Source organism: Scylla paramamosain, chromosome 16 (assembly GCF_035594125.1).
Source record: "Scylla paramamosain isolate STU-SP2022 chromosome 16, ASM3559412v1, whole genome shotgun sequence".
In the NCBI taxonomy this organism is placed as follows: domain Eukaryota; kingdom Metazoa; phylum Arthropoda; class Malacostraca; order Decapoda; family Portunidae; genus Scylla; species Scylla paramamosain.
The window spans coordinates 18,292,483-18,436,661 of NC_087166.1; the positions used below are offsets into that span (position 1 = coordinate 18,292,483).

The 144,179-nt window shown below is 39.7% G+C and overlaps 1 protein-coding gene across 1 annotated transcript; it reads left to right on the top strand.

Moving 5' to 3' along the window:
• The first annotated feature begins 29,994 nt into the window (after nucleotides 1–29,994).
• On the top strand, nucleotides 29,995–106,070 carry LOC135107818 (ionotropic receptor 93a-like). Its single transcript, XM_064018111.1, has 7 exons — nucleotides 29,995–30,139; nucleotides 31,107–31,258; nucleotides 64,728–64,833; nucleotides 65,176–65,376; nucleotides 93,376–93,534; nucleotides 99,413–99,556; nucleotides 105,788–106,070. Exons 1-7 carry the CDS (start codon nucleotides 30,026–30,028, stop codon nucleotides 105,992–105,994), a joined length of 1,083 nt encoding a protein of 360 aa, XP_063874181.1. The 5' UTR covers nucleotides 29,995–30,025; the 3' UTR covers nucleotides 105,995–106,070.
• Nucleotides 106,071–144,179: the final 38,109 nt, after the last annotated feature.

Consider the following 144,179-nt stretch of genomic DNA (forward strand, 5'->3'; position numbering starts at 1 on the left):
AGTAGCCTGCTCCCTGCCCTTCCGGTACACTCAGCAGTGGAGAAAATCTCCATCCTCCCTAACAGAGTCAAGAGTCTCCCCGCCCTCGGTAGCGACCCCCTGACACACCACACACAACTGACTGGGGTGTGGACTGAGTACCGACGCCCACAGCCTCAACACCAGGCGACAACTCAACCTAAGTGCCTACCTCCGAGAGGCTCCACACGGTGAGACAAAGCCATCAAATACACAACCCAAACTCATCACTCCAGCCTCACCCTTGGCAACACTCTCACCAAAGTCAGGTAATTTTTGTGAGTGAGGCTTTTCGCTTTTGCAGTCACCCCCAGCACACTGACTCAAAGACAAGTCTAACTCTAGTTCAACTCAAAACCCTGACCAGCAACAGGAGAGGCATCTGGGCACTCTACCCCCACTGCAGTCTTGGTACTAAAACTGCGCTCCTTTTGTGGTGGCCCTGCCTTATAGCAGTCGACGCCCTGGAGTCACGGATCCAGCGGGCACCAGACACTGGGGAGCTCGTCTCTCCTTAGGGGGAGTAACAACATGAACAACTGAGTTAGCACTCCCAGCAATCTCCACATCCGGATCGGTGTCCATAGACGGGAGCTGCACCCAAACTCTTGTACCTGCCAGGTCATTCCTTAGAGAGAAAGTCATCCCCGACACTGGCAGATCCTCAGTTAGTGCCACCCGCGCCTCCTCGGTCTCTAGGTGGCATGACAGCTTAATCTCCACCGTAGAGAAGTTCTCTGCGGCACTAATTTCCCGTCACCACACAGGCTGACTGGAGACAACTCACCTTCCAGTCACATTCCTGCACAGCCACTGCTGTGCGGCGGGCTCTCAAAATTGTAACGAGATACATAACCACATCAATCTCAACAATGCCTGACACAAATAAGGGCGGCATCAGTCCAAAATAAGACTTCACAGGGGACAGTGAGATAACAACAGATAAAGGGGCGGCCAAGTCGGCGTTTCCTTCCTCGTGACCAAATATAGTCTGGATCTCATCACTCTCCTGGTCCCAACGCTGGAACACAAGCAAGGCCACCGGCTTCTGGGGCGTCTTTGAAGCTGTGACAGTTATTAATATGGAATAATTAAATTAGAAGTGTCCTGTACTTTTATAATAATATGTGGGCTGTACACCATACCTGGGAGTGTTGTGTTGTATGCTCCCAGACTGTCTCTATTGCAGGCTGGGTGGAGACTTATTACCTACAGGGCTAACTCTCCCTGACTTGTTATTGTAGCCTCTATTACAACATGGACTCCAAGACAGATTGGGCGCCGGCCGCGCCACCAGACACATCACCAGCCCCACCAAATGTACCACCAATCCACCATTCCGTCGTGCGCCAACACGTGGTCATCTGCCCACGTAGTTGCCTCCTTCAAGGTTTTAGACCTTTTCTTGCGAAGCAGTGGTACTAATTCTTTCTCGGCCACATTAAAAAATGGGTCCATTACCATGAGTTCTTTAAACTCACGGCCTGCTCGCTAGAAATCACTTTTCAAATGTCTCCTCAAGATAGTGAGCACACTTAAGGTAAAAGTCACTAAGCCTCTTCTTTCCTCCACGGAACTGCAGCCTGTACGCCTCCGGCAGCAGCTCATAAGGTCTTAGGATATCTGCCTTAAACTACTTATAATCTTTCAAGTCCTCATCTCACATCTTGTCATAAACTTCCAAGGCTTTGCCTTTCAACATATTGGCAATAAGGCCAACCCATCTCTCCTAAGACCAATCAAATTCTGAGGCTTCCTTCTCAAATCACCTAAGCCACTGTGTCACTTTCTTTTCATGAAACTCAGGAATCAACTTCAAACTTATCACCATCTGGCTTTCACTGTATTCTTCTTATATCTTCCTCTCCTCAAGCTTTGAGGTGAATTCACTTCTATTCGAGTCTTCTCCAACTAAAATATCCTTTTATTTATTTTATTTTATTTTTTCAGATTCCTCCCTCTCATACACCTTCGCCTCCTTCTCAGCCTCAAGACTATATAAGTAGGTTGGGACGTACGGCCAGTAATGATTCACTTATCCTCTTAAGACAACTGACCCAGCAAACTTTTATCCAACCTTAGTTTGCTTTAAATATTATAGCGCATCTCAGTACGTCTCCTCCTTCCAATTGCTGAATAGTGACTGCATGAGAAGGCATTCCAAGGACTTTCCTCTGCTGCTATTAAGGGATGGGGTAAAAAGGAAAAAAGAGGGAGTGCGATTCACACACATACAGACACGCGACAACATCCGCTTCCCGCACGCTCTTTACCTGAATGAAACATTTTTACTTTCAAAAACTCTACCGACTAAACAAAGGGGGCTAAGTAAGTACCGACTTTTTCTTTGTCAAGGGCAACTCTTCTGCTGTAAACTACATGAGATTCAAACTGACTGAAGAATGGGAAATAAAGTAAATTAAATGTAGAAGGAGATTCTCTGGGCCCGGAAATGCTTATGGAAAGTTAATGGCAGCGAGCAGCCACTCTTAATCATGCTTCTGGCGTTTGTATCTCTCTCTCTCTCTCTCTCTCTCTCTCTCTCTCTCTCTCTCTCTCTCTCTCTCTCTCTCTCTCTCTCTCTCTCTCTCTCTCCTCATTTACTAACATTCTTTCTCGTTCGTTCTTCATTTGTCACTTTATCTTACTATACATTATAGTACTCGTATATAAATAAATAAATAAATAAATAAATAAATAAATTTATTATATATATATATATATATATATATATATATATATATATATATATATATATATATATATATATAGAGAGAGAGAGAGAGAGAGAGAGAGAGAGAGAGAGAGAGAGAGAGAGAGAGAGAGAGAGAGAGAGAGAGAGAGAGAGAGAGAGAGAGAGAGAGAGAGAGAGAGAGAGAGAGAGAGAGAGAGAGAGAGAGAGAGAGAGAGAGAGAGAGAGAGAGAGAGAGAGAGAGAGAGAGTCAGTAGGCACTTGCCAAAACGATAATTACACCCAGTGAGGTCTAAGGCACTGGAATAAGGAGGCACTGTGAATAAGGTGATGTGAACTTATCATTAAGCCCAGGTGTGACCTCACTGAACGTTTCTCTTTGTGTCTCACAAAACAAGGGAGCAGTGACAGCCTGCCCTCTAAAGACAACCCTCTTCCTTCATACAAAACTACAAACACCTAATTACACACACACACACACACACACACACTTTACCCAAATTCAAAATTATCATGACACCAGCCTCACAATCTGTTCGGTGAGGGACCACAAATATTCCTTGGTCGGACTGCTCTTCTGGTATCGACCCTAATTATCTTGACACCCCCCGCCCTCAATTTTTTCTTCATTAACTTCTGCAATATTCGCGGTCTTAGATCTAATTTTCAACTTCAAGAACACCACCTCTCCTCTACTAAACCTCATTTTTTTTTCTCTCAGTGAAAAACACAGGCAACTGACATTAGCCCATTTTCTGTTTCATACTATTTTCTCTATCCTGATTTTTAATCAAAAGCTGGATGTTGCATTTATGTGCACAACAAGTTAACCTGCTCTCGTGCACATGTTCTGGAATCTCCCGAGTTTTCCACTATCTGGCTACGACTACAGAGTCACTTATACTAAATTTTCATGTGCTGCTTACCTTTCTCCTAATTCCTCTGACCTTAAGAAATTCATAGTGGAACACATTCTGACGCTCTTCCCTTTTGCGGAGATCTCCATTCTCGGAGAATTCTGTGTTCACCACTGGCTTTGGCTTTCCCTTTCACCGACCATCCTGATGAAATAGCCTTCAACTTTGCTATTCTCCATGACCTAGGGCAATTAGTGCAATACCCTACTCATATTCCTAACCGTCTTGGAGATACACTTAACATTCTTGACCTTTTCTAACCTTTAGTCTTTCTGCTGATGCTGTTACCTTCTCTTCTCCGTTGGGTTCCGCCAATCACAATACCATGTCTCTATCTTTTCCTATCGCTCCAAACTCTCCTCAGGATCCCCCTCATTGCAGGTGCCTCTGGTGTGTTGCCTATGCTCGTTGGGAGGACCTGAGGAGGTATTTTGCTGATATTTCTTGGAATGACTATTGTTTCCTTGTCAGAGACCCGTGTTTGTGTGCCGAGCGCATGAACAGAGGTGATAATGTCTGGCATGGAGGCGTACATTCCTCATTCTTTTCCTATACCTAAACCTTCCAAACATTTGTTTAACACAGCCTGTTCTCGTGTTATACATGATAGGGAGGTGGCCCACATAAGGTACTTGAGCCTTCCATCACTAAAATATCATGCACTTTATATTTCTGCCAGGAACCAAGCCAAGTCTGTTCTCCAGCTAGCCAATGTTCCCATTTGGGAACACATATTAATATGCTATTATTATCAATGAAACATGCTTGTAGGGGGAGATCGTTCTTCCTCATGTTTGAACAGGATCATTTTGCACCAGTCATCGTGCGTAAACATGTCAGGCTGCCGCCTTCTGTGCTCAGTGGGAAGTTGAACTTCACTGAATTCACACCTCCCTCGGAGCTCTGTAAAACTTGTTGATATCGGTAAGTAATACTGAGTGCAGTTTACTGATGTACATACAGAATTACTGATGAATATGCTATCTATTCATGAATATGCCCAAAAATATTTTATTTGTTTTTTAAAGTTAGAATATTACTGACTGAAACTAATTGTTCCCAAATGGGAACAATGGCCAGATTTGGAGACACAGTCGTAGGGTTGTATACTCATAATCATCTAGAAAAACATGAAGCATTACTTTTGTACTGAGTATTTCAGCTAACCTATTTTCTTCTGTTATACATTTTGTAAACAATAATTATATATTATATTCTGTGTGTGCATATTTTTTGTATTATTACAGATGTATGTTTTCATTCAGTTTTTTCATTTTTACAGATGTCAAAGTTGCTCAGTCTCGCTGAGGCAGTGGCCTTAGTTTTAGAAGAGGATGGAGAGGAGATCAATATTCTTCCACCAGAAGAAGACCAGGCTCTTACTGATGAGGAGAATATTGATGATAACCTCCTTGAAGATTGCTCTGAAGGCCAAGATGCTGAGCAAATTCTCCCTCGTGATGTTTGTGGCAGGGTAGAAGTTGCTGATAAGCTTGATACAGATGAAAGACCAACTGTATCACAAGGAAATGACACAGGCAGTGATCAACTAGAATTTACACGCAGCGTTGTAAGGTTCTTATTCTCTGAAGCACCTGCACGGAATCCTTCACTTGCAGGGCCAAGTGGTCACCATGTCCATATGAAAATGCAGATGGAACATGTGTCTGTCTCAAGCACAAAACAGGGAAGATGCCGGTACTGTAAGAAAAATACTAGGATGATGTGCTCAGGTTGTAATGTGCTCCTTCATACAGGATGCCTAAAAATGTATCATGAAGCATAGGTGTTTCATCTGAGTAGAAAGGTTAAAAAATTTTCAATATGCCGTTTTTCTTTCTGAAAACAAGGTCTTTATAATTATTTTCTTTAATTGTGTTACAGCATTCAAAGAAATATAATTTATGTTATTTTGTATTTTTGCATTATAAAGGAACAATAAATGTTAAAAAAAAAATCATTTGTCGTTCTCTATTTAATGGATGTTATCATGGGATCCTGCCAATGTTCCCATTTGGGAACATGTCATATCTTGCAAATTAATTTATACTTCAATAAGTTTAGGTCATATATGACTTCAAGAACATCCCAAACCATCAAATTGAAAAAGGCAAGATGCTCATTTAATGATTAATATGGTTGGCACCAAATGGGTTAATAGAGTGTCAAAATCTTTCAAGATCTAACTACCCTAGTGACTTCTGGCATCTAGCCAAAAACATCCCCAATAACTTTTCTTCTTCTTTCCCTTCTTTATTTTAATTAGATGACACCAATGCTACCATATCTTTCTTTAAAACTGAACTCTTAACTCAAACTTTTGCTAAAAGCTCTACCTTGGACGATTCAGGGCTTGTTACTCCCTATCCTCCAGCCACTACTTACTTCACGCTATCTATTAAAATCCTTCTCAATGATTTTTTGCAAGCTGATTTATAAACCCTCTGAAGGCTTATGGACGTAATGGTGTCCCTCCTATTGTTCTCCGAAACTGCGCCTCCGTGCTTGCACCTTGCCTATTCAAACTCTTTAAACTGTTAGTCCACATCTACCTTTCCTTCTTGTTGGAAGTTTGCCTACATTCAACCTGTTCCTGTTCCTGTTTTTTTAATCTATCATCAAGAGGAAGATTCTTAAACATCAATCACTTCACAATCTTCCATCTTATCACTAGTGTGGGTTCCATTAAGGCCGCCCTTCTGGCTTTGCTTACTAAGCCTTGGTCATTCTTGGTCATTTTGGTGACATATTAGACTTTTGATAGAGTCTAACACAAAGCTTTGATTTCCGAACTACCCTCCTACGGCTTCCATCCTTCACTCTTTAACTGCATCTCAAGTTTGCTTTCTGATCATTATATTGCTGCTGTGATACACAGTCACTATTCTTCTAATAAATCTATTAACAGAGGGGTTCCTGAGTGTTCTGTCCTGTCACCCACTATCTTACTATTATCCATCGATGATCTTCTAAGCAAAACTTCTCGTCCTATCCACTCATACTCTGGTGATACCACCCTCCACCTTTCCACATCTTTTCATAGACGTCCAACCCTTCAGGAAGTAAACACTTCACTCAGGGAAGCCACAAAACGCCTGTCTTTTGATCTCCCTAAAATTTCTAATTGGGGCAAAGCAAATCTGATATTAATGTCCCAAAAACTCAGATCCTCCATATATCAACTCAGCACAACTTTCCAGACAACTATCCCCTGTTCTTGAAAAACACTCAACTGTCTCCCTCTTCTGCATTGAACATCCTCAGCCTGTCCCTTTCTTATAATTTAGACTGGAAACTTCACATCTCACCTCTAGCTAAAATAGTCTGTGTGAAGTTAGGTGTTCTGAGACATCTAAGCCAGTTTTTCTCAACCCCTCCCCTCCCTCAAGCTGCTAACTCTGTACAAGAGCCTTATTCGTCCATGTAAGGAGTATGCTTCACATGTCTGGGGGTTTCCACTCATACCGCTCTTTTAGACAGGGTGGAATCAAAAGTTTTTCGTCTCATCAACTCCTCTCTTCTAACTTACTGTCTACAGCCTCTTTCTCATCGCCGTAATGTTGCATTTCTAGGCATCTTCTACAGCTATTTTCATGCTAATTTCTCTACTGATCTTCATGCCTCCCCTCTTCCCGCAGCCTCGCTACACAAGACTTTCTCTCACCCCTATTCTGTCCACCTCCAGAATTCTCAAACATTCATCCCTTTCTCTGGTAAAATTTGCAACTCCCTGCCTGCTTCTGTATTTCTACCTTCCTATGACTTAAATTCCTTCAAGAGGAAGGTTTTAAGACACTTAACCTTCAGTTTGTTTACTACCGCTTCGGACCCGATTCGGGGACTGGCATCTAAGTTGTCTTTTTCTTTTATTGTATTCTTATTGCCCTTGGCAATATATATATATATATATATATATATATATATATATATATATATATATATATATATATATATATATATATATATATATATATATGTGTGTGTGTGTGTGTGTGTGTGTGTGTGTGTGTGTGTGTGTGTGTGTGTGTATCCCATAAGTTTCCATACATAGGAAAAGTGATAAGAAATTATAGAATTATGGATTTTTAAAATTTTTTGTATTCATACATGCTCTACATGACTGCATTTGTGTTGAAAACACATTTCAATGCGTGTCCTCTACTGCTGAAGAACACGTTCAAACACATCTAGATTTATGCTTGTAATGGCGTTCGTGATACCATATGTATCGATACTTATGGGACACCCTGTATATATATATATATATATATATATATATATATATATATATATATATATATATATATATATATATATATATATATATATATATATATATATATATATATATATATATATATATATATATATATATATATATATATATATATATATATATACTCGTATGTATGTATATATATATATATATATATATATATATATATATATATATATATATATATATATATATATATATATATATATATATATATATATATATATATATATATATATATATATATATATATATATATATATATATATATATATATATATATATATATATATATATATATATATATATATATATATATATATATATATATATATATAATTTTTTTTTTCATTACACATTTTTATGAATTTACAGACTAAAGAAAAAAACTACAAGGTGATGAAGAATCTGTTATACCAGAGAAGTGTATTAAGTCATGTGTTTAGTGTTTCTTCCCATCGAAATCGAAACGTTTACGCTTCACACACCGATGCCATGACTGAAAGATTTACCATGACAACAAATCTCAATGCAGCACTGTCTCATCGACTCTTCTCCGATAAACTAAATAATCTCAAAGGAACAGCTCTTAGGGTAAGCTCTCATTTGTTTATTGTTGTTATTATTATTATTATTATTATTATTATTATTATTATTATTATTATTGTTATTATTATTATTATTATTATTATTATTATTATCATTATTATTATTATTATTACGGTAAGGTAGGGAAAATCGGACGATCGTTATAACAGAACTGCAATAAAGCCCTTAAATTTTAATAAATATTTAATCGGAATAGCGAACCAAAATTGGGAAGACGAACTTCACTGATATTTTAATAAATATTTAATCAGAATAACAAACAAAAAACTCGTAAGACTAATCCAGCTGTGAGAGTCTGCTCACCTATCCGCCGCCTGTCCTTTGCTCTTTTTTTTTTTTTTTTTTCCTTTCCTCTCCCTTCTTTTGTCTTGTCTGAAACCTCCTTCCTTCTCACTTCTCTTTCCCCTTATCTGTCAGTAATAAGGGACTAGGAAGTGATTCTCTCTCTCTCTCTCTCTCTCTCTCTCTCTCTCTCTCTCTCTCTCTCTCTCTCTCTCTCTCTCTCTCTCTCTCTCTCTAACCCTTATTATTTTTGTCATTTTCGCTTCATCTTTTTTTTACTGTCTTACATGTAATTTCATTTTTCATTCCCAGTCTTATTCTATTTAGCAAGCCTTAGGAGAGAGAGAGAGAGAGAGAGAGAGAGAGAGAGAGAGAGAGAGAGAGAGAGAGAGAGAGAGAGAGAGAGAGAGAGAGAGAGAGAGAGAGAGAGAGAGAGAGAGAGAGAATTAATGAAGAAAAGAAAAGGATGGAATGTTGAGAGAGAGAGAGAGAGAGAGAGAGAGAGAGAGAGAGAGAGAGAGAGAGAGAGAGAGAGAGAGAGAGAGAGAGAGAGAGAGAGAGAGAGAGTGGATGCTTCTCTTACGTGTACAAGCTATGGCCCAGAGATACCGTAACTTTAGTGTAAATTTAAAGTTAACCTTCCTCTTTTTTTAAATTAGCTCCCCTCCTTCTTTTTTTTTTTTAAGAGTTGAGACTACAAAGGTGTGTAGAGGAAGAGGTGCTCTACCCTATTTGGTGCTTTGTTTTGATTCAGCTAACCAAATAAAGCCTCTAGATTTAATTATTTTTTTTTACATTAATGATTTACTGTGATAGACAGCAGCGTAGAGTGATGGGTGTGCCGGTGTAGCATCAAACAGGGGACCTTTTGCAAATCTGGGAACAGAAGGGATCTCCGCATACGTGGGATGTTGCTTCCAGAAGATATCGTACAGCATCACACCGGAACCCCGCCTTCCAACCTCTAGCCAAACCTGCTTTATGCTTTGTAACAGCCATTTAAGTGAATTATGCGAATAATAATCTCTCTCTCTCTCTCTCTCTCTCTCTCTCTCTCTCTCTCTCTCTCTCTCTCTCTCTCTCTCTCTCTCTCTCTTTTGGTTCTTTGTACTTCTCATTATTTCGCGTGTGTAACAATATATTGTTACAACCACAAACCCCTATCCTTTCCACAACTCCCTCAACTCCCTCAACTCCCTATGCGACACGGCCGGTCGTAACGTCAGGTCAGACTAATGAGGTCGCAAGCCTGTTTTTACCCACTCACAGGCTAAGGAATATAATACAACAACTACAAGTTCCAACAGCTGGGAAACAGTTGACCGTCATGCACAATAAACATTTGAACACATATAAGGTCAAAATATAATAACCCGGGGGAAAATCACCCTCATAACGGATCGCCCCAATTCCGGCGAGGTATTACAACATTCTCCCTGCACCGTAATACAGTATCCCCTCGCCCCTTAGAAGGAAGAGAGATAAATTACTACCGAGCAACATAATGTCAAAAAGGGAGTTGAGGATGCCGCTCCCCCCCCCACCGGATCGCAGTAGTATTAAACATGACACAAATACAGAGGAGTGCCCACGCACGAACAGGAGAGCAATTCAACTCTCACTGTAACAGAGCTCGGCCCCCTCACACACACACACGCAGTCGAGGGAGTTACTTCCCTGAATATGGAATGCGTTTATTATTAATTACATTCCCTGGCTGAGTACAATGGAAACTCCTTTACTAACCCATATAGGACGTGGGATACGGGCCAGTACTTACTCAATTATCCCATTAAAAATAACTGACCCCGTCTAACTGTAAAAATCCCCACAACCTCCTCCAAACCATGTGGTATGGCTTCGTTCGTATGAGTGGTAGCTGAACTGTAATCTGCCCGTAGGAATGCCTCGCACATTGATCTCTCTCAGTGGTCACGAGTGCAATGACTCATGCAAAAAGGAAGAAGGGTAGGGAGGGTGCACCCCACCCAACCGCGCTCGCCTCGCCTCCCACTCATGGGCTTCTAACTGAGATATATAAAACGCTTTGTTTTCTGAAAATTCTAGTTATTAAACTATGGAACCAGGATGAATTTTAATCACTTTATCTTCAAGAGCAACCCTTCTGCTCTTAACTACATGAGGCTTAACAGGAGGAACGAAAGGGAAAGTACTGAAATTAATTTGAGAAGGAGGTGGGGTCAAGAGTATAAAACTGTTACTATTACTGGAAGCGAGGCAAAGACTCATCGCACAGCGTGCACCTTCTACCTCCCTCTTGCCCACTGGCTCACTTACTTGTCTATCTTTTATCGTCACTTGGCGTCTCTTTCTCTTCCTTCATTTTTTTTTTTTTTCCCTGTCTCGTACTCTCACTTCTTTCATTAGTTCTTACTTCTCTTCGTTTTACATCGTCGCTCACAAAAAATAAATAAATAATATATATATATATATATATATATATATATATATATATATATATATATATATATATATATATATATATATATATATATATATATATATATATATATATATATATATATATATATATATATATATATATATATATATATATATATAATTTCTTGAAGGCATACAAGATTGAAGGCTATAGCACATTTTATTTATTTTCTTCTGTGTGGTTTCTATTTGCCGTAGTGTTCCTAGACATCCTCGTCACGGCAAGCAACACTGGCTTCAAGACAAGTCTACACCAATTTCACAAATAATAGACTCTGTCTACACAGAAACAGGGAATGCCCCAGGCGCTACACTTCACCATCAGCCCCTATGCCAGAAGAGCCCTCACGCATTGTTTCAGCTGGAAAGAAACACACCAAGAACTACAACGTGTAATACAAGTTCTCATCAACAATGGTTACGCAGACCCGGATGTATCCCATATCATAGAGATGCACTGAAAAATTATATTTTATATATATATATATATATATATATATATATATATATATATATATATATATATATATATATATATATATATATATATATATATATATATATATATATATATATATATATATATATATATATATATATATATATATATATATATATATATATATATATATATATATATATATATATATATATATATATATATATATATATATATAATATAATGAAATGATAAAACGAGTAAGAGCGAAAAAAAAGTCTCTTCAGGAATGTTAATTAGGTGTTGTGTAATCTGGAAGGTAAAAGAGGAAAAAAAAATAAAATAAAGAACAGGTGAGGGTTGTAGGGAAGATTTAGGAATAACAAGTCGCTAGATGTCATTCTCGTGTGTGGTGCATTCTTTATGAGACACCAAAACCGGTTTATATTTATTTCCGGTATTGAAAAGAAGATACAAAGGATATTCAAATTTAAGTTTGGTTTGACATATAAAGTTTTATATGAGCACAATGTCACAAACACTAAAATAAAGGGGATTTGATATAACGAGTGGTAAGCCGAGTATTGAAAAAACTGAGATAGACAAGGATAGCTTGTCTATCCTAAGTTTTAAATTGTAACTTAGCATAGTCATCTAAATTATACAGAGGAAGCAAAACTTTGTAAGACATGCGTTTCTCTTTGACAGAGAAGACGAAATGAGCTGACTCATTGATACTAGAGTTAAAGGAAAATTTATAGATAATGCAATATCAGAAAGCAAAACATCCCACGTATGAAGAGAGCCGTCCCTGACATTAAAAGACATTCATTTTCTTTTGTTTTTTTTTAGATTTTTTTTCTTTTACCGAGGTCATTAGAGGTAAAGTGATACATGTCTAATGATGAAAGACTGACAAATGTTGAAAGTTACACACGATTTTGGCAGCTCAAATATGGCAAATAAGATAATTTGTTATATGAACATCAAGGTCGTGTGCCGTTGAGGACGGAGTGTTATATCCATCAAATGAACTAGTATGACGTAACGAGAGAGAGAGAGAGAGAGAGGAGAGAGAGAGAGAGAGAGAGAGAGAGAGAGAGAGAGAGAGAGAGAGAGAGAGAGAGAGAGAGAGAGAGAGAGAGAGAGAGAGAGAGAGAGAGAGAGAGAATTATCGGCACATATAAAAACTAGCGTGTTATCTGGAGTAGCACGTGAAAGTTGCAATAGATCTACACGTTTATTTAGGTAGGGTGGAAGGGAAGGGCTGTCTTAGTATACGTATGTCGAGCATGGGACATATGACATGAGGATGGTAACGACGAAAGGATTGAGCGCTCGACGCCTTAGATTGCTGTTTGAACAGGATCGTGAACCATGAATAACCTCTCAAATAGAAAAGAATCAGATATAATATTAATACCTCGTCACGACATGGACAAAGAGACCGTCATACAGGTTAAATTGACGAGCAGAATGAGTTAAGGAAGATATGGATGATCAATCACCATTCTTAAGTCAGTGAATAATTCAGCCTCTTAGTTCGTCACTTTGTTGTGCATACACAAATAGATGGAGATGGAAAAAGTAAAAAAAAAACAGGCTGCAATGATAAATTTACAATGACACTGAATTTGCTAGGAATGTATTCAATGATGAAACTCAAGACTCACCATCCATCACACAAGATGTCCGGTAAGATTATAAATGTATAAATTGTTTACAGCGGTATGGTCCTGAAAAATTGAAATCGCAGAAGTCGTTACATTAGGATCCATCCCACCGCTGCATCCATGTGTTATGTTTGGAAATAATACACAATGTAGAGTGTTGCATACATAATGAATAATAGACTGTACAAGTTAGTACGTGGCAGGAAACTGCATGTCTCTCACGCAGGGGTGACGGCCAATGACTAGTAAGCACTGAGTAAACTGCTCAGAAAGTGTGATTTGGCTTTCTATCAAGACCCAGAACGTTGATATTATCTCGCCATCACCAGATAAACAAAGTGACGCATCATTCAGAAATGCAGATAAAGGCCTTGACTCGCATTTATGTAGCGGGCGAACTACTCATATGAAGGTTCATTGATAGGGTGACGATGGGTGGTGTGGTCATTGGTAAGACAGATAAGCCGAAGGTCATTATATATATATATATATATATATATATATATATATATATATATATATATATATATATATATATATATATATATATATATATATATATATATATATATATATATATATATATTTTTTTTTATTTATTTATTTATTTTTTCTGTAGAAAGGACACTGGCCAAGGGCAATAAAAATCCAATAAAAAAAATGCCCACTGAAATTCCAGTCCCATAAAAGGGTCAAAGCAGTAGACAAAAATTGATAAATAAATGTCTTGAAACCTCACTCTTGAAAGAATTCGAGTCATAGGAAGGTTGAAATACAGAAACAGGCAGGGAGTTTCAGAGTTTACCAGAGAAAGGGATGAATGATTGAGAGTACTGGTTAACTCTTGCGTTAGAGAGGTGGAAAGAATAGGGGTGAGAGAAAGAAGAAAGTCTTGTGCAGCGAGGCCGCGGGAGGAGGGGAGGCATGCAGTTAGCAAGATCAGAAGAGCAGTTAGCATGAAAATAGCGGTAGAAGAGAGCTAGAGATGCAACATTGCGGCGGTGAGAGAGAGGCTGAAGACAGTCAGTTAGAGAAGAGGAGTTGATGAGACGAAAATCTTTTGATTCCACCCTGTCTAGAAGAGCAGTATGAGTGGAACCCCCCCAGACATGTGAAGCATACTCCATACATGGACGGATAAGGCCCTTTGTACAGAGTTAGCAGCTAGGGAGGTGAGAAAAACTGGCGGAGATGTCTCAGAACACCTAACTTCATGGAAGCTGTTTTAACTAGAGATGAGATGTGAATTATCCAGTTCAGATTATAAGTAAAGGACAGACCAAAGATGTTCAGTGTAGAAGAGGGGGACAGTTGAGTGTCAATGAAAAAGAGGATATATATATATATATATATATATATATATATATATATATATATATATATATATATATATATATATATATATATATATATATATATATATATATATATATATATATATATATCCAATGTCTACTCAAGATCCCCCTAATTGAAGGTACCTCTGGCGTTTTACCTCTGCTAGTTGGGGGAACCTGAGGAGATATTTTCTGCTTTTTCTTGGAATGACTACTGCTTCAATGACAGGGATCCGTCTCTGTGTGCCAGGCACATAAGAGAGGTGATAGTGTCTGGCATGAAGGCGTACACTCGTGACTCTTTTTCTCAACCCAAACCTTTCAAGCCTTTGTTTAACAGAGCCTCTTCTCGTGCTATCCATGATAGAGAGGTGGTCCACAAAAGGTACTGAAGCCCCTATCACCAAAATCTCATGAACCTTATATATTTGCCCGGAACCATGCCATGTCTGTTCTTCAACTATTCAAAAACTCCTTCATTAATAAAAGAAAAAAAAAAGTATCAGAATCTTCCAACCTCTAACTCCCTTTATGACTTTTAGTATCTAGCCAAAACCATCGACTATAAATTTGCTTTTTCTTTCCCTCCTATATTTCAACCAAATAGCACCACTGCTCTCTAAATCTGAACTCTTCCCTCATACTTTTGCTAAAAACTTTACCTTGGATGATTCAGGGGTTGTTCCTCCGTCTCCTCCACCCTCTGATTACTTCATGCTACCTATTAAAATTGCTTGCAATTATGATTTCCATGCCCTCGCTGGTCTAAACCCTCGGAAGGGCACCACCTATTGTTCTCTGAAACTGCGCCTTCGTGCTTCCAACTTCCCTAATCAAACTCTTTCAACTTTATCTGTCAATATCTACCTATCTTTCTTACTGGAAGTTTATCTACATTCACCCTGTTCCTAGAAAGGGTGACCGTTCTAATCCCTCAAATTACCTTCCTATTGCTTTTATTTCCTGCATATATATATATATATATATATATATATATATATATATATATATATATATATATATATATATATATATATATATATATATATATATATATATATATATATATATATATATATATATTTTTTTTTTTATTTATTTATTTATTTATTTTTTCAATCTATCCTCAACAGGAAGATTCTTAAACATCTTCACAACCTTCTATCTGATCACCATGATGGGTTTCGTCAAGGCCGCTCTGCTATAGGTCTTCTGGCCTTCCTTACGGAGTCTTGGTCATCCTCTTTAGAGATTTTGGTAAAACTTTTGGTGTTGCCAACGAAAAATTTTGTTAGAGTCTGGTACAAAGCTTTGATTTCCAAATTATTCTCTTACAGTTTCTATCTTTCACTTTGTAATTTCATCTCAAGTTTCATTTCTGACCGTTCTATTGCTGCTGTGGTAGACGGTCACTGTTCTCCTAAATATATTGACAGTAGTGTACCTCAGGGTTCTCTCCTGTCACCCTCTCTCTTCCTATTGTTATTCATCAGTTATCTTTTAAACCAAGCTTCTTGTCTTTTCCACTGCACTTTTCCATGTCTTTTCACAGACGTCCAACCCTTCAGGAAGTAAAGAGTTCACTCAGGGAAGCCACATAACTCCTGACTTCTGATCTCTCTAAAATTTCTGATTGGGCAGTGCAAACTTGATGTTCTTCAGTGCCTCAAAAACTCCATTCCTCCATCCATCAACTTGACACAACCTTCCAAACAACTATCCTCTCTTCTTCAGTGACAATCAACTGTCCCCCTCTTCTACACTGAACGTTCTCGGTCTGTCCTTTCCTTATAATCTAGACTAGAAACTTTAAATCTCATCTCTAGCTAAAACAGCCATGTATGGAGTATGCTTCACATGTCAGGAGGGAGGGAGGATTCACTCATACCTCTCTTTTAGACAGGATGGAATCAGCTTTTCTTCTCATCAACTCCTCTCCTCTAACTGACTGTCTTCAGCCTCATGCAGCCGTTATGCTGCATCTGTAGCTGTCTTTTACCGCTCTTTCTATGGTAACTGCTCTTCTGATCCTGCTAATCACATGGCTTTCCTTCTCCTGTGGCCTTCGCAACACAAGAGTTTTCTCACCCATATTCTGCCCACCTCTTTAATACAAATATTTTCAGTTATTCATTCTTTTTTTTTTTTTTTTTTTTGTAAAATCTGGAACTCCCTGCCTGTTTCTGTATTTACAACTTCATATGACTTCATCTCTTTGAAGAGGGAGGTTTCATGACACTTATCATTAAGTTTATGACCACCGCTACGGACCCTACTCAGGGACCTGCATGTCAGCGGGCTTTTTTTTTTTTTTTATATTTTTTTTGTTGCCGTTCGCCGGTGTCCCTCGTACATAATATATATATATATATATATATATATATATATATATATATATATATATATATATATATATATATATATATATATATATATATATATATATATATATATATATATATATATATATATATATATATATATATATATATATATATATATATATTGTTATGACCACAATTTCTGTCCCCTTTGCGCAGCTGCCGCAACTGGGCTAGTTTCCCTGAACCACCCTCTGCGTGAAATCAGCAGTTCCTTGTGACTCCTGCACCCATTTCACAACAGGTCGTAACGCAAGGTCGCACTAATGAGGTCGACAGTCTGTTTTACCCACTTATAGACAAGAGAAATACTTTAATAGCATTTAACTCCCACAGCTGTGAAATGATTGACAACCAAGTCTAGGGAGAAACAATTACAAGCAATAATACATATATGGTCGAGGTATAAAACCCTGTTGGACAATTGCCCTCATTAACAAATACTTCCATTTTCCAAACGCGTGTGATAGCCTAAAAATGATTAGTGTCGTTTACCGCTTCCTGGACGTCAGGCCTGATCAGGGCCTGGGGAGTGAGTAAATTTTACTACACTGCTAATTCTTAAGTCCTCTGCAGGTCAAGCACTCTTCAAGAGCCTGATGCAGTAGCATTTAACACAAAACAAGCTCACTAACAAGAGATACAATTACAGACGAGTGCCCACGAACACAAAAGAGGGTAATTCACCACTCACTGTACAAGAACTTGGCCCTCAGACACACACAGCCGAGGTGTCAATTCCCTGGAAATGGATTCTGTTACAAGCAAGTACTCTCCCTGGCAGGCTACTATGGAGACTAGTATACTATCTAAGTAGGCCAAGGCGTACAGCCTTTAAAGCAATTGACCCAACTAACTGTAATTCCGCCTCAGTCTCCGCCAGATATTATTGCTGGTCTCAATACATCTGGTTAGTGATCGACTGTGGGAAAGCACGCCAAACACTCCCCCCCCCCACTCAGCTACAATGAAAAGCGGTGTACAAGAGAGGGAGGAATTGGATGGTGACATACATACACACATACACCCACCCACTTGCTGTTCTGTATCTCAAGCTGTCTTATATGAATAAGACACTTCAATTCTAAAAAATTCTAATAATTAAACTAGAAGAGCTATATGAATACTGATTACTTTACTGTCAAGAGCAACCTTTCTACTATATACTGGGCGAGATTAAATCGCATGGCCAAGGGAAAGTAAGGAAATTTATGTGGAAAATATGAGTGACTGTGCGGATAAATATTATCTTATGGGTTTCAGGTTCAGGAGGCTATGTGTCACAGAAGCATCCAAACCTTGTCCCCAGCCTATTTGATCATCTCTCTCTCTCTCTCTCTCTCTCTCTCTCTCTCTCTCTCTCTCTCTCTCTCTCTCTCTCTCTCTCTCTCTCTCTCTCTCTCTCTCTCTCTCTTCTCATTCACTCTTACTTCATTCTTGGTTTGTATCGTGTTATCTCGCTGCACACAACAATATATATATATATATATATATATATATATATATATATATATATATATATATATATATATATATATATATATATATATATATATATATATATATATATATATATATATATATATAACTTGTTTAAACCCCTCTCACAGCTTCCACTGAGTTGGGTCAACTTTTCTAAGCCACCTATTACATAGCTTAGTTCAGGGTACAAATACAATTAATCCAGACACCTGCTGATGGTCTATAACTATCAGAACTCTGGGGCCGTCACTTGATTTAACCTACCTACCGAGAAGGCAGTATAACAAACATCAACTTAATTCTCCAAGCAGGATAGAACTATTAAGCCACGTGTCAGGGATTACAGACAGTAGCGACAACACATTTTGAGGTGTAATACCTCATAGGACAACTCCCCACTGTAGTGAACTGCTCACATCCAATAAATCATTATACACCATGGCCATTCAACATTACATCTACGATCTTCCTGAAGACAAATCCCCACCTCCTATAAAACTGGTGTGAATTCGGGAAGTAGACATTTGTAACCTAGCACAATGATCCTTCAATCTTCTGGTCTGCCTCACTCACAGATGTGGACCACAGAAATAAACTGGCATTTAACGCACACATACACGGCACAAGATGACTCACAACAATACACTGCACTTAAGCAGAGAGGGGGGATGAGAGAACCAGCATCTCCTCCCATCAGAATGATATATATAACGAGACAAGCCCTCAGAAGGCTTATGATGGGATCCCTCCTATTATTCTCCGGAACTGTGCATTCGTGCTTGCACTTTGCCGAATGAAATATTTCCTGTCCTCTTTAAACTCTTCCAAATAATCTACCTTTCTTTCTTGCTGGAAGTTTGCCACAAATCAGCCCGTTTCTAAAAAGGGTGACCGTTCTAATTCCTTAAACTACCATCCTATTCCTTTAATTTCCAGCCAATGTAAAGTTTTTTTTTTTTTTAATCTATCCTTAAAAGGAAGATTCATAAACATCTTTTGCTAGTATGGTTTCTATCAAGACCGCTCTACTAGTGATCTCCTGTCATTTTCTACTGAATCTGCGTCATCCTCTTTTAGGTATTTTGGTGAAACTTTTCATGTTGCCTAAGACATGTCAAAAGCTTTTGATAAAGTCTGACACAAAGTTTTGATTTCCAAATTACCATCTTACGGTTTCTATCCTTCTTTGTGTAACTTCATCTCAAGTTTCCTTTCTGACCATTCTATTGTTACTGTATTAAACAATCACTGTTCTCCTAAATCTACTAACGGTGGTGTTCCTCAAGGACAAGGCGCTCCACTCTTTTAGCTCTTTTAGAAAGGGTGGAATCAAACGTTTTTCGTCTTATCAACTCCTCTCCTGTAACTGACTCTTCAGTCTCTCATCGCTGCAATGTTACATCTCCTGCTATCTTTTGCCACTATTTTAATGCTAACTGCTCTTCTGATTTTGCTAATTGCATGCCTCTCCTCTTCCCACGGCTTCAGTTCACAAGGCTCTTCTTTCTCTCACCCCTATTCTGCTCATCTCTCTGATAAACTCTGGAACTTCCATTCTGCTTCTGTATTTCCTCTTTCCTATGAATTGAACTCTTTCAGGAGGGAAGTTTCAAGGTACTTATCCTTTCATTTTTGACTACCGCTTTTGACTCTGTTTGGGGACCGGTACCTCAGTGTGCCTATTTTTTGTATTACAGTTATGTTGCTCTTGGCCTCTCCTACATAAAATAAAAAGAGCAACTACGTGTGAAACCCTAACTCAACTCACATACTAGTTGTAGGATCGGCCTATTTCCGTCCTTCAAGCAATATCTGGATCCGCCTAGTACCTGGCCTCCTATATGGCCCAAATATTACTTAATATATGAGGCGTCACAATAGAATCCCACCTATAGATTTAAATAATAATAATATACTCTCCTTATCCTGGTATTAGTATCCTCTGCTTTACTCCCCGTCTACCCTCTTTGATATCCTGCCATCTACTGCGGGAATGTCAGTTACTTGCTCTCATCATCCCAGACTTAGGATGGGGAGCTTAGGAGAGAAGGAGGGAAAAAGAAAGTGGAGCCGGGCAGTGAAAGCCTGCTTCCCGCCTCGCGCCATGCAACCCCAACTCATTGCTTCTCTCTCCAAGAGTAAAGACTTAAGTTTCAAAAATTATTGTAGGGCTACAGGCCTACGGGTAAGAGCAATTCCTCTTCTACGAGATCTATCAATTTCAACTTTGAGAAGGCACGGAAATCGGAGAAATCAAGTGGGGAAGAATCACTTTCTATTCATATTGTTTCTAACTCTCTGGCCCCTGGCCAGATATATATATATATATATATATATATATATATATATATATATATATATATATATATATATATATATATATATATATATATATATATATATATATATATATATATATATATATATATATAATGTGTGTGAAATTTTATTATATAATTTTCAGGTAATAACCTTTGCTTTTCCTCCTGACGTCATGTATCGGAGGGGGAGTGACGGGCAATTACTGGAGCGTTTTGGTCATAACATTCGCCTTGTGGAAACGATTGCTGAAGTTTTCAATTTCACCATTACTTTTTTGGAACCACCTAAAGGTTAGATTGTATAATTTTTTTTTTGAAGCACCTAAAGGTTTGATCGTATCAACATTGTCTGTCAACATCTACCTTTCCTTCTTGCTGGAAGTTTGCCTACATTCGGCTTGTTCATAAAAAGGGTGACCGTTCTAATCCCTCAAACTACCGTCATATTCCTTTAATTTCCTGGCTATCTAAAGCTTTTGAATCTATATTCAACACGAAGATTCTTAAGCATCTATCACTTCACAACCTTCTATGTCATCACCAGTATGGGTTCCATCAAGGCCGCTCTACTGGTAATCTTCTGGCTTTCGTTACTGAGTCTTGGTCATCCTCTTTTAGAGAATTTTGTGAAAGTTTTCCTATTACCTTGTATATATCAAAAGCTTTTGATAAAGTCTGGCTCAAAGCTTTGATTTCAAAACTACCCTCCTACGGCTTCTATCCTTCTCTCTGTAACTTCATCTCAAGTTTCACTTATGACCGTTCTATTGCTGCTGTGGTACACGGTCACTGTTCTCCTAAATCAATTATCAGTGGTGTTCCTCAGTGGTCCTGTCACCCACTCTCTTCTTATTATTCATGAATGACCTTCTAACCCAAACTTCTTGTCCTATCCACTCCTGTGCTAATGATACCACCCTGCACAATTTCCACGTCTTTTCATAGACGTTCGACACCTCATGAAGTAAAAATTTCACGCAGAGAAGCCACACAACGCCTGACTTCTGATCTTTCTAAAATTTCTGATTGGGGCAGAGGAAACTGGGTATTGTTCAGTGCCTCGAAAACTCAATTCCTCCATCTATCAACTCAACACAACCTTCCAGACAACTATCCAATCTTCTTCTCTGACACTCACCTTTTTATTTATTTATTTATTTATTTATTTATTTTATGTAGGAAAGACACTGGCCAAGGGCAACAAAAATACAATAAAAAAAATGCCCACTGAAATACCAGTCCCATAAAAGGGTCAAAGCAGTAGTCAAAAACTGATGAATAAGTGTCTAGAAACCTCCCTCTTGAAGGAATTTAAGTCATAGGAAGGTGAAAATACAGAAGCAGTCAGGGATTTCCAGAGTTTACCAGAGAAAGGAATGAATGATTGAGAATACTGATTAACTCTTGCATTAGAGGGGTGGACAGAATAGGGGTGGGAGAAAGAAGAAAGTCTTGTGCAGCGAGGCTGCGGGAAGAGGGGTGGCATGCAGTTAGTAAGATCAGAAGAGCACTTAGCATGAAAATAGCGGTAGAAGACAGCTGGATATGCAACATTGCGGCGGTGAGAGAGAGAGGCTGAAGACAGTCAGTTAGAGGAGAGGAGTCGATGAGACGAAAAACTTTTGATTCCACCCTGTCTAGAAGAGCAGTATGAGTGGAACCCCCCAGACATGTGAAGCATACTCCATACATGGACGGATAAGGTCTTTGTACAGAGTTAGCAGCTGGGGGGGTGAGAAAAACTGGCGGAGACGTCTCAGAACACCTAACTTCATAGAAGCTGTTTTAGCTAGAGATAAGATGTGAAGTTTCCAGTTCAGATTATAAATAAAGGACAGACCGAGGATGTCCAGTGTAGAAGAGAGGGACAGTTGAGTGACATTGAAGAGGGGATAGTTGTCTGGAAGGTTGTGTCGAGTTGATACATGGAGGAATTGAGTTTTTGAGGCAGTGAACAATACCATGTTTGCTCTGCCCCAATCAGAAATGTTAAAAAGATCAGAAGTCAAGCGTTCTGTGGCTTCCCTGCGTGAAATGTTTACCTCCTGAAGAGTTGGACGTCTATGAAAAGTGCAGGGTGGTATCATCAGCGTAGGAGTGGATAGGACAAGAAGTTGGGTTTAGATCATTTATGAATAATAAGAAGAGAGTATGTGACAGGACAGAACCCTGAGGAACACCACTGTTAATAGATTTAGGAGAAGAACAGTGACTGTCTACCACAGCAGCAATAGAACGGTCAGAAAGGAAACTTGAAATGAAGTTACAGAGAGAAGGATAGAAGCCGTAGGAGGGTAGTTTTGAAATCAAAGCTTTGAGCCAGACTATCAAAAGCAATGTTGCATATCTAGATGTCTTCTACCGCTGTTTTCATGCTAACTGCTCTTCTCACCTCTATTCTGTCCACCTCTCAAATGCAAGAGTTAACCAGTATTCTCAATCATTCATTCCTTTCTCTAGTAAATTCTGGAACTCCCAGTCTGTTTCTGTATTTCCACATTTCTATGACTTGAATTCCTTCGTGAGGGAGGTTTCAAGACACTTATCCTTCAATTTTTTGACTTTGGACGCTTTTCAGGGACTGGCATCTCAGTAGGGCTTTTATTAATATTGGATTTTTGTTGCCCTTGGCCAGTGTCCCTCATTTATAAAAAAATAAATAAATAAATAAATAAATAAATAAATAAAAAAAAATAAAAAAAATAAAAATAATAATAATAATAATAATAATAATAATAATAATAATAATAATAGAAAGCTTCAAAACCTTTCAAGATGTAACTCCTCTCTCCAGTTAATTTTCAATACCTTTACTTTTTCACCCTGATGGGACCACTGCCATATCACTTTATCTCTAAAAGCTGAAATCTGAGGAACACCACTGTTAATAGATTTAGGAGAAGAACAGTGACTGTCTACCACAACAACAATAGAACGGTCAGAATGGACACTTCAGATGAAGTTACAGAAATAAATATAGAAGCTACAGGAGGGTAATTTAGAAATCAAAGCTTTGTGCCAGACTCTATCAAAAGCTTTTGATATATCCATCAAACATCAGCAAACGTTTCACCAAAATCTCTAAAAGAGGATGACCAAGACTCAGTAAGGAAAGCCAGAAGATTACCAGTAGAGCGGCCTTGATGGTACCCATACTGTCGATCAGATAGAGGGTTGTAAAGTGGTAGATGTTTAAGAATCCTCCTATTCAGGATAGATTTAAAAATTTTAGATAGGCAGGAAATTAAAGCAACAGGACAGTAGTTTGAGGGATTATAAGGTTCACCTTTTTAGGAACAGGTTGAATGTAGGCAAACTTCTAGCTAAAAGGAAAGGTAAATGTTGACAGACAGTTGAAAGGGTTTGACTAGGCAAGATGCAAGCACGGAGGCACAGTTTCGGAGAACAATAGGAGGAACCCCATCAGATCCATAAGCCTTCCGAGTGTTTAGGCCAGAGAGAGCATGGAAAACATCATTGCGAAGAATTTTAATAGGTAGCATGAAGTAGTCAGAGGGTGGAGGAGAGGGAGGAAGAGGCCCTGAATCGTCCAAGGTAGCGTTTTTAGCAAAGGTTTGAGCGAAAAGTTCAGCTTTAGAAATAGATGTGATAGCAGTGGTGAAAGCAAAGTTATTGGATATATTTTTGGCTAGATGCCATAAGTCATGAGGGGAGTTAGATTTTGAAAGATTTTGACACTTTTTGTTAATGAAGGAGTTTTTGGCTACTTGGAGAACAGACCTGTCAAGGTTCTGAGCAGAAATATAAAGTGCATGAGATTCTGGTGATGGAATATATGCGGTTGTGATCAGATTTATAAAAGAGAGAAGATAGGGTGATAACATAAGCTGAAACGTTTAGAGGTTAAGAAATTATCAAGAATATTTGGTGTATCTCCAAGACGATCAGAAATATGAGTAGGGTGCTGCACCAGATGCCCCAGGTCGTAGAAGATTGCAAAGTTAAACGCTAATTCATCGTAAGAATCATTGAAGGGAGAGGAAATCCAACGCTGGTGTTGAGCATTGATATCTCCAAGAATGGAGATCTCTGCAAAAGGAAAGAAAGAATATGCTCCATTTTGGAAGTTACTCGTAAGTACTCAAAGAATTTTTGTTAATTTTTGTTTAGACAGAGGAGTTAAGTGAAATTTATACAACACAAATACAATTATTTTAAGAGTGACTGTGTAGTCGTACCCAAATGCTGGAAAATTCGGAAGATACAAGAGCGTCACCATAAGAACATGTTAAATCGTTCCAAGCATAGACGCGACATCCAGCTTTGGATTTAAAATGTGGACTTTAGACACCTGTGTTTTTATTATAAGATGCGGTTTAGAGGAGAGTTGGTGTTCTACAGACTGATCATTAGATATTAGACCGTGCATGTTACATAAAAAGTTCATGAAGGAACAGTTGAGACACTTGATCGATCCAGATCCAGACACGTGATCGATACCAGAAGGGTATTTCTCGTTCCCTCCTTAAACGGAAAATCCGAGGCTGGTGTAGAGGTCGCCATGTTTAACTAGTTTTGAGTGAAGTGTGTATGTGTGTGTGTGTGTGTGTGTGTGTGTGTGTGTGTGTGTGTGTGTGTGTGTGTGTGTGTGTGTGTGTGTGTGTGCGTGTGTGTGAGATAAGGTGCATGCAGTTTTGTGTGAAGGAAGAATTAGGTGCATGTGCTTTTGTGTGAAGAAAGAGAATTGTCTTCAGAGTGTAGGCTGTTCTCTTGAGCTGTGAGTCAGTGAGGTCACAGCTAGGTTATTGGCCAGTTCACAGTACCCCATGAGCTAGTGTTTCAGACTTCACTGGGAGTAATTATCTCTTAAGATAAGCTGGTCCATGTGGAACCGGATCTTGCACATATATATGCATAGATTTATCTGTGCGGTATACCTCTAACCTAACTTCTCTGGCTATAAGAAACTCTTTGACTACTTAACTTCCAAAGTGGAGCACATTCTGACTCTCTTCCCTTCTCCATTCTTGGAGACCTCAATGTTCAGCACCAGCTTTGGCTTTCCTCTCGCTTCACTGACCATCCTGGTGAATTAGCCTTCAACTTTGCTATCCACCACGACCTAGAGCAATTGGTGCAATACCCTACTCGTATTCCTGACAGTCTTGGAGATAAGCCCAACATTCTTGACCTATTCCTGACCTCTAAACCCTCTGCTTATGCTGTCACCCTCTCTTCTCCGATCACAATCTCATATCTGTATTTTGTCCCATCGCTCCAATCCCTCCTCAGGATTCCCCTAAGCGAAGGTGTCTCTGGCGTTTTGCCTTTGCTAGTTAGAGGGACCTGAGGAGGTGTTTTGCTGATTTTTCTTGGAATGACTACTGCTTCCGTGTCAGAGACCCGTCTTTCTGTGCTGAGCGCATAACAGAGGTGATAGTGCCTAGCATGGACGCGTACATTCCTTACTCTTTTTCTCGACCTAAACCTTCCAAACCTTGGTTCAACGCAGCCTGTTTTCATGTTTATATGATAGAGAGGTGGCCCACAAAAGGTACTTAAGCCTTCCATCACCAGAATCTCATGCACTTTATATTTCTGCCCGGAACCATGCCAAGTCCGTTCTCCAACTAGCCAAAAACTCCTTCACTAACAGAAAGTGTCAAAATCTTTCAAGATCTAACTCCCCTCGTGACTTTTGAGATTGAGCCAAAAAAAAGCTGAACTCTTCGTTCAAACCTTTGCTAAAAACTCTACCTTGAACGATCCTGGGCATGTTGCTCCCTCTCCTCCACCCTCTGAATACTTCATGCTACCTATTAAAATTCTTCACAATGATGTTTCCCATGCCCTCGCTAGCCTAAACACTCGGAAGGCTTATGGACCTGATGGAGTCTTTACTATTGTTCTCCGAAACTGTGCCTCCGTGCACGCACCTTGCCTAGTCAAACTCTTTCAGCTCTGTCTGTCAACATCTACCTTTCCTTCTTGCTGGAAGTTTCCTTACATTCAGCCTGTTCCTAAAAGGGATGACCGTTCTAATCCCTCAAACTACTGTCCTATTCCTTTAATTTCCTGCCTATCTAAAGTTTTTGAATCTATCCTCAACAGGAAGATTCTTAAATATCTATCACTTCACAACCTTCTATCTCATCGCCGGTAAGGGTTCCGTCAAGGCCGCTCCACTAATGATCTTCTGGCTTTCCTTACTGAGTCTTGATCATCCTCTTTTAGAGATTTTGGTGAAATCTTTGCTGTTGCATTGGATATATCAAAAGCTTTTGATAGAGTGTGGCACAAAGCTTGGATTTCCAAACTATCCGCCTACGGCTTCTATCCTTCTCTCTTTAACTTCATCTCAAGTTTCCTTTCTGACCGTTATATTGCTGCTGTGGTAGACGGTCACTGTTCTCCCAAGTCTATCAATAGTGGTGTGTTCCTCAGGATTCTGTCCTATCACCGACTCTCATCTTATTATTCATTAATGATCTTCTAAACCCAACTTCCTGTCCTATCCACTCCTACGCTGATAATACCACCCTGCACTTTTCCACGTCTTTTCATAGACGTCCAACCCTTCAGGAAGTAAACATTTCACGCAGGGAAGCCACAGAACGCTTGACTTCTGATCTTTCTAAAATTTCTAATTGGGGCAACGCAAACTTGGTATTGTTCAATGCCTCAAAAACTCGATTCCTCCATCTATCAACTCAACACAACCTTCCAGACAACTATCCCCTCCTCTTCAATGAAACTCAACTGTCCCCTTCTTCTACACATAACATCCTCGGTCTGTCCTTTACTTATAATCTGAACTGGTAATTTCAAACCTCATCTCTAGCTAAAACAGCTTCTATGAAGTTAGCCGTTCTGAGACGTCTCTGCCAGTTTTTTCTCACCCCCCCCTCCAGCTGCTAGTTCTGTACAAGGGCCTTATCCGTCTATGTATGGAGTATGTTTCACATGTCTGTGAGGGAGGGGTTCCACTCATATCGCTCTTCTAGACAGGGTGGAATCCAAAGCCTTTCGTCTCATCAACTCCTCTCTTCTAACTGACTGTCTTCAGCCTCTCTCTCATCGCCGCAATGTTGCATATCTAGCTGTCTTCTACCGCTATTTTCATGCTAACTGCTCCGCTGATCTTGCTAACTGCATGCCTCTTCTCCTCCTGCGGCCTCGCTGCACAAGACTTTCTTCTTTCTCTCACTCCTATTCTGTTGACCTCACTAATGCAAGAGTTAACCAGTATTCTCAATCATTCGTCCCTTTCTCTGGTAGACTCTGGAACCCCCTGCCTGCTTCTGTATTTCCACCTTCGTATGACTTGAATTCCTTCAAAAGCGAGGTTTAAGACCCTTATCGTTCAATTTTTGACTACCGCTTCGGAGCCTTTCATGAGACTGGCATGTCAGTGGGCATTTTGTTTTTTATTGTATTTTTGTTGCCCTTGGCCAGTGTCCTCCTACACACACACACAAAAAAAAAGAAAATATCAAGGAGCAGTGCCAAAACGTAGGAAATAAACGTGTTTTATGTTGCTATACTCGTGCTTTTATTCATCTGGAGTAATTATTTATTATATATATATATATATATATATATATATATATATATATATATATATATATATATATATATATATATATATATATATATATATATATATATATATATATATATATATATATATATATATATATATATATATATATATATAAATATATATATGAGGCACCTAGAACCAGAATACCTTAAACGCTGAAAATTAAAAACGGTGAAAAACACTGTCAAAGTTTTTCGAGTTTCAAAATGCGATATCACTTAAAAGGATTGAGGTTGAAAGCAATGTATCAATGCAGTGTAGCAAGGTATCAAATTATTTAGTAATTTATACCTTTTACTTGTACTTAGTTGAATTATATGGTGAAGTTAATAAAAATCAATAGGTGACTACATTCACATACCTATATTAAAACTGTATCCAACACCCACACATTCTTTATTTCCTTTATTCTGTCATTTTTTCTCATCGATATTAATAGGAGGATAATAACTATTTAAAAAGTCTTCTTTTAAATGAACTTGAAGGAACAATGGAAATGACATATAAGTACTTCCTTAGATAAACGCAAACGAATATAAGCTTAGAAAAAAAATAAATAAATAAAATAATAAACGTTATGAAAATATATCAGTATAAAGGATAATAAAATATAAAGAAAAATAAAATCATTCGATGTTTCCAAAGCTCATGCCTCTTCGTCTGTAAGCAATTTTCTATGTCTCCTTAGGGGGTACACAGTTGTCCCCATATTAATGAAAGGTTTACGTGTTGTGTAAAACGAAAATTAAGCCTGCAGCCCGTCATTTAATGGTAGCAAACAAGCTGGAGGGAGGAGAATGAAGTTTGTGGGTGTGGTGGTGGGTAAGTGTTCGGGCGTGACACGTGACTCGCAGCACGGATCGTCATTGCTCCCCGTGCTACTGTGGGGATGGAGTTCCTTTTTTTTTTTTTCTGGCCCCAGCAATTGATAGCCATCACTCAAGCACGACTAGAAGGCTCCGTGGATAATTTCACTTGGATGGATTTTGACCCTGTTGTGGGGTCCATTCTGACGTCCGCGCTCTTTTTCGTGACGTTAGGAAAGTTAGGGAAGACAATGCAATAAAAATAATACTTTCGGCTACGAGGTCGCTTACGTCACTCTGGTTCTGGGCGCCCCAATATATATATATATATATATATATATATATATATATATATATATATATATATATATATATATATATATATATATATATATATATATATATATATATATATATATATATATATATATATATATATATATATATATATATATATATATATATATATATATATATATATATATATATATATATATATATATATATATATATATATATATATATATATATATATATATATATATATATATATATATATATATATATATATATATATATATATATATATATATATATATATATGTATATGTGTGTGTGTGTGTGTGTGTTGTTTTATTCGCCAACGATATACCATCCTTGCATCATTGTACTGATCCTCTTCTTCATCACATGTATATGCACTTTCTTCTGACCATTGCAGGTGAGTTGTGGGGAGAACCATTGGAAGATGGGACCTGGAATGGCATGGTGGGGATGCTAGGCCGAGGCGTGGGTGATATCGGTGTTGCAAATTTTTATATTACTGCTTTGGAGGGAAGAAGAGAGTTTACGGACTATTCTACTCCCTTTGGTCAAGAGGTATGTTAATATTATATATATATATATATATATATATATATATATATATATATATATATATATATATATATATATATATATATATATATATATATATATATATATATATATATATATATATATATATATATATATATATATATATATATATTACACTTCTTTCAATGTTTTATTTATTTTTTTTTGCAAACAAGAGTTGTTCTTTATCTATAGTTTATGGATGATAGGTGCATTTGTTGGTTTGTTATAATAATAATAATAATAAGGAGAAGAAAGTAAGAAGAGGGAAAAGGTAACATAAGAGGGGAAAGGTACATACTGTGAATCACTGCAAACATACTCCAAGCTGTATTATCCAGTCAAATTTAATCCTACCAAATAGGCAGGAGTTGATCTCATATTTGGCATCATATGAATGTTGAACTGAATCAGTACATTTTATAGTATTGATATATTCTCATTATTGCTGTTTCTAAGGTCTCGCGGGAACTTTGTTCCTATCTTGATATCTTAGCAGGGAAACTAGAGATGATATTTTTTTAATAAGAATAAAAAAAAAGAAATAAATAAATAAATAAAATATGACTAGGAAGATCGTTCAAATTGTCTTCTATTGTGAAGTTGAGGCAGGAAATTTCTTTAAGGCAACGCTAGAGCTGGTCACCGCCAATGCTGCTTCCAATATTGATGAATATGTCGTCAGTATAGCAGCAATGCACATCAGGCTTAAACACTATATATATATATATATATATATATATATATATATATATATATATATATATATATATATATATATATATATATATATATATATATATATATATATATATATATATATATATATATATATATATATATATATATATATATATATATATATATATATTATTATCATTATTATTATTATTATCATATATATAATATATATATTATTGCTAATCATAACTTGTATTATCTTTTCAAGGAATCTTGCTTCCTATTGCGTAAGGAGGCACCCTCACCTCGATGGCAGTCTTTGGCTCTGCCATTTACAGGTGATACCTGGTTAGGTATACTAGTGGTGGTTTCTCTCATGGGACCAATATTCTACTGTTTAGCTTCATTTTCCACAACAAGGTATTTTAACAGTATATATAAATGATGGAGCATATATGTTGAAACAAAAATAATAAATTATATAGATATATATATATATATATATATATATATATATATATATATATATATATATATATATATATATATATATATATATATATATATATATATATATATATATATATATATATATATATATATATATATATATATATATATTAGTGGGTAACAGTAATTGTGTTCAGGGAGACCCAATGAATTATGAAAACAGTTTATATTTCAATATTTATATCTAATACTTGAATTAAAGGTTGTCAGATAATTAGACACTTGTAGCTCAAATATCCATGACCCACCTATAAATACAATGTTTTTTTTTTTTCTCATGTAACAGGGAAACTGGCTAAGGGGAACAAAAAAAAAAAACACTGAGATGCCAGTCCCAGAAAAGGGACAAATGCGGTAATAAAAAATTGAAGGATAATTGTCTTAAACCTCCCTCTTGAAGGAATTCAAATCATAGGAAAGTGAAAATACAGAAGCAGACAGGGAGATCCAGAGTTTACCAGAGAAAGGGATGAATGACTGAGAATATTGGTTAACTCTTGTATTAGAGAGGTGGACAGAATATAGGGTGAGAGAAAGAAGAAAGTCTTCTGCACCAAGGCCGCTGGAGGGGAGGCATGCAGTTAGCAATATCAGGAGAGCAGTTAGCATGAAACTAGCGGTAAAAGACATCTAGAGATGCAATATTGCGGCAATGAGAGAGAGGCTGGAGACATTCAGTTAGAGGAGAGGAGTTAATGAGACGAAATACTTTTGATTCTACCCTGTCTAGAAGAGCGGTATCAGTGATACCCCCCAGACATGTGAAGAATACTCCATACATGGACGGATAAAGCCCTTCTACAGACCAAAACTGGCGGAGACATCTCAGAACACCTAACTTCATAGAAGCTGTTTTAGCTAATAGTGAGATGTGAGGTTTCCAATTCAGATTAAAAGTAAAGGACAGACTGAGAATGTTCAATGTAGAAGAGAATAGTAGAGTAAGTGTCACCAGGGTCGCCTTGTAGCGGGACACAAGTCACCGCTCCTAGCACTCCGTTTTCTGTTAATTTATCACCCTTCCGTTTTCACTCTCTATACTGCACAGACTTTTATCTTTCATATCTTTTTCATCACTTTATACACTTCTCGCTTGAGCAACTTCCGGGCGGCCAAGTAGCTCCTCATCTTCGCTACAATTGGTGACCCTGTTGTTTTTCCGGAATGAGCAGCCAAGTCCACCCTGCTGCTATCCTCCAACCACCTACAACCACAACTACAACCGCTTCATCCCCAGCTGCTCACTACTTCTTCAGCCGCTCTGGACTGTCCTCTCTTGCAAGGCTTGATCATCGCGTAGAGCGGCTGAAGAAGTAGTGAGCAGCTGGGGATGAAGCGGTTGTAGTAGTTCAGCATCCCCAGGAATTGCTTGAGTTGGCGCTGTGTTGTAGGCTTGGGGAAGTTCTGGATGGACTCGCACTTTTCTTGCAGTGGAGTGATGCCTTCCAAGGAGACAGTGTGGCCAAGGAAGGTGATGGAGGGGACCCCAAACACAGACTTGTCGATGTTGACTTGCACCCCGTAGTCTTGCAAACGGGTGAGTACTTGCTGGAGGTGCTGTTGGTGCGTCTCTGCGTCAGGACTGGCGATGAGGAGGTCGTCGATGTACGCGAAGCAGAAGGGGAGACCTCGAAGGACTTCGTTGGAAGGTTTGAGCGGCATTCCTCAAACCAAAGGGCATCCTGACGTACTCGAACAATCCGAAGGGTGTGATGAGAGCAGTCTTCGGAATGTCCGCTGGATGGACGGGGATGTGGTGAAAAGCTTTCACAAGGTCGATCCTCGAGAAGTAGGTGCATCCAGAGAGCTGAGAAGAGAACTCCTGGATGTTAGGCACTGGGTACCTGTCCTCGACGGTGCGCGAGTTGAGAGCGCGGTAGTCTCCACATAGTCGTAGTTCGCCATTTTTCTTAGGCACGATGTGGAGAGCGGAAGACCAGTTGCTGGAGCTGGGCCGTATGATGCCTTGCTGAATGAGGGACTCGAACTCTGCCTTGGCTTGTCTGGCGCGCTCTGGAGCTAGGCGGCGGGCCTTGGCGTGGGTAGGAGGTCCCTTGGTCTCGATGTGGTGCGAGACGTGGTGTGTGACCGGCTTGCTGGCTGAGTACGGCTGCGTCAGCGTAGGAAAGGACTTCAGCAGGGAGGAGAACTGGTGGTCTGCCTTGACGAGGGAGATCTGTGTGCTATCACCATGAGTGACCTGTCCCTTTGTTGTGACTGAGGTGAGAGGATCGAGCAGCTTCCGACCCTTGATGTCCACTAGGAGACCGAAGTGTCGGAGGAAGTCAGCACCTAGAATTGGTTGCGTGACAGCTGCTACGTAGAACGTCCACTCGAAGGTACGGCGGAGGTTCAGGTGAAGTTGCAAGGTGCGTCGCTTGTACACAGGAATCTCCGTACCACTGGCGGCGTGATGGTGAAGGATGGGAGGCAACGTCCGGTCTACACCAGGGACAGGGAGAATACTGACGTCTGCACCAGAGTCGATGAGGAACTTGGTCCGGGAGAGAGGGTCATACAACTTCAGTAGCGCAGACGAGGTGTCGCGAACACTATGCGCCGCTAGTGCTCGCTGTTGGGGTTTAAAGACTTGGCGAAGGTACAGGGAGCCTTACAATTTCTTGTGTCTTTCCCGAACTCTTCATGGTAGTAGCAGAAACTAGAAGTCTCCGGCGTCTTACTCTTTGAACGCTGGCGGCGCCGGAAGTGGTGACTGGAGGAAGAACGCGAACGTGAGCATGAGCGTTCTCTGATCTCTCTCCGAAGATCACTCACTTCAAGTATAAGCTGTGAGACGAGCTCAACAAGTTGCTTGGTACTGTCTTCTGCTGAGATGGAGGCTACGGAGTCGACGTCATCAGGCATTGTGCTGAGTGGACCACCAAGTGACTGGAGTCTTCTGGACTCCAGCCACTGAGGAAGCTTTCACAGCAGCAAAACAAGCTCTCAGCTCCGTCTCACCTCTCAGCTTCCCAGCCCCAGATGGCATCATCTCTATCGCCACAGACGCTTCTGACATCGGCATCGGAGCAGTTCTACAGCAGTATGTCGACGGAGGTTGGAAACCGCTCTCTTTCTTCTCAAAGAAATTTAACAAGGCGGAATCCAAGTACAGTACTTACGACAGGGAACTTCTCGCCGTCTACAAGGCCATCAAGCGTTTCCGGTACTTCGTGGAAGGTCGCAACTTCCATGTATACACCGACCACAAGCCACTCACTTCGAAGTCCCTGCACATCAAGACCTCCTGTTCACCGCGACAACTGCGTCACATCGACTTCATCTCGCAGTTCACCACGGATTTGCGCTACGTCAAAGGTGAACACAACGCCCCAGCTGATGCTCTCTCGCGCAACATCTCTGCTGTGTCATCTTCTCCCATCGACTACACTGCCATCGCTGCTGACCAGGCCAACGATGAAGAGCTGTGGCAACTCCAAGACAACCCCGCACTACAGATGAAGAAGATACAACTCCCAGGAACCACAGTGCACGTTTACGCTGACACTTCCACCGATTCCTGTCGGCCCTACTTGCCGAAGACTCACCGGTATCGTGTTTTTCGTCAGCTGCACGACCTCTCCCACCCTGGCATCCGAGCATCTCAGCAGATGATGACTTCACGCTTCATCTGGTCTGGCATCAACAAAGACGTCAGTCTGTGGACCCGCACATGTGTCAAGTGCCAAGCCTCCAAGGTGTGGCGACACACACGCTCTCCTGCGGCCGCCTTCACTCCAGTCTCTTCACGGTTCGACCACGTGCATGTCGACCTCGTTGGACCACTACCCTACTCTGACGGTTACCGGTACCTTCTCACCTGCGTCGACCGCTTCACACGCTGGCCGGAAGCTGCACCTTTGGCTGACATCACAACGGACTCCGTCGCACGTGCCTTCATCACTACTTGGATCTCCAGGTTCGGTGTCTCTCTCAGCCTCACTTCTGACCGTGGCAGCCAGTTCGAGTCCAGTATGTGGAACAAGGTGATGTCACTACTAGGCATCCAACGCTTCAGGACAGCCAGTTACCACCCGCAGGCAAACGGCACCGTTGAGATTCCACCGTCAGCTGAAGTCTTCCTTAGCTGCCTCTGCCACACGTGCAGACTGGTTCCAGGCACTTCCTCTCGTCCTCCTTGGCATACGGACATCGCTAAAGGAAGACCTACACCACTCCTCCGCCGAGCTCGTTTATGGTACCAAGCTCAGGTTACCTGGCGAACTCCTAACTCCTGCACCTCGCTCTACTCCTTGCAGCGTTCAGGACTTTGCTGCCAACCTCTCTGACTTCATGCAGCGTCTGCAGCCTGTCCAGCCTCGCACGCCTCCCTCCAAGACTTTTGTCAGCCAGGATCTGGACACTTGCACGCACGTGTTCGTCAGGGTTGACGCTGTGAAGAAGCCCCTGCAGCAGCCCTACCAAGGCCCCTTCAAAGTCCTGAGCAGGAGGAGAAAGACGGTCACTGTGGACAAGGATGGTAAGGCTGACACCATCTCCATCGACCGAGTCAAGCCTGCCTACCTCCTTCACAGTGACCCGGCCGTCATCAACACCATCGGCCAGAACGTCGCCACCAACACCACTCGGCACCAGAAGAAGGTTACGTTCCTCCTCCCTCGTCACTAGGGGGGGAATACTGTAGCGGGACACAAGTCACCGCTCCTAGCACTCCGTTTTCTGTTAATTTATCACCCTTCCGTTTTCACTCTCTCTACTGCACAGACTTTTATCTTTCATATCTTTTTCATCACTTTATACACTTCTCGCTTGAGCAACTTCCGGGCGGCCAAGTAGCTCCTCACCTTCGCTACAGCCTATCCTAAAATAGCAAGCCATGGGGGTCACCATGAAATAAGGACCCCCATGGCTTGCCATTTTAGGATAGGCGACCCTGGTGGCATTTTTCCTGGGAACCTCAGTGGCAAGTCACGATGGTGACCCTGGCGGTAAATTAACGTCAGGAGGGTGGGAATGGGTTGCCACTATGGTCCCCATCGCTCGCGCGGGTCCTGGGCTGCCAGGGTGCTTGAGTCTTGCTATTACGTGTTCCCTCCGACATCTCAGTACATTCCAATGTCTCCCACCACTCGATGGTCAAGGTCAGCGGAAGGAAAGGGGAGGAGGACTGAACACATCAGAAAAGTGAATAGTGACGCCACCAGGGGACATGCGGCCTTTGTTTTGGGCGGGAACAGAAACTTGAGGACTATAGGATGGGACGCCACGCGGCCGATACGCGCTAGCCAGGGTGGTCAAGGAAGCGTGGGCGGATCTGGCCGCCGCGGCTGTGATTCGGCGGGCGGTGGCATCAGCAACTCCGGAGATTCCGGCCGCGACTGCTGCTGCGGCTGCCGCTGCGGGTGTGGCTGCTGCTGCAACTGCTGCGGCTCCTGTCCTGGCGGGGCATCAGGAGGTGGGGTCGCTGGCAGCGGTCACATGTCGTCATTGCTAAAGATCAATTTCTTCTTTGCAGGCTCCGACATTCGACATCGACATCCTCATGGCCGGCACGGCTTCGCTTTCCCCCAATATTGCCCAAATAGATATCAAAGCGGAAAGAGATACGTTCTGTAACAGACAAAAAAAAAATAAAAAGAACATAACAGACAAAAAAAAAAAAGATGAGAACAATGGAATTTTTTTTTTTTTTCTCCCCTCTCTTCTTGTTCATTGGCAAAGAATGTTAATGTAATTTACAATGGCGAAGGTGCGTGATGACATGCATGGCAATGGCGTACTTACCCGCGGTCCTCAAGATGAAATGCTTGTCAGTTTGTTCCATTCTTAAAGATGAGTCCTCAACGTCCGACTGGGTTGAGAGGCGATGGCGAAGTGACGCTTATCCATCAGCAATTAGCCCATTTTGACACCCTTCCCCCCACCCCACCCCTTTCCCCATCTACCTTCTTACCGCTTTACAAATGTTACAACATCTCACACGGCTGCCAGCCAGACAAAACGTAGGAATACAATGTGGCGTTTTACGAAATATTACGTAAGCCATATGAGTAATTTTTTTGTCATTATATAAATATTGATGCTTTTTGAAGGTGGCATGAATAATGCACATTGCACGTTTTAATGTATGCCAGCTCAATAGAAGGCAAAAGAACATGCAATAAATGCCACACACGAGGGAGTTCAACCCCTGAAGTCGATAATTTATTGTACTAATTTTTCATATGTGGACAAGTTTGCATAAAATTATGTAAAACGGCAGAATTGTATTTGGGATGTAAGTTATAGCTATCGTAATAGCCTATGGTCTGACTTTGAAAATTAAAATAAACAGTAATCCAGTGACCCATGGTCTTCGACCCACTCAATGTATTTAGAATGAAAACACATGGCTTCGTCTGTTTTCTGGCAAGATTTATCAGCTCTCACACGACGTTGGTCGTGACATCCTAAAAATTAAACTCGATCGCCCAAGATACCTGCTAGACCGGCTTGTATTTCACGTGCATTCATGACGGCTTATGCGCGGAAAACACAGCGAACATGACAATAATGATCAATTTATATGATGCCAGTAGTGTCGGCGAAAAACATGATGACGCGGTTGTGATTACATCCCTTAACAAAAGACAGATTAATTCTTAGATTCCCTGATTTATCCAGAAGGATGGCATTGTGCACGTCCTCCGTGGACAAAGCATTGTGCACAAACCTCCGTCACAAAGTTAAAGAAACATACTGTCCGAACTTTATTAAAAGTATCAAATGTTAGGGAATTACGCATGTCCAATCCTAGTGACTGAAGGGTCGTGTAAAATAATTTTCATGCGTGATGCGGGAAAGAGCTACGAACATTATAAATGGCCGCCCCATCCACGGTGATATATACATGTAACGGATCGGTGTGATGAGAATATAAACCATTCTTATCAATTACGCCTTGTAAGCTGTCCATATCAATTATTGCCAGGGTCAAATTTTGAGGCATGATTTGCACGAAAGGTAATTTGGGAATTAAAGACGTTTGATTGGCGCCTAACACATATGTCTTATTGAGTGTCCTATTGAAAGTGTATTGCACTGGATTTAGAGTCAGGTACTTGTTAATGATTCTAAGGCGGGCTGCTACGGAGTGACATAACCCATAACTTAGACATCTCGAGCTTAAATTTGAAACTGCTGGCGTCCTAGTGTGAATTAAGAATCCATGTTTTGTTAGCCAATTATAATCGAATTCTCACAAGTAGGTAAGCGTCCACACTTGATATATCCGAAAACAAAGCCGCAGTAATCAAAAGGCCGTGCGTTTTACAATCCTTTATCATTTGTTTCTCATCTTTATTCCCACCCGTGAAATAGTCTTCATCATATTTTTTTTTATTATGCCTTTTGATCCATCATAATCGCGGTGGTAGAAGGCGACGCGACCAATAGAGTCAATTTTATCCTGAGGGATTGTTGTATATCATTTTAATGGAGGCGTGATAGTTGAACAAAGAGGATGACTCCATAAGCTGTTCATTAAAATAACAAGCGCATCGTATTCTTCAAGTCATTACTAAAGATTACGTGATCGTCGTCGTCTAGTGGCGTGCCATCCGCCTTCGCCACGCTAACTCGCAATTCTATAGAGAGCGTTGATAAATCCGAAAATTGTCCTGGAATGCCAGGCAGTCTAAATTCAATGTAGGGGTAGTTAATTCCCCCATAATTATTAGCATTAGCGTCTAAATTAACGGATAATACGTCCAACTTTCGCCTCGCAGCGACTGACGATTCGATGGTAAGCAGGCGATTCACCCGCGGGAAATTCTCACTCATGCCATCAAGGGCGAGGAGGTCGCTCCTCCCTGTACATCCAGCCCGTAATGAGTCATCTTCGCGACTAAGCTAAATATTGAAGATATCTGCCTTACAGCAAGTCTTTCTTTTCAGTTGCCTGGTTGGTTGTCTTCTCTTTTTTTTTTTTCTGACTCCAACTTTCCTCTTTCTCATTACTCGTCCACCTCGAACTATCCTTTCGCCCACATCCTTCACGGCGGCGACGCTTCTATTTCTTAATGATTCACGAAGTCCTTTCCCCTCTAAAACATCTGATAATAAACCTTTTCCCATTTGGAGCACTTTGGGTGCCACAGTGCGCATGAGAAAGGGAATTGCTCTTTTAGCAAAGCTGCTCTGCACGGAAAATAGACCGCCACCTCTTCTTGAATGGGGTGGAATAAAAACCCGGATGTCATCTAACTCCCCGCCTTTGCTTTGCGTAAAAAGCAAGTCATATTCCGCTCGAGTGGGAGGTGTGAACGCTCTCGTCATAATGACCGCCACGTCACGAATAAGACACCGAGCATAATCACTGGCTATTTATTTCTGTCTGAAATGCAGTAAGAGTGTAATTGATTTATCCCTCCTAAAGTGAATGGGCCGGCCAACTTCTTCCGCGAATTGAATCACAATCGAATCGATAATAGTTTTACTGAGCGATTTATATGCATTCTAATGAATTTTTTTACCACCGGCGGACTCCATGCTAATGACTTCTAATAAGTTGACATGCTGACCGCCATATATCGTCGGTGACACACAGTCCGCGTAAAATAGTGCGAAATGTATTCCCCCATCAATTCGAGGCGGGAAAGGGGCGGGAATGAAGGTGGAGTTGTTTTCAGCGTATGAACTCTATAAATTATACTTGGCGTGATAATGAAAGCCCAAGATATGAGCCATCCTGGATCCAAATTTCGCAGTCAAGTAGCAGAAATGGCCATTGTTGTCGCACTGTGGCGCATTCCGAAGGACGCGCTCCACCCTTCGCTTTTTTTCATTATAGTAAAAAAAATTGATCACCCTCAAAATACTGGTCATACTCAGTCTTCATATTGTTCATATTGTTCATATTGTTAATTCTTCGGCCAATTCGATATTAATGACGTCAACCATATACCCAGTATCGCCCACCTCCGTGCTCGTTCTAGGTGTGTATGTATGAAGTTTATACATATGTGTTTCATCGACGTGGGCTACAGCCCAAATCTCAATCCTGCAAGCATAATCACCCGCCACTAGACCCAAGAACTGTTCTGGATAAAAGCAGTTTATCAGACCTACTTCATATTCCTTATTTGGATCAAGATGGATGGGGAGTGATTCTATTTTCAAAGCGATGGGGCTGGTTATGGGGGTAGAGGTCGGTGTTGCCCAGACTCGTCAAATACAGATAATGCTCCGCTCCCGCCATGATCAAAATAAATAATAATGACCATCCCAGTTAAGGAATACATTTATACTCGGTTCGTCACACACACATCAAATTTATTTTAAAATTTTACATGATATAGTTTATTCAGACTTCCTCACCAGAATAGTTTCAACTCCAAAAGGTTAAAGTCGCTCCGGCAACCCTTCCACCACAGGCAGGTAATTATTCATCCACTCATCCTGGCAGCGACCTCTGTACCCCATTCCTTCCTGGATGAAAATCTGCTCCATTTCAGTGTTCGCCATGGCTAGCAGTGCAATCTTTTTCAGGCAATTCTGGCAGTAAAGACGTCGGTTCACGCTTGTATCCATCTTGAGGCCTTCCATGTAAGGCAAATCCTTCGATGTCGCAATTGCCTGTCGTGCCTTCTCGTTATCCTCGACAGCCTCGCCCCAACCATACTGAGTCACGCAGGCCACCAGGTGGGGGAGATTTATGCTTCCTGTGGGAGACGTGTGGATAATGATACATCCTGGTTCATCTCTTGTGTCCGCAGTGGCCCAATGAGGCTAGTAGAGTCTCTTTCTAGCAACATGCATATTCTCGTATGGATAAATCGTTTTATCGAGGTCCCATGCAATCCCGCACGGTTCGGTGGAGACCGCATTTACCGCGTAATATAACAATAACGATCAAGGAACGCGCTGTCGGTCAGCTTGCCCTCGACCACCTTCATCTTGACGACTAATTGGAGGATAGATCCACACGTCGAACCCTCTGTGCGGGGAGTGAGGGGCGAATCTGACATCGCGGGCTTTTATTCGCACGTATTGGCCAATATTACTCCTTTTGCGTAATAGAATTATTAATTCAAACTGATGCAGGTGTTATATTTTTTGCTTTGTTGGTGGGAAGGGATGGGGGACGGGGAACATATTACTTATTAGGGGATGTGGGTGATGGGACGAACCTTTTTGACCATAACCCTTATTAATTATCCATCCATGGTTCTGCACCCCTAACGCACCTAACACGTTCACGTCAATGACTCATGACGGAGACCCAAATGACTCAAAGACGGAGCCTTTCATCTTAATATGCTTCCCAGATGTGTCCAATCCCGCCGCCTATCAGATTACTTCGTTGAGCCGTATTTCTGATGGCGCTGGCGGGGAGTTGTGCCAAGAGAAGCAGCAGTGATAATAATGGACGCTTATCGGCCAAAAGTCTTTTCGCGTCTCCTTTTCCGTCGCCGAGTACTCGTATGAGATCAAACACACTTATACCCGAAAATGGCGGAAGTAAGTTACCGCGATCATCCCATGAAATCCCAGGTTTACCCTCCAGTTATTTTAAGAGATAAACCGTATTCTCTAAAGGAAGGTGGAACACCAACATCCAAGGGCGGATTAACAGGCGCGCGTGACGGCGGAGATGCGGTGGATGCGGCGGTGGTGGAGGTGACCAGCGGAGTAAATGAAGTATTTTTTTTCTTGACTTGTTTTGACGTGAATCGGTGCGGAGTTGCGACTTCGGCCGGTTTAAACTTATACCTCTCGGCAACTGAGACGGGAACTAAACAATATTCTTTCATCTCTGTAGTAAACTTGTTATTGCCGACACGGCTATCGGGAGTAACGCGGCCAATATGGTGCCACCTCGTTTGGAGATGAGAATAGCTTTTTTCCTTGTACACGGGCTACAGTGCGAATATCACTCTTGAATTTTTTCAGGCGGTTAATGATGATATCGTCGTCCGTCAGGCGTTTCTTCAAAAAGTTGGCGAATATTTACGAGATGCAATTGACTTTCCGCTTATTCAAACTCTGCAAGACCTTGTTCCGCAGTTTAGGGGAGACGTGAGACAAAAAGAAAATCAAATCCTTGTACTGCAATATCAATGGTTTTTCCTCATCCATATCTTGCTAAGTCGTCCGCATCTATCCAGCTGTCAAATTTATTTGGATATCCACGCCAGTGGACGAAATACTCTCTCTTACCTCGCTCGACCTTCGATCGATCTTCGATCTTTGATCGATCTTCGATCGATCCTTGTAGAATGCACTGGTCACGTCATCACCCGCCAAATGCTTTATGTAATAAATAGAGATTTTATGTGAGTAATCCACACGACTTATCTTAAAAAGCTCCTCGGTATTGCTGTATATATATATATATATATATATATATATATATATATATATATATATATATATATATATATATATATATATATATATATATATATATATATATATATCCTCGTATTCTCCAACTTCTCGTCTTCCAATAACCCTGTCTTCTGCCTGGCCTAAAGCCTCTTGGCTTCGTTCTTGGCTTGAAGCCTTCTGGCTTCTCTATATTCCTTATTCCTCAGTCTCTTTTCCTTAACTTCAGCTTCCAACTGGAGCCTTCTCAATTCTTTCTCTCTTCCTTTTCTGCCTCTAGCTCAAACCTCTTGTTATTTTCTAGCCTCCTCCAACTCCATTCTTCGTATTTCCAACTTAAATATCATCTCCTCAGACATGCCTTCAGTCTGAGAGACACCACCAACACTGCGGACTGAGGTTACACGTCCGTTTGCGCTACGGGTGGGACTATGCACCTTCACACCGAACTGAGTTAAAACTATGCTGTCACTTCCAGCAGAGGCAAGGGACTCAGGTCGCGAGTCATCCCTGCTACCAGCCTTGCCCTCCAGGGGCAAGGATGGTAGCATGTCGGCAAGGCAGGTAGCATGTCGGCACACAAAAGACAACGATACAAGTAACAAACAACTGTCTCCCCCACGTGGCTACGAAACTACAAGCAATCCCGACGAAGTCGCCAACTTCTCTCACGACAGTAATTTTCATCCCTTCATACAGCTGCCGCAACTGGCCTACCCTCATCTCCTACATTTACTCTGTGCATGTACAGGGTCCCTTCTGATCTCTGCATCCTTTACACGACTGGTCGTAATGTCAGATCACACTAATGAGATCGCCAGTTTATTTATCACACCCATAGACACGGAAATAATGCAACAGCCAATTTCAACCAGATTCGCCAGCCACAAACGACAACCACATATAGGACTGAGGTATAAAACCCTGTTGGACTATCGCCCTCAGTAAGAAACTCCACCCACTGTCGAAGAATGTATTATATCTCTTGCCGAGTAGTATTGTTTACTGCCTCATGAATAGCAGACCCCCAACAGGGCCTGACGAGGAAGTAAAGTTTCACTACGCAGCGGCTAACTTAGAATCCTCTGTGGCCTAACATCATCCAAGAGTGTGGAGTAGTAGCATTTAACAAAACAAGTACATAGACAAATTGCAACGAATACAGACAAGTTCACACAAACGAACAGTAGGCTAATTTACCACGCAATGTAACAAAGCTCAGCTTGTACACACACATAACCAAGGAGTCACGTCCCTGATCTGAAATGCGTCAAATTAACTTAATTTCTAGGCATACTGATATGGAGACTTCTATTCTATCTATATAGGCCTAGAAATTAACTTAATTTCTAGGCATACTGATATGGAGACTTCTATTCTATCTATATAGGCAGGGGTGTATGGCCGGTATTTACTCAGTTATCCCCTTAAAGCAACTGGCCTGTCTACCTGAAAAATCCTTCCAGTCTCCTCCAAACAACGCTGTCTGCCTTCGTATCTCTATCTCGTGTGGTGGCTGGGTTGTGACTGACTAGGGTATAATTCATGTGGGAGAGGAGGAAGAGGGACGGAGACACACCCCACCCTGTGCTACTGGCTCGCCTCACACTCACAGCAGACTGGTAACGGATACAAATAAAACGATTAACTTCAGAAAATTCTGGTGACTAAACTATGGGAGCTGGGTAAATACTGATTACTTTATCGTCAAGGGCAATTCTTCTGCTAAATGCTGGATGAGACTCAAATTGAAAAAGCAATGAAAAGTAAGGGAAATTACATGGGGAATACGAGTGACTCTGTGCGGGGAATTGTTATACTAAGAGCTGCGTGTAGGTTACGTGTCAGAGACGTGTCAAGTTCTCATCACCAGCCTCTCTCTCTCTCTCTCTCTCTCTCTCTCTCTCTCTCTCTCTCTCTCTCTCCTTATATATATATATATATATATATATATATATATATATATATATATATATATATATATATATATATATATATATATATATATATATATATATATATATATATATATATATGTGTGTGTGTGTGTGTGTGTGTGTGTGTGTGTGTGTGTGTGTGTGTGTGTGTGTGTGTGTGTGTGTGTGTGTGTGTGTGTGTGTGTGTGTGTGTGTGTGTGTGTGTGTGTGTGTGTGTGTGTGTGTGTGTGTGTACCTTCTGAAATTTTTGTTGTTTATAATGGGGCATGTTGTGCACAGCGATGTAGAGTAGTATAGAAAGAAGAAAGAATAGATAAGAAGTAAGGAATATATATATATATATATATATATATATATATATATATATATATATATATATATATATATATATATATATATATATATATATATATATATATATATATATATATATATATATATATATATATATATATATATATATATATATACACACACAGAGAGTGTCCCATAAGGATCATAGATATGGTATCACGAACGCCATTGCGGGCATAAATCCAAATGTGTTTGAACGTGTTCTTCAGCAGGAGAGGACAGGCATTGAAATGTGTTTTCAACACAAAGGCAGTCATGTTGAGCATATTACATAAATCTTTTTTTTTATGTAATTCCATAATTTCTTATAATTTTCCCTATGTATGGAAACCTATTGTGTGTGTATATATATATATATATATATATATATATATATATATATATATATATATATATATATATATATATATATATATATATATATATATATATATATATATATATATACACTGAATACACATCTCACGAGCTACGTTACCAAGTCTCTAAAGAAACAATTATCGGTTCAACACCTAGGTGGAAAGGATAGACAACCCTCCTCTCTCTCTCTCTCTCTCTCTCTCTCTCTCTCTCTCTCTCTCTCTCTCTCTCTCTCTCTCTCTCTCTCATAGTATTGTATGATATTGTGTGTATAATTATTCTATAATTTATTTGTTTGTGGCAAATATGTTGCATAATATCAGTTGTGGGCAGAGCAGATTTGTCGCACCGTTGTCTCACTCACATTAGTGTAGAAATAATTTAGATTCTGATTATAAGTAATAAGAAATGCATCAATCGTTATATGTTGATGCCTAGAATACGAAATCGGTATTTTTTGACCGTCACTAATCATTAACAAAAATTCCGTGTAGGAAAATTCTCTTTAAATTTCCCTATATTCAAGAAACTTTTCTGGAAATTTCTCTATGTATAGGGAATTTTTCAGAGAGCTTTTTTCGTTTCATAGGTATCAAAATAGAGCGGTTGAATTATTTCTATCCTAACCTAACCTAACTAAACCAAATCTGAACTAACCTAACCTAAACTAATATAACCTTCCTAAACTAACTAAACCTAATCTGACCTAACATAACTAAACTAACTTAACGTACCTTAACCAAATTTAAAACGTATGTGCACCTTTACTCGTCGTCTCAAGCCTCTTCCTCGATGGTATTAGTACGTTGGTGAGTACTCCCACGAGGATAGATTTGTCTAGCGTAAAGTAAGAAGTGGTGGAGGGACCGATCTCCATGGGCCTTAATGAAGAGATACCTGGCCAGGTACTGGTATAGCAGATTATTCCTAATTTCAGGTCTCTTCACCCATTCTTTAAGGTCCCACCACAACCGCTCAATGCACTGTTCTGGATCAACAAAGTTTTCAGAGTGGTTTATCATGTAGTGCGTAAATCCATGTTCACTTAACTTGTGGTACGCACTCTACCGATAACTTATGATCACTGAGTCAGCCCAAATGCATTTTTTTTTTATCAGTGGCAACAGTGTCCCTGTGTCATGCTTCTCCCCAACAGGTCCAACCAGAGGCACCACATTTTTTTTTCTTGCTAGCTGTCTCAATGTCACTGAAGAGCCAGACAGCGCAAATCCTCTCTCACATTTCCTCCCCACAATGAGAGTTTCGTCGATTTCCACGACACCATCATCACCAATGTTGTTTTGCTCTCCAAACCAAAAATCTATCACCTCACTGCAGAAAGATCGCCAACCAATGAACGTTCTGATGTTGATTTGAAGACACTTGGTTCTAGTGTTTACTGAGCCAGTGGTTAATGAAAAGTAGAATCTTCCAAGAGAAACTAAACGTACAATAGCGCCGTTTCTTTGTCTTCTGAAATACGTGGCTGCCGGTGCACCGCCACACGCGTTCTCTATTGAATGAATACTGCCAGCGGCAAGTCTGGCACTCAACAACAGTCGGGAGAACAAGTGAGCTCTTAAGAAGTCGCAACTTGCATCATTATTTTCAAAATATTGTGCAATACACTTGAAATATTTATCCTTGCATCCAGTGCAATCCACCATGTTAAAGACAACAGAGACTGATCCTACCAGGACCAAAAAATAATCAACTGCAACCACTGTCGCATGCAGCAGTATCCATCTGTGCGAAAGTGTCCCCTGTGCTCCAGGTCCCTCTATTATCTATGCTCAAACTCTTGTAAGAAAGGGTCTATAGGGCTGATATCCCAGAGCAAGCACGATAACCAGTTGTCACTAGAGTGTACATAATGTGTCATCAGTAGTCTTGTAGTCTATTATTTATCGAATACTTGAAAACTCTGAGTACCTTCGATCCGCACAATTCGGCACGGTATGGACATATCATCCTGCTCTTTCACGTTTTTTTTTTTTTTTTTTTTAACAAATACTCCGAATTCCACTTGTTTTTATTTTTTTTATTTTATTTTATTTATTTACTTATTTATTTATTTATTTATTTATTTATTTATTATTTTTTGCTAGTGTAGAGAAAAGAATGACTCGCTATGTTCCGGGTAATATTTCAATGAGATATATTCATTTATTGGTCAAAGTAGGTCGGTCCTTCACTTCCGATGCGACAATGTTCATGTCCGCTTCGTAAATCTTAATGAAATGTCGTGTTTTTTTTTTTTTTTTTTTTATGTAGGAGGGAAACTGGCCAAGGGCAACAAAAAAAAAATGCCCATTGAAATGCCAGTACCATAAAAGGGTCCAAAAAGGTAGTCAAAAATTAAAGGATAAGTGTCTTGAAACCTCCCTCTTGAAGGAATGCAAGTCATAGGAAGGTTGAAATACAGAAGCAGGCAGGGAGTTCCAGAGTTTACCAGAGAAAGGGATGAATGATTGAGAATACTGGTTAACTCTTGTGTTAGAGAGGTTGACAGATTAGGGGTGAGAGAAAGAAGAAAGTCTTGTGCAGCAAGGCCGCGGGAGGAGGGGAGGCATGCAGTTAGGAAGATCAGAAGAGCAGTTAGCATGAAAATAGCGGTAGAAGACAGCTAGAGATGCAACATTGTGGTGATGAGAGAGAGGCTGAAGATAGTTAGAGAAGAGGAGTTGATGAGATGAAAGGCTTTGGATTCCACCCTGTCTAGCAGTATGAGTGGAACCCAACCACACATGTGAAGCATACTCCATAAATGGATGGATAAGGCCCTTGTACATAGTTAGCAGCTGCGGAGGGCGGGAGTGAGAAAAACTGGCTGAGACGTCTCAGAACACCTAACTTCATAGAAGCTGTTTTAGTTAGAGATGAGATGGAAAGTTTCCAGTTCAGATTATAAATAAAGAACAGAACGAGGATGTTATGTGTAGAAGAAGAGAGGGCAGTTGAGTGTTACTGAAGAAGAGGGAATAGTTGTCTGGAACGCTGTGTCCAGTTGATAGATAGAGGCATTTGATAGATTTGAGACATTGAACAATACCAAGTTTGCTCTGCCCCAATCAGAAATTTTTGAAAGATCAGAAGTCATGCGTTCGGTGGCTTCCCTGCGTGAAATGTTTACTTCCTGAAGGGTTGGACGTCTATGAAAAGACGTGGAAAAGTGCAGGGTGGTATCATCAGCGTAGGAGTGGATAGGACAACACGTTTGGTTTAGAACATTATTAATGAATAGTAAGAAGAGAGTGGGTGGCAGGACAGAACCCTGAGGAACATCACTGTTAATAGATTTAGGAGGAGAACAGTAACCGCCTACCATAGCAGCAGTAGAACGCTCAGAAAGGAAACTTGAGATGAAGTTACAGAGAGAAGGATATAAGTCGTAGGAGGGTAGTTTGGAAATCAAAGCTTTGTGCCATATCAAAAGCTTTTGATATGTCCAAGGCAACAGCATAAGTTTCACCAAAATCTCTAAAAGAGGATGACCAAGACTCAGTAACGAAAGCCAGAAGATCACCAGTAGAGCGGCCTTGACGGAACCCATACTGGCGATCAGATAGAAGGTTGTGAAGTGATAGATGTTTAATAATCTTCCTGTTGAGGATAGATTCAAACACCTTAGAATTTAAAAGCAATAGGACGGTAGTTTGAGGGATTAGAACGGTCACCCTTTTTAGGAACAGGCTGATTGTAGGCGAACTTCCAGCAAGAAGGAAAGGTGCAAGCACGGAGGCACAGTTTCGGAGAACAATGGACCCCATCAGGTCCATAAGCCTTCCGAGGGTTTAAGCCAGCAAGAGCATGGAAAACATCATTGCGAAGATAGGTAGCATGAAGTAGTCAGCGGGTGGAGGAGAGGGAGGAACAAACCCTGAATCGTACAAGGTAGAGTTTTTAGCAAAGGTTTGACCGAAGAGTTCAGCTTTAGAAATAGATGTGATAGCAGTGGTGCCATCTGGTTGAAATAAAGGAGGGAAAGAAGAAGAAGCAAAGTTATTGGAGATATTTTTGGCTAGATGCCAGAAGTCACGAGGGAAGTTAGATCTTGAAAAGTTTTGACACTTTCTGTTAATGAAGGCGTTTTTGGCTAGTTGGAGAACAGACTTGGCATGGTTCCGGGCAGAAATATAAAGTAAATGAGATTCTGGTGATGGATGGCTTAAATACCTTTACTGGGCCAACTCTCTATCATGTATACCACGAGAACAAGCTGTCTTAAACCAAAGTTTGGAAGGTTTAGGTCGAGAAAAAGAGTGAGGAATGTACGCCTCCATGCCAGACACTATCACCTGTTATGCGCTCAGCACACAAAGACGGGTCTCGGACATGGAAGCAGTAGTCATTCCAAGAAAAATCAGCGAAACGACAGAGGCACCTTCGTTTAGGGAGATCCTGAGGACGGATTGGAGCGATAGGACAAGATACAGATATGAGATTATGATCGAGGAACCCAACGGAGAAGAAAGGGTGACAGCATAAGCAGAAGGATTAGAGGTCAGGAAAAGGTCAAGAATGTTGGGCGTATCTCCAAGACGGTCAGGAATACGAGTAGGGTGTTGCACCAAATGCTCTAGGTCATGGAGGATAGCAAAGTTCTAGGCTAGTTCACCAGGATGGTCAGTGAAGGGAGAGGAAAGCCAAAGCTGGTGGTGAACAGTGAAGTCTCCAAGAATGGAGATCTCTGCAAAAGGGAAGATGGTCAGAATGTGCTCCACTTTGGAAGTTAAACAGTCAAATATTTTTTTTTATAGTCAGAGGAGTTAGGTGAAAGGTATAAAACAGATAAATTAAATTTGAGAGTGACTCTGTAGTCGTAGCCAGATGGTGAAAAACTCGGAAGATTCAAGAGCATGGGCACGAGAGCAGGTTAAGTCATTGCGCACATAAATGCAACATCCAGCTTTGTATCGAAAATGAGGATAGAGAGTAGGAGGAACAGAAAAGGGGCTACTGTCAGTTACCTCAGACACCTGAGTTTCAGTGAGGAAAGGATGAGGTTTAGAAGAGGAGAGGTGGTGTTCTACAGATTGAAAATTAGATCTTAGACCGCTAATGTTGCAGAAGTTAATGAAGAAAAAGTTAAGGGGGGGGTGTTAAGACACAGGGTCGTCGACAGAAAGGTAGTCCGACCTGGGGACATTTATGGTCATCTCCCCAGATAGGGACTCCGAGGCTGGTGTAGGAGTCGCCATGATAATTTTGAAATTTTTGAGTGAAGTGTGTGTGTGTTATTAGGTGCTTGTAGTTTTGTGTGGAGGATGAGAGTTGTCTTTAGAGGGCAGGCTGTGATTGGGGATACATATATCAATAAAATAAGATCTACAATTTTAACTGGAAGGAAAACATATACTTACACTAAATAAACTTGTAATAATGCAAAATATGATGCGCAGCCGATCGTAGCAAACAAACTAAAAATGTGTGATTGGGGTAGAGCAAACTTGGTATTATTCAATGCCTCAAAAACTCAATTCCTCCATCTATAAACTTTCACAACTTTCCAGACAACTATCCCCTCTTCTTCAATGACACTTAACTGGCCCTGTCTTCTACAATGAACAACCTTAATCTGTCTTTTTCTTTATTTTTTTTTCTAAACTGGAAACCACATCTCATCTCTAGCTAAAACAGCTTCCATGAAGTTACAAGGGTCTTAATTGTCCATATATAGAGTATGCTTCAGATGTGTGGGGCGTTCCACTCATATCGCTCTTCTAGACAGGGTGGAATCAAATGCTTTTCGTCTCATCATCTCCTCTGACTGTCTTCAGCCTCTTCCTCATCGTCACAGTGTTGCATCTCTTGCTATCTTCTACCGCTATTTGCATGCTAACTGCTCTTCTGAACTTGCTAACTGCATGCCTCCACTACTCCCGCGGCTTCACTGCACAAGACTTTCTTCTTTCTCTCACCCCTATTGTGTCCACCTCTCTAATGCAAAAGTTAACCAGTATTCTCAGTCATTTACCCCTCTCTCTGGTAAACTCTGGAACTCCCTGCCTGCTTCTGTATTTCCGTTTACCTATGACTTGAATTCCTTCAAGAGGGAGGCTTCAAGACACTTATCCTTCAATTTTTGACAAACGCTTTTGACCCTGTTCGGGGACCGTTATCTCAGTTGGCATTTTATTTATTTTTTTTTTATTAAATTTATGTTGCTCTTAGAAACAGAGAGAGAGAGAGAGAGAGAGAGAGAGAGAGAGAGAGAGAGAGAGAGAGAGAGAGAGAGAGAGAGAGAGAGAGAGAGAGAGAGAGAGAGAGAGAGAGAGAGCAGTCCGATCCGGAGACATTTGTGGTCCCCTCCCCAGATGGGAACCCTGAAGCTGGTGTAGGAGTCGCCATGATAATTTTGAATTTTGAGAGAAGGGTGTATGTGTAATTAAGTGCTTGTAGTTTTCCAGAGAGTTGTCCTTTGAGGGCAGGCTATGACTACTCAAGTCTTGGCTAACCACAAATTTTAACCACAGAATGAATGAAATGGTGATAGTGTAAAAGAGTAAAATTTTACATTTCTCAATTTCGTGTTATAATGGTGTGCAATGTTTATATATATATATATATATATATATATATATATATATATATATATATATATATATATATATATATATATATATATATATATATATATATATATATATATATATATATATATATATATATATATATATATATATATATATATATATATATATATATATATATATATATATATATATATATATATATATATATATATATATATATATATATATATATCTTTTTTCTTTTTTTTCTTTTTTGAGGTAAATAACATGAAAATGATAATTTAAATTAGATTTTGCAAGAAAATGAGTGCTTGTTGTCGGTTTCTTACTTTTTTTTTAATAAGTGAATTAACAGAAACAGCCGTTCTTGATCAGGTTCGCATATATTGAAGTTAAGTATGTCTGTCTGTCTTTGCGTGTTTCGCATAGAAAATCTGTTAACAGGTTATTTGATGTTTCAAATTCGCATTATAAATCAACAGATTTCGTAAGTCATGAGACATGTTGTAGACTATCTATTCTTTTTTTCTAAGTATTTAGAACAATAATTGGCTCCTTGTCGTCTTTTATTGAAAGAAGGAGCCCCAATTATACATCCTAAGGCTTTTTTTCACACACACATATATATATATATATATATATATATATATATATATATATATATATATATATATATATATATATATATATATATATATATATATATATATATATATATATATATATATATATATATATATATATATATATATATATATATATATATATATATATATATATTATACTTTTTTTTATGTTGCCCTTGCCAAGGGCAACAAAATAAATGAATAAAACAAAATAAATATATACGAGTTCTAACAGCAATACTAATTGGAATGATCAAATAGAAGAAGAACCTTCTTGCACCCTACCTCATGAAATAGTCAAAGTCATAGGAAGGATGACATGCAGAAAGAGACAGGGATTTCCAGAATTTACCAGAAATAGGGATGAACATTTGAAAATACTATTAACTCTTGCATTAAGGGCCCCATAGACGTTATAACCACCGGATCCCCTTGCCGGAATCATAAGCAAATCTCACCGTGTATGAAGTGATCTTACGACCAAAAGTGGGCGGAGTCAGCGGCCGGATCGGAACCTGCCACCACCAGGTTCATGGCTTCCATTTCAGTTCTGGCGGCCAGAAGTCTGAACGTCTATGGCATTATCTTACAATCTACTTCAGTTTTGAAGCAACATTCCAAGCGTGAAGATGACGGCGACGTCAACTGATAGGGAGTTCTGGCACGGTTTCATTGAACTTTATGAAGAACAACCTTGTATATGAAAGATGAAAAGTAAGGATCTTAGCGACAAAGTAAAAGGAATGCAGCATATGACATTTTTTTAAAGACGCTACAAGAAAAGGATGCAGGAGCCAAACGAGACTGTATTGATGAAGAAAAAATAATAATAAATAAATAAATAAACAGCTCCAGCAATTCCTTCCGTCTCGGGAGAACTGAAGTAAAACTGAACGTCTATGGGCAACGCTGAGACCGGAGTTAGAACAGAATTGGAGCGGAACCTGATCTGCGGCCGGATCTTTTCAGTTCAGGTGGCCGTAAGTCGTTGAACGTCTATGGCATTGTTGTACAATCTACTTCAGTTCTGAAAGCAACAATCATATTGAGAAGATGACGGCAACGTCCTATGATAAGGAGTTTTGGGCCGATTTCATTAAATTATATAAAGAAAAAACCTATGAAAAATCTAACGAAAGTGTGAACTAAAAAATTATAGAGACAAAGTAAAAGGAATCCATCATGTGAAATTTTATAAGAGATACTACAAGAAAAGGATGCAACGACCATTCGAGACTATATTGATAAATAAATAAAAATAAATTAATTAATAACCCCAGGAATTGCTGCGAAAAAAAAAATGCAGTTCATGGTCAGGCGCTTCAGCTGATGACGTCTACACGCCAAGTCTATGTACAATGACTTGCTCTTAATTATTTATCCCGAGTTTTTCTTCGGCGCTTCGATCTCTCCAATTCTGCAGCGATATAAACCACAGCAATGGCTCCAAGAGCACAGGATATTTCACTGGATACTCATTGCTGAGTAGAGAGGCCATGTCTTCACTCTGTCACATCTCAGGAGAACTGAAGTAAAATTGAAATAAAATTGCGGTGATGAGAGAGAGAGAGAGAGAGAGAGAGAGAGAGAGAGAGAGAGAGAGAGAGAGAGAGAGAGAGAGAGAGAGAGAGAGAGAGAGACTGGAGAGTCAATTAAAGGAAAGTGGTTGTTTTATATATATATATATATATATATATATATATATATATATATATATATATATATATATATATATATATATATATATATATATATATATATATATATATATATATATATATATATATATATATATATATATATATATATATATATATATATATATATATATATATATATATATATATATATATATTAGGTGCACCTGCCAAGGGTAAGAAGATTATAAGAAAAAAATGAAGGCCAACTGAGGTACCGGTCAACAAAGTCAAAAGCGACTGTCAAAATTTAAAGGGTAATTGTCTTGAAATATCCCTTTTGAAAGAGTTCAAGTCTTAGGAAAGAGGAAATACACAAACAGGCAGGAAGTTTCAGAGTTTATCAGAGAAAGGGATGAATTATTGAGTATGCTGGTTAACTCTTGCATTAAAGAGGTGGACAAAATAGGGGTGAGAGAAAGGAGAATAACTTATGGAGTGAGGCCGAGCTCGGAGGCTAGGCTTGCAGTCAGGAAGATCAAAAGAGCAGTTAGCATGAAAATAACGATAGAAGATAGCAGGAGATGCTACAGTGCGGCGATGATACGGAGGCTAAAGAGGCTGTCAGTTACAAGAATTTTTCATTCCACCCTGTCTAAAAGAGCAGTATGAGTGGAAGCACCCCATACATATGAAGGATGCTCCATACAGGGATGGAAAAGGACTCCGTACAAAGTTTGCAACTGTAATAGTGAGGAAAACTGGCGGAGACTGATCAGACAACCTAACTTCATAGAAGCCGTTTTAGCTAGAGATGATATGTGAAGTTTCCAGTTTAGATAATAAGTAAAAGACAAACTAAGGATGTTCAGTGAAGAAGACGGGGACAGTAGAATGTCATTGAAGAATAGAGGATCTGGAAGGTTGTGTCGAGTTGATAGAAGGAGGAATTGAGTTTTTGAGGCATTGAACAATACTGCTCTGAGCCAGTCAGAAATATTAGAGAGATAAAAAGTCAGGCATCTGACTCTTTTCTCTTTTGCGGAAATCTCAATTCTTGGAGACTTCAACGTTCACCGCCAGCTTTGGCTTTTCTCTCCCTTCAATGACCATCCTTGTGAACTAGCCTTCAACTTTGCTATCCTCCACGACCTAGGACAACTGGTGCAACACCCTACTCGTATGCCTGACCATCTTGAAGGTACCCCACTATTCTTGACCTTTTCCTAACCTATAATCCCTCTGGTTATGCTGTTACCCTGTCTTCTCGTTGGGTTCCTCCGATCACAATCTCATATCTGTATCATGGCCCATCATTCCAATCCCTCCTCAGGATTCCCCTAAGTGGAGGTGCCTCTGGCGTTCTGCCTCTGCTTGTTGAGGGACCCCTTAGGAGGTATTTTGCTGATTTTCTTTGGAATGACTACTACTTCCGTTTCAGACTCATCTCTGTGTGCCGACCGCATTACAGAGGTGATAGTGCCTGGCATGGAGGCGTACACTCTTTTTCTCGACCTAAACCGTACAAACCTTGGCTTAACACAACCTGTTCTCGTGCTATACATGATAGAGAGGTGGCCCACAAAATGTACTTAAGCCTTCCATCACCAGAATCTCATATGCTTTACATTTCTGCCCGGAACCATGCCAAGTCTGTTCCCCAACTAGCCAAAAACTCCTTCATTAATAAAAAGTTTCAAAATTTTTCTTCTTTCCCTCTTTTATTTCAACCAGATGGCACCATTTCCATGACATCTATCTCTGAAGCTGAACTCTTCGTTCAAATCTTTGCTAAAAACTCTACCTTGGACGATTCATGGCTTCTTCCTCCCTCTCCCCATCCTCTGATTACTTCATGCTTTGATAAAGTCTGACATAAAGTTTTAATTTTCAAACAACCTAATGGTTCTATCCTCCTCTTTGTAACTTCGTCTCAAGTTTCCTTTCTAGTTTCCGTTCTATTGCTGCTGCAGTAGACGGTCACTGTTCTTCTCCTAAATCTATTAAGAGTGGAGTCCTGTCACTCACTCTCTTTCTTCTATTCATCAATGATCTTCTAAAGATCCATACTTCTTGTCCTATCCACTCCTATGCGAATGATGCCACCCTGCACTTTTCCATGTCTTTTCATAGACATCCAACTCTTCAGGAAGTAAAAAGTTCACACTGGGAAGCCACAGAACACCTGACATCTGATCTCTCTATTTTTATATATATATATTTTTTTTTTTTTATTGGGGCACAGCAAACTTGGATTGCTGTGCCTTAAAAACTCAATTCCTCCATCTGTCAACTCCACACATTCTTCTAGACAACTACTCCCTCTTCTTCAGTGACACTCAACTGGCCCCTTCTTCTAAAATCCTTGGTCTGTCTTTTTCTTATAATCTAAACTTGAAACTTCACATCTCATCTCTAGCTAAAACAGCTTCTATGAAGTTAGGTGTTCTGAGACATCTCCGCCAGCTTTTCTAACCCCCTCTAACTGCTAACTCTGTACAAGGGCCTTATCCGTCCATGTGTATTGTATGCTTCACATGCCTGGGGAGTTCCACTCATACCGCTCTTATAGGCGGGTTGGAGTCAAATTATTTTCGCCTCATCAACTCCTCTTCTGTAACTAACTGTCTTCAGCCTCTTTCTGATCGCCGCAATGTAGCATCTCTAGCTATCGTGTACCGCTGCTTTCATGCTAACCGCTCTTTTGACTTGCTAGCTGTATGCCTCCACTCCTCCCGGGTCCTTGCTTCACAAGACTTTCTTCTTTCTCTCACCCCTATTCAGTCCACCTATCTAACACAAGAGTTAACCAGTATTCTCAATCATTCATCCCTTTTTCTGGTAAACTCTCCCTGCCTGCTTCTGTATTTCAACCTGCCTATGACCTGAATTTCTTCTCGAGAGGCTTCAAGACACTTATCCTTCGATTTTTGGCTACAGTTTTTGACCCTGGTTGAGGACCGGCATCTTTCTGGGCTTTTTTATTGGATTTTTGTTGCCCTTGGCCGGTGACCCTCCTACACACAAAAAAAGAGACACTCTATCTCTGCCATGCGTTCAGCTTACTAATACCTCCTCAGGTACCCCAAATTATCGCAGGCAAAACGCCAGCGACACCTCCGCTTTGGTGAATCCTAAGAAGGGATTAAAGCAATATGACAAGATACATATATGTAGCTGTGATCGGAGGAGCCCAACGGAGGATATATAGTGACTACATAAGTAGAATGATTAGAGGTTAGGAAAAGGTCAAGAATGCAAGACAGGAATACGAATAGGGTTTTGCACCACTTGCTCTACATCGTAGAGGATAGCGAAGTTAAAGGCTAGTTCAGTGAAGGGAGAGAGAATCCAAAGCTGGTGGTGAACACTGAAGTCTCCAAGAATGGAGATCTCTGCAAAAGGGAAGAGGGTCAGGATGATGTGCTCCACTTTGGAAGTTCAGTAGTTATATATATATATATATATATATATATATATATATATATATATATATATATATATATATATATATATATATATATATATATATATATATATATATATATATATATATATATATATATAGTCAGAGGGGTTACATGAGAAGATAGAACACAGATAAATTTAGTTTGAGAGTAACTCTGTAGTCGTAGCCACATTGTGAACAATTCGGAAGATTCAAGAGCATGGACATGAAACCAAGTTAAGTTGCTGCGCAAATAGATGGAGCAAACATCTTTAAATTGAAAATAAGGATTGAGAAAGTAGGAGGGAACAGAAAAAAGAGCTACTGTCAGTTGCGTCAGACACCTGTGTTTCGTTAAGGAAAAAACGATGTTGTTTAGTACGAGATATGTTGTTCTACAGATTGAAAATTAGATCTAAGGATGCGAATGTTGTAGAAGCTAATGAAGAGAAAAAAGTTGTGGGAGATAAGACACTAAGGGTTGATATCTGAAGAGCAGTCCTATCTAGGGACATTTTTTGTCCCCTCCACAGGTGGGGATTGCTGCCTACCACACCCAATAATAATTAGGCTAAAATGCTGTTTTCCATTCATATACTATATTTAAGACCTCCATAGATGTATAGGTGGAAGTGGATAAGCATATTTTATAAAATGTGGATATGAATAAAATTGCGGATGTCAAAGTATTTTCGGATGCCGATGCGATTGTGGATTTCTTTTACCTCCGTAGTCGCGGTTGTGTCTGCGGTTGCGGATGCGGATAAATTTTACACGTATTACAGTAATACAAAGTGCGTCGTATCTGTCACGCAGATGTATCGTGACATCGTACTTGGGCAAGGCCAGTGGGTACTGCTGGCGGACACTACGTTTGTGGGAAGAGCGCAAGAAGTCTTTTCTGCCATCGATGAATCACGTGTTACCGATCATAATTATGTCAAAGCAGCTGTACTGAATGTGTACAAAAAGGTTCCAGAGGCGTACAGACAGGAATTTCGCACTGCGCACAAAACTAATAAGCAATCTTGGATTGAATTCATACGCCAGAAGCAACTTTCGTTCCGAAAATGGACTGAAAGTGCCCTCACAACCTCAGACTTGATCATTCTCGAAGATGTTAAAAATGCTATGCCTCCTAGAATTCGTGTTCATATTGAAGAGAGACAGCTACAATGCCTGTCTGAAGTTGGCCCTGCCAGAGACAACATTGTTCTCACTAATCCATATATCCTTACAAGATCTTGTGAATTCACCAACTCCCAGACCGCTCGTGGAGGTGTAAGTGATGAGACCAACAGTCCCTGTGCCAGGAAAGTCTTCTGTCGGTATTGTAAGAGAAATGATCATGAACTTAATCAGTGTCCTAAATTGGCAAACAGACGCCCAGGTGAGCCTATACTCCATGTTGGTATAGCTAGTGACTTCACCCCTCTCACTCCCCCTAAAGATTCTAACATCAAAATTCCCTCTAGTCTCCCCAATTCATCTGATTCTCTTGAGTGCATACACCCTTTGTTCAGACCTTTTGCTTTCACAGGTCCCATCATTTTTAGCTGAGCATGTCTGACAAGTCAATATTCTACGTGATTGTGGTGCCCTTGTCTCCCTGGTGTTACGTGAAGCAGTGCCCTCATCAGACTGTTACACAGGCGAGACAGTTTTCATTGATGGTGTGAGTGGATCGCTAACGGTGTGCATGTATGTGCAGCTTACTTGCCATGTGAGTTGGTAACCGGGTATGTTACATTGGCTGTGGTTGATAAGTTGCCAGCTTCGGGGATTTCTCTATTGCTGGGGAATGATCTGGCAGGGGACCTGATGCGTCCTTACCTTGTTGTCTCGCCTCATCCCACAGGTGAGAACAATACTAAGGAGCTAGAGCTTGAGTAACTTTCTCTCTTTCCTGCATGTGCAGTCACACGCAGCTTGAGTTATCAAAACAGTACTAGCAAATCTGACACTTCTGCGCCTTCGAGCGCTCTAGATTCTGAAGACAATTTTCCAGGGGAATTTTCCCTAAAAGACTTCTTTGATAATTCCTTGATTCAAGAGATTAAAATTACACACACACCTAGTTCAGACACTTGGCACACCATACATCAAGTTGTCTTGCCTCAAGCCCTTCGTAACCATGCCCTTGCCATTGCTCATGCTAACATTGCTGGTCATTTAGGGGTAACTAAGACATATCACAAGATTTTTGAACACTACTATTGGCTGAGGATGAAACATGATGTGGGTAGATATTGCCGCACTTGTCACACATGTAAGGTTAAAGGTAAACCAGGCCCTGGCGTTCCACTCTATCCACTCATCCCTATTCCAGTTGTTGACGAGCCTTTTAGTAGGATTGTGATTGACTGTGTCGGACCTCTGCCCAGATCAAAGCGTGAGAATAAGGATCTTTTAACTATCATGGATATAGCTACTTGATACCCTGAGGCTATCCCTTTGAGAAACGATACTACAAAGAATATTGTGAAGGCCCTCATCAAGTTTTTCACCCAAGTCGGATTGCCGACTGAAGTCCAATCAGACCAGGGTTCTAATTTCACTTCTGGTTTGTTTGAAAAGGTGATGAAATCATTAGGGATTAAACAATACCGGTCCACTGCTTCCCATCCACCAGGGGGTTGTGGATAGATTCCACAATACTCTGAAAACCATGATAAGAGGATTTTGTCTGGATACGGGTTCTGAATGGGATGACGGAATCGATCACCTTTTGTTCTCAGTGAGAGATAGTGTACGAAAGAGCCTCGGGTATTCCCCTTTTCAGCTTGTATATGGTCAAGTTAGGGGTCCCCTTAAAGTCTTAAAGGAGTGTTGGCTGGACGAAGAAGACGAAATTCCAGTGGCCACGTATGTGGAATCTTTTAAAAACAGGTTAAAAGTTGCTATCTCTTATTCCTATGCTCACCTTGGTAACGCTCAGAGTAAAATGAAACGGTACTATGATGAAGCTCATAAGTAAAGTTAAGGGAATTCAAGAAGGGAGATTTAGTTCTTGTTTTGCTTCCTATGCCCAGTCAACCACTCAAGTGGAGATTCTCTGGTCCTTATAAAGTATTGAAAAGAATGTTCAGTGTGAATAATGTTCTTGCTACTCCTGACAGACGTAAGAAACGTCTTGTTCATGGAAATCTATTGAAAGCATACCATACAAGGGATAGGTTGACAGAGGATGTTGCAGTGTTGGGTGACACAAAGGAGGTAGCAATGGTTGTGCCGTGTGATACTAGTTGTGGGGAGAATGGGCAACAGGCGTTGATGACTGATCCACGTTTAACTAACACAGTCATCTTGGAAAACATAGAACAAAAAGTAAAACATCTCTCTGATTTTCATGCAGCCAGTATTAACTCTCTTCTGAAGGAGCATTCGGAACTCTTTAACGACGTATCAGGTGCCTGCCCTCTCTTATCCCACGATGTCCTACTGAGCGACCATGCTCTCTTTCGTCAGGGGCCATATCGCATCAACAGCGAAAAGCGGGAGTTTCTGGAGGGCGAGTTGCGTCGCTTGAAGGAGCAGGGCATGATTCGGCCAAGCCTGATTCCTTGGGCTTCTCTAGTGGTGCTGGTACTCAAAGGTGAGAGTTAACGCCTGTGCATCGACTACAGAAAGGTTAATAGAGTCACCGTGCCTGACTCATACCCTCTACCATGCGTGGACGACATCATCGACGACCTTGGACAAGCCCGGTACTTGACGAAGCTGGATCTCCTTCAGGGATACAATCAGGTACCCCTGACAACCCGCGCCATCCCTGTCTCTAACTTTACTACGCCGTCTGGGTTGTGGGAGTGAAGTGCTCCCCTTTGGTTTCCGAAATGCTCCAGTGACCTTTCAGAGGCTGATGGCGTTTGTGACCCGTGATCTGGTAGGCGTAACGTGCTACCTGGACGACATAGTGGTGTGGAGCGAGACCTGGGAGGACCATGTGACCTGTCTACGTTTGCTGTTCCAGGCCCTGTCCAAGGCAAACCTCACCATCAAGTTGAAAAAGTCCGAATTTGGTCACGCCCACGTCACATTCCTGGGTCACGTTGTCGGTCATGGTCATGTCGCGGCAGTTGAAGCCAAAGTCGAAGCCATTCTCCAGTACTCAGTCCCTGAGGAAAGGAAGGTCCTAATGATGTTTATTGGTATGATTGGTTACTACAGGCGGTTTTGTGAGAACTTTGCCCAAGTCTCAGCTCCTCTCACCGATCTACTAAGTACCAAACACGCTTATCATTGGTCAAGTGAGTGCCAACATTCGTTTAAGAGGCTGAAGGGGATGTTAGCCAGCGCTCCTGTGTTACAAGATCCTGACATGAGGAAACCATTTACAATTAGTGTTGATGCAAGTGGTAGCGGTGTTGATGCTGTTCTCTTCTAACCATATTTTAATGAAATGCTGCTTCACGTGTGCTATTACTCATATAAATTTAAACCCTACCAAAAGTCGTATGCCACCGTGAAGGCGGCGGCTTTAGGAATACTACATTGGATAAATTCAGAATATATTCAACCTGCACTGCACATCCTATAACTGTCAAAACTGACCATAATCCTCTGGTATTCATTGAACGTGTCAAGTTTAGTAACATGCGCATCCTCCGGTGGGCTCTTACGCTCCAACCATTTAGTTTCAATATTGTACATGTCAAGGCAGATGCTTTGTCGATAATTTAGAATGTGTACTTGTATTTAGTAAATTATTCCAACTTTTATATTCTTAATAAAAGTTTCTTTTTGGAGGGAGGTTTTATGTACACATAGCCGTATAGTTGCCATGTTGGCGTTTTCAGTGGTTCACTGTCTCTCACCAGCGTGAGACCGGGGTTTGGGAGTGTTGGCCTGGCTTACGGGAAGGCGGTGAGGAGTCATTCTCTCTACCGGCGTCCTGGGCTTTGGTTCTCAGTCCTTCATGGACTTATTTTGTGTTACGTGGTTGTGCTACGATGTAAGGTTGGTGACTGTTAGTTAGGGACCTGTAGCTTGTGGTAAAGCTATAGTTCTAGGTAGGAATTTACTAATGTTTGGCATGTGAATTAAATATGGTGTTCTAAAACTTCATAATTCGTTTGTATCACCTTCGCGGACCCGAGTGTTTACCTTGACTGCCTGATGACTTCAGTAATGAAGTCACTTCACAGGGGGTACCACTTATTGTTACAGTTGGATATCGGGCCAACTGATGATCACAGGATACACTAACTGTAACACTAATAAAGTAAGTGTGTGTGTGTGTGTGTGTGTGTGTGTGTGTGTGTGTGTGTGTGTGTGTGTGTGAGAGAGAGAGAGAGAGAGAGAGAGAGAGAGAGAGAGAGAGAGAGAGAGAGAGAGAGAGAGAGAGAGAGAGAGAGAGAGAGAGAGAGAGAGAGAGAGAGAGAGAGAGAGAGAGAGAGTTATATAATATAAAAATACAGGGTGATAATGTAGAAAAAGTAAGCCTACCGTGGTGTTCACGAGACATTGCTGCTAATCAATAACATGATTGGATTACCGTTTGAAAAGAAATCATTGTTTTCCTTGTCTCCCTGCATTCCACTGTTACAAAGGCAAGCTATACGTTAGTCACTCATCAGCACCTGCATATTTTTTTTGTATTATTACGCGTCATACATTAATAAAATAGCGAAATGTGCAGATTCCGAGACAGTGACTGATAATTCAATGACCGCAACACAATAGGGGGTTGAAGAAATGAAAAAAAAAATAGTTTGCTCACTTTTATTTTACTTATTTATTTATTTATTTTTTCATATTTAGGTATAGTTTACTGTAACCAATTTGTACTGTAGAGATGCAGCAATTTTTTATTTATTTCTTTTTTTTTTTCTTTTTTTATTATTATTATTTTTTTTTTTTTTTCGTCAACTCGATGGTATGTTAATTTTTCTAACCATCATCTCATAGCATGATGAAACTAGACATAACAGTGTGATGTAGAGTTTCCTCTCTTCCTCCGCATAATATCATTCAAGGGTGGCTGCCCAGGCTGTCGCGCGGTGTGTGTGCATGTGCGTGCGTGTGTATAAGTGCATAATTTTTCCATCTGATGTGGAAAGCCGATAGTGATGTGGAGGAAGCAGATATGAGCAATGGTGTTAGGAAAAATCTTGACCAACACTGCATGTAATATAATAAGTTTTACACTATAGGTAATCGGAGGGAATGACGTCGTACATTATGTTGGGACCTTTTGCCGGGAGGTGTCCACAGAATATTGTTCACTCGGTGATGTTTACTAATATTTAATACACGACCCCCTCGGCGGAAAGAGCGAAAATCCAGGAAAGTTGCAGACAATACGGCACAATAATTAATAGGTTATAATCATTAAGAAATGAACGAATATAGTTCAGAGTTCCCAAGGGATTTTTTTTATTTTTTTTATTTTCAGCTTTGATAAAGTTAGACTAGGAAATAAACAGAAAAGAACAGGTTATCAGATGAATTTGTCTACGAATGAAATACACTTTGTAACCTGAATGTTAAAAGAAAATTCGACATATTTGTGGAGGATTAGGATAGATGGAAATAGGTAGGTATATTTTACATACAGACTGCTAAATGTACGGCTGACAGTTTCTTGCAATTTCCCTTATTTATTTATTTTTTTTTTTTTTCATGATCTTATCCGTATGCTATTTTGTATTTTCTTTGATAGGAAGACATTCCACTTCATTTTTTTTCCAGTGTTTGAAAACACGAAATATATTTACATATATTTTCTATGACTTGATATTCAGATCCCTTATTCAGACAGACTCTGTAGAATCTTTGTAAAACTGATTTCATTTAAGGAATAATCTTATACGTATTGATATTTATCGGAGAATATATAGTTAGATTGCAATTGTGAATCACACAAGTTTACTAATTTTAATAGACAGATATTTCCTAGTATACTTCAGGTTTTCCAGTATGGTAAATCTCTTTCATATTAATACTTGTGATACCTGCCACGGTGCCTCTAATAACAACAAATATCCAGGAAAAATTGTCCTGTTGCCTATTTTTTTTTTTTTAATGACACTCTTAAAGAAACAGATTAGAACAATCCTACAAACTTTTCTAAGAGAGCTGTTTTATCCAAGTAAAACAAAACCTGGTTATTTATTTTCTATTAACAATATTTTAATATTCCAACATTCAGAAAGGAAAGCCTAGCGGAACACTCACTCGTGTTCACCAGTCTGTACACGATTGGTGTTACTTTGCGTGTGTCTCGCCCTTTTCTGCCAAACCATCCCAGCCTCCAGGTATACTGATTTGTTTTTATGGCACTATCTTTGCATTATAAATTCCTCCAACATATACAATTAATTTCCTTCTTGATATATACAAATCAGGGTACCATCATATATATGAAATAATCACACACACACACACACACACACACACATTATATATATATATATATATATATATATATATATATATATATATATATATATATATATATATATATATATATATATATATATATATATATATATATTTATTTATTTATTTATTTATTTATTTATTTGCACACACACACACACACACACACACACACACACACACACACACACACACACACACACACATACATTTCCTAGGTATTTCTGGTGTTCCTGTGGTTATACGTGATTATTGTAACCGTGGCTTACTGCGCCAACTTGACGGCCTTCCTAACTGTGGAGCGTGTTCCTGAGGGTATCACTTCCCTTCAAGAGCTCTACAACTCTCCTCTTCTTGTGTATGGCCAAGGTCCATTTTTTGGGGACAACATGGCGGAGGCTAAGAATCAATATGTCAAAGTAAGTTTTTATCTGTCTTGTGATAGTAACCAGTAATAATGTTCGTTGCCCAATAGTCATAAGTATGTATTTATATGCATTTATTTAGGCAAGTGGGTTTGCATAATCACGCTCCCTCACGTCACACACCACGAATGTTTCCATGGGCAATTTATTGCAAATGATAAATCTTTTAAAAAATTTATCTATTCTACATCAGTGGCGTAGCTAGTGTCTTTTGCCGCCAGGGGTGGCCCACGGCCTTCAATTAATTTGACGCCCTTTCCAGAAGTAATATAATATTTTGATGTATATATATATATATATATATATATATATATATATATATATATATATATATATATATATATATATATATATATATATATATATATATATTCAGACATAATTAGCTTTTTTTCATTGATTAATGATGGAATTAAATTTTTTAAAAGGAAAATTTAATAATTATTCAATTATTATTATTATTGAACGATTTTAATCAGTTGAAAATTATCACCTCTTTCTACAATGCAATTTTTCTTGCTTTTTCGTTAAAAAAAAATCATCAATAACATAGTCAAAATCTATTTCATCTGCAAGTTCTCTCTCTACAGACAACTTGGCAAGATTTCTCAACCTCGGGTTGCTCATAGTAGATATCAACTAATTTTTTTTTATTAGTTTTAGTTTAGAAAAAAAAATCCTCTTGCAGGTAGTAACACTGATAGTAATTGTGAGGAAAATCCGCAGCATAACTACTAGATTTGGAACCGAATTCCCAAGATTATATTTATGAATAAACTGCAAAAGCTCCAGGGGGCCTTCTTTCCACATATTCGTTTGACCTTGACTAGTAGCAACACCAATAAAATGCTAAAGTCTTTTTCTTTCAAGTAGGAACTCATCTTTATTAATGTCATCATGGTCTATTTGAGTAAGCTGGCACTCATACATACACTCATACATATTTCTCAGCAAATTCACGAAGCTGTTGAAATCTCAGATTTATTTTTTGGATCACTCTCTCCATTGAAGAAAACATTTTTTTTTTTCTTTCTAATTCAGTGTCATATGGCAATCAGCATCTTGTGATCTTTGACCAAAAATTTGTTTCTTCTTTCTGTTCCGACGATGACGCTCCATGACTATACCCAGATTATCACAAACTTCTTTAGCACAGTTAACTCCATCATTTACTAGCTTTTCTCTGTTCTTAGCCCCTAAAAAATGCATCGAGTTTTATATCCCATTGTTGTAAGTTAAGTCCTTTGGTTTGGAGGTAGTCCTGTGTCTCATTAATTTCTAGGAGGACAGGTTCCCACAGGCCAAGAAAGCACAAAAATGTAAATGACTGCAAAGCACCAAGTAGCACACCAGCCTCTGATCTCATAACTGTATTTTCTTCGGCGCAAGCTAACTTTTCTAAGACACTTAAAATTTCTGAGAAATATTCCTTTACAACACATACAGCATTTCCCCCTGCACTCCACCTTGCTTCAATTATGCGTTTCACACTTTGACCAGTGGCATAAGTTAGAACGTCCCAGCGATGGGTTGATGATGAAAAAAATATAAAAACACGCTCTACAGTTCCAAAAAAAAGGTAACAGAATTTACACCAATGGAAACAGCATGAACACCAGCCAAATTCAGTGAGTGATTTGTAAAAGCAACAAATTCCGCTTTTGGATTTATTTCCTTAATACGCTTCTGAACATCAGAATGTTGACCATTACTATAGCATTATCATATGCCTGCCCTCTGCAGTTTTTAATATAATTTCCACCATTTTGTATTTTTTTTCCAAAATCACAGTTGCAATATTTTGGCCCGTTTTACCTTTTGTTTCAATGAAATCAACAAATGATTTCACAACTTTCACTTGATCTTCATTAACCATAACATAGCGAAAAACTTGGCTAATTTGATCCTTATGTGAAATATCAGGAGTGCTGTCGAATATCATTGAAAGTACTTGGCTTCTTTTACTTGAATGATGATTTTGCTTCTTATATTTTCTCCCAAAATCTCAATAAACTCGTTTTGAATAGTAGGTGACAGATAAGTAGTGAACTTGTTTCCTATCTGGATTCTTAGATGTTCACTTAATACTGGGTCATATTTTGCCAGCAAATCAACTAATTCAAAAAAAAAAAAATCCCTTTTTTTCTGTTACAGTCTCTTTACCATCAAAATCCATTGCTTCTCGATGCCCTAGTAAAAGGAAATTTTGTTTTGCTAGATATCAAGCAATTTTTAAAGGATCTTCCTTTTTTTTTTTACTTTATTTTCAATAACTTCTTGTTCCTTTTTATATATTGTTATTCCAATAGCAGTCCTAATTTCCAGATCCTTCCATTTTGGGAAATTCTGAATATGTAGTGCACTGGATTCATACTGAGATACTCTAGGATTCAGTTTCTACCATATGTTGAATCCATCCACGGAATTAAAACTTCCTTCTGCAAAAAGTTTGCATCAAAAGTAGTAAAGAGCTTTCTTGGAAGGGTAATATACCATCCACGATCTTAATATTTTTTTCACCATTTGGCAAAGTTTTAAAAAAGACTCACGTGTTAGATTTCTGGTTTGTCCTTTGGTTGATTCACCTTGACGCATTACTTCACAAAGATTTGAGTCTATATTTTGGATCACAGATGCACCTAGATGTACCAGTAAGAACCGTGTGTCGTTGTTAATCTTGCTTAGCCATTGACCAACATCTTTTAAGTCCACTCTGTCCACATCTGATTTTTTTTTTTTTTTTTTTTCCCATGAGGCTCATGTTCTACATTACTTGTAGTTGACAAATCACTTTGAATCTGATAATGGTTTGGATTCGCAAACATCTCCAATTTCAGTAGTGGTTTGGACGATGTTAGTAGTGGTTTGGACGATGTTTTTTTAGGCTTGATGAATTGCGATAGTGCTCCTTCATGCTTTTTAATTAATTCTTCTTTTTTTTTCTAAAAGCAGCACCACTTTCCTTCATTCGCTTCACCTAGGGAAATAGTGAGAGAACAATAAAATATTAGTGAATGTTAAAAAACTTGAGGAGGAGGAGGACGAAGAACAATGAAGAAGAATGATTAGTATCAGTAGTAGCCAAGCCTAGTTAAATTGATAGGTGATATAAGTATTAGTAGTAACCTAGCATAAAGGTAATAGTAGTAGTAGCACACCACCACCACCACCACCACACGCAGCAGTAGTAGTATTATTGTAATAGTAGTATTAAAGGTATTACTAGTATCATGAGTAGCCTAGTCGTGTAGGAGCCTAGTGGAAGTTATATTATTATTATTATTACTATTATTATTATTAATAGTAGTAGTAGTAGTAGTAGTAGTAGTAGTAGCAGAAGTAGTAGTAGTAGTAGTAGTAGTAGTAGTAGTAGTAGTAGTGGTGGTGGTGTTGGTGGTGAATGGTGATGGCGGTAATGGTGGTTGTTAGCATGTGTGTTGATTATACGCACTGTGTATTTATATACTATTGTTGTATTTGCTGTTATATTGTTAGCGTGAACTCCCTTGAAGTGAGCTAGGCTAGTCACTTATAAAAAATATATATATTTTGATCGACAATAAGAAAAAAAAAAAAAATCATGTTAAACAAGAAAATAGAAATTCACAGCACTGTGTAAGTTTCTAACACTCAAGCCCCACGAATTTGGATATCTAATAGTACCTCGCTGACTTGTGACTGAGACACCCTTTATTGCACGTACAGCACTTCAACCTGCACACGCGTCACCCACGATATTGCTCATTACGCACCCCACAGTCTAGCCCACAGCAGAGGTTAATTTTCTATGTATTTACATAGTCAAGTCAGGAAAGAAATTTTAATCAATGGCCGTGTGGCATCACTTGTTCCTGCTACAACACCGGGGCATATTTACAGAGGATATATTTCCTGCTATTTGTAACTTTTTTTTTTTTTTTCACTTGTCATGTTGAGCATGTTCACGATATATTCATCAACAGAAAGAATGAGTGTTACAGTAAGACAACAGTAACACACGATAATGCTTGAGAATAATGATACGTACCACCTCTCAGTGCCGCAACAAACCTCATTAGCTGATCAGTGAGCAGAGGGAGTGAGGGAGGGAAGATGACGGATAACTGCCTAGTGTTGCCATCAGGTGCCTTTATTCCCTCAATGAAGTAGAGCATAGCAAATGTGAAAAAAAAAAATGAAACTTCGCTCATTATTATTGTCATTGGAGATGCAATCTACATCACAGAGAAGGTACATTGTATCACGCCCATGTAAATATGCGTTAGAAAAAGAATGCGCGCGCTCTTCCTCTAGTGTTGCTAAAACATGATCCCTAAATTTAACAATTCGTTCATAACATTTAAAACATTAAAATATAAAAGAATTTAATTCATGACCTCATGAAAACACCACAACTCATTCTTGGTAACGTAGAAAAAATAATATTACGTTTTTGATCAGCTAAATATCACCATTATTTGTTCTCAGGGTTTCACCGTTTCAGCCTCCAGAGTGCGAGAGCACAGCCTAGCCACCTGAGCTCCTGTTTAGTCCAGCGTAGATAGTCTATGCCTAAGTGTATACTTTGTTATTTTTAATGTATCAGTTTTCTCGTGATTCATTTCTAGTAACCCGAGTATTTGTTATTAAAACAATGTAAAAAATGTAAAAAATGTAAAAAAAAATGAGGCACTGTAAAGGAAAAGGTGGTAATACGAAGTAACGTCAATTGTCAATTATATTTATGTCAATTATACAATGGACCTAAGTGCCGCCCCCCAAAAAGTGCCAAACGTGGCGGACCGCCTCCTCCGTCCCCGCCCCCCCTCCTTGCTGCCCCACTGCATCATATTACTTAACTTTATTTTGACACTTAAGAACATAAGAAATAAGGGAAGCTGCAAGAAGCGACCAGGCTTACACATGGCAGTCCCTGTATGAAATATACCTACCTATTTCCACCTATCATCCCAATCCATATACCCGTTTAATCTTCTCTTAAATTTAGCTCCCTAATGTCCTAGCACTAACATGATTATTGAGTCCGTTCCACTCATCTACCTCTCAATTTGAGAACCTTTTTTTTTTTTTATCTATTCCTAAACCTAAAGCTTGAACCCGTTATTTCTTGTTCTATCCTGGTTGCTGATCCTAAAAATTTTGCTTACATCCCCTTTGTTATACCCTTATACCACTTAAAGACTTCTATCAGGTCCCCTCTTAATCTACGTCTCTCTAAAGAATGTAAATTTAACAGCTTCAATCTCGTCTCGTAAGGAATATTCCTCATCCCCTGTATCCTTTTAGTCATTCTCCTCTGTACCGATTCTAATAGACCTATATCTTTCCTGTAATGTGGGGACCAGAACTGCACAGCATAATCTAGATGAGGTCTGACTAGCGCCAAGTATAACTTGAATATTACTTCAGGCCTTCTACTTTTAACACTCCTAAAAATTAATCCTAATACCCTATTTGCCCTGTTTCTGGCCTCTATGCATCGTTTTTCCTAGACGAAGTTCAGAGCTAACTATAACTCCTAAATCTTTCTCGTACCCTGTACCTACCAGAGTATCGTTGTTTAATGTTTACCTAATGTGTGGGTTTCCTCTACCTACGCTAAGTACTTTGCATTTGTTGATATACTTTTTATATCAATAACTTTTGGTATTTATTATTTTTTCCTTTAAAAATTATTTAGGCTCCCTTGTTTATGAGAATAGAGAGGTACAATCATGAACATATTCATGTATTTGTGCTGGCGACTAACTAATATTTCATCTGTACAGGCAACAAGCATCCTTCCAGGTAGCATTTTTTCGGCCCATGCGTTCGCCTGTGAAGACGTTCGGCTGTAACTCTGAAACTATCCATACGATAATCTCATAAATACTTTCTGTATTTTACTTTTTACTGTAACTGTAATGCCCCACCCGCTATGTCACTCGCAAGCTAGGTTATTATTATTATTTTTTGTTTTACTTTTTTTTTTCTAACTAGTTGATAAGGAAATACCTACACTCGCTGATTAATGTTCTTTTTTTTTTCCTTCACTTGTGGTAGCGTTAATACTAATTCACACGTCATACATATTACATCAGGTAGCATAAAGTATCCTTTTAGTAGCGCTGAAGATTTCATTACAGTAGTGTAAATACTGGCCGAACTAATCACTTGACACACCTCACACATTCACCAGTAACAATAATGGGCATTAGTGTTTGGGTATTATATGAGTATACAGTCTCATTCACCTGGCGAGGGTGGTATTATTCACGCACGTGACTCGAAAAATAATTCACTGGTGCTTACATAAGAATAAACAATATCCTTATAAAATTTTCCTATAACCCTGGTATAACACAGCCTAATCAGCATTCCGAGGACCGAACCAGGTGGTTACATCCCCGTATGATAACGAAAAATACTGCACAACCTTAATAATCCGTGAACTAAACACTCCGTTTTCACACTATTAAGTATACCTAACCAAACACACACACGAGGGACGCACAGACCAACTTTTCCTTTACCTCCACTGGCTTCCCTGTAGTGTAAGTAAGCCAAGATCTCTCTGAGTGATGTACTGATAAGAAAATATATCTACAAATATGAATAGTAATTACTTCAAACTTAGAGCGACATACCTGTAATGTAAGCAAGCCAAGATCTCTCTAAGCGAGAGTCGGCCCGACTCTCGCTTAGAGAGATCTTGGGAAGACGCCGACCCGACTCAGTCGGGTCGGCGTCTTCCTACGCCACGAACCTCTGTAGTTTTCAGATTCTTCCTCAAGGTAATTCACAAATTATTGGTTTTAACCGTATAATAAACGTTTATATTACTTTACTCATATCATGTATTTGTTCCTCTGAATAGCAAAGGAGAACAATAATAGCCACAAGCTAATACCTTGTATGAAAATAATGCCTTTATTCATAAAGAAAATCGATCACCCATTTCCCGCGGGCGCCAACATGTTGTCTGTCTGTCTGTATGTCTCGGGGATGTATGCATGATGTAATAACGACTAAATCTTACCAATAATTCTTATACTAACTTAATTCTACTTATATTAACCTAATATTATATTAGCTTAATATTACGTCCCGGCACTACATAACTTTCTGTGGGAATCAAAATGATTCCCACAGAAAGTTACCAACTGGCGTATTACTTATCAAGTCCTAACTTAAACTTAACTTAATCTAACCTGGCATAAAGCAGTCTACCGTGTTAAAAAATTATTGCCACCTAGGCTCCCAGATTTCGGAAATATGCGTCCAGCCGGCGGCTGTCATGTCAGTGTGTCAGGGACGGATATAGTACCACGACTAATTCTACTTATATTATCCTAATATTATATTAGCTTAATATTACGTCCCGGCACTACATAACTTTCTGTGGGAATCAAAATGATTCCCACAGAAAGTTACCAACTGGCGTATTAGCTAACAAGTCCTAACTTAATTTAATCTAACCTGGCATAAAGCAGTCTACCGTGTTCAAGAATGATTGCCACCTAGGCTCCCAGATTTCGGAAATATGCGTCCAGGCAGCCGCTGTCATGTCAGTGTGTCAGGGACGGATATAGTACCACGACAAGACACATTGGCGTTGTCTTGTCTGTCACCACTTCAGTCTCATATATATGTATATATATATATATATATATATATATATATATATATATATATATATATATATATATATATATATATATATATATATATATATATATATATATATATATATATATATATATATATATATATATATATATATATATATATATATATATATATATTTTTTTTTTTTTTTCGAGGAGGAGGCAGTAGACACCTGCCGAAACGATAATTACTCCCAGTGAGGTCTAAAGCACTGTTCAGGGGGTGCTGTGAATTTATCATTAAACCCAACTCTGACCTCACTGAACGTTTCCCTTTGTGTCTCACAACACACAGCCTGCCCTCTAAAGACAACTCTCTTCCTCCACACAAAACTACAAGCACCTAATAACACACACACTCTTCACTCAAAAAGTTTAAAATCATCATGGCGACTCCTACACCAGCCTCGGAGTCCCCATCTGGGGAGGGGACCATAAATGTCCACAGGTCGGACTGCCTTTCTGTCGACGACCCTAAGTGTCTTGACACCCCACCTCAACTTTTTCTTCATTAACTTCTGCAACATTCGCGGTCTAAGATCTAATTTTCAATCTGTAGAACACCACCTCTCCTCTTCTAAACCTCATCTTCTTTTCCTCACTGAAACTCAGGTGTCTGAGGCAACTGACGGTAGTCCCTTTTCTGTTCCCTCCTACTTTCTCTATCCTCATTTTTTATCCAAAGCTGGATGCTGCGTTTATGTGCGCAATGACTTAACCTGCTCTCGTGCCCACGCTCTTGAATCTTCTGAGTTTTCCACCATCTGGCTACGACTACAGAGTCACTCTCATACTAAATTTATCCCGTATATATTTATGCCCGTATATAGGTTCATGTGCAACCGAGGAAACTGTTAAGCTCTCCCTGTATGCAACATCAGCATGACGACAACGAAGTTGTCTCAACTCCTCACCTGTCACATAACACTCGAGGCCCCCCAAAAAAACACTTACAGCAGCAACACGGCATCCAGATCACAAGACAATACCTAGAAGAGCATATATATATATATATATATATATATATATATATATATATATATATATATATATATATATATATATATATATATATATATATATATATATATATATATATATATATATATATATATATATATATATATATATATATATATATATATATATATATATATATATATATATATATATATATACATATATACATACATATATATATATATATATATATATATATATATATATATATATATATATATATATATATATATATATATATATATATATATATATATATATATATATATATATATATATATATATATATATATATATATATATATATATATATATATATATATATATATATATATATATATATATATACATAATATATATATATATATATACATATATATATATATTATTATTTATTATTGACGTGCCATATCCCGTAGAACGTCAGCAACCATGGTTTGCCACTGTTCCCTGTCTCTAGTTGCTTGTATCAACTGAGCTGCAGACATTCCTCCTCCAGTCACTCGCACCAGTCCATCCATGTACTTCTGTCTTGGTCTTCCTTGTGGTCTCTTGCCTTCTATTTTACCAGTTAGAGATAAATGTTCCAGTCCCTCTCTTCTCATAACATGGCCCAGGAAGCGCATCTGTCTACTCCTAACCGTACTCATCAACTCTCTTCCAACACCCATCCCTTGCAACACTTCTTCATTTGTTCTTCTTTCTGTCCAAGATATCTTAAGGATCCTCCTCCAGAACCACATCTCAACTGCTTGAAGTCTTTGTTCATCTGCCTTTCTCATTGTCCAGGACTCACAGCCGTACAACAAAACCGACCATATAAGACATTTCACCTTCTTCTTGTACCCATTGATACTTTAACATTCGTCGCCAAGTTTTTTATCTTGCCAAATGCATTTTTTGCAAGTACTATTCTCTTCTTTATGTCCATCTCACATTTCCCATCACATGTGATCGTGCTTCCCAAATAATTAAAGTTGTCTGTTTGAGGGGTTCTGCATCAAGTAATATATTTATTTGTGGCGGTTGCTCCTCTTTCGATGCTACCATCACTTCCGTTTTATTTTTTGTTAATTGTTACGCCTTTCTGTCTGCTTGATCTATTTAGTGTGTTAACCAGGTCTTGCAGTTAGACTTGGGATTCCGCCAGCAGCACCGTATCGTCTGCATATCTTATGTTGTTGATGTTGGTGGCTCCCACTTTTACTCCTTCCTTATCTCTTACATCCCTCATTATAATTTCACTGTAGTAGTTGAAGAGATCAGGGGACATCTAGAGGAGGAGGCAGTAGATACCTGCCGAAACGATAATTACTCCCAGTGAGGTCTAAAGCATTGTTCAGGTGGTGCCGTGAACTCATCATTAAACCCAGCTGTGACCTCACTGAACGTTTCCCCTTGTGTCTCACAACACAAGGGGACCCTCTAAAGACAACTCTCTTACTCCACACAAAACTACAAGCACCTAATAACACACACACCCTTCACTCAAAAATTTTAAAATCATCATGGCGACTCCTACACCAGCCTCGGAGTCCCCCTTCGGGGAGGGGACCAAAAATGTCCCCAAGTCGGACTGCCTTTCTGTCGACGACCCTAAGTGTCTTGACGCCCCCCTCAACTTTTTCTTCATTAATTTCTGCAGCATTCGCGGTCTAAGATCTAATTTTCAATCTGTAGAACACCACCTCTCCTTTTCTAAACTTCATCTTCTTTTCCTCACTGAAACTCAGGTGTCTGAGGCAACTGACGGTAGCCCCTTTTCTGTTCCCTCCTACTTTCTCTATCCTCATTTTCGATCCAAAGCTGGATGCTGCGTTTATGTGCGCAATGACTTAACCTGCTCTCGTGCCCACGCTCTTGAATCTTCCGAGTTTTCCACCATCTGGCTACGACTACAGAGTCACTCTCATACTAAATTTATCTGTGCTGTATACCTCTCTCCTAACTCCTCTGGCTATAAGAAATTCTTTGACTACTTAACTTCCAAAGTGGAGCACATTCTGACCCACTTCCCTTTTGCACAGATCTCCATTCTTGAAGATTTCAATGTTCACCACCAGCTTTGGCTTTCCTCTCCCTTCACTGACCATCCTGGTGAACTAGCCTACAACTTTGCTATCCTCCATGACCTACAGCAATTGGTGCAACACCCTACTCGTATTCCTGACCGTCTTGGAGATACGCCCAACATTCTTGACCTTTTCCTGACCTCTAATCCTTCTGCTTATGCTGTCACCCTATCTTCTCCGTTGGGCTCCTCTGATCACAATCTCATATCTTTATCTTGTCCTATCACTCCAATCCGTCCTCAGGATCCCTCTAAGCGAAGGTGCCTCTGGCGTTTTGCCTCTGCTAGTTGGGGGGACCTGAGGAGGTATTTTGCTGATTTTCCTTGGAATGACTACTGCTTCCGTGTCAGAGACCCGTCCTTGTGTGCTGAGCGCATAACAGAGGTGATAGTGTCTGGCATGGAGGCATACATTCCTCACTCTTTTTCTCGTCCTAAACCTTCTAAACCTTGGTTTAACACAGCTTGTTCTCGTGCTATACATGATAGAGAGGTGGCCCACAAAAGGTACTTAAGCCTTCCATCACCAGAATTTCATACACTTTATATTTCTGCCCGGAACCATGCTAAGTCTGTTCTCCAACTAGCCAAAAACTCCTTCATTAACAGAAAATGTCAAAACCTTTCAAGATCTAACTCCCCTCGTGATTTCTGGCATCTAGCCAAAAATATCTCCAATAACTTTGCTTCTTCTTCTTTCCCTCCTCTACTTCAACCAGATGGCACCACTGCTATCACATCTATTTCTAAAGCTGAAGTCTTTGCTGAAACCTTTGCTAAAAACTCTACCTTGGACGATTCTGGGCTTGTTCCTCTCTCTCCTCCAGCCTCTGACTACTTCATGCCACCTATTAAAATTCTTCGCAATGATGTTTTCCATGCCCTCGCTGGCCTTAACCCTCGGAAGGCTTTTGGACCTGATGGGGTCCCTCCTATTGTTCTCCGAAACTGTGCCTCCGTGCTTGCACCTTGCCTAGTCAAACTCTTTCAGCTCTGTCTGTCAACATCTACCTTTCCTTCTTGCTGGAAGTTTGCCTACATTCAACCTGTTCCTAAAAAGAGTGACCGTTCTAATCCCTCATACTACCGTCCTATTGCTTTAATTTCCTGCCTATCTAAAGTTTTTGAATCTATCCTCAACAGGAAGATTCTTAAACATCTATTACTTCACAACCATCTATCTGATCGCCAATATGGATTCCGTCAAGGCCGCTCTACTGGTGATCTTCTGGCTTTCCTTACTGAGTCTTGGTCATCCTCTTTTAGAGATTTTGGTGAAACTTTTGCTGTTGCCTTGGACATATCAAAAGCTTTTGATAGAGTCTGGCACAAAGCTTTGAAACCAAACTACCCTCCTACGGTTTCTATCCTTCTCTCTGTAACTTCATCTCAAGTTCCCTTTCTGACCGTTCTATTGCTGCTGTGGTAGACGGTCACTGTTCTTCTTATAAATCTATTAACAGTGGTGTTCCTCAGGGTTCTGTCCTGTCACCCACTCTCTTCTTATTATTCATTAATGATCTTCTAAACCAAACTTCTTGTCCTATCCCCTCCTACGCTGATGATACCACGCTGCACTTTTCCACGTCTTTTCATAGATGTCCAACCCTTCAGGAGGTAAACATATCACGCAGGGAAGCCACAGAACGCCTGATTTCTGATCTAAAATTTCTGATTGGGGCAGAGCAAACTTGGTATTGTTCAATGCCTCAAAAACTCAATTCCTCCATCTATCAACTCGACACAACCTTCCAGACAACTATCCCCTCTTCTTCAATAACACTCAACTGTCCCCATCTTCTACACTGAACATCCTCGGTCTGTCCTTTACTCGTACTTATAATCTGAACTGGAAACTTCACATCTCATCTCTACCTAAAACAGCCTCTATGAAGTTAGGTGTTCTGAGACGTCTCCGCCAGTTTTTCTCACCCCCCCCAGCTGCTAGCTCTGTACAAGGGCCTTATCCGTCCATGTATGGAGTATGCTTCACATGTCTGGAGGGGTTCCACTCATACTGCTCTTCTAGACGGGGTGGAATCAAAAGTTTTTCATCTCATCAACTCCTCTCCTCTAACTGACTGTCTTCAGCCTCTCTCTCACCGCCGCAATGTTGCATATCTAGCTGTCTTCTACCGCTATTTTCATGCTAACTGCTCTTCTGATCCTGCTAACTGCATGCCTCCCCTTCTTCTGCGGCCTCGCTGCACAACTAGACTTACTTCTTTCTCTCACCCCTATTCTGTCCACCTCTCTTCCTATGACTTGAATTCCTTTAAGAGGGAGGTTTCAAGACACTTATCCACCAATTTTTGACCACTGCTTTGACCCTTTTATGGGACTGACATTTTAGTGGGCTTTTTTTTTTTATTAGATTTTTGTTGCCCTTGGCCAGTGTCCTTCCTACATAAAAAGAAAAAAAAAAAAAAAGAAAAAAAAAAAAAAAAAAAAAAATATATATATATATATATATATATATATATATATATATATATATATATATATATATATATATATATATATATATATATATATATATATATATATATATATATATATATATATATATATATATATATATATATATATATATATATATATATATATATATATATATATATATATATATATATATATATATACATGTGTGTGAGTGTGTGTGTGTGTGTGTGTGTGTGTGTGTGTGTGTGTGTGTGTGTGTGTGTAGCAGGAAGTAAATCCTCTTTCTTACATTCTTACAGACGATGTTGAAGTCATGGGAAATTTCAGCATCATTGACTTTTGCTGTGTTTTCTCTATATCTCTTGTCAATTCTCTTTCTTAAGCTGTCCAAAAGTAGAATAGTTTATCGCAACATTCCGTTCCTCTTCAGGGAACATCTTCAGGCGTGGGTGTGAGAAGTGCGGCTCTACGTACCCCGTGGGTGGATCAAATTGGGATGTAACCGTGGCGAGAGGCAACCTGATTGGTTGGCTCGACGCGTAGCCTGGTAGGCTGCAGGAGGCAGCCTGATAGGCTGGTTCCATGTTCTGGGCGGGGTGCTGGCTTTTGTGGCATGTTGCGTTGGTCTTCTTTATTGAGTTGGGAGTATCTGTAGGTCTTGTGTTTGTAGATTCATGACTGGTCTTTCTTGTGGTATGCATAGTGATTCCAGGAAGAGTTGGCGGCGGGGGTTTCTTTCGCGCTGGATGATAATTGTGTGTTTTGAGTGTTTCCTTGTAGTGGTATTTTTATGCGACATGTTGTAGTGGTTCTTGATTCTTCTGTAGGTGGCAAGTGAGCCTCCTAGACAATGTAGTGTCATCTCAATATATGTTTGAGGTCCACAGTCCTCAGTTTTGCAGGTGTGTTTGTAGATGAAATGGTCTTCTTGTAAAGGAGTTTTCTTAGTGGTTACTCTGTTCTTTATTAGCAACTGTGACGTCTTCTTGGTGATATAGCATATGATGAGTGAAATGGTGTTCTCTTCGTATGTAGGCTTAACATGATGTTGTATTGTCTTTGATGATGCGTTCATCAGCCTTGTATTCCGTGGACATGATGTTTTTGTAGTAGAGTGGTATTTTGTCCTCTTTGTCCGGGTCTCGGTGGGTGTTGTTCCATGACGAGCAGTGTGTGAGGGTTCGCTTGATATAAGCATTGATGATGGAGTTACGGTAGTGTTGGGGGACTTTCACTTTTTTCGTTCAGGCAGGAACCCAGGTTGCTGGGTTTAGTGTAGACTGCACTAAATCTTGCATTGTTAGCGGTGAGGACGTCGAGGAAAGGGAGGTTGTTGTTTACTGTTGTCTCGTGGGTAAAGGTGAGTACAGAAGATTTATTGAGGCAGCGTTTAAGTTGTTGCTTTGCAGGTTTTTGAAAGAAACGTTGCGACAAACTATTCTACTTTTGGACAGCTCCTCGGACCTCTTACTGCTCAAGAAAGAGCACTGATAAGACATATAGAGAAAACACAGCAAAAATTCAATAATGATTAAGTTTCTCATGCCTTCAACATCGTCCATAAGAGACGATATATATATATATATATATATATATATATATATATATATATATATATATATATATATATATATATATATATATATATATATATATATATATATATATATATATATATATATATATATATATATATATATATATATATATATATATATATATATATATATATATATATATATATATATATATATATATATATATATATATATATATATATATATATATATATATATATATATATATATATATATATATATATATATATATATATATATATATATATATATATCGCCTTGCAGACAGACTTAGATAGAATGAATGAATGGACGGATAGATGGCAAATGCAATTTAATATCAATAAATGCAAAGTGCTTAGCGTAGGTAGAGGAAACCCACACAATAGGTACACATTAAACACCCAAACTCTGGTAGGTACAGGGTACGAGAAAGATTTAGGAGCTATAGTTAGCTCTGAACTCCGTCTAGGGAAACAATGCATAGAAGCCAGAAACAAGGCAAATAGGGTACTAGGATTCATTTTTAGGAGTGTTAAAAGTAGAAGGCCGGAAGTAATATTAAAGTTATACTTGGCGCTGGTCAGACCTCATCTAGACTACGCTGTGCAGTTCTGGTCCCCACATTACAGGAAAGATATAGGTCTATTAGAATCAGTACAGAGGAGAATGACTAAAAGGATTCAGGGGATGAGGAGTATTCCTTACGAAGCGAGGTTGAAGCGGTTAAATTTACATTCTCTAGAGAGACGTAGGTTAAGAGGGGACCTGATAGAAGTCTTTAAGTGGTATAAGGGTTATAACAAGGGAGATGTAAGCAAAATTCTTAGGATCAGCAACCAAGGTAGAACAAGAAATAACGGGTTCAAGCTTGAAAAATTTAGGTTTAGGAAGGAGATAGGAAAAAATTGGTTCTCAAATAGAGTGGTAGATGAGTGGAACGGACTCAGTAATCATGTAGTTAGTGCCAGGACACTAGAGAGCTTTAAGAGAAGATTAGACAAGTTTATGGATGGGGATAACAGATGGAAATAGGTAGGAGTGTTTCATACAGGGACTGCCACGTGTAAGCCTGGTCGCTTTTTGCAGCTTCCCTTATTTCTTATGTTCTTATGTTCTTATATATATATATATATATATATATATATATATATATATATATATATATATATATATATATATATATATATATATATATATATATATATATATATATATATATATATATATATATATATATATATATATATATATATATATATTTTTTTTTTTTTTTTTTATGTAAGAAGGACACTGGCTAAGGGCAACAAAAATCTAATAAAAAAAATGCCCACTGAAATGCCAGTCCCATAAAAGGGTCAAAGCAGTGGTCAAAAATTGGTGGATAAGTGTCTTGAAACCTCCCTCTTGAAGGAATTCAAGTCATAGGAAGGTGGAAATACAGAAGCAGGCAGGGAGTTCCAGAGTTTACCAGAGAAAGGGATGAATGATTGATAATACTGGTTAACTCTTGCGTTAGAGAGGTGGACAGAATAGGGGTGAGAGAAAGAAGAAAGTCTTGTGCAGAGAGGCCGCGGAAGGAGGGGAGGCATGTACTCGTAGTTGGCAAGATCAGAAGAGCAGTTAGCATGAAAATAGCGGTAGAAGACAGCTAGATATGCAACATTGCGGCGGTGAGAGAGAGGCTGAAGACAGTCAGTTAGAGGAGAGGAGTTGATGAGACGAAAAGCTTTTGATTCCACCCTGTCTAGAAGAGCAGTATGAGAGGAACCATCCCAGACATGTGAAGCATGCTCCATACATGGACGAATAAGGCCCTTGTACAGAGTTAGCAGCTGGGGAGGTGAGAAAAACTGGCGGAGACGTCTCAGAACACCTAACTTCATAGAAGCTGTTTTAGCTAGAGATGAGATGTGAAGTTTCCAGTTCAGATTATAAGTAAAGGACAGACCGAGGATGTTCAGTGTAGAAGATGGGGACAGTTGAGTGTCATTGAAGAAGAGGGGATAGTTGTCTGGAAGGTTGTGTCGAGTTGATAGATGGAGGAATTGAGTTTTTGAAGCATTGAACAATACCAAGTTTGCTCTGCCCCAATCAGAAATTTTAGAAAGATCAGAAGTCAGGCGTTCTGTGGCTTCCCTGCGTGATATGTTTACCTCCTGAAGGGTTGGACGTCTATGAAAAGACTTGGAAAAGTGTAGGGTGGTATCATCAGCGTAGGAGTGGATAGGACTAGAAGTTTGGTTTAGAAGATCATTAATGAATAATATATATATATATATATATATATATATATATATATATATATATATATATATATATATATATATATATATATATATATATATATATATATATATATATATATATATATATAAATATATATATATATATATATATTTTTTTTTATTATTATTATTTTTTTTTTAATCCTATGTGTTGTTTAAAGGAAGAGTCTGTCTTGCTGATAAAGCAATCTGAAAGCATCCTAACCACATAGTTATATCATAATTATTTTTTGAAAGTATTTGTTTATTTAATTGTCTACTGTGAGTGGAAGACGAGCGAGCATGCTTTTGAATCCCATGTGTTGTTTAAATGAAGAGTCCGTCTTGCTGATAAATCAATCTTAAAGCATCCAAACCACATAGTTAGATCATAATTATTTTCTGAAAGTATTTGTTTATTTAATTGCCTACTGTGAGTGGAAGACGAGCGAGCATGCGAGGATAGCGTGCACCTCCGACCTCTCCTCCCCTCCCACATGAGTCATACCTTTGTGATAAGCTGGAGCTGGGTGTTCACACGCTTACGAACCAGTCACTGCCTTGAGCTTCAAGGAGTCTAACATACCATGGGAAGCAGTATGTTCTGAGGAGCCTGGGGGGGGGATACAGGCAGAACGGCCAGTTACTTTAAGGGGTGTTTCAGTCATTTATCGCAGTACGCCCCTGTGTGTGTGTGTAGTGTAGGCGTCGCCATCAATCTGTCTGTGAGAGCACTTGCTTGCAAGGCATTCAGCATACGAGTATATTACAATGTGACTCGTCGTCTCATTGTGAGGTCATCTCACCTGATGACAATGAGTGGTCGACATCTCGCCTGTTTGTTTATGTAGGCAATTTGTACACAAGGTGTTCTGTTAAATACTACTGTTGGTCAAGGTTCCTGTAGAGGGGTTGGCCCCAGAAAATTAACACTATGCTGCTGTGTAGTATAATGTTGTTGTTATAATATTCCCTTGCCTGAAATAGGCTGATGACCTCATTTGTTTAACCTGTTGTTATTACCGTCTGTGTAAAGGGTGCAAGAGTCAAAAGAGGACCTTGTAACCCCACATTAAGCCATGCACCAAGTCACGTAGGCGGTGACTTGCGGGAAGCTAGCCAAATTTGAAGCAGCTGTAAGAGGGGCAGGAATTTGTAGTTGTAAAAGAAATTAGAAACCTCATCAGGGTTGCTGGAAGATTTGTGGCCATGCTTATTGCTTATTTATTTCGTTGTTTTTTCTTTGCCCACACTCAGTTTATGCCATGGAGAGTACAGGTGGTAGCTGAGGTGATTCGTTACCAGTGTCTTGTTTTTTGCCAAGAGTGGTGGCATAGATCTGACCCAGCATGGTGTCAGGTCACAGTCCCACGGGTAGCGTCCAAGGACGACTCAGCCCTGCTCAAAGTACTGATGGATTCTCCCAGACACAAGGCATGTCTGAGGAAATGAAATTTAAATTGGAGATGAGGAGAATGGAGTTGGAGGAGGCTAGAAAAACTAAGAGTCCTGAGTTAGAGGCAGAGAAGGTGAGATATTTGAGAGGGCTCCAGTTGGAAGGTGAACCCAAAGAATGGAGATTTAAGAATGAGGAAACTAGGGAAGCCAGAAAGCTTGAGGCCGATGAGAAGGCAAGATGATTTGAACAAGGGAAAGAATTGTGGTTACTTGAGGCAGAGGAGTCAAAGATGTATGAAAGGGAAGAGGTTGAAATGAATAGAATATATGAGTTGAAGACGATGTGGATAAAAGTTAACTCACCTAATGGCTTGAGAAGAGAATGAATTAGGGAAGATGCTGTAAAAAGCCAAATGGTGAGTTTGAAATTGATTCCTGAGTTTGATGAGAAAAAAGCTGACACATTGGTTTCAGAGATTTGAAAAAGCCTCAGAATTTGATTGGCTTCAGGAGAGATGGGTTGGCCTTGTTGCCGATATGTTGAAGGGCAAGGTTATCGAGACTTATGATGGGATGCCAGTAGAGGACGAGGAGGACTACAAGGAATTTAAGGGTGACATCCTGAGAGCTTATAAGCTATGGCCAGAGGCGTATAAACTGCAGAAGAAAAGGCCTTGTGATTCCTACCACGAGTGTGCTCAGTATTTCGAGATGTTCAAAAAGTAGATTGCTATCGAGCAGGCCAAGTCCTAACATGAGTTAAGAGAGCTCACGGTAATGGAGCAATTTATAAACGTGGCTGTGAAAAAACTGGTGCCTCTGCTCCAAGAAAAAAAAATTGAAAAGCCTAAAGGAGGCACATACGCCGACAGATGACCACGCGTTGGCCTGTGCCAAGTTGGATTGGTGGTACGTTTGGCGGGCAAAGTGATGGTTTGTCGGGAGGCACGACTGGCGATAGTTTGTCACCAAGTCCACGCTATAGCAGTGGCTTCGGTAATAAGTCTGTTGGTAATGGTCTGTTGGTAAGTCTTCGGCAATAAGCTTGAATGACTTGAATTCCTTAAAGAGGGAGGTTTCAAGACACTTATCCACCAATTTTTTACCACTGCCTTGACCCTTTTATGGGACTGGCATTTCAGTGGGCATTTTTTTTTATTGATTTTTGTTGCCCTTGGCCAGTGTCCTTCTTACATAAAAAAAAAAAAAAAAACTGTTAGTAGTAAGTCTCCACCCAGACCTCAGCAGAGACAGACTGGGAGCACACAACACAGCACATTATGCAACCCATGTGTCATTATTGCAAAAATACTGGGCACTTTATATTGAATTGTCCCAAGTTAATAATAGCCAGAGCTTCCAAGACCTCCCCCGGAAGATGGTGGCTTCAGCCCAAGCACATTGAATCAGAGACGAGTTCAATTCTGACTCACCCAGACCCTCACCGGCAGCAGGACAGGCCTCTGGGCACTCCATTCCCACAGGGCCGAGACTAGGATTGTGATGAGGTCTGGCTGGCGTTTGGTCGTGAGAGTTTAAAGGCAGGTAGTACCGCCCCCTCATCTGTTGTTATCTCACCATCCCACGTGAGCTCTGGTTTGGACTGGTGTCGCTCCTGTTTGTGCAGGGCCACTGTTGAAATTGATGGGATTGAATACCCAGTAACTTTTCTGAGAGACAGCCGCATAGCAGTCTCTGTGCAGGAATGACTGAAATTTGAATTGATTCAGTTAAGTCTGTATGGTGCCGGAGAATTGGCGCCGTGGAAAGCTTCGCTACGGCGGAGATCAGGCTTTCATGCCCACTAGTGACCACGGAGGCGCAGGTGCCACTAGCAGAGAACCTGCCAGTGTCTTGGGTAGATTTTCTTTTAGGGAATGACCTGGCAGGTGGGAGAGTTTGGGTGTAGTCCCCATCCACGGACACCAGCACGGATGTGGAGGCTGGTCAAGTTCCTGACTCTCTTAGTTATGTTACTCGCCCGAAGACTAGGCGAGGCGAGGCGAGGCAGGTTCTGAGACTCCTGGGGTCGACTGCAATAAAGCAGTGTTCGAGATGATGTCACTGTGGGGGCGGAGTGCCCAGAGGCCCGTCCCACTGTATGGGTCTGGACAAGTCTGAATTGAACTGGTCTCTCTGAGTCAGTCAGTGTGCTGGGGCTGACTGCAGAAGCGCAGAACCACCCCAGAAAGCACCTGACTTTGTTGAGAGTGTTACCGAGAATGAGGCCGGAGTGTTGAATTCGGGTTGTTTGTTTGATGACTTGCCTTGACCTACAGAACCTCTCGTAGGTAATGGTCAGGCGGAGTTATCGTCACCTGGAGTTGAGGCTGTGAGCGCTGGTACTCAGTCCGAGCCCCAGCCGATAGCTGGGAGACTCCTGACTATGCTGGAGAGGTGGGAATTTCCTCCACTCCGGAGTGTGCCGGAGGCTGCGAGCAGGCTGTTCCCATGTCAAGAGCAGACAAGGTGAGTGTTTGTTTGCTCACGTAGTGAGCCACCCGTGCTGGTAGTTGCTGCTACAGCTGCCAGTGTAGCTAAGGAGGGATCTGTCCCTTGTGTATGTGGTGCCCCACTACTTGCCAAGACAGGAGAGGACGGCAAACAAACTAAAGGATCGGGCAGCGTTTGCTCAACGTAACAGTATTTTGAATAGCCGTAGGAGCGAGGAGGACAGACGTTTGTTGCACCACTTTGTTTTGCCACCCACAGTCAAGGAGGCACGGTTCTAATAGTTGGCAGTAGCCTGGTATTTGGCCATTTTGGAGTCAGAATGACTCGGGAACGTGAAGCGCGGTTCTAGGGACTGGGTTTGGTTCCGTTTGCTGGGTGTAACCGCGTGGGTCAGGCTGGCAAGTCTGATGACCTCTTGCCAGGGGTCCCTCTCCCCTGTGTTATGTCTAGATTTGTTTCTCCTAGTGCAGAAATGATTAAAAAAGTTGCTCTTCCGTCCCCTTCTTCCAATGTCGGTTATGATGTAGTTGGCGCGAGCGTTACGGCGCAGCGTCAGGAGGCAGCGCTGAGTAAAGCTGCCGGTGAAATGCTGCTTGCCACTCGGTAAGCACCCTCAGTATTGCTGAGGGCTTCACTTGGCCGAGTTCCTATTGATTGTCAGGTGCTGGGACCGAGAAAGGTAGTATCTGATGATGGTTGCCATCCTCTTCGAAGTGACAATGTATGATGAAAAAAGATTACACGAGAGCGGTTGTGGGATAAGTGGGGCTGGCCCAGAGACACGTTGGCTGGACTCATGGTGGAGCCGGTGGTTGTTGTGTTGTGATGGCCACGTATGGGAGTTTAGCTGAGTGTGCGGGAATAGGTGTGCTGCATCCTGGAGAGAAGCATCCGTTAGCTCGTTGTGGCGATACCTGTGTCATCAGGTGGTCGGCGGGAGGGATGAGGTGAAAGAATTGCTGTGCCTGACATTGAGATGCAAGCTTGGCCTTGTCGCACCTTACAAGAAGAATTTTGTTTGATTAAGAGCGGCCAGATGCCAACTTCAAATGAAGTAGTATTTTTGTTTTATGGATGTGGGACGGAGACTCCAAGGAGCCAAGAGCAGGCAAGCGGGAGTAACGTTGTGGGCAGTAAAAGCCCAGATGGAAGATCAATGTGCTCTCCAGAGAGGAGAGTTAAAGTGGCTAACCAGTTAGATTTGCTTGGCAGCCCGATGGAGGGCATTGTTTTACCAGGAAGAGTATTGCCTGGCGGTGCCGTGACGATGCACCAGGAGACTACTGTCCCTGGTGGGCTAGTGCGTGTTGCAAGGACGCAGGGATGTCGCTGCTTGGTGATTGTGATGTTTGCACAGTATGAAGAAAAGGATACAGAACATGGAGTAGGAAGTGTAGTAGAGACCGTAGGTGTGAGTGAATGGAGGAGTAGTGAAGGCAGAGCAAAGAGAAGACGATGGAGGAGGTGAGATAAGAATCACAGGAGAAGGTGGAGCAGGCGTAGCTGCTGGAGGAGAGATCTACATATGACACCGTGCAGGAATAAACGTGCTCAACAATGTAGCCGGGGAGATCGCAGGTCCTGGCTGAAAACCAGAGATGGATCTCGATGGAGGAGGAGAGAGAAGAAACGGCAGGATGAGAATGGAGGACCAAGTTGTAGCGCTGTTGATTCATGTTGTTTTGATGATTGTTTATAGTCGTGTTTTCGTACCTCTCTGTTATTTGTGATTCCTATGTATGTCTCTGTTTTGAGGATGATGTAGTCAGCCATAATAAATTATGTGAAGAGTTTGAATTTCTTAAAGGTAAAAAAATTTCGTAAGCTGTGGACAACTTACGAAATTTTCTTTTGGAGCGGAGCGTGTTGCGCATACCAAGTCAGAAGGAGGAAGTAATGAAAGTACAAAAAAAGGGAAGAATGAAAAAAAAAAAGATGGAAGGAAGGTAGAGAGTGAAAATACAAATGCAAGACCTTTAATTGTTGGGTGGCCGCGGGCTGAAGTTACCATGAAATCTCTCATATGTAGCTACCCTCCTTAATTTAATTTACCATACCTTAAGTTAATTTACCATATTTCTAATTACCATATTTGTAATTTCTAATTAGTTTGAGTCCCACATGTTGTGTAGATGAAGAGTCCCTCTTGCCGATAAAACAAATCGAATGCTTCCAGACCACATAGTGTAATATAATTATTTCTGAAGATATTGTTTATTTAGTGGCCTACTGAGAGTGGGAGGCGAGCGAGCCTGCGTTGGTGGGGTGCACCCTCGTCCCCCTCTTACCCTGCCACATGAGTCATACCCTTGTGATAAGAACGAGCTGGGTGTTCTCACGCTTCAGTCACTGTCTTAAGCTTGAACGAATCAAACATACCATACAACAAACATACCAATGGAAGCAGCATGTTCTGAGAAGACTAGGGAGGATACAGCTAGAAGGGTCAGTTACTTCAAGGAGTATTTGAGACATTTATCGGAGTACGAACTGGGTATGACTTCTCTTCTCTTTTCTTTATGAGTCAAGTACCTGGTGACAGTAAGCGATCGATGACCCTCCTGTTTGTTTTTGTGGCCAGTTTGTTTGTGCACAAGATGTTTTGTTAAATGCTAGTTGTTCATGGATCCTGTAGAGGGGCTGGCCGCAGAGGATTAATAGTATGCTGCCATGTATTATAATATTCTTCTTCCCCGGATCATGTCGTTTCTGTTAAGGGAGCATGATCTGTTTCCTTGGAAGTTGAATATAATATTGCCCAGCAGAGAAAGATAGTGTCTTCTTATTTGTGAGGGCGATATGCCATAGAACATTATAACCCTTATATATGAGTGATTGTTACATGATGTAGCTGTTCCCTCCTAGATCGTGGCTGACGATTCTTTCCCAGAGAGTGGAAAGTGATTCGTTTGTTATAATATTCCTGTGTCCGTTGGTAGGTGAAACAGACTGCCGACCTCAGTCGTGTAACCTGGTGTTATGACCGTCTGTGTAAAAAGAGAACCTTGTAACCCATATTAAGCCCTGCACCAAATCACATAGGTAATGATTTGGGGGAAGTTAGCCCAGTTTGAGACAACTTGATGAGGGGCATGAATTTGTGGTTGTAATATATATATATATATATATATATATATATATATATATATATATATATATATATATATATATATATATATATATATATATATATATATATATATATATATATATATATATATATATATAAGAGACTAGTGGGAGAGAAGAAGATAATGAGTATGGAGGAGACAAGAAGAAAGATAGAGAGAGAAAGAGAGAGAAAGAGTGGAAGGTTGACAAGCCCAGCGTGGCACCATGGTCTTCCAGTTGCATAAGCTACAACATTTTCTTACTTATTTCCCACACTTCCCTATGGAGCACCACATTAAAACCACGACCACTTTGAAGAGTATTAATTTGCGTATCATGTGCCAGAGTTAAATTGCAATAAGTTCCTTCAGGGACTTGCAATAAGCAAGATATTGCTATTAGTATTGCCTTATAGCGAGAACAATGTGGCTTGGCGGTTCGTCACCCTCCCCCCTCAAAATCTCATTACCCCTCCCCTTAGTTTTGTCATGCAACTCACCTACCCCAGAGAGCGCGGGGTGATGACGCTTCTTAGTCAATCGTTGCTTGTGTAACGTGGGAGACAGATGTGCATGCTGAGGCAGATAAGACTAAAGGGGGGGATAAAGCTTAAAGGTTTTTTTTTTTTAATGGGATATTATCTACATAATTAAAGCAGTACGCCCCTGCTGATATAGATAAGAAATAGGAGTCTCCATGAATCTGCCTGTTGTTGCTGTGCCTCTTAAATTTGGATAAATATTTTTTCAAACCGATTTCTCAGCTATGGGTTGGATTTTTCATGTATTGGAGAGTGGCTGGCTGCCTCTCCCTTTTGTTTTTGGTTTGTTTGTTCTTGTATTTGTAGTATTTTGTTGTACAATTAAATGCTACTGGGCTTCATAGTTCTTTTAAGAGTTCTGGATCCAAAGGATTATGGTTACTCTGCTGTGCAGTAATGTATACTCTTTCTCCAGGCCTTGTTTTTCCTGGCTGGCAGTAGTCTGTCTTCTAGGAAACTTTATATGATATTATTCAGCAGGAGGAGGTAATATTCTATGAAAGTGGATGGTTTTATTGTTTCATGAGAGGGAAAACTCGTGGAATATTACAAGCCTTATAGCCGTTGTCCCTTGCCGTAGGTGTGATTTCTAGAATGTGGCTTGTGACTCTTTCCCAGCAAGTTCGAGTTGTTTGGCAGTTGCAATATTTCCTTACCTGTAAGAAATGAAACAGTTTGGCGACCTCATTTATTTAACTCATCTCAGGAAACCAGAAGGACCCTGTGAAATTGACTTTCAGCCCCACACTACACTGGCCAGGAAGCAGTGTAGGGTGGCTGACCCCAAATAGTGGCAGCCATGAAGGGAGGCGGAATCTGGCGTTGCAACCATCTGTTTAAGGGTTGCAGGAGACCAGAAGACCCTGTAAACCCGAGGATGGGCCCAGCACTAGATTATGTAGGTAAAATAGGGAAGCTTGGCAAAATTAAAGGCAACAGTGACAGGGGGCGAAATTTGTGGATATAAAAAAAAAAAAGTTTATACAAGTGTGTGTGTATATATATATATATATATATATATATATATATATATATATATATATATATATATATATATATATATATATATATATATATATATATATATATATATATATATATATATATATATATATATATATATATATATATATATATATATATATATATATATATATATATATATATATATATATATATATATATATATATATATATATATATATATATATATACACGGCAAAGTTTTGAGACACAATAGGGGTGGGCAGGGATAACGCACAGAGTTCTTTCTTTTCTTCACTTTAATACTTCCACCGCTTCAATTTTACTGAAAGCATCTTCAAGCTAAAATATGTAATTATATTTAGCACAATATAGATAAAAAAATATATAATTTAAAAAATAAGAGCTAACCACAACACAAGGGACAATAAAAAGAAAAAGAAAAACCGACAAATGTATAACCGTGGGTCACATTGTTCAGCTTTAGAGATAGATGTGATAGCTGTGATGCCATCTGGTTGAAATAAAGGAGGGAAAGAGGAAGAACCAAGTTATTGGTACAAGAAGTCACAAAGGGAGTTAGATCTTGAAAGATTTTGACACTTTCTATTAATGAAGGAGTTTTTGGCTAGCTGGAGAACAGATTTCGCATGGTTCCTGGCAGAAATATAAAGCACATGAGAACCTGGTGATGGAAGGCTCAAGTACTTTTTTTTTTTGTCGACCGCCACTGTATTATGTATAGCACAAGAATAGGCTATGTTAAACCAAGGTTTGGAAGGCTTAGATCGAGAAAAAGAGTGAGGAATGTACGCCTCCATGCCAAACACTATCACCTCTGTTATGTGCTCGGCACACAGAGACGGGTCTCTGACATGGAAGTAGTAGTCACTCAAAGGAAAATCTGCAAAATACCTGCTTAGTTCCCCCAAATAGCAGAGACAGAACGCCAGAGGCACCTCCGCTTAGGGTGATCCTGAGGAGGGATTGGAACGATAGGAAAAGATACTAATATTAGATGGTGATTGGAGGAGCCCGTCGGAGAAGAGAGGGTAACACCATAAGCGAAAGGATTAAAGGTTAGGAAAAGGTCAAGAATGTTTGGTGTATCTCCAAAACGGTCAGGAAGACGAGTAGGGTGTTGTACTAATTGATCTAGGTCGTGGAGGATAGCAAAGGTGAAGGCTAGTTCATCAGGATGGTCAGGGATCGGAGAGGAAACCAAAACTGGTGGTGAACATTAGTCTCTAAGAATGGAGTTCTCTGCAAAAGGGAAGAGAGTCAGAATGTGCTCCACTTTGGAAGTTAAGTAGGCAAAGGGATTTCTAATATTTAGAAGAGTTAGGTAAGAGGTATACATCACAGATAAATTTAGTTTGAGAGTGACTTAGTAGTCATAGCCAGATGGTGGAAATCTTGGAAGATTCATGATCGTGGGCATGAGAGCAGGTTAAGTCGTTGCACTCATAAACGCATTATCCAGCTTTGGATTGAAAATGAGGATAGAGAAAGTAGGATGGAACAGAAAAGTTACCTCAGACACCTGCGTTTCAGTGAGTAAAGGAGGATGAGGTTTAGTAGAGGAGAGGTGGTGTTCTACAGATTGAAAATTAGATCCAAGACCATGAATGATGCAGAAGTTAATGAAGAAAACGTTGAGGAAGGTGTCAAGACATGTAGTATCGATACAAGAAGAGCAGTCTGACCCGGGAACATTTATGGTCCCCCTCCCCAGAGGGGACTCCAAGACTGGTGTACGAGTTGCCATGAAAATTTAAAATTTTGACTGAAGGGTGTGTGTGTGTTGTGTAGTGAAGGTGCTTGTAGTGTTGTGTGAAGGAAGAGAGGTGGCTTTAGAGGGCAAGCTGCGACTGACCCCTTGTGTTGTGAAACACAACAGGAAACGTTCATTGATGTCACAGCTGGGTTTAATGATAACTTCACATCACCCCCTGATCTGATGCTTTAAATATCAGCTGGGAGAAATTATCGTTTCGGCAGGTGCCTACTGCATTAATATCGGACTTTTGGCCGTTTATGTAACAATATATATATATATATATATATATATATATATATATATATATATATATATATATATATATATATATATATATATATATATATATATATATATATATATATATATATATATATATATATATATAATAAACACATAATCATATTTGTGTCTACTACTACTACAGTAGTACTACTATATATATATATATATATATATATATATATATATATATATATATATATATATATATATATATATATATATATATATATATATATATATATATATATAATAAACACATAATCATATTTAGCGATAATCATCTTTGGCATCATTGGAATCGATTTGTCATCATAGTTGGGTTTTTGTTTCTCCATCTCTTTTCTTCCGTTGACAATATAAAATATGTATCGATATAGCTAAGTTGCCGCAGGTTCCTAATGCATAATCCCTTTACAGGGTTTAGCCGACAGATTTTTTGCTATGTCAAATATTGAAGAGATATACAAGAAACTTATAAGTGGCTATGGAGTTTACATATCATCCCGAAATCATCTGGTGTACACAGGCTCCTCCTATGCGTCCTCAGTGGGTGTTCCCACGCTGAGGATAATACCTGTAAGTTAACAAGATTAATGAATTTCAGATTTTGAGTGTGTGTGTGTGTGTGTGTGTGTGTGTGTGTGTGTGTGTGTGTGTGTGTGTGTGTGTGTGTGTGTGTGTGTGTGTGTGTGTGTGTGTGTGTGTGTGTGTGTGTGTGTGTGTGTGTGAGTGTGTGTACCGATATAACATACTACTACTACTACTACTACTACTACTACCATCTCAGAGTAATCAAGTGATGGACCTCACCTCACCCCACCACTCGCCATATGTCTATGTTCCTTGAACATAGACAAACACAATCATGTGTACAAACACAATCCTTTCCCTTTCCTCCCCTGAGGAACCACATTAGTCTTGCCTTCTCTGTGTTACCCGCCTTTATGTCCGCCGATGTTTAAAACACCACATAGACTTAACTTTATTCTCTGTGGCTTTCCTGGATTTTCGTTTTTTCCTACCAGAGGGTCGTGTATTAAGTATGAGTAAACATCACCAGGCAAAGAATATTCAATAGATCGGCTCGCGGCAAAACGCCTTAACATATCATACAGCGCCATTCCGTCCGATTAATTATAGTGTACTGCATATTCTTTTTTTTTTTTTTTTTTCATGTAGGAGGGACAGCGGCCAAGGGCAACAAAAATCTAATAAAAAAAAAAAATGTCCACCGAGATATCGATCCTGAATACGGTCCGAAGTGGTTGTCAAAAATTAAAGGATAAGTGTCTTGAAACCTCTCTCTTGAAGGACTTCGTCATAGGAAGGTGGAAATGCAGAAGCACGAAAGGAAATTCCAGAGTTTACCAGAGAAGGGGATGAATGATTAGGAATACTGGTTAACTCTTGCATTATAGAGGTAGAGAGAACAGGGGTGAGAGAAAGAAGAAAGTCTTGTGCAGCGATGCCGCGGGAAGAGGAGAGGGATGCAGTTAGCAAGATCAGAAGAGCAGTTAGCATGAAAATAGCAGTAGAAGATAGCAAGAGATGCAACATTCTGGCGATGAGAAAGAGACTGAAGACAGTCAGTTAGAGGTGAGGAGTTGATGAGACGAAAAGCTTTTGATTCCACCCTGTCTAAAAGAGCGCTACGAGAGTTTACAGAGAGGTTACAGTGAGAAGGATAGAAGCCGTAAGAGGGTAGTTTGGAAATCAAAGCTTTGTGCCAGACTCAGTCAAAAGCTTTTGATATGTCTAAGGGAACAACAAAATTTTCACCATAATCTCTAACAGGAGGATGACCAAGACTCAGTAAGGAAAGCCAGAAGATCACCAGTAGAGCTGCCTTACCGGAACCCATACTGGCGATCAGATAGGTTATACATTGATAGATGGTTAATAAACTTGCTGTTAAGGATAGATTAAAAACTTTACATAGGCAGTAAATTAAAGCAATAGGATGGTAGTTTGAGGGATTAGAACGGTCATCCTTTTTAGGAACAGAATGGATGTAGGCAGAATTCTAACAAGAAGAAAAGGCAGATTTTGACAGACAAAGTTGAAAGAGTTTGACTAGGCAAGGTGCAAGCACGGAGGCGTAGTTTCGGAGAACAATAGGAGGGATCCCATCAGCTCCATAAGCTTTCAGAGGGTTTAGGCCAGCGAAGGCATGGAAAACATCATTGCGAGGAATTTTAATAGGTAGCATAAAGTAGTCAGAGGGTGCAGGAGAGGGTGGAACAACCCCTGAATCGTCCAAAGTAGAGTTTTTAACAAAGTTCTGAGCGCAGAATTCAGCTTAAGAGATAAATGTGATAGCAGTGGTGCCATCTGGTTGAAATAATGAAGGGAAAGAAAAAAAAAAGCAAAGTTATTGGAGATGTTTTTGGCTAGATGCCAGAAGTCACTAGGGGAGTTAGTTCATGAAAGATTTTGACACTTTCTATTAATGAAGGAGTTGTTGACTAGTTGGAGAAAAGACGTGGCATGGTTCCCGGCAGAAATATAAAGAACAAAAAAACAAAAAAAATAAGGGAAGCTGCAAAAAGCAACCAGGCTTACACGTGGCACTCCTTGAATGAAATATATCCACCTGTTTCCACCTATCATCCCCATCTATAAACCCGTCTAATCTTCTCTTAAAGCTCCCTAATGTCTTAGCACTAACAATATGATTACCGAGTCCGTTCTAATCATCTACCACTCTATTTGAGAACCAATTTCTTCCTATCTCTTTCTTAAAATTTTTTTTTCAGGCTTGAACCCATTATTTTTCTTTCTATCCTGGTTGCTGATCCTAAGAATTTTGCTTACATCCCCATTGTTATAACCCTTATATAACTTAAAGACTTCTATCAAGTCCCCTCTTAGCCTACGTCTCTTTAAAGAATGTAGATTTAACAACTTCAATCTCGCCTTTATTCAGCCCTGAAGCTGGAGTGAGAAGGATAGAAGCCATTGGAGGGTAGTTTTGAAATCAAAGCATTGTGCCAGACTCTATCACTGTATAAAGCAACAGCAAAAGTTTCCCAAAAATCTCTAAAAGAGGATGAATAAGACTCAGTAAGGAAAGCCAGAAGGTCACCAGTAGAGCGGCCTTGACGTAACCCATACTGGCAATCAGAATCAAATAGAAGGTTGTGAAGTGATAAATGTTTAAGAATCTTCTTGTTAAGGATATATTAAATAACTTTAGATAGGCAATAGAACAATAGGACGGTACTTTGAGGGATTAGAACGTTCACTCTTTTTAGGAACAGGCAGAATGAAGGCAAACTTCCAGAAAGAAGTAGATGTTGACAGACAAAGTTGAAAGGCTTTGACTAGGCAAGGTGCAAAAACTGAGGCGCAGTTTCAGAGAACAATAGGAGGGACCCCATCAGGTCCATAAGCCTTCCGAGGGTTTAGGCCAGCGAGGGCATGGAAAACATGATTTTCGAAGAGTTTGAATGGATTGCATGAAGTAGTCAAAGGATGGAGGAAAGGGAGGAACAATCCCTGAATCGTCCAAGGTAGAGTTTTTAGCAAAGGTCTTAGCGAAAAGTTCAGCTTTAAAGATAGATGTTATAGTGGTGCCATCTGGTTGAAATAAAGAAGGGAGTGAAGAAGGAGCAAAGTTACTGGAGATCTTTTTGGCTAGAAGCCAGAAGTCACGAGCGGAGTTAGATATTCAAAGATTTTGACACTTTCTATTAATGAAGGAGTTTTTGTCTAGTTAGAGATCAGACTTGGCATGGTTCCAGGCAGAAATATTAAGTACATGAGATTCTGGTGATGAACGGCTCAAGTACCTTTTATGGGCCACCTCTCTATCATGTATAGCACGAGAACAGGTTGTGTTAAACCAAGGTATGGAAGGTTTAGGTCGAGAAAAAGAGTGAAGAATGTACGCCTCCATGCCAGACACTATCACCTCTGTTATGCAATCGGCACGCAGAGACGGGTCTCTGTCTCGAAAGCAGGAGTCATTCCAAGGAAAATCAGCAAAATACCTCCTCAGGTCCTCCCAACTAGGAAAGCCAAAACGCCAGAGGCACCTCCGCTTAGGGGGATCCTGAGGAGGGATTGGAGCGAGAGGACGAAATATAGATATGAGATTGTGATCAGAGAAACCCAGCGGAGAAGAGAGGTTAATAGCATAAGCAGAATTAGAGGTTAGGAAAAGGTCAAGAATGTTGGGCGTATCTTCAAGATATGTGTGCACACTGGAACACACATCAATACACTAGACCCGACTGCTTGTCTTAGTTATAATATTATTATAAAAAAAAAAGAAAATATACCCATGAAAAATACCCGACAATCTAAGGTTTGCCCCGGTTTCCCGCTTGGATACTTTGTACTCTACTACCGGGTAGCTACCCAGGGTTCCGCCCGTCCTTAACAGACGTCACCGCGAGCTAGTCAGTTTCTCTGTAGAAATAATTTTTATTATACTGGAGCCGCTTTACGCAGTGTTTACGGTTTCTTCAGCACAAGGACAATCTTTCAGTGGCTTATTTTACTTCCTGGCAAATAGTCGCCATGTAATGAAATTCAACTATAATAAACGAATGGACAAATGCAGTACAATATTATCAAATGCAAAACACATGACCTTTATTAAGAAAGGGAACATTATAAATGTAATAAAAAAATAGTAAAATGAAATGTGAAAATATTTAGAATATTCAGGTAACTTAGAACTCCATCAAACAAAACTTTTTTTTTTTCACTTGGCATGTTTTTCGAGTCTTAATAGACTAAATATTTTTGTCGGTTCTCATTCACAAAGTCTGATTGTACACATCATCATCCCCCTCCCCCCCCGCCTCTCTCTCTCTCTCTCTCTCTCTCTCTTTCTCTCTCTCTCTCTCTCTCTCTCTCTCTCTCTCTCTCTCTCTCTCTCTCTCTCTCTCTCTCTCTCTCTCTCTCTCTCTCTCTCTCTCTCTCTCTCTCTCTCTCTCTCTCTCAGGTCCTCCATTGCACAATACGTCCTCCTAACTTTTGATCTTCCTCGTCTCTTGCCCTATATTTACATCTGCAATACTATGAGTATTCTAACTGCAAAAGCGTTTTCTCTTCTTTTCGCATAGTCTTGTCACTATGTTCTGCTTTCTAGTAGCCCTTTCACAAAATTGTGTATAAACCAGAAATAAAGTAATTTATCAGATTATTTATTTATTTATTAATTCATCTATTTATTTATTTATTTTTATTTATGTTTTTTGGGGTGGGAATGCTGAAAGAATTTGTCCCAAAGATGTGTCAGTTATATTTTGTAGTGTTCAAAACTCAATTGGAGTATTGTGTCCAGTTTTAGCCCCAATGTAATGATATAACACTATTGGAATTACTTCCCTTAAGAAAAGAAATTATAACTTGTACACTAACTGTCATATTCTGCAGAAAAATGATGATTAAGATGTGATCTAATGGAGAAATATAACTAAAGTGTAGATCAGGGCAAAAAAAAGTACCGGATTCAACCATGAAAAAAGGTTAGATTTAAAAAGGAGATCAAATAATTAGTTCTCATATAGAATGGTAATTCGCTGGAAGAGATTAACTTTTTAATTTTCTCCTTAAATTTCAAATTCTACACCAGTCGCAGCGATTCTTTCAATAATCATCCAATGGACCTTAATTATCTTCAAGTGGCCAGTATCTTTCCTCTGCCGCATTCTCTGAGTTGGTTTTAAGCAAAATTAATCTCATCATAAAAAAAAAAATATATATATCACACGGATTTTTTAAATAATTTATTTAACATGTTATTTGTATTGTATATACATGGTTTATATTGTTACAATATCCTTGCGGCATGTGAAATGTGTTAAGATAGCGATGAAAAGTGACACATCGACATAAGGCACATGTTTCTGAAAGGTTCACGTAATGAAAATAAAATAAACATAGTTACCCAAATTTCAATCGAAGGATGAACATGAGACAAATGGTTGGTTTTACAATTGCAATCAATGAACACCAATTATCATACTTTTGTACCAGTAGTCCATAAGGGATGGATTTGTTTCTTCCCTTTCTTTTACATTACCTCGATGAAGTTATGTAGACACACGATGAGGAGATCGTTAAAATATATATTCATAGATATAAGATCATAAATGTACTGATTGCACAACCATAATCATTGATCTGCCACTTCTCGCTCACTCTTCTATACGTTAATAATTTTTGTAATTGTATATTTGACAACAAACCAGTGTTATCTTATTAACATCAGTCCATAAAGTAGCTGCTAAAATGAAAATCTAGAAAAAAAATGCTAGGAGACATTTTACGCTGCGAGTCATCTTATTGGTTTAATCCTAAGTGATCATGCAACGATATAACTTCTTACTTTATATTTGTAATATGTATCCTTTTCACTAACCATGTATTTACGCAAAAATTCGAATATTTATTTTCATTGCATATGGAATTCTTAATGTTTGTATTTTCATTCTTTAAGGAATGCTTTCAACCTTTCAACGTGGCGATAGGACTTCAAAGCCATTCTCCTCTGAAGAGATATTTTGATACGGCTGTGCTTTGGCTGACTGAAGGCGGGTTTCTGCACCATTGGTTTGATGAGACACTCCTACAAGCAAGAATTGTAGGTAACGAATGTGTGTGTAACTGTTTTTTTTTTCTTTTGCTTGCATATACACGATAATGAAGTATGTATATTATTATTAAAGGTACAAGGAAATATCCTAACGGACATTTTTGTTAAAAAATGTTAATGCGTGGAGCTAATTTACTTTATACATTAAATTTATACATTTAAATTATACATTAAAAAGTATTAATATATTATCACTCCATTTGTAATATATATATATATATATATATATATATATATATATATATATATATATATATATATATATATATATATATATATATATATATATATATATATATATATATATATATATATATATATGGGCAGAAGATTTTTTTCTGATACATGTGTTGTTAAAGGTGATGGATAATTCAGCATTCACTATTTTTTTTTAGGATTTTCTCTTTATTCCTCAAGAAAGTTTTATTCCCTTTCGAAAGCCTGTTTAAGACCTCTCCGTATGTGGTCATTTCTGGTAAAACAAGGATTTCGGCTCCTAGAGCCCTCTTCAGTAGCGCTGTTACTTCTCAGGGTATAGGTGAGAATATGTTGCGCTAGCCGCGCGAACGTGCTGATATCTCTGAACCGGCCTAGGAGGTCTGTCTCCCTGCCTGAGCGTCTGATTGGCTCTTGCCTCCCTGCTCCTCTTAACTCGTTGCTGGTCGCAGATTGGCTGCTGTCTCCCGGTGTTGGCTGGTTGTTTCCTCCCATCCCGCGGTGCATGTTAGGAAGAGCTGGGAGGTTGTCTGCCTGTGTATTTAGCGTAGGTGCCATTTCTTTGATGAATAAAACTTCTATAATGCTCAATCTTCGCAAATCTTTACAAGTCTCCAAGATTTCTGTATTTAGTCTTCACGAGACCATACGCCCTCCTGACTAAGGAAAAAAAAAAAAAAGGTGGAGTGCAGTTACCTCCCGCTCAAATGTTTCGGCCAAAACCCAAACGCTCTGGTGTGATAAATGTACTCCAAGCCTGGCATAGGTGTTTTTGCCATAAAAGCGATCGCAGTTGTCGATGAATGTCCATCCCTTATTTTTACAATGATTCGCGAGCCTGCAATTCACCACTGTAGTAGCCCTGGGCAGTCACTCAGCATCATTGGGTGCCATCATCATAGAAAATTGAAAGATAAAGAAGCAAAGTTATTGGAGATATTATTTGTTACATGCCAGAAGTCAATAGGAAAGTTATATCTTGGAAGATTTTGACACTTTTTTTTTTATTAATGAAGGTGCTTTCTGCTAGCTGGAGAACAGATTTGGCATGGTTCCAATCAGAAATATAAAGTGTATGAGATTCAGGCGATGAAAGGCTCAAATACCTTTTATGGACCATCTCTCTACCATGAATAGCACGAGAATATGTTTTGTTAAACCAAGGTTTGGGAGGTTTAGGGCGTGAGAGAGAGAAATGTACGCCTCCATGCCAGATACAATGTTACGTGTTCAGCACACAGAGACAGGTCTCTGATACGGGAGCACTAGTCACTCCAGGGAAAATTAGCATAATACCTTCTCAGGACCATTTCAATTAGCAGATGCAAAACGCCAGAGGCACCTCCGCTTTGGGGGATCGTGAGTAGGGACTGGAGCAATAGGATAAGACATAGATATAAGGTTATGCTCGGAGGAGCCCGATGGAGAGAATAGGGTGACAGCACAAGCAGAAGGATTAGAGATGAGGAAAAGGTCAAGAATGCTGGGTGTATCCCCAAGCCGGTCATGAATATGAGTATGATGTTGCACCAATTGCTGTAGGTCATGGAGGATAGCGAACTTAAAGGCTAATTCATCAGAATGGCCAGTGAAGGGATAGGAAAGCCAAAGGTGGTGGTGAACATTGTAGTCTCCAAGTATGGAGACCCCTGGGAAAGGGAAGAGAGTCAGGATGTGCACCACTTTGAAATTTAAATACCTTCGCTGACATATCTAACCAAAGTTTTCTAGACTTGCCATTTCTCTAAGCAAGTCTTTATTCAAAATACTTCTATGATTCGTGTAATAAACGCTTAAGATATTCCTCATCTTTGCTGAGCTGATTACATTTCTAGATTTAACTAATTTGTCCTTCCTTTAGTCTTCACGAGTCTATACGCCCTCCTGGCTAGGAAAAAAAAAAAATACGGTGGATTGCAGTTACCTCCCGCTCAAATGTTTCGGCCAAAAACCCAAACACTCTGGTGTGATAAATACTCCAAGCCTGGCATAGAAGGTGTTTTTGCCATAAAAGTGATCGCATTTGTCGATGAATGTCCATCCCATATTTTTACAATGATTCGCGAGCCTGCAATTCACCACTGTAATAGCCCTGGGCAGTCACTTAGCATCAACTACCCTTTTAGGCAAGACACCACTTACCACTCGAATCCATCCGTTGTCTCTAATCCTATCCAACGCCTGTCTAAACTTCCTCACTCACTCAACTCACTCCTGACCTTACCAATCCTCACTCAATCCCTCCCGTGCTGAGAAAAACACTGAATTTGGCCCCATCATTTTCTAAACACGTTCCTAGCCTATCTGCTACCTTCTCTATCCCTGCCCCTGACAAACATACCTTCGTCCTTCGCTTCGTATTTCTGGCAAAAAAAAAAAACACCATCTAAATGCCTAACTTATCTCCAAGCACAAGCACTCTACCCTGGGGCACTTTACTTGAGGGCAGGGTTAACTGCGTCTGCCCCTTCCTTCCTTCAAGGCGAAGCGCCTTGAAGACCTTCATCCTCTTGGCGACCCTGCACACAACCGACTACTGTTCCACCATTACCTTATTTGGTCAAGTGATGGCCGGGCCCGACCATCCCTAAGGTGTTGAGATCCGCTCACAGAACTCAATCTGCAGGGTTGGGATCCTCTCACGAAACTCAGCCTGCAACTCCGAGATCCTTCGATGGAACTCAGCCTGCACCTCTGAGACCTTCACAACGAAAGCCTCGAGAACAGAAGAACTAACACAACCAGACGACTCGGCAACACAAGGCACCATCTCTAGCTGCTGTAGTTAGCCTCAGGTCACTAGCTCACTAACATAGACACGTTCGTTCACTAGAAATCCTGACCTGAAACTAAAGAGCTATGACTTGAGACTGGAACTCTGAACGGGGACTGAAGAACTCTGACCTGATACTCATGGCGATTGTTGATGAAGTCTGAGAGCCAACGATAAGAAATGGTTACAGGGCGTGATTGAATATTTTCTGCAAGATGATGGTGTGAGTAATAAGATCTACATTTTTGTAAAGTCAGTGAAGGTAAAAATCACGCCTTTCTTCTTGCCTGATCTGGCAATGAGTGGTAAAGTTGCTATGCATGTATTGCTCTGGTTGCTATGCCATTATAAGATCATTCAAACACAAAGTCTACTTAGATATAAGGCTGGGAATGGGGATGATGGTTATTGGCTGGATTTGGATGGCATTTCCGAAGTTAAGGAAAGGGCAAGCTTTTCACGCAGATTGGCAGTTTGCTAGCATTAATGATATAGGAGAGGGAAATGACAAGCTCTGGGTGGAACTCCATGTGACCAAAGCTATAGATAGTCCATGAGACGCCTGTAGTGCATCGCGGTGACAGCATCCAACGGAGGGTTGTGAGGGGCATGGATTGGTGTTTACCAATCCAAGGTATTTGATTAAAAAGCAAGGAGAGATGATGGAAAGTGTGTGAGTGTGTGCGTAGGTCCTAAGCTCGCGTCATTTATACCCTGGCAGCAATCCTGCAAAACTTGATCTGGAACTTGTGAAAAGTTTCAAGAACAGAAAATTTCAAACGCTTACCAGATCTCATTATCTTGAGCCTTCTACCCTCTTAACCTTTATATTTTTCCCCAGAATCATGCGAAATCTGTTCCCCAACTAAAAAAAATAATCATTAATAGAAAATATCAAAATCTCTCAAAATCTAAATCCCCTCGTGATTTCTAGCACCTAGCCAAAAATATCTCCAACAACTTTGCTTCTTCATCTGTTCATCCTTTATTTCAGTCTGATGGCACCATTGCTGTCTCATAAACTTCTAAAGCTGAACTCTTTGCTTAAACCTTTGCTAAAACTCTACCTTGTATGCTTCAGGATTTGTTCTTCCCTCTCCTTCACTCTCCCTCTCTACTTCATGCTACCCATTAAGATTCTTCGCAGTGATATATTCCATGCCCTCGCTCGCCTTAATCTCGTAAGACTTATGAACCTGATGGGGTTCCTCCTATTGTTCTCCGAAGCTGTGCCTCCCTAGTCAAACTCTTCCAACTCTGTGTATCAACATCTACCTTTTTCTTCTTGCTGGAAGTTTGCCTACGTTCAGCTTGTTCCTAAAAAGGGGTGACCGTTCTATTCCTTCATACTACCGTGCTATTGATTTAATGACCTGCTTTTCTACTTTTTTTTTTTTATCTATCCTTAACAAGAAGATTCTTAAACATCTATCACTTAACAAGTTTCTATGTGATCGCCAGTATGGGTTCCGTCGAGGTCTCTCTACTGGTAGTCTTCTGGTTTTCCTTACCGAATCTTGGTCATCCTCTTTTAGGGATTTTCGTGAAACTTTTGTTGTTGTCTTACACATATCAAAAGCTTTTGAGAGTGCGGCACAAGGCATTTTTTTTTTCTTAACAGCTACGGTTTTTGTCCTTTTCTATGTAACTTCATCTTAAGTTTCCTTTCTGACAGTTCTGTTATTGTTATGGTAGACGGTCACTGTTCTTTTTCTAAATCTATTAACAGTGATGTTCTTCAGTGTTCTGTCCTGTTACCCACTTTTTTCCTATTATTAATCGATGATCTTATAAACCAAACTTCTTGTCTTATGCATTCCTACGCTGATGAAACCACACTGCGCTTTTCCACGTCTTTTCGTAGACGTCCAACCATTCAGGAAGTTGACAGTTCACGCAAGGAAGCCACAGAATTCCTGACTTCTAATCTCTCTAACATTTCTGATTGGGGCAGAGCAAACTTAGTATTGTTCAATGCCTCAAAAATTCCTCCATCTGTGAACTTGACACAGCCTTCCAGATAGGTATCAGCTCTTCTTTAATGATACTCAACTATCCCCCCCCCTTTTTTACTGAACATCCTCAATTTGTCATTTACTATTATATACTGAAAATCTAACCGCTATTTTCATGCTAACTGCTCTTCTGATCTCGCTAACTGCATGCCTCCCCTCATTCCGCGGTCTCGCTGCGCAAGATTTTCTCCTTTCTCTCATTCCTATTTTGTCCACCTCTCTAATGCAAGAGTTAATCAGTATCCTCAACCATTCATCCCTTTCTCTGGTGAACTTTGGTACTCCCTGTCTGCTTCTGTATTATTTCCCTCTTCCTGTATCTTGAACTATTTAAAGAGGGAGGTTTCAAGACACTCATCTTTTAATTTTTGACGACTGTTTTTTTTTTTTTTTTTGTCCTTGGTTGTTGCTCTCCCTACATTAATATATATATATATATATATATATATATATATATATATATATATATATATATATATATATATATATATATATATATATATATATATATATATATATATATATATATATATATATATATATATATATATATATATATATATATATATATATATATATATATATATATATATATATATATATATATATATATATATATATATATATATATACATATGGTCATGGTAATCTGGAAACGTTAGGATCTTTCCTGATCTACTTTTCCTCTTGGCTTCTGTCACTTTACAATAAACATCTCTCTCTCAATTTTCTCTTTTCTTTATCGAGCATACAAATAAAGTTTTGTCTGTTAATTCTGTTCTGATTATGTGTTCCCATTTAACTTCAGATAAGTTTGAAATGTTGCCTGAGATTCCTTAAAGAAAGCTGGGATAACCTCAGAAAATATTGCTAAAAGTTTTATATATAACTGATATCAATCTTATTTTGTTTTAGTGTAGTCGTATTGTCAACATCTACAGCTGAGAAATATGTATTTCATGCTGTCTGTCATTTTGCCAAGCACGTAAAATTGAGGTATACACTATTGCTGTGTTTAGCCGACTTGAACCTGTGGTAGATCCTGAACGAAACTCATTGGATAGTGTGGCAATACTTTCTATAACCAATTAGCATCTTGGAGGTATTTCAAGATTTACTGTTAATGCTTTTATTTGAACAGTTGCTTTCTATGCAGCTGAAAATATGATATTATGTGCACGCAAGATATTACATTTTATTTTATTTTCTTTCCAGTATAGAATGTCTGAAAAAGAAACGGAAGAGGAAGATAAAAATATTAAAGGCAATGCAAAAGAAAAGGAATTCAGTGGAATTCAGAAAAACATCGCTTTGACTGTGGAACATATCCAAGGAACATTTATGATCCTCGGTATAGGATGTGGAATTTCATATTTAGCATTTATTATTGAGTGTTCTGCGGTGACCTTGCTGCGAAAGTGATGCCAAGATGTTTTCTCCATACAAACAGTTGATGGAATTTTGGCAATATTTACAGAAGGATAGAACATAAACTATTGTCAAGAGTAAACTACGTATATATAAGAATTAAAGATTAATAGATTATTCCTCTATGTTTCATTTACAATTAAATCTCTCTCTCTCTCTCTCTCTCTCTCTCTCTCTCTCTCTCTCTCTCTCTCTCTCTCTCTCTCTCTCTCTCTCTCTCTCTCTCTCTCTCTCTCTCTCGCTCTCTCTCTCTCATATATATATATATATATATATATATATATATATATATATATATATATATATATATATATATATATATATATATATATATATATATATATATATGAACGAGGCAGTAAATAATGGTGATAGTTATATCTTATATTTGTACTTTAGTAAAGCATTTGACAAGGTACTCAGTAATCATGTTGTTAGTGCTAGGACACTAGAGAGCTTTAAGAGAAGATTAGACATGTTTATGGATGGGGATAATAGATGAAAATAGGTAGGTATATTTCATACAGGGGCTGCCACGTGTAAGCCTGGTCGCTTCTTGCAGCTTCCCTTATTTCTTATGTTATATATATATATATATATATATATATATATATATATATATATATATATATATATATATATATATATATATATATATATATATATATATATATATATATATATATATATATATATATATATATATATACTCGTATATATATATATATATATATATATATATATATATATATATATATATATATATATATATATATATATATATATATATATATATATTTATATGGCAGAATAAATATCATTATGGTGGGTAAGATTAATACAAATTAGTTCCTGAGTCTAGAGTAGCAGGCACCTCTCTTTTTGTGAGGGAAGAAAAGCATCTCTTTGATGTCTCTCTAGAATAGATATTCCTTAGCAATGGTAATCAAGTAAAATAGGCGAATTTATGCGCATAACTGTGAGATCTCATTTAGAGTTAAGAATCTGATCAATTTTCATTTAGATAAGTTGTTATTTACCTCTAATAGTTTTTGATTTACTAATTTGATATATTTACTTTGAATTATTTTTATTTTTTTCATTTTCTTTTCATGATTGATATGCCAACTAGATTACTAAACACTAGTGAGGGCAGATTTATTGTGAACAATTACCTGTCCATTATAACACAGAATGTATCCATAATTATTTACCTGTCTGTTATTCATGCTTTCATATCCTTGCGATCTTGTTCTTCACCAAACTCTTAGAGTCCTTCGTACTTTTTCTTTATTTCTGCTGGTGTCCTGTCCTCATCACCAACTGCATTAACTTCAGCTGTCACAATTGCCCACACCCTGTGCTAAGTGTGCTTGATTTCTGTGGTTACAGGAGCACTCAGCGCTTCCAGCAGGACTACCTTTCTATCTTGTACTTCTCTGATAAGTACATAACACTCTTTGTCACTGAATTTGTTTTTTTTTTTTTCTAAGTCTAGCTTACCATGGTATGCTTTTACTCGTGTCCACTAATGTTCACAAACACAATTGATAAATTTCGCTTATGTGATTGGCTGCATGTGACTGTAATGTCTGCATTTTATTGGCAGAGATGCTCTGACGTCATCAGATGCCGTGATATCTGTACTCCTAACACAACGCTCCCTTAAGAAAACGAGACACTAAAGGGAGTTTTGAGTATCGACTTTTACTGATCGCTTTTAAGGTGATAGTAGCAGAAGGTCCTTTTCAAGGCGCGCTAAGGGAGAGTTTTGAGCATCCGGCCCTTTATCCGTTAAAAGAGATCCATCCACGCGCTCTGTACAGTGTACCGTGCAGTGATCTTCGGCGTGCTGTGTGCGGAAGTGTATCGCGATATCAGCAAGTTATCTCAGAGTTCAAACGTACTGTAACTCGGATTCATTGTTAACCAGCAGCATGACACCATACTCCTAATCCCAACATCATGCCACCCGTTATGGTTTCTCTATTTGATTGTTTATCGCGCCAACGACAGGAAAATGTTTTTGTAAGGTAGCGTTATGTTAATAGGCTTGAGAGAAAATTTCAGTTAACAGACTTATTATTGTTACAATTGGAAAATTTTACCATTACGGGAAATAAAGTAATGTGATGTTTCTGAATATTTTTTTGAGAGAAGCGAGAGAGGCACTACTAGAGGGACGTAAGGAATGTTACTGCGTTATCTGCGTCGCTGGTTACTAAAGAAACGTCTGGAATATGACTTTTTATTTTTTTTATCAGTTAAACATTATCACAGCATTTAATTTTTTTTGAGTTTGTTTAGAGTTTTTTACAGACACACAAAAACGAGACACACATTCCAATGAAAAACACCTAGAATCTCAATGTGGCTTTCCACCGCACTTAAGTTTCGCTTGACCAAGTCATGAACAGCGAGCGTCACTCTTCCCCGAAGCACACAGTTTTCTGCCTCCCATTACGCTTCCTCTGGAGGTGCCACCGGCAAATGCACAGCGGACATAGCATCCATATTTGCTTTAGCACCACATGTTCAGGATGGTGTTTGCTATTGTGCTTAGTTGGGGATATTTCATCAGACGGACAGCAGGGAAGTGTCGCAATCTAAATGAACAAAGGACAACTTCCTAGCTATCACTGTTTACCCATGATCACACTGCAGCAACAGTGGTAACATAAGCTAAAGCTGTATTACACTGGGAGGATTTTCCCACTGAACACACTCTGTTTTGTGGTTGTTGCTGTTGTTGCTGTAGAAGCAGCAGTAACAGTAGTATCATCACCAGCAGCAGCAGCAGCAGCAAGAGCAGTAGTAGTAGTAGCAGTAGTAGTAGTAGTAGTAGTAGTAGTAGTAGTAGTAGTAGTAGTAGTAGTAGTAGTAGTAGTAGCAGCAGCAGCAGCAGCAACTAGTAGTACTAGTAGTAGTAGTAGTAGTAGAAGTAGTAGTAGTAGTTGGTCTCTCTCTCTCTCTCTCTCTCTCTCTCTCTCTCTCTCTCTCTCTCTCTCTCTCTCTCTCTCTCTCTCTCTCTCTCTCTCTCTCTCTCTCTCTCTTCTTCTTCTTCTTCTTCTTCTTCTGTGTGTGTGTGTGTGTGAGTCGTCTACAATATGTACAGGGAGCCTACATGTGTGTGATAAGTTTGTAGTCAATCTTTTCGTTTGTTATGGAATTATGAAATAGTTCAAATCAAAATGATAAAGTCGTTTATATTAATGGCCGTTTTTCCTGAAAGATGAAATGACAAAAAGTTATTACAATTAAAACATTATATATATATATATATATATATATATATATATATATATATATATATATATATATATATATATATATATATATATATATATATATATATATATATATATATATATATATATATATATTTTTTTTTTTTACTATTTCCCATTGACATACATCACAGCTCACGAAGCAGTATGAGTATAATCATACAAAACGAGTATATACATCGGTTTTATCTACACAGTTGCACATGTCAGCCAGTCTTTTTTGTGTAGTAGATTTGTTCCACCACCAGAATGAGGAGGGAGGCAGAGCATCCAACGAACAGTAAGTAAAAGGCGCCTTGTAAATGTTCGAGACCGAGCGTTGTTGGGATCTCATTATTTTCCTGAAAAAAAAAAAAAAATGAAATCAATATCATTTTTCATGTGTTCAAGTACTTACCACTTGGAGCTTCCGAAATCCACAATATAAACAATCACATATCGAGTACTAAGTGTTTCTTACTTCCTTCTAGTATTAGCATTATTATTATTACTGCGACTGATAAGCCATAAACATACATATTTAATTTTAAACCAACTATGTACGTAATTCTCTCTCTCTCTCTCTCTCTCTCTCTCTCTCTCTCTCTCTCTCTCTCTCTCTCTCTCTCTCTCTCTCTCTCTCTCTCTCTCTCTCTCTCTCTCTCTCTCTCTCTCTATATATATATATATATATATATTTTCTCTTTCTTTCTTTTTTCTTTGTTCCTTTTCTCTTTCTTCTCTTTCTTTATCACTATTAAACCATATACATATATTTATATTCAAACCAACAATGGTTGTGCTATGCGTTGGGTGTCTTCCGCAATGCGTCTAAGCACGTCTCTTCGCTGGCCGAGGCCGGCAGTAGTGTATTCATTCAGTCCCGGTGTTGTCGGTGTTCTACACACTGCGACAGTGTGCTAGAGTCATTTATCCGTAAATCCTTTTGATTATAATCGAAGTGGAACGGCTGGTGACTTTGATATTGATATTGTAACTAAGTTACAGGTGCTCCCAGTAGCCGGTAAATTCCGAAGATTATTTACGATATCACTTATTCCCGTTCAAGATTGGCTGCAGGCATCCAGTGGATCACCCCACTTGTCAAAAGACCAATACAACAAAGAAACTGTATTTAAAAAGACAATGACACTCAAAATTGCAAATTTTTTTCAGAAATTACTATTTTTTTCGCATTCATAAACATTAAACTGTCAAAAAAAAAGTATCATTAATTGCCTAAAACTAATAAGAAACTTTGAAAAAAATTAAATAAAATATGAAAATGCATAAAACATGTAAAACTTGGCTCCAATCAACAAAATAGTAAAACAGGACGTCAGCTCTCAGGACACGAACTATACAAAGATTGAAAAAAATAGAAAAATAAAAAAAGTATATATATATATATATATATATATATATATATATATATATATATATATATATATATATATATATATATATATATATATATATATATATATATATATATATATATATATATATATATATATATATATATATATATATATATTCTTCTTATGTGTGTGTGTGTGTGTGTGTGTGTGTGTGAGTCGTCTACAATATGTACAGGGAGCCTACATGTGTGTGATAAGTTTGTAGTCAATCTTTTCGTTTGTTATAATGTATATATATATATATATATATATATATATATATATATATATATATATATATATATATATATATATATATATATATATATATATATATATATATATATATATATATATATATATATATATATATATATATATATATATATATATATATATATACATTATTGCGATTCGAACACAGCAAGACCTGACGCTGAATCGACCGGTCACGCAAGCATGGAGATCAGTCTAGTCCACCTGGCCTCGGGAAATGGACGTGGCAGCCGGCTCTTGTATATCTCTGTGCAGCAACCAACATTATATTTAATATACGGCAATCTTACTGTCGTGTTTCCTTTACTCCTACAACACTTGGACAAGTACAAGTACAATATATATATATATATATATATATATATATATATATATATATATATATATATATATATATATATATATATATATATATATATATATATATATATATATATATATATATATATATATATATATATATATATATATATATATATACGAGTATATATATATATATATATATATATATATATATATATATATATATATATATATATATATATATATATATATATATATATATATATATATATATATATATATATATATATATATATATATATATATATATATATATATATATATATATATATATATATATATATATATATATATATATATATATATATATATATATATATATATATATATATATATATATATATATATATATATATATATATATATATATATATATATATATATATATATATATATATATATATATATATATATATATATATATATATATATATATATATATATATATATATATATATATATATATATATATATATATATATATATATATATATATATATATATATATATATATATATATATATATATATATATATATATATATATATATATATATATATATATATATATATATATATATATATATATATATATATATATATATATATATATATATATATATATATATATATATATAATTTTTTTTCTTTTCTTTGAGGTAGAGAGTAACACCAGAGCTAAATAAGAAAAGTAATATAAAGTAAATAAGAAAAAAATAAATAGTACACAAGGTCGCTACATTTACTTCTGTATGAATGAATAATAGCAGCAAAGAAGTTTAGAACCTAGAACAAGTGCCATAAAACAAAGGTATACATACAATGCGATAAAATACCAGCTAATATCCAGAAAACATTGAAACCCTACAGTGAAACTTTGTTTCTCTAAAATCGCAGCACATTAATGTGAACTCGTTCAGATGAATTACCCCCCCAACACACACACACACACACACACACACACACACACACACACACACACACACACACACACACACACACACACACACACACACACACACACACACACACACACACACACAAACACACTCACAAACTTGTGTTGACGCATGTATTCACCCAAAGTAGTCGTTCTAAAGCTGACACTATTAAAATGAAGAAAGTAACAAATGTTAAATAATGTTAAAGTATGCAAGGAAAACTCTGGTGCAAAAAACAAGTTAATGATCACAATAAAACATTCTAACAGTATCATAATATGCATCCTAAATCAACACAGTAAAAGGAACTTATCGAGGGATATAAGCTATCAAAGTATACAAAATAAACATCTGAAGAGCTATTCGACAACATATTAATGCCCAACTTACGTTTGATCACGAAATCAGAAGGGTTAGTCAGTTAAGAGGTAAAAATGATCTCAATCCTTGTGCTTACTTCATGCATGTTTGTAATGTCTTGTGAATAAAGTCATACAAAACTCGATAATGGGGATTTATAAAGAAAGGTCGTCACTTTGGCGGTATTCCAGTAGTACATGCTGTTCATCCTGCATTTCTCCTCCACCACATGTACAAAGCCTTCGATCTGGCGAAGTTATGCTCCACCTTCCTGTTTCCACCCTTAGGTCGTGAAACATGAGACGGTTAGTAAATGACCTCCGAGCATAATGTGTTATGCACAAATCCGTGTTGCTATAAACAGAATATATTGTATGGAAAGGATTTAATGCTGATCTATATATTACACTTTTAATAGCAGTCCCAGGGTTATTAAAAATATCCTATTTTAATTTATTTTGTGAATTAATGCTTCCGTCAAAGTCTTTGGTAAGAAATCTAAAACCACGAGTATTACTTTTCTTACTGAGGACACAAACATAATGCAATGGTTCATTCATGTCTACATTCTTCAGTTTCATTACTAAAAATGCATATCTCATTTTGGCTATAACAGGCTGCACTGGCGGTATCTCTGGCTCCACCTAACATAGGTTGGTACTGATATATTTTCTAACTCCCAATAAACACTTTAATGTAACTGATTGTATTTACTATGTGTGTTTTGGATTAAAGTCTCGGCTATGTATAACAACGATGACGAAACAGATATATATATATATATATATATATATATATATATATATATATATATATATATATATATATATATATATATATATATATATATATATATATATATATATATATATATATATATGGCAGTGGGCACCTGCCGAAACGATAATTACTCCCAGTGAGGTCTAAAGCACTGGATCAGGGGTTGCTGTGAACTTATCATTAAACACATCTGTAACTTCACTGAACGTTTCCCTTTGTCTCACTATACAAGAGGGCAGTCACAGCCTACCATCTAAAGACAGCTCCCTTCCTCCACAGAAAACTACAAGCACCTAATAGCACACACATCCTTCGCTCAAAATTTCAAAATTATCATAGCGACTCCAACACCAGCCTCGGAGTCCTCATCTGGGGAGGGGACAACAAATGTCACCAGGTCGGACTGCCTTCTGACAACGACTAAGTGTCTTGATACCGCCCTCAACTTTTTCTTCATTAACTTCTGCATCATTCGCAGTCTAAGATCTAATTTTCAATCTGTAGAACACCACCTCTCCTCTTCTTTTCTTCATTGAAACTCAGGTGTCGGAGGCAACTTACATTAGCCCCTTTTCTGTTCCCTCCTACTTCCTCTATCCTCATTTTCAATCCAAAGCTGGATGTTGCGTTTCTGTGCGCAACGACTTAACCTGCTCTCGTGGCCACGCTCTTGAATCTTCTGAGTTTTCCACCATCTGGCTACGACTACAAAGTCACTCTCAAACTAAATTTATTTGTGTTGTATACCTCTCACCTAACTCCTCTGACTATAATCATTTTATTTGACTACTTAACTTCCAAAGTGGAGCATATTCTGACTTTCTTCCCTTTTGCAGAGATCTCCATTCTTGGAGACTTCAATGTTCACCACCAGCCTTGGTTTTCATCTCCTTTCATTGACCATCCTGGTGAACGAGCCTTCAGCTTTCCAACACCCTACTCGTATTCCTGACCGTCTTGGAAATATGCCCAACATTATTGACCTTTTCCTGACCTCTAATCATTCTGCTTATGCTGTCACCCTCTCTTCTCCGTTGCGCTCCTCTGATCACAATCTCTTATCTGTATCTAGCCCTATCGCTCCAATCCCTCTTCAGGATCCCCCTAAGCGAAGGTGCCTCTGGCTTTTTGCCTCTGCTAGTTGGGGGGATCTGAGGAGCTATTTTGCTGATTTCCCTAGGAATGGCTACTGCTTCCGTGTCATAGACCAGTCTTTGTGTACCGAGCGCATAACAGAGGTGATAGTGTCTGGCATGGAGGCGTACATTCCTCACTTTTTTTCTCGACCTAAACCTTCCAAAGCTTGGTTTAATACAGCTTGTTCTCGTGCTATACATGATAGAGAGTTGGCCCACAAAAAAACATTTAAGCCTTCCATCACTAGAATCTCATGCACTTTATATTTCTGCCCGGAACCATGCCAATTCTCTTCTCCTACTAGCCAAAAACTCCTTCATTAATAGAAAATGTCAAAATCTTCCAAGATTTAACTCCCCTCGTAACTTCTGGCATCTAACCAAAAATATCTCCAATAACTTTGCTTCTTCTTCTTCTTTCCCTCCTTTATTTTAACCAGATGGCACCACTGCTATCACATATATTTATAAAGCTGAACTATTCGCTCAAAGCTTTGCTAAAGCCTCTACCCTGGACGAATATGGGCTTGTTCCTCCCTCTTCTCCACCCTCTGACTACTTCATGCTACCTATTAAAATTCTTCACAATGATGTTTTCCATGCCCTCGCTGGTTTAAACCCTCCGAAGGATTATGGACCTGATGGAGTCCCTCTTATTGTTCTGTTCCTAAAAAGGGTGATCGTTCTAATCCCTCAAACTACCATCCTATTTCTTTAATTTCCTGCTTATCTAAAGTTTTTTTAATCTATCCTCAACAGAAAGATTCTTAAATATCTAACAATTCCCAAACTTCTATCTGATCGCTAGTATGGGTTCCGTCAAGGCCGCTCTTCTGGTGATCTTCTGGCTTTTCTTACTGAGTCTTGATCATCCTTTTTTTAGAGATTTTGTTGGTGAAACTTTTGCTGTTGCCTTGGATATATCAAAATCTTTTGATAGAGTCTGGCACAAAGCTTTGATTTCCAAAACTACCCTCCTACGGCTTCTATCCTTCTCTCTGTAACTTGATCTAAAGTTTCCTTTTTGATCGTTCTATTGCTGCTTTGGTAGACGGTCAGTGTTCTTCTCCTAAATCTATTAACAGTGGTGTTCCTTGGGGTTGTATCCTGTTACCCATTCTCTTCTTATTATTCATCATTGACCTTCTAAACCAAACTTCTTGTCCTATCCACTTCTACGCTGATGATACTACCCTGCACTTTTCCACGTCTAACCCTTCAGGAAGTAAACATTTCACGCAGGAAAGCCACATAACGCCTGACTTCTGATCTTTCTAAAATTTCTGACTCGGGCAGAGCAAACTTGGTATTGTTCAATGCCTCAAAAATTCAGTTTCTCCATCTATCAACTCGATTATCTACTCTTCAGTGACACTCAACTGTCCCCCTCTTCTACGTTGAACATCCTCGGTCTTTCCTTTACTTATAGACTGAACTGGAAATTTCATATCTCATCTCTAGCTAAAACAACTTCTATGAAGTTAGGCGTTTTGAGACGTCTCCGCCAGTTTTTTTCAACCCCCCCCCCTCCCCCAGCTGCTAATTCTGTACAGGGGCCTTATCCATCCATGTATGGAGTATGCTTCACATGTCTGGGGGATTCCACTTATACCGCTCTTCTAGACAGGGTGGAATCAAAAGCTTTTCGTCTGATCAACTCCTCTCCTCTAACTGACTGTCTTCAGCCTCTCTCTCATCACCGCAATGTTGCATCTCTAGCTGTCTTCTACCGCTATTTTCATGCTAGCTGCTCTTCTGATCTTGCTAACTGCATGCCTCTCCTCCTCCCGTGGCCTCGCTGCACAAGACTTTCTTGTTTCTCTCGTCCCTATTCTGTCCAGCTCTCTAATGCAAGAATTAACCAGTATTTTCAATCATTCATCCCTTGCTCTGGTAAACTCTGGAACTCCCTTCCTGTTTCTCCAGATATATATATATATATATATATATATATATATATATATATATATATATATATATATATATATATATATATATATATATATATATATATATATATATATATATATATATATATATGTATATATTCAGTAATTTAGTAGTTCTTAACATCATTAAATGTAAGTGCAGGATTACATTTAATGTCTTTGCATTGCTCTATGATTTGTTCCTTCTTTTCAGGGCACTGGAAAGCAACCGGGACGAGGTTGTGTGTGTGTGTGTGTGTGTGTGTTCTGCATTCTTTGTAAATGTGCCCTTCCTCTGCTCACTTTGAACATGTGTCAGTCTTTTTTGTACAGTCTTGTGTCGTGTGTGTGAAGCACTGGGTGATGTCAGTGTGACTTTCTGTGTCCGTGTTATATGCTGGGATCATTACAGAATGTTATCCCTTTTCTTGTAAGGGTGTTCCTTTCCTCCCTACTCGCCAGACGAATCTCAAGGAGGTGAACCCTGGATATGATTTTAATGTCCTCAATTTTCACTTGGTTTTTGTCTTGTATCTTGTGGGTGATGTCAATCAGTGGCCTTTGTAATAAATAGAAGGCGAGTTTTCGGGCGAGGACGGTGCGGGTAGTCTGGAAATCAAGGCTACCTAAAGCTTTATATATATATATATATATATATATATATATATATATATATATATATATATATATATATATATATATATATATATATATATATATATATATATATATATATATATATATATATATATATATATCTTTCCCTGTTAAATTCCCTTACTTCCTTTTTGTTTCTCATGTTGAGTCCGATATATTACATAATAAAAGAGTTGACTTTGTTTATAATGCAATCATATCTCATCCAGCCTCTGTAGCTAGCCAAAAAACAGTCGTCTTTGAGGAGCGATTTAATGAATGATGGTGACAACACAGGCCAGGTGCTTGCTGCCCCCGCCATCTCTCTCCTGTTCTCTTTACTTGTCTTTTGTCATACGACTCACCACCTCACTTAAGGAACGGGCAGGTGAGAAATGCATCTCTCTCTGTTCCCTTTGTCTTGTTATGTGGGACAGAGATACTAATGCGAGGGACAGTGTTGGCACGGAATTTGGGATTATTTAATAAAGTGTTCTTATTAGCCAGTATTGCATATATGCTAGTGGCAGTAAGCCCCTGCCGATTAAATAGGATAAACGAAAGTTACTAGATTGACTGAATGTTTTGTGCCGATTAGGCTTTTAGTGCCATTGCCCGTCCCTGCATCTGTTGTAATTGTGTGGTGTTGGGGAGCCGACTGTTTTTTCCTCATTTTTTTGGCCTTCATCTGTTGTCTTGTATATGAGTCATCGTCGTTTTATTCCGTTAAATATTACTTGGATTCTAAGCTTTGCAGGGTACTTTGGAGAGAAAGGATATAGAGATTCTCTGTTGAGCAGTGGTTGTTTCCTTCCTCCCTGGGTTTTTTCTTTGTACTGGTCGTAGTTGTTCGTCCCCTGGGAAATTGTAAATATACCGCTTGCTGAGAGAAGGATATAATAATCTGTAGGCGTTGGATGCCCCATCTTTTGAGGGAGGTAGCACACAGATTATTATAAAGCTCATATGTGTGTTTTTGTTATCTTAGCTGTGTCCCTCCTAGAACTTGGTTTGCAACATTTTCTCAGTAAACTGATGTTATTTAGCAGACATGATACTCCCTTCCATGTCGGTGAATGAAGCAGATTGGCGACCTCATTTGTTTATTCGTTACAAGAGACCAGAAGGACCTTGTATACATATATTTGAACCCAGCATTGATCTACGTAAGAGGTAGCTTAGGGAAGCTAACCCGAGTTAATAGCAGCTGTGAGAGGGGGTTGAATCCGTGTTGTAACAAAATTAGCAGCCTCGCCAGCACTGCTGGAAGCTTCGTAGCCACGTGGGGAGACAGATGCTTGTCGTTTGCTTGTTTATCCTTTGTGTGTCCGTATTCAGCTAACGCCATAAAAAAAGAAGGCCAGTAGCAGGAGTGGCCCCGCGACCTGAGTCCCCTATTTCTACCGGAAGTGGCGGCATATATTTGGCCCAGTTTGGTGTGAGGACACATAATCTAACCAATATGCTTTGTTCACGAACATTAGAGGCACAAGCCCCATCACTCACGGCAGAGCTTGGCGGGCCTTGGATTTTATCCCCATTAGGTGGCGGTGTCCCTAGGTGGCGGGGTGTTTAACATTGTTTTGGTGACTCGATAAACACTGCTGGACACCTGACTCTCCTAGACAGTGGCCTAACCTTCATGTGTTACTGCTAATCGCTCGAATCTCTCACTCAGTCCTAATCTCTCTCTCTCTCTCTCTCTCTCTCTCTCTCTCTCTCTCTCTCTCTCTCTCTCTCTCTCTCTCTCTCTCTCTCTCTCTAACCGTTTAGGGCATTAATGCAAGCGAGGTCACTCCTTTTCCCATGTCTCAGGTGAGCGGTGTGACCTATTCATTGACGTTGCCATTAATTGTTGCAATGGAAGTGTTGCTACTGTAATTAAGTGCTGTCACACTTGTCAAGTGGTGGGAAAGCTGAATCAAAGACTGTCGGTGGCTCCACTCCACCCCATTCTGGCTGTTGCCCCTCCCTTCACCAGGGTCCTCATTGATATCTTGGGTCCCCTCCCACCTTTTAGGGCAGGCTGTTAATATGTGTTGATAGTGATGGATGTCACGACGCGATATCCTGAAGCCATACCTTTCAGGAGCACCGCTTCCAAGGTGGTGCTTAAGGCCTTGTTAAGCTTATTTACCCATTTTGGAATGCATTCCGATGTAAAGTTAGACATGGAACCAATTTCACCTCGAAGTTGCTTGCTCAGACAATGACTGAGTGAGGGATTAGACATGTTCTCTCTCGTGTTTACCACCCTCAGTTACAAGGAACCTTAGAGAGGAATCGCCAGACCTTGAAAACTATGTTGAGGGGCTTTTGATTAGACCATGAGAAGGATTGGGATGGGGCGATCTAGTATGTGATTTTTGCTATGCGAGAGGCACCAAGTGAGTCGTTGGGGTTCTCACCAAATCAACTCGTCTTTGGACACCGTGTGAGTGATCCCTAAGAGGTGTTTTGGAACGCCTGATGTCGGGCCTACCGGAATCATTGTTGGGGATACGCACTCGGGAGCGTCTGCTAAGAACCCTCAAGGTGGCAGAGTCACATCTGGGCCAGGTTCAAAGGAACATGAATGCGTACTATGACCGGAAGGCCAAGTACCGGAGCTTCGCTCCTGGAGATGAGGTGCTGATGTTACTCCCGGTATAAAGACAGCCACTGGATGCACGGAACAGCGGTCCCTATGTAGTGGAGAGGCGATTGAGGAATTGGATTATATGGTTGGTACTTCTGATCGGCGGAAGCGAACTCAGTTCTCCCTATTAACATGTTGAAGCCTTACTTTCGTAAGAATAGCTAGCCAATCCCTTTAATTTCTGCCGTGGAAGAGGCACTTTTAGTTTTATTTCTGGGGAATGATGGAGAATGACGGCCAGTGATGCTGTATACCAGTGCCAGTTCATGCCTTATGAACTCCAGAATGTCCCGGCCAACTTTCCAGCTATTGATGGAGAGAGTAATAAAAGCCGCCTCAATGCGTTGTCTATATTGATAATGTGGGGATCATCACAATAGTTGGCATAACCACCTCAATAATGTTGAGGTTCTGTTTCCACGACTCTAGGAGGCTGACTTAGTAGTCAACCTTGATAAGTGTGATTTCGTTAATTCCTGAGTCCAATACTTGGGGTATGTGGTGGGTGAAGCTTATATGACCCCTCCCAAGGCCAAAGCGGAGGCGATCAAGCGGTCCGTCCTCCCGCCCCGACCTATCGCCAAACTTTCTAGTAATTGGATACTACCACTGATTTTATTCGGGGCTTTCTACCTAACTGGCCCCCTGACAGACCTCTTGTAGAAAGGGCGTTTCTGGAATTGGACAGGCGAGTGTGAGCAGTCCTTTTTGAAAGTAAAATCTATCCTGTGCAGCCTCCCCGTGCTAAGGGCGCCTAATTTTTCAAGACCCTTTAATTTGGCTGTCGATGCCAGCCAAGTGGGGATGGACACTGTATTGATGCAGCCAGGTGATGATGAAATAAATCATGCTTTGCTATTTCTATAGGAAATTCACCCCTGCCCAGAAGAGTTACTCAGTTATTGAACAAGAACTCATCGCTATAATTTTGGCAGTGCAACATTTTGAAGTTTATGTGCCAGCCTATGACCCCAAAGTAACCATTTCCTCAGACCACAGTCCCCTGCAATTGCTAAACCGTTTTAACATTAAGAATGTGAGACTCACTCGGTGGAGTCTATTAATACATGAATATAATTTCGACGTCAGGCAAATTAAAGGGGTTGACAGTGTCATTGCAAATTGCATGACATGGGCCGTAACTTAAATATTGTCACCTTCATACCAAAATTTAGCAAGACGTAAGTCTTACATTTTTTTTTGGGGGGGGAGGTTAGGAGAGAGGGCGTGTTATGAGCTGTGCTAATAGTAAAAAGAAGAGCAGAGAGAAGAAGGGAGAGTGAGAGATGATAGAAAATGACTGAAGCACGATAAGTGCCTACCTGCCCTTGCCCAGTGACCAGCTTCTCTGCGTATTGAAATACACTAACAGCGTTAACGTTGATGTCATAGGATAAGAGCGGTAATAGTACACTAACGGTTATTTACCTTTCCCTTCACACCCACACACACCGTCGCACACCCAACCACCCGTCAACACTCACCCACAGATACACATCCACCGACCCATACACACACACACGCACACACACACATGCAGGGGAGCCACATAACGCCTGACTTCTGATCTTTCTAAAATTTCTGATTGGGGCGGAGCAAACTTGGTATTGTTCAGTGCCTCAAAAATTCAATTCCTCCATCTATCAATTCGACACAACCTTCCAGACAACTCTCCCCTCTTCTTCAATGACACTTAACTGTCTCCCTCTTCTACACTGAACATCCCTAGTCTGTCCTTTACTTATAATCTAAACCGGAAACTTCACATCTTATCTTCAGCTAAAACAGCTTTTATGAAGTTAGGTATTCTGAGACGTCTCCGACAGTTTTTCTCACGTCCCCCTCACACCAGCTGCTAACTGTACAAGGGCCTTATCCGTTCATGTAAGGAGTATGCTTCACATGTCTGGGAGGGTTCTACTCATACCGCTCTTCTAGACAAGATGGAATCAAAACCTTTTCGTCTCATCAACTCCTCTCCTCTAACTTACTTCAGCCTCTCTTCATCTTCAGCCTCTCTCATCGCCGCAATGTTGCATCTCTATCTATCTTCTACGTTATTTTCATGCCAACTGCTCTTCTTATCTTGCTAACTGCATGACTCCCCTCCTCCCGCGGCCTCGCTGCACAAGACTTTCCTCTTTTTTTTTTTTCATCCCTATTCTTTCCGCCTCTCTAATGCAAGAGTTAACCAGTATTCTTAATCATTCATCCCTTTCTCTGGTAAACTCTGGAGCTCCCTGCCTGCTTCTGTATTTCCACCTTTCTATGAATCGAATTCCTTTAAGAGGGAGGTTTCAAGACCTATTTTTTTTCATTTTTTGACTACCGCTTTGGACTCTTTTCTGGGACTGGCATCTCTGTGGGATTTTTTTTCCTTGGACCTCATATAACACACACACACACACACACACACACACACACACCTATATATATATATACTCATCCACACACATATACACCCACCGGCACACACACACACACACACACACACACACACACACACACACACACACACACACACACACACACACACACACACACACACACACACACACACACACACAGACACACAGTTACTTGTATGGCGAGATTATCATGCTGATCACTGAGTGTCTCCCTGGTTGCCTTTCTGTTTCCCTTGATGCGTTGCTTGATCACATCCTTTAACCAGTAACCTATAATACCAGCTTCATCAAGGCGTTGCATGAGCAGACGAAACTGGCGAATAAACGGAGCACCTGACCTGGAAGAATTAAAAAATATATATATATATGGTTACATTTTTTGGCTTAAGATATAAATCAGGTGGCGGTGGAATTACTCTTATGGAAAACATGAAAATTTGCAGGGGCCAAATGAAGTCTCAAGGTGGATTAATATACTAATATAAGAGAAACAACTTACATTCGTGTTCTGTAAATCTATAGTAGAAGAGAGAACGTAATATTCTATGGATCGTAGCTGTACACTTTACAAGACTGGCTATCCTGAATATGGGTGACACTAATGAACACTACTTATGTTTCACTTTGATTTTATAATTCATTTATCAAGCAGAAACTAATGTGCTCAGCCATTGCCTCAAATAATCAACGATTCGTAAAAAAAAAAAAAAAAAAAAAAAAGACGCCTCAGGAGGAGGCAGAAAATGGAAGGTGCTCATTTAAGGGCGACATGAAGAATCTAAATGCAAGTCTGACTTTCCAAAAGCATGAAATGATACAAGATGAAATTATTTATGCATATCAACATATAATAAGAAAAAAAAAAGTATCAGGTGAACAGCTACCTTTTATCCCTTTTACTGATAAATCAGTAAATCTGTCTGTTTTCCCTCCTTACGACGTGAAATATTTAGAGGAAGAAATATTAGTAATCCGATGGTAAGTTAGGATACCCATTTGACATATTCTTATTGTACTATTTAAGGACCGTCCCCCCCCCATCTCTCTCTCTCTCTCTCTCTCTCTCTCTCTCTCTCTCTCTCTCTCTCTCTCTCTCTCTCTCTCTGAGGATTTCTGAGGTGAAGTGTGAAGTAAGAGCGAATATGTCAGCGCAGGACCTAACCACCAAACCATCGTCTTACCCATTAAGGAGACATATGAGAAGGAGTGGACAGTGTTATACGTGGGAATAGAATATGAAATTCTCTAAAATGACTTCCCCTCGCCAAGAGGCACTACGTAGAAATGGAAACTTTCTTTTGTGTGTTTGAGCGAGTGACAAGGAAAAATAAGAATAGGACGTAGCAAAGGACAGACGTAACTAAAGTGTCAGTGTGGTTGGGTTTAGTGGCAGTCAGATTAGGAATTTAAGAAGTATGGTTTGTGCCAGGGGGAGGAAGACTAAGGCGAGGATGTGTTTGCTATTTGCAGGTGTAGGCAAGGTCTCACGTACGCTGGAGACATGGCTTGGGAACTAAGGACTCAAACCCATTTTTTTTTTTTTTTCGAGGCATGGGAGGGAATGATCTTGGTAAGGTTAAGAACGAGTCATTATTTAAGAGGTTTACCAAGGCGATAAAGGAGGAATATCTGTTTTAAGTGGTGTTTTCCCAAAGAGAGGATTTGAGTCTGTCCAGGCCTTCCTCAGTGAATTACAGCCTTGTAACTCATTTTAAAAAGTAATGGGCGGACGGTCATCGACCTGTTCTACGATACAGACACTAATAAGGTGCTTTCATTACGGCAGAATGTTAAGGTCATGGCTGGAATAATCCATCGAGGAGGTCGCTGCACTTCAGTGTAAAAAAAAAAAAAAAAAAATATATATATATATATATATATATATATATATATATATATATATATATATATATATATATATATATATATATATATATATATATATATATATATATAGTTAGACATATAGATAGATAGATAAACAGATAAATAAATAGAAAAAAAGTAGCCTTAGTCTTTAATAGACGAGCTGTAGGAATGTTTTAAATCACATAAACTTAATAAGAGGACTGGTATGTATAAACAACTTTTATATAATTACATTCATAGAAACATGGCTAGTGACGAAGAAATTAGTTTATCCAAGGATTCAAATAGATGGGTACTTCTTATTTCAAAAAAACACGAAAAGGAGAGGGCCTGATAGCCAGCGCTGGCCTGAGGGCCAGCGTTTTATGTATGTAGACTCATGCATGTAGACTTATGTATGTGATAACAGCAACACACACACACACACACACACACACACACACCACTCAAAAAACAAAAACAAAACAAAAATGGATAAATAAAAAAGAAAATATATATATATATATATATATATATATATATATATATATATATATATATATATATATATATATATATATATATATATATATATATATATATATATATATATATATATGATGTCAAGGAAGGAACGTAAACTGTTAATGATATTAGTGCAGAGGCCACCGAACACTACAAAAGAAGGCTCCAATCCACTATGGCAGGATATACAGAAATAGGGCAGGCAGTATTATGTGTTGGGATACTATAATTTCAGAATCATATACAGAAACATGGACACGACGATATAAAGTGTGCGTTATAGAGAATATAATTATACATACGCATGGAGGAGGACACCTGCTGACACAGATATTACACTGGCAGAATTGCTTTCTGCCTTCGACACAACTGTGACTTTCGTTCGTCTCACAACACTGAACACAGCCTACCTTCTAAAGACAGCTCTCTTCCTTTTTACACTGCACTGTATGTTTATTACACACCTACACCCTCCCCTAAAAATTCCATAGTTAAAAAAAAAAAATCGGGATTCCCATCTGAGAAGGGGACCGCAACTGTCTCCAAGTTGGACCCAAAGTGTCTTGACACTTTTCTATTTTAACTGACTTATGCTCTTTTAATTAAAACTTTTGGCTTGGGCAGAGCAAACTCAGTATTGTTCGATATATCAAAAACCCAATTTCTATATCGGTACTAGATGTAATCTTCCAGATAAGTATTCCCTCTTCTTCAATGACACTCTATTAGTGTCTACACTGAACGTCCGCGGTCAGCCCTTTAATAAAAATCTGAACAGGAAACTTCACATATCATCTATGAGAGTGTGCGTTCTTAGTCGCTTATGTGTGGAGTGCACATTACATGTTTGTTATTCCACATCAATAAGATAAAACAAAAGCATTTCGTCGCATCAACTTTCTTCATCATCTCTCTTCGGTTGAATAAGGTTGAATTACATGCTATTTTCGGCTATTTTCGCGCTGACTTTAATAATAGTAGTAGTAGTAGTAGTAGTAGTAGTAGTAGTAGTAGTAGTAGTAGTAGTAGTAGTAGTAGTAGTAGTAGTAGTAGTAGTAGTAGTAATAATAATAATAATAATAATAATAATAATAATAATAATAATAAAAATAATAATAATAATAATAATAATAAACGGTATATTTAGTTAGCAATCGTGAACCTGGAGATGTATGGTGTTAGTGTGTGTGTGTGTGTGTGTGTGTGTGTGTGTGTGTGTGTGTGTGTGTGTGTGTGTATGTGTGCGGGTGGGTGGGTATATATATATATATATATATATATATATATATATATATATATATATATATATATATATATATATATATATATATATATATATATATATATATATATATATATATATATATATATATATATATATATATATATATATATATATATATATATATATATATATATATATATATATATACCTTTTACCTGTTTACACAGGAACAAGTTCAAACAAATTGACGGTGTAACGATGGGAAGCCCACTCGGAGTCCGATTCGTCAATTTCTTCACGGGAACTATCGAAACCAATACAGTACAAGACAGCCATCCCTCAATTTGCTGCTTCTACATAGATGACATATTCGTCCGTATCAAAAATACAAGAGAACTTCAGGACCTCAAAGAAAAAAAAATCATCAGAGCCTCTTGTCTTAATTTAACCTACAAAGGAGGAGATTGGGCACTTGCCGAAGCAATAATTACTTACAGTAAGGTCTAAAGCACTAGATCAGGGGGTGCTATGAACTTATCATTAAACCCAGTTGTGACCTCACTGAACGTTTCCTTTTGTGTCTCATAACACGAGGGGGCAGTCATGTCAGACACTATCACCTCGGTTATACGCTCAGCACACAGAGACTGGTCTCTGACACGGAAGCAGTAGTCATCCCAAGGAAAATCAGCAAAATAGCTCCTCAGGTCCCACAACTAGCAGAGGCAAAACGCCAGAGGCGTGTTCACTTAGGGGGATCCTGAGGAGGGATTGGAGTGATAGGAAAAGATACTGATATGAGATTGTGATCGGGAGAAGCCCAACGGAGATGAGAGGGTGACAGCATAAGCAGAAGGATTAGAGGTCAGGAAAAGGTCAAGAATGTTGGGCGTATCTCCAAAACGGTCAGGAATACGAATAGGGTGTTGCACTAATTGCTCTATGTCGTGGAGGATAGCAAAGTTGAAGGCTAGTTCACCAGGATGGTCAGTTAAAGGAGAGGAAAGCCAAAGCTGGTGGTGAACATTGAAGTCTCCAAGAATGGAGATCTCTGCAAAAGTGAAGAGGGTCAGAATGTGCTCCACTTTGAAAGTTAAGTAGTCAAAAAATTTCTTAAAGTCAGAGGAGTTAGGTGAGAGGTATACAACACATATAAATTTAGTTTGAGAGTGACTCTGTAGTCGTAGCCAGATGGTGGAAAACTCGGAAGATTCAAGAGCGTGGGCACGAGAGCAGGTTAAGTCATTGCGCATATAAACGCAGCATCCAGCTTTGGATCGAAAATGAGGATAGAGAAAGTAGGAGGGAACAGAAAAAGAGCTACTGTTAGTTGCCTCAGACGCCTGAGTTTCAGTGAGGAAAAGAAGATGAGGTTTAGAAGAGGAGAGGTGGTGTTCTACAAATTGAAAATTAGATCTTAGACCGCGAATGTTGCAGAAATTAATAAAGAAAAAGTTGAGGGGGGTGTCAAGACACCTAGGGTCGTCGACAGAAGGGCAGTCCGACCTGGGGACATTTATGGTTCCCTCCCTAGATGGGGACTCCGAGGCTGGTGTAGGAGTCGCCATGATAATTTTGAAATTCTGAGTGAATGGTGTGTGTTATTAGGTGCTTGTAGTTTTGTGTGGAGGAAGAGAGTTGTCTTTAGAGGGCAGGCTGTGACTGCCCCCTTGTGTTGTGAGGCACAAAGGAAAACATTCAGTGAGGTCACAGCTGGGTTTAATGATTAGTTCACAGCACCCCCCGAACAGTGCTTTAGATCTCACATGGAGTAATTATCGTTTCGGCAAGTGCCTACTGCCTCCTCCTGTGAATTATACCGTCTGTTCTCAAACGAGCCAAAAACTCCTTCATTAACAGAGAGTGTCAAAATCTTTCAAGATCTATCTCTCCTCGTGATTTCTGGCACCTAGCAAGAAATATATAACAAATATATAATAAAAAATAACTTTGCTACTTTATATCGTCCTTCTTTATTTTAATGCTATCTCATCTATTTCTATAGCTGAACTTTTCGCTCAATCCTTTATTAAAAACACTACCTGGGAAGATTCAGGACTTGCTCTTCACCCTCCTCCACCATCTCACTACCTCATGTTACCTATTAAAATCCTTCGCAATGATGTTTTCCATGCCCTCGTTGGCCTAAACCCTCGGAAGGCTTATGGACATAATGGGATCCCTCCTATTGTTGTTCGAAACTGTGCCTCCGTTCTTGCACCTTGCCTAGTTAAAACCTCTTTCAACTCTGTCTATCAACATTTATGTTCCATTCTTGCTGAGAATTTCCCTACATTCAGCCTGTTCCTAAACTGGGTGTTCGTTTTAATCCCTCGAACCACCGTCCTATTGTTTTAGTATTATAACCATTAAAATTCTTTAAACTCTATCCTCAACAGGAAGTTTCTCAAACATCTATCACTTCACAACCTTCTATCTGATCGCCAGTATGTGTTTCGTCAAGGACGTTCTAATGGTGATCTGGCTTCCCTTGCCGAGTCTTGGTAATTTCTTTTAGATAATTTAGTGAAACTTTTGATGTTGCTTTAGACAAACCAATGCGTTATGATACAGTCTGGCACAAAGCTTTGATTTCCAAACTACCCTCCTATGGCTTCTATCCTTCTCTCTGTAACTTCATCTCAAGTTTCCTTTCTGACCGTTCTATTGCTGGTGTGGTAGATGGTCACTGTTCCTTCTCTATTGACAGTGGTGTCCCTCAGGGTGCTGTCTTGTCAACCACTCTCTTGCTATAATTCATCAATGATCTTCCAAACTATAATTCTTGTCCTATCCACTCCTACGCTGATGATACCACCCTGCACTTTTCCACGTCTTTTTTTTTGCAGACGTCCAACTCTTGAAGAAGTAAACAGTTCACGCAGGTAGCCACAGAACGCCTGACTTTCGATCTCTAAAATTACTGATTGGGGCAGAGCAAACTTAGTATTGTTTAATGCCTCAAAAATTCAATTCCTCCATCTATCAACTCGACACAACCTTCCAGACAACTATCCTTTCTTCAGTGACACTCAACTGTCCCGGTCTTCTACGCTGAACATCTTCGATCTGTCCTATATTTATAGTCTGAACTGGAAACTTCATTTCATCTCTAGCTAAAACAGCTTCTATGAAGTTAGGCGTTCTGAGACGTCTCCGCCAGTTTATCTCTCCTCCCCCCAGCTGCTAACTCTGTACAAGGGCCTTATTCATCCATGTATGGAGTATGCTTCACATGTCTGGGGGCGGGGGGATGGAATCAAAAGGTTTTCGTTTCATCAACTCTCCTCTAACTGACTGTCTTCAGCCTCTCTCTCATCACCGCAATGTTGCATCTCTAGCTGTCTTCTTCCGCTATTTTCATGCTAACTGCCCTTCTGATCTTGCTAACTGCATGCCTCCCCTCCTCCCGCGGTCTCGCTGCACAAGACTTTCTTCTTTCTCTCACCCCTATCTTGTACGTCACTCTAATGCAAGAGTTAAACAGAATTCTCAATTATTCATCCCTTTCTTTGGTAAACTCTGGAACTCCCTGCCTGCTTCTGTATTTCCACCTTCCTATTACTGGAACTCTTTCAAGAGGGAGGTTTCAATACACTTACCCTGTATTTTTGACAAATGTGTTCGACTCTGGTTGGGGACTGGCATTTCAGTCTTTTTTTTTTTTCTTTGTTTTTGCCTTCGGCCGCTACTCCTTCTACATAAAAAGAAAAAAAAAAAAAAAACAGGAATCCGGTGATAGATCCAAGTATTTTTGGTTGTCCCGATCACCATACACAACTCCGGATTCTCTTCAAGCAAAGGAAACAAGTCAACAACAGTGCTTCAATGAGGACAGCGAATGCCCACAACGCTGCCTTCAGTCTATTATCAACGCATACGTCCGGCTTACTCTCACCTACTCATCCTATTGCAACACCACACACAAAAAAATTACAAGACCTCTCATACGTATTCATCAGCAACGGATGACAGAAATGTCAGTGAAGTCAGTGAAGCATTAAAAATAAATAAATAAATAAATAAATATCAATAAATGGTACTCCAATGACGAATGCCCGTCCCCACAAGAAAAGATTAATTTGTTTTACAAGAACCATATGCCTTAAAAAGGGATGAAAAGGCCACCAGACCATAATCAAGAAAAAAATGTGAGACCTACAAATTCTGAACAAATGACCTCACCATATACTACAAGACAAAAAAACATACTTCTAGCATGAAAAGTAAAAACACAAAACCTACTACGTCTCTGCAGGTAGCATGAATTCACTGCTAAGGACTGTGGACATCAACTCTACATTGGGATGACGACAACTACGCTGTCCAGAATACTGACTCACCATTTATAGATCGGAGCTACCAAGGAACACTACAGCACCAAACATCAAGCAAACTTCACCCGCCAAATCACAGAAAACATCGTAGATAAATAACAAGACCCAAGAAAATAAAAAAAATATTAGAAGCCCTCTACATAGAAGAATCATCACCAGCAATAACTTTACAATTCCCGCATATTTTACCTGAAAGGGAACACAGGACAGAAACCAGCACGACGGCGCTCGGCCAGTAGGAAACGTCCGTCAGCCACCAATCACGTGCCGCATAATGTATACTCTCTACGGCATTACAGCTGCTACCAGCTCATTCAGAGAGAGAGAGAGAGAGAATGGTTCTGAACCACCTCAAATGGAAATTGAGGGAACCCCATCAGCATATATACGGTTTTGCTGAAAAGAGAAGCGCTGTTAACAGCATCGCCTCTCTCCTTACAGAGGTAGACAACAGACCGACAGTCGTACTTTTCCTTGATATAGAGAAAACATTCGAATTGGCTTCGCCAACGGCTATAACTGACAGGCTGGCAGCGAGAGGAGTGAATAACCTCTTATTTAGCTGGAGCTATGTCAGCGACCGCAAAGACAAGGTGAGATTTCAGGGCCACATCTCGGACGTTCAGTAATTTGAGAACGGCACTACTTAGGAAGGTGTTCTAAGCCCCACGGTTTTTAACGTTCTTATGGAAGGTCTTGTGGGCATTCCTTTACACAGGAACGTAACTCTACTCAGGTATGCTGACGATTTGGCCCTCCTTTATACAGGCCACAGAAACAGAGTCGCCAGAGCGCAGGGTGGCCCCGACGCAATTGCTACCGCATACAGGGACCTTGGACTTAAGATCTCAGCCAAAAAGTCACAGGCCATGGCCGTAATGTCTCCCACACCTGACAGGAACATACATATTCAAGGCGTATACCTCTAATGGATGACTGAGTACCACTATCTTGGGACACGGGTGGGTCAAATACTGAGCTTTAGGAAAGAGGTTGAGTATTTCAAAGAGAGAATTATGACGCGATTGAACATCATGCGAGCATTGACAGTCACTCAGACTAGGGCAACCCACCGTGTGTTGCGTCTGAATTACATACAAGCTGTCCGATCACTGGTTGACTACGCAGCACCGGCACTAGTATTTCATTGATAACAGCAGGAAGAACCTAGAAACAATACAGAAGAGTGCACGGAGATACATATTCGGTGCGCCTCGTTGGACGCACGACGTCCAGGCATTTCAGACCAAGGTCAGCCTGCCCCCAATAGCGTTGAGAATCGAACAGCCAGCGACTATGTTTGCTGCCAAAATTGTCATAATTCCCACTAACAACCCGGCACGCAGGCGTTTCCTTGTTGCTCTCCCACAAACACCACAGGTTCTTCACAAAGATGTGGTTGCGCATTATGGTGCATGCCATAGAAGTCAAACCCCAGGATGTGGACCTGGTCGGAAGAGGTGAGGACACACGGGTTGATGGCTACATAGAACCTCCGCCGTGGGCACCAGCAACAGCTAGCAACCACATCACACCGCTACTATGCAAGACAATGTTGTGGCCGTGCGAGATGCTTCTTGCCAAGGTGAACGATACATTTCTTCACACAGGTACAGCAAGTGCATGGGTATACTACATTGACGGTTTTGTAGATCCATGCACGGGTAAGACAGCCGTAGAATTTGTGTGCGGCAAGGTATGACATGGAGAACGTCTGACCACTCCATCCTGCAAAATGCTTGTAGGTATAACATCTGCGCTTCTACACGCTAGACAACATAACGACAAAGACATCACCATTCACAATGACGCTATGACAACGCTGCAAGCCTTGAGGCACACCTCGGCCATGGTTAATATCGGGCTTATTACCATGACTAAACACTTATTGTCCTGTCTGAAAGACGAGGGGAGAAAGGAGATACTGGCATGAGTATTCATTGATGGGAATAGCGCAACAGACAGTGATGCCAAGAGAACATTCACACAGGACCAACAATTAATGTTTCTCTTAGTTTTCAACAGATTAAAAGATTGGCAAGGTTGCTGAATACACAGAAGATAAGAGAGTTACAGAAAGATGCTGAGGCGCATTCTGTCACGCTCAAGTGCCAGGCGCTAGCAACGGACGGTAAGCTACTGTCACAACCAAGCTCCGTCACAAAGACTGACAGAGTAAGTATTCATCAATCACGCTTAGGTTTTCCAAGTCAGGTGGCTCAGCAAGGACTACGATAGAGAACCCTGCAGGTGCTGCGTGGTCTCCACGGAGGAGCCTCTCGTCCACTACCTACTGGAGTGCGAACCAACGGCCCCGCTTATGACGCTGCTAGCGAGGCACGGCTACATAGACAGCAGAAACAGACGGACATCGGTCTAGTGAGGTATGTAATCGATGACGAGACTGCTGTAATCGAGATCTGCTTAACTACACTCTTAGGTAGACCCTTAGAGACACCCTTAGGTAGAGGAGCATGGAGGCACAGAGAGGACACAGATGGCCATGAGTTAAAGATCACTACTATTTTTGACGGGATGTGAACGGCTGGTGCCCTTTTAGTATAGGAACAATATCGAAAATTAAGTACCAGAGATCAAGGTATTGCCCACCGCAGTAGTGGTGTGTTCGACACCTTGCGAAGAGAAACACATAACTGTAGTGGTGTGACCGGAAAAGGGACCTGATTGACTGCTGCCTCTCTCGAAAGCGCCGGGTAAGGCTGGCGCCTCACACCACAGCTGTCACTTTTTTTTTTTTTTTTTTTATCATAACCTATAACTTTCCTTCCGTGGTTCGGATGACGCCACTATAACGCAATGATCCCTTTGCTTTCACAGAGGCTTCCTTCAACCTGCTATGCTCCTCACCTCACACTCCTACAATCCCATCCGTTCCCCTCTCCTTTCCACTTAGAATAAAATTTTCACCGTGGTTCGGATGATGCCAGTTTAACCTCTGCTTGCCAGAGGTACTCTTCTGCTGACACTGCTATGATCCTTTATACTCTGACAATCCGCTCCTTTCCAGCACATTTACTTTCTGCCTCACATTATATCTATTCTAAGCCCACAATAACGAAAATTATCCCGCTGCTCTACAGAGCAGAGAGGCCAGATTGCTTAACACAGGAATGCCGACCCACCTGCTGGTCAATCCCCTGGACCTTACCCTCGCTTCAGCCACCCTTGCAGAGAGATTTTTACATCTGGTATAAAATATACCACCTCCAAGAAGACCTCCGTTCCGGTAGCCTCCTCATACTATCCTGGGGTTTGGAATCCACGTTAAACTGTAGGTCTCCACGCTGTACGGAGTAAATCTTCCCCTGTCCATCCCATTAGAAAATGTTGAAAACACTGTTGATCTCCGATTTCTTTTAATCAAATATCTTTACCATTTGACCACAGAGGCGTGGGTAGTGGGGCGGATGGGGCTCCCGTCCTTCAGGCGTGCGCGCGTCCATGGTAGTAGCACAGAGAAACAACACTTGAGATAGGCGACGTAAAGCCCGTATGGGCTTTAGAGCACACAAATCAAGCAAGCAAGCAAGTAAGCTCTTTCGTTCACCCAGTTTACATTTCTTTCTAAATACCTCTTCTTTTCACCCAAGTTTTGTCTATCAACCCCCTTCCCCAGCTCACACACACACACACACACACACACACACACACACACACACACACACACACACACACACACGAGAGGGGGGAGACAAAAAAAAAAATAATAAAAGCAATTTTGTTCATAGGGTTTTATTTGTTTCTTCCCTTGAACATTCTTGGAAAATAGGCTAGCTTGTTTTCTTAAAAAATATAAAAAAAGTATTTTGACATTGTTATGTAATAATTACATAACAAGCGCCGTAAGACCTTTACCGAGGACTCTCTATACTAGTAGGACGGTCCACTCAATGTTAAATTTTTGCTCTACCCGCGACAATGCCGCTTCCAGCGGATAGAGGGTAATATTACTCTCGCTCGCATAAATCTATCATTACCCGCATGATTTGAGACTATTTTTCTTGAGTTATCATGCCCACTAGCTACAATGTTCAAGATTTGGCTTCAGAAATATTATATTTATGCATTATGTTATTAAAGGTAATCCCTTTAATAACCAAAGCTGTAGGCACCATATCAACCCATCTACATGCCCTTCTCACATGAAAAAAAAAAAAAAAATCAACAACACTCACTTTAGTCTGTTGTGCCACATTTTGTGGCAAAGCCATTGATGGTAATGTTAGCAAGGACTCTATATTTGCACATACAAAGTATCCTTGATGTCAGTAAACTAGTACAATTCTTTATTCCTTCATGGATACTAACTACTCCCTTTACTTACCTTAGTAAGTAATTTTCAAGATACCTACCTCACACTTATTTTTATGGCATACTATAGTTTAACAAATAATTTGTTCTTTGTACAGTACTAGGCTTTAATGAGACTATGCTCTCCGAGTTGTATATTAGGGTTGGTTAAATGTTACTGATTACCTGTATACTTTTCTTCTTATTGAGGAACTATTCCATCACACTGCACAAAGGCGCATTCTATTCCTACCCTTCTATCGATTTTTTTTTTTTTTAATGTTCTGGACTCAAACTATTTTTCTTCCTACATAAATACTGTATATTCCTAACACATGCTATGACCTCATTCTCGAGTTTAATTTATTTGTTTGGTATAAAGCTGTTGAACACTTTTGTTGTCTTCATATTCATCTTCAAGCCTACTTTATTTCTGTATAACTGTAAAATAATATCTTGAAGCTCATCTTTGGATTTCCTTAACAGCACAAGTCGCGGTGTCATCCCTAAAATAAAGGCAGCTCTGTGAATATTGCATTTGTCTCGTGTAAACTAATTAATTCTTGACACAGTACTCGATGTTATATAAATCACAGGGAAAACTTAATCATTGTCTGCTTGCTTAATCATTACCATGCAGGTTTATTCACATGGTTTCTTCATGTCATAAGTAATGGTACTGGGGCTTTGAACAAAAAGAATAAGGGAGTCAACATTCACAAGATCACCTGACTAACTACACCAAGCGATTTGGAAAGTCATGTCTTGAAATCGTATCTTGGACTAAATCTCTTATCTATACTGAAACACACTGTAAAGATATTAGCGTAGTGTATTACTGTAAAGATATTAGTGCAGAGTGGACTTGAATGCTGGCATAATAGGCGAGCTTACAGATTGTGGCAGGTAATTCCACATGCTAGCCACCTTCACACCACACTTAAGTATATGAAAACTTATGAGCTGAATTCAAGGAATGGTCATGAGTAGCTCGGTCAAGGTACCATGTAACCATTTGGTTGATACATAACTTATCACCTGGAAAGCCCAGTATAATACCAATGACAGATCTCAGGTACATCATCAGTTCATCACACAAACTAAGTGAGAACCTCCGAGTCTTAAAAAAAAAAAAAAAAAAAAGTTACAACTCTTACGTTCCTTTGGGAAGCCGTAATTATTTGAACAGTATATTGCTGAGTATGATGAAATATCCATCTTGACAACATATATGCGAATAAAAAGTTGCGTGAGTCGACAAATCGCTTCTCTCCGCACGTTCTTCAGTGCGGCGCTTGAGTGTTTTTACCCTCTGGCCGTTTGGCGGCTCTGCGTTCACAAGGCGACCAGCTCGTCCATTGGAGTGGATCGTCCTCCTACTATATAGATTCCTTGGCTGTATTAACAGCTAGTTGGTGACTATAAGAAACAAAAATGAAGCGAGTATAAGCAAAAAATAATTATTATATTATAAGGATGAAGAGTAAGGTGGATCAACCACCAACTTACCCTGTTACTATATTTCTTCCTTTCACCCACTTTATATTTTCTTCCAAATACTTCTTCTTTCACTAACGTGTCTATCATTCCAACCTTCTCCCCCCCGGACATCATTCGCCTTAAAATGATCCAAGAAGAAAAACGAAACTTCACAAGAAACAAGTTTTGGACAGCTCCACAGAGCAGAACTACTCGCATAACAGAGGTTGATTAGTTGATTAGATAATATATATATATATATATATATATATATATATATATATATATATATATATATATATATATATATATATATATATATATATATATATATATATATATATATATTTTTTTTTTTTCCTTTTCTGTATCCTCAGAAGCTGGATGTTTTGTTATGCGGCAAACATTTTCATGGTAAGCTGTAGGCCACCTCATGTGCCCATACACGTTCAAACTGGCCTGACCGGACGCTGCTGAACGGAGCCAATCTGTCAGCTACAGGTTCGTGAGGCGGCCTCTCTGGCGATCTATAAACGGACTGGACAGGCAATCTCAACGTCCCTTAAACGCTCAGCTTTGTCTATTGCCCTGGCTTGTCCGGCCGCCTGAGCGTGTATGGGACCCTTTAATGACAGTACGTGTGTACGACCTAAGAATGACCTACATTAGGCTACAGGTGTAGCCTAGGACAAGTGGTAACTGTATGAGGGACAGGTACTGAAGTCGTAAGTGAATTGGCAACGTTTCGCTAGGATTATTGGAACTTCTCACAATCACGTGGGAGGTGCATTGTAGTAATATTTATTTTACTTTGCATTTTGTGTTTTTGTGCCCAGCCTAAATCATGGAGGGAGTGGATGGTGGTTTGTGTAACCCGCGGACCGAGTCTCCTACGTCTACAGGGAGTGGAAACGTAGATTTTACTCAGGTGTTCGGACACCCAATCCTATAAATAGTGTTCATGGCCGCACTACCATTCCCACTCATAGTATTGGCAGAGCCTCTCAGACAGAAGGTATGTCTGAGGAGATGAAATCTGAACTAGAAATGAGGAAAATGGAGCTGGAGGAGGCTAGAGAAATGAAGAAGCTGGAGGCCGAGAGAGAGATGAAGAGGCTTAAACTGGAGGCTGAAGCCGTGGCAAGATGGCTGAAGGCTGAAGAGATTAGGGAAGGGTAAGGGACTGGAAGATGTATGAGAGGGAAGAGGTTGCAAGGAACAGGTTATTTGAATTGGAGAAGACCCGGATAGGGGTTGATTCTTGTGGTATTCAAAGAGGAGAGGTGATGACGGAAGATATAAGATGGTAAGGAGTTTGAAGTTGATATGGGAGTCTGATGAAAGTTAGAGTGGTTTAGGAGATTTGAGAAGAGGACAGGAGTTTGATTGGCCTCGGGAACGTTAGATGGGACTTGTTACTAATATGTTAAAAAAAAAACAAGGCATTGGAAGTTTGTGATAAAATGGCAGTACATGACTTGAAAGATTATGCTGAATTTAAGGCTGACATTCTGAGAGCTTATGGGTTGCGGCAGGAGGATTACAGGCAACAGTTTAGGGGAGGGGGGAGGGGGGGATGTCAGGAAATGCCCCGGGGATTCTTATCAAGCGTGTCCTCGCTACCTCGAGAAGTTTTTTGAAAAGTGGATTACAAACGAACAGGGGACCTTCTATAGAGAGTTAACTGAACTGATGATAATGGAGGAATTTCTAAGGATGGCCGTAAAGGAAATAGTCCCATTGCTCCGAGAAGAGAGATCTAAGACCCTGAAGAAGGCTACCACATGGGCTGATCATCATGTCCAGTATCTCACTTGAAAAGTGTAGGGCCTAATTTAATAGATGATAGGTCGCTGGGAGACAGCAGGGACGCTGGCGTAACAGAAATCCATCGCTATACCAGTGGGGGTGGAAATAAGTTTGTAGAGGGGAGTCCTGTTAGTAGTAAGTCTCTGTTGAGCCCAAAAAGGAAAACAACTAGGAACCTGATGCATAGTACTCCCTCCCAAGTTTAGTACCCAGATTATGTTATTACTGTAAAGCAGTCGAATATTTCAAGTATAATTGTCCCACACTTGTGACAACTACCGTTCCCAATTCCCCCAAAAAAGCCGGTGGAATGATTTAGCAAGTGGAAATGTATGGGCGCGGTCCCTGTCTGCGGACCAAATCCCAAATGAAGGGGTCACAGACTCCAGAGGCCGTAAGTGCCTCTATACCACTTAAAGACTTCTATCAGTACCCTCTTAACCTACGTCTCTCTAAAGAATGTAAATTTAATAGCTTCAACCTCGCCTCGTAAGGAATATATATATATATATATATATATATATATATATATATATATATATATATATATATATATATATATATATATATATATATATATATATATATATATATATATATATATATATATATATACGTCACCTGAAGCTCCAACCGAAGCTTGTTGAAAGAGGAAAACCATTTTTGCTGATGTAGAAAGGTGTTCTTCGTCTGTCGTCCATGTAGTATGACTCAATAATGATTCTTATGTACCTTTCGAAGTGAAGAAGAGAGAATTTTCCTTTCTTAATCGCCCTCAAGGCAACATCAGCCTTCAGTATCTATGGAATAAGGAATTTAAAATTAGTGTAAATTCTTTTTGGAATATACGAAATGGAAATATAAAGGGAAAGAAAGGTATAATGTTATGAACCCTGCATCCGACTGAAGTAATTGTACTTTTCATATGTCAAGGAGACTGACCAGAAAAAAAAAAAGGAACAATGCTTGTTATGTGGGGATTAAGTAGCTAAGAAAGGAAGTGAGCAGAATGAAGACTGGAGATGAGGGCTAACGGGGGATGAAAGGTGCGGATGTGGATGCCAGATGCGCAACAACTGTCTGGCCGCCCGCTTGAGTTTATTGTAAAAGACTTTCGCATGTAGTCATCCCTCTTTCTCATTTGATTTTTCTTATTTCCCGTTGTTCTTTCGTAGTGAGTCCCACATATTGTTTAGTTGAGTAGTTCCCCTTGCCTATAAAGTAATCAATATGCATCCATTCATTAAAGTTTAGTTATAGTTATTTTCGAAACATAACAGCTTTATTTGCGCTAGCTAGCAGCATGACATGAGAGCGAGTGGTGGGTGGTGTGCTATCTCCTCTCCATTCCTCCACCTACATTGTCATGTCACTCCTTTCCCTTGTCTCGTAAAAGACACAAGGTGGGTAGAGTGGAGTCCCTCTTTTGTCTTACTCAGTCTTTGACCAATTGACCACAGAAAGGGAAGTGCGTCTTGAGGCCGGACGAGGCTTGGAGAATTTGCGTGATTTAAACTTAGAGGGCGTTTAGATTCATGATATCATTTGTCTACTACATCATTAATCCCCTGTTGATGATAGGTGAGAGATAAGTATCTCCCAGAGCCTTCCTGTAGTTATAGTGCCTCGTAAGTAGACAGGTAAGTCCCCAGCGATTTTTGGCTGTGTGTGAGTCGAGTTTGGCGTGTCTGTAAGCGGTCAGTGAACCCTCAATTTTTGTCTGTGGGCTGTTTGTCCTCGTCCTCGTCGCACTTTTTGTTTTGTTAAATGTTACTGTGTTGCGGTGCTCTATAAAAAAAAAAAAATGTGGAGCCAGAGGACTCTATTACACTGTTGTGCAGTAAAGTATTCTTTCCCGATCCTGGTCGTTCCTTGGGTGGCAGAACCTATTTTCTGGGAAGTAAAATACAGTAATGTACAGCAGCAGGAGATAGTGTTATATGGAAGTGAGTGGATCAGTTCATTGACTGAGAGAGGGCAGTATTCCATAAAGCATTATAATCCCTATATGAGTTTGTTGCTTGTCATAGCAACCTTCTAGAAAGTGGTTATCGATTTTTTTCCCAGCTGTTGGAGTAATTTGGTAGTCGTGGTGTTCCCTTGCCTATGGGAGGTGAAATTCACCATAGGAGACTAGATGCATCCAGTGGAGGTCAATTTGAGCTCTGCACTATACTGCACTGGAGGTAGCAATGTAGGGAGGCCGACCCAGGTAGTGGTGGCCGAGTAAAGGAACAGAACCAGTTGTTATGACCATCTGTCAACAGCCTGAAAGAGACCCGAAGGGCCTTGTAACCCACAGTCGGGCCCTGCACTACTCTGCGTAGGAGGCAGAGTAAGAAAGCTGATCATAATCAGTGGCACATGTAGGAGGGGCGGGATTTCTGGTCGTAACACACTCATAATGCCATTTTCGAAAAGAAACATAAATAAGATATCCCAGATCGATGGACAAATTCGTTTCTGAACTGTTTTTATATTCCTATTTTGAATTTATGTAAGTCGTACATGAAACGAAATACAGAAAAAGGAAGAGACTCTCAGACTTTACCAGTGAAAGAAATAAACAAAAATTAAGATGCTGCATACATCTTACAATAATAAGATGGACAGAAAAATAGTGTAAGTAAGTTTTGTGCAACAATGCCGTGATAAGAGGGCAGGATATACAGTTAGGAAGTTCAGAAGATCAGTAACAATGCAAGTGCCAGTAGATCTAAAGAAATGTAAAACTGTTGTAGGAGACCAATCATTTTTTTTTTCAATTAATTATTTAATGTCCTTCTAGTCTACCATGTTTAGGAGAGCTGTATGAGGAAAACCTTCCCATACGTTAAAACTTTACTCATGCATGGACGAATAAGACCCTGTATAGAGTAAGCAACTGCAAGAAGGGAAAATATTGGCGTAGGCAACACCAAGTCTAATTTAATGGAAAGCATTTTAGTAAGAAATGGTAAATGTACAGTTCATGCATATATATATATATATATATATATATATATATATATATATATATATATATATATATATATATATATATATATATATATATATATATATATATATATATATATATATATATATATATATATATATATATATATATATATATATATATATATATATATATATATATATATATATATATATATATATATATATATATATATATATATATATATATATATAAAATGCTGTAATTTACACGTCCCTTTATAAATGAAAATTTTCGGAACCTATACAAAAGCTTACAACAATTTTAGGAAACAACAAATTCAAAATCAACACACTTATTGGGCACATCATCATACTTAAACAAGGGTTGAATATTCAGCACAAAACATCAAAGGCTACTATAGCACTGACAAAAATAATTAATATACAACTGAAAATAATAGGGCTTCCACTATACCCTTCAGCTCGAACTGCCTCGTCTTCTTTTTCCTCTTCCTACTCCTCCTAGACTAGTCTCTGGTACTACGCCAAGACCTATGGTCTTCACGGCTACTTTGGCGTGGAATTTTACTCCTGCAGAGTATTTTATTGGGATCTCTTTCTCAGCAGCCATAGTTGTGCCAACTCTGTCTGTGACTCTGGTCACTCCTCCGTCTCCGTCGTCTTCTCTGTCCTCTGCCTTCTCTACTTCTCCATTTACCCTCACCACTCCTCCTCTCTTCACTACATGCTTTGCTCCATCTGTATCTTCTCCTCATTGTACAAGCTTCAGAGTGACCATGCAACAATGACATGCCTGCTTCCTTGCACATAATGAGCCCACTAAGGGGCTTCATGGTGCAACATCACGGCAGGGCCAGGTAAAATACATCCCGGTCAAACAGAACTTTCAAGCGGGTCTACTACCTACACGGTCTACTGCCTACACTATTACTCTATTACCACTATCTACTACTATTACCTACGCGGGTCTACTGCCTACACTATTACTCCCACTTGCTCGCTCATGGTCCCGTGGGGCCTCCGTGCCGCACCCATAAAATTGACAAAATAAAAATGCCACTTCCTTGGCAAAACTAAGAGGGCCGCTCTCAACTAAACAATATACTCCCTTCCGGGTGTGACACAACCAAGCCTGCGTCTCACTATCAGGCATAACACTACTATTACTCTGCACTTCCCCCACCGGCCCCTTAATGACACAGCTATCCCCACAGCGAGCTGACGGCTGCTCCTTTCCAGGACTCAGCACACACATTCCCGCACACGGAGTCAAACAAACACGTGAACGTCATATAACAAACCCCGGCTCCGACATGAGCCCGGCCAATGTGCCACTGGGCCAGCCCCACTAGTCCCAGCAACTGCTCCCGTGTGCATTCACTTCTCATCAGACCCGATACCTTGTTGCTTCGAGGAAGCCGACATCCACTAACACTTACTACACATCTCGGGCCCAGCATCTAACAATTAACAACAATAATTCGGCCACAGGCAACCCCCAACAACACTGAAGGTGCCTCCTGAGAGGCAACCAACAAAGCACCACAAGCAGCCTCACTCATTGCTGCCTCCCGACGCGAAGCCATAACGCTAACGTCTAATACATCATAATGATTAGCCCCGAAGGTAGGAATCGGGCGAGCAACATTACCAATGACCCATACATCAGGAGAAACAACACTAGCCATAGCACAACGGAGGTCATCAGGTATCCCAGCCTGACCTACGCGGTTACGTCCAACAAATGGGACCACACCCGGCCCCCCCGGAACCGGGCCAAACGCCCCCGAGTCAACCTGACTCCAAAACGACCAAGCACCAGGCCGCTACGTGCTTCTAGCACCCGTGCCTCCTTAACTGCGGATGGCACATCAAAATGGAGCGACAAACTTCCGTCCTCCCCTCTCCGCCGGCTATTCACAACATAGTTGCTCTCAACAAACTCTACCTGACCCTCAACTTCCTCGCCATCCACTCCTGCTTTGGCAAGTAGTAGGGCAACGCACACACGCACAAGGGACAGAACATTTCTTAACTACACTGACAGCTGTTGCAGCACCGTGTCTGGTCCCGGCAGGGGAGCAGCCTGCTCCCCGCCTCCGGTTCACCCCGCAGGGGAGGAAACTCCTTCCTCCCTAGCAGAGTCAGAACCTCCCCGCCCGCGGCAGCAACTCCTGACACACCAGACACAACTAGCTGGATCCAGACTGAGTACCGGCGCCCACAGCCTCAACACCAGGTGACAACTCCGCCTGAATGCTACCTCCCAGAGGCTCCACAGTGTGAGGCAAGCCATCAAACAAAAAACCCAAATCCTACACTCCAGGATCACCCTCGGCAACACTCTCCACAAAATCAGGTGCCTTCTGTGGTAGCTCTGCGCTTCTGCAGTCAGCCCCAGCACACTGACTCAAAGACGAGTCTGACTCTGACTCATCAAATCTCTTGCCAGCAGAGAGACAGGCCTTTGGGCACTCTGCCCCAACTGCAGCATCAATACTAACACTGCACTTCTTTTGCGGTGGCCCTGCCTTATTGCAGTCGACCCCTGAAGTCACAGATCCCGCGGGCACCCGACGCCCGGGTGCTTGCCTCGCCTTAGGGCAAGTAGCAATTGAGTCAGCACTCTCAGAAGCCTCCACATCTGCGACGGGGTCCGCGGACGGGAGCTGCACCCAGTCTCTTCCACCTGCCAGGTCATTCCCGAGAAGAAAATCGACCCCGGGCACCGGCAGGTCCTCCGCTGGTACCACCCGCGCCTCCTCGATCATTAGCGGGCATGTCAGCCTAATCTTCGCTGTGGCGAAGCTCTTTCCGGCGCCAACTCCCTGGCATCACAGAGGCTGACCGGAGGCAACTCGCCTCCCAGTCACATTCCTGCACAGCGACTGCTGTGCTGCTGTGTCTCTCAAAACAGTAACAAGATACGTAACCCCATCAATCTCAACGGTGACATTACATAAGAATAGACAGTACCAGTCCAACTCAGACCTCACAGGGGACGGTGAGGTAACAACAGATGAGGGGGCGGCCACACCGGCCTTTCCACCCGCGAGTCACCCCTGGTACCAGCCCTGCCCTCCATGGTTTACTCTAAACGTGTGCACACACAAAACAAGGAAACAAACAACAGACAACAAACTGTCTTCCCCACGTCGCTATCCTAGCGAGGCCGCCAATTTATGTTACGCCCATAATTCCCAACCCCTTCACCAAGCTGCCGCAGCTGGAATAGCTTGACTGAGCCACCTCCTTCGTGGACTCAGGGAAGGGCTCAAATATGGCTGTACAAGTTCCCTTGTGACTCTTGTACCCTTCCCACAACTGTCGTAGTAACTCCAGTTCACGCTAATTTGAGGTTGCCAGCCTGTTTTACCTACCCACAGACAAGAGAGATGCTCCATACAGCACTTAACATCCACAGCTGCAAAAGAATCGACAGCCATGTCGATTCTTACAATAACACGCATATGATCGAGGTATAATACCCCGTTTCGCTTCCACCCACCGTGACAGTCCTCCCACTGCCCAATAGAGTGTTATGGCCTCAAGC

What these genes read in the sequence shown, in the direction of transcription:
- LOC135107818 (XM_064018111.1), top strand. Translation starts at nt 30,026, where the DNA reads ATGGTGGGGATGCTAGGCCGAGGCGTGGGTGATATCGGTGTTGCAAAT. An exon ending in GCTTCATTTTCCACAACAAG is followed by an intron (nt 31,259 to 64,727) that starts GTATTTTAACAG and finishes TCCAACATTCAG; the next exon opens with AAAGGAAAGCCTAGCGGAAC. An exon ending in CTAAGAATCAATATGTCAAA is followed by an intron (nt 65,377 to 93,375) that starts GTAAGTTTTTAT and finishes ATCCCTTTACAG; the next exon opens with GGTTTAGCCGACAGATTTTT.